General features: G+C 37.8%; 10 protein-coding genes across 15 annotated transcripts; 2 read left to right on the top strand and 8 right to left on the bottom strand.

Annotated features, from left to right (window-relative positions):
* Positions 1–11,286: 11,286 nt before the first annotated feature.
* On the top strand, positions 11,287–12,719 carry foxd7 (forkhead box D7). The gene has a single exon (XM_059348721.1). It carries the CDS (start codon positions 11,595–11,597, stop codon positions 12,567–12,569), a length of 975 nt encoding a protein of 324 aa, XP_059204704.1. The 5' UTR covers positions 11,287–11,594; the 3' UTR covers positions 12,570–12,719.
* A 28,859-nt stretch (positions 12,720–41,578) lies between these two features.
* si:dkeyp-69e1.8 (uncharacterized protein LOC100001340 homolog) lies at positions 41,579–47,120 on the bottom strand. The gene is made up of 3 exons (XM_059348881.1): positions 46,999–47,120; positions 46,445–46,593; positions 41,579–44,735 (listed from the first exon to the last, which is right to left on the bottom strand). The coding sequence occupies exons 1-3, from the start codon at positions 47,021–47,023 to the stop codon at positions 43,917–43,919; spliced, it is 993 nt and encodes a 330-aa protein (XP_059204864.1). The 5' UTR covers positions 47,024–47,120; the 3' UTR covers positions 41,579–43,916.
* A 1,761-nt stretch (positions 47,121–48,881) lies between these two features.
* Positions 48,882–59,699, bottom strand: hmgxb4a (HMG box domain containing 4a). Its single transcript, XM_059348162.1, has 13 exons — positions 59,612–59,699; positions 57,991–58,095; positions 57,222–57,358; positions 56,986–57,064; positions 56,308–56,895; positions 54,296–54,499; positions 53,965–54,158; positions 53,671–53,752; positions 53,511–53,575; positions 52,533–52,629; positions 52,271–52,434; positions 51,168–51,290; positions 48,882–49,582 (listed from the first exon to the last, which is right to left on the bottom strand). Exons 2-13 carry the CDS (start codon positions 58,025–58,027, stop codon positions 49,538–49,540), a joined length of 1,815 nt encoding a protein of 604 aa, XP_059204145.1. The 5' UTR covers positions 58,028–58,095; positions 59,612–59,699; the 3' UTR covers positions 48,882–49,537.
* A 1,225-nt stretch (positions 59,700–60,924) lies between these two features.
* On the bottom strand, positions 60,925–69,321 carry ankrd54 (ankyrin repeat domain 54). The gene is made up of 8 exons (XM_059347097.1): positions 68,517–69,321; positions 66,381–66,428; positions 65,428–65,526; positions 65,231–65,302; positions 64,974–65,021; positions 62,258–62,382; positions 62,061–62,168; positions 60,925–61,921 (listed from the first exon to the last, which is right to left on the bottom strand). Exons 1-8 carry the CDS (start codon positions 68,908–68,910, stop codon positions 61,847–61,849), a joined length of 969 nt encoding a protein of 322 aa, XP_059203080.1. The 5' UTR covers positions 68,911–69,321; the 3' UTR covers positions 60,925–61,846.
* Positions 69,322–69,754: 433 nt separating this feature from the next.
* Positions 69,755–79,312, bottom strand: foxred2 (FAD-dependent oxidoreductase domain containing 2). The gene is made up of 10 exons (XM_059349053.1): positions 79,174–79,312; positions 77,541–77,758; positions 76,456–76,761; positions 76,112–76,363; positions 74,856–75,173; positions 74,566–74,732; positions 74,104–74,269; positions 72,764–72,990; positions 72,511–72,681; positions 69,755–71,302 (listed from the first exon to the last, which is right to left on the bottom strand). Exons 2-10 carry the CDS (start codon positions 77,753–77,755, stop codon positions 71,076–71,078), a joined length of 2,049 nt encoding a protein of 682 aa, XP_059205036.1. The 5' UTR covers positions 77,756–77,758; positions 79,174–79,312; the 3' UTR covers positions 69,755–71,075.
* A 2,070-nt stretch (positions 79,313–81,382) lies between these two features.
* Positions 81,383–86,728, top strand: hmox1a (heme oxygenase 1a). The gene is made up of 6 exons (XM_059348972.1): positions 81,383–81,426; positions 81,509–81,567; positions 82,087–82,198; positions 82,287–82,502; positions 84,250–84,522; positions 85,210–86,728. The coding sequence occupies exons 2-6, from the start codon at positions 81,527–81,529 to the stop codon at positions 85,375–85,377; spliced, it is 810 nt and encodes a 269-aa protein (XP_059204955.1). The 5' UTR covers positions 81,383–81,426; positions 81,509–81,526; the 3' UTR covers positions 85,378–86,728.
* mcm5 (minichromosome maintenance complex component 5) lies at positions 86,729–96,715 on the bottom strand. The gene is made up of 16 exons (XM_059348970.1): positions 96,400–96,715; positions 95,535–95,661; positions 95,323–95,451; positions 94,586–94,758; positions 94,079–94,237; positions 93,816–93,985; positions 93,208–93,379; positions 93,010–93,121; positions 92,775–92,918; positions 91,661–91,726; positions 91,393–91,569; positions 90,471–90,583; positions 90,228–90,356; positions 89,214–89,356; positions 88,169–88,296; positions 86,729–87,072 (listed from the first exon to the last, which is right to left on the bottom strand). Exons 1-16 carry the CDS (start codon positions 96,570–96,572, stop codon positions 86,971–86,973), a joined length of 2,217 nt encoding a protein of 738 aa, XP_059204953.1. The 5' UTR covers positions 96,573–96,715; the 3' UTR covers positions 86,729–86,970.
* A 1,363-nt stretch (positions 96,716–98,078) lies between these two features.
* On the bottom strand, positions 98,079–110,608 carry gcat (glycine C-acetyltransferase). Its single transcript, XM_059348928.1, has 9 exons — positions 110,323–110,608; positions 108,203–108,333; positions 107,998–108,099; positions 107,244–107,390; positions 105,427–105,581; positions 104,077–104,159; positions 102,030–102,201; positions 100,693–100,814; positions 98,079–99,349 (listed from the first exon to the last, which is right to left on the bottom strand). Exons 1-9 carry the CDS (start codon positions 110,543–110,545, stop codon positions 99,198–99,200), a joined length of 1,287 nt encoding a protein of 428 aa, XP_059204911.1. The 5' UTR covers positions 110,546–110,608; the 3' UTR covers positions 98,079–99,197.
* A 996-nt stretch (positions 110,609–111,604) lies between these two features.
* Positions 111,605–123,656, bottom strand: tom1 (target of myb1 membrane trafficking protein). 6 transcript variants are annotated; one of them, XM_059348667.1, is made up of 16 exons: positions 123,525–123,656; positions 121,877–121,961; positions 121,678–121,756; positions 121,399–121,548; positions 121,137–121,271; positions 120,038–120,175; positions 119,692–119,808; positions 119,388–119,518; positions 119,248–119,290; positions 118,996–119,134; positions 118,837–118,900; positions 117,670–117,739; positions 115,235–115,300; positions 114,732–114,794; positions 113,521–113,560; positions 111,605–112,550 (listed from the first exon to the last, which is right to left on the bottom strand). In XM_059348667.1, the coding sequence occupies exons 1-16, from the start codon at positions 123,574–123,576 to the stop codon at positions 112,456–112,458; spliced, it is 1,467 nt and encodes a 488-aa protein (XP_059204650.1). In that variant the 5' UTR covers positions 123,577–123,656; the 3' UTR covers positions 111,605–112,455. The 6 variants fall into 6 exon arrangements, with proteins under 6 accessions (XP_059204650.1, XP_059204647.1, XP_059204652.1 ...); XM_059348664.1 differs by having other exon boundaries at positions 111,606–112,550; positions 119,388–119,521; XM_059348668.1 differs by having other exon boundaries at positions 111,612–112,550; positions 120,038–120,172.
* A 7,284-nt stretch (positions 123,657–130,940) lies between these two features.
* Positions 130,941–143,011, bottom strand: zgc:171844 (uncharacterized protein LOC100151763 homolog). Its single transcript, XM_059348498.1, has 6 exons — positions 142,583–143,011; positions 139,077–139,194; positions 136,050–136,123; positions 134,000–134,114; positions 133,501–133,571; positions 130,941–132,173 (listed from the first exon to the last, which is right to left on the bottom strand). The coding sequence occupies exons 1-6, from the start codon at positions 142,659–142,661 to the stop codon at positions 132,055–132,057; spliced, it is 576 nt and encodes a 191-aa protein (XP_059204481.1). The 5' UTR covers positions 142,662–143,011; the 3' UTR covers positions 130,941–132,054.
* Positions 143,012–144,179: the final 1,168 nt, after the last annotated feature.

Below are 144,179 nucleotides of genomic sequence, written 5' to 3'. Positions count from 1 at the left end.
ATTGTTTTTTCAATATGTGTCCACCAACCGGCCCACTTGTGGCCTGCATCACTGTGTCATCTTATCTTTCTGCATCAACCACTGTGGCCTGTAAAGTCTCCAGCTCCTGTAACTTCTCATTACAGCCTGCGGTTTACTCGCTCGCTGACGGTCGCACACAGTCCCTCCAGCCAGCGCCCTCACCCCTGACAATCAGTCAACATGGTATGTGCTGAGCTTTAAAACACAACATCTAAATTCCTTCCATCCTCAAGCCCCGTGTGACAGCAGCTCAGTGCTGAACACGACACTGCAGACAGACCGCTGCTGTCAGCCCCAATACAAAATAATGTTGGAAAGTTCTGCCGTGTGTTCCACAGGCATTTGGCACGGTGTCGTATTTTTCAGTATCAAGGCATACACTGAGGTCAGGAGAGCACTGATGCATTCTGACCTCACTGCAGTGTGTTGCTGTGTCTGTAATGGCACTCAATTCACTTGTCAACGCGATCATATCTGAGAAAAACACCAGACCATTTGCATGCAGACCCCAAACTGGACCCTAAATGTGCCCAGTGTGCATAAAAAAAACCAACTCGTGTCCACCCTGTTTTTAAGCTTAAAACTAGATGTGATGAAAAGTTTCTTTGGAAGCAAGGAAATCTTATTATTGGTAGAAGAGCACCCTCTAATGGAAGAATCAAGAAACTTTCCAACTTGTTCACAGCAAAAAAAGGTGTGTGTAAAAACAAGATAAAAACATTAAATCTGAGGGAGATGATCTTGCTGCATGGACAGATAATTTCACTTGACAAGATTTCTTAAATTAAGATTATTAAATCTTGAAATAAGCATGTTGAACACTTATAATAAGAAATTAACTCTTAAAACAAGATAAATTAAAGCTGCAAGCAGCGATGAACTGGCCCGAGCAGAGTGCACTGACAATTATTTGTTTCTTACCAAGAAAAAAAATCTTCAGATTTAGAGTGTTAGATCATTTATCTTGTTTTAAGAGTTAATTTCTTATTTTAAGCGTTCACAGTAACACTTTTTTTTTTGCTGTGTTCTAAGTAAGTAAAAACCCAACAATCACCAGAGGCAGGAGAGGATTTAGTAAAGCTGTGAGCACTCAGTACTTGTCATCACAATTATAAATTCTCTTGTTGTACAATTGCATCATAAAACAGAAATCGAAGTTCAACATCCTGCTCTTAATTTTCTGTGTCCTTACACAGGAGTTGTTTCTTCTTCTCCTTAGTGTCTGTCTCCTTTAATATTACAACATTATTCAGCCTGTCAACACTTTAATGAGTTGAACTGAAGAAGTATTGTCTGATCTTGGCTCTGCAGCTCTGTTCGACAGAGGCTGAACACTAACAAACCGTAAAGTAATTATAAGTTACATGAGATAAACAAAAGCTACACTTTCCTAATAAATCTGTCTCATTCACTTGGATGCAGTAATGTGATCATTAGTTATTTTCTGTAAATGTGGAGAGAGGGAGAGATACAGTAAGCTCATCACCTTGTAGTGCAGCACATAAACTACTGCGCATCTTCAGACAACAAGGACTATTTTCAGGTGCGGAGGCATTTTCAATTTGACCATTGATGACCTGGAAAAAAGAATGCATTGAAAAAGTCTTGTAACGCTTTTTTTTTTTAAACTAAATACATCTATGATGACAATTGCCCTGTCCAATCTATTGTGTTGTTCTTAATTTTGTGTATTTTATTGTTTTTTTCTATCTTTTTTGTACGGTGTCCTTGAGTGCCAAGAAAGGTGCCTTCCAAATAAAATGTATTTATTATATATTATATATATATATCTATAATGTATTATTATTATTATTATTATCTAAAACACATGCCTGAAAACTGCACTTGTGTAAGAATTGGAGGTACCAGTGTTTTTGTTTTTCAACTAGTGCAGTGCCTGTTACGGGCGTGGCCATTGCTTAACTTGTGGAATTTTTTGCTTGCAGCGTTGTCCCAGTCTCACTGATAATTTGTCACATACCAATGCATTGTCATGGCATGTGATACAGGCAATATTAAACGCTTAGATTAATTATGTATTGAAGTAGTGCAAAGGTCTGCTCAGGGCAGGATGGAGGGGAGGTGGATGAGACAAACAAAGCCCAGATATTGACCCAGGAGGCTGGTGTTTGTGTCCAGTGTGAAACCAAGAGTCAGTGTTGTTATTTGGAATCAAGCTGTGTAACTGTGTCTGGTAGTTTAGTGCAGAAGATGTTGTTTTGGAACCCAACTGTTTTCCTGTCAGCATGTGTCATTCAGCATGGAGGTTTATTTTTTTTTAAAAGCCACTATGTATGTAACTAGCGGGGAGTGAGACACCGCCCACCAACACGGCCAAAACTCAAGCAAAGGGGTTCTGTATGCAGTGGCGGACTACACAACATGGGACCCCACCAGCACGCAAAAAGCTATGATGAATCATGTATGATGGAATATTAGCATTAAGTTAAAATGAGATCCAGATCAAAGTAGTTAATGATATGGTACCGACAATTAAAAGTATCGAACCAAACCATCTAGGGGGTCCGGGGGCATGCTCCCCTCGGAGAAAATTTGTAATTTTTTAAGTAAAATGCATCTATTTTGTGCACTTTGAGAGCTAAATGAGATCAAACATCTCACATAACATTATTCACATTTGGGTGATATCGTATTATAGAATCTCTAGAGGGCACATCATCATCATTTATTGTATAAAGGGGCACCCTAGAGGGCAATCAATACGTTTTTTCATGTGTAAAGGGCAGCCAATAAGGCACTTTCTCTCATTTTCACCACTCTAGAGGGCACTTTTGCGCGCTTTTTCAACCACGGAGGCACCAAACAGGAAAAAGGGCACTAGAAGGGCATTAGAAGGGCACCAGAAGAGCACTCATTAAGGCACGTTATCTAATTTTCTTGCTCTAGAGGGCACATCATCATAATTTATTGTATGAAGGGGCTCCCTAGAGGGCACCCAATCATTTTTTGCACAAGTAAAGGGCAGCCAATAAGGCACTTCCTCTCGTTTTCACCACTCTAGAGGGCACTTTAGCGCGCTTTTTCCTGAGTCCGCCACTGTCTGTATGTCTTGGTATCAAACATGTAGGACAGACATTCCTTTACAGTTAGCTGATGCTACAGCTCCCCCTATTGGCCAAATGCCACCAAATGTGTCACTGTCACTCATACTTCATAGCTACATATCTCCACCAAATGTGGTTGCAATGCCACGAAGCGTTAAGGAGATATGATTCTTTTCTGTAATGAAAACCTTCCCCCACAGTGTTTGAGCAGATGTTGAGGGCCAGCTGTCGCAAGACTTTTTGGAACATCAAAAATTTGAAAAAGTAACATTTTCCAGCTTTGTCTAGAAATATTCTGCATCAAGTTTGGTGGTGATTGTTAAAATGTTGTAGGAGTAGCGGGGAAAAAAAACTGGCAAAACTAGATGATTTAGAAATCATTCAGATTGGCATAAAATCATTTTAGATGCAAATGGTTTGTGGCTTATTCATATAAACTATTATGGATGGATTGTCTGGACCATTATAATTCAGGGAAATTAAATTTGAAAAATTATTTATTTAATGAGACTTGTGGTTTAAAAGTTACAAGCCAAAATGTAAAATTTGTTGGCATAGTACAACTGTCTGGCTAAATTTCAGCTTTATTGTCAATTCTTTACATGTACCAGACATACAAAGGAATCAAAATTACGTTTCTAACCATCACCACGGTGAAGACAAGACAAGACATTTCTAAGACTTAAAGTAAACAGTGAAATGCACATGTACAACAAATAAGAGTTCACAGTGTAAACGTAAGAAGTAGCAGCAAAGTTATGTATAAGTCACAAGTTGTAATAGTGCAAGACAGTCAATATTAGAAGTTTTTAAGTTGTATATTTTTTACATTTGACTTTTAGCATTTTTTGAAAGCTTATTGATAAATGTATGTATCTTACACAGTCTTTGTACAATATTTGAATGCGTAAAGTTTCCATGTAGTATGAATATGAGGAGTTCAACAGTTTTCAAGGTAATTTCATTGGCTTCTCCGTGTCTTCAGAAATCCAATCAGAAATACAGAAATACAATAAAATGAAACCTCATTATATGCACTAACACTGGTGAAAACTTCTTTCATAAAGGGCACAAACCTTTCCACATATGAGCTCATAAGCTGTTGTATAACGACCAGGATTTAGGTGAAGTCAGTAAATGGTTGAGCTGAGGTGAGGTGTGTCTCGTGTTGTGATCAGTTAGCTGATCATGGCCTAAAGTTAAACAATAGACCTTTTTCACGGTGCACATTTTTGACTTGTCATAGCAGGAAAAGCACAGGTGTTACTAATAACACTAACGATGGCTTTTAGGTGTACTGGTAATCCCTGACGCTGAGCCAGCGGGCCCAGTACCTCACACATGTAGCCATTCTAACGGTTATTAATTACACCTGTGCCTTCCCTGCTTTGCCAAGTTCAAATGTCTGCAGTGAAAAGGCTCTTTTGTATCCACAATAAATATAACAGCTTTAGGCGTGCTCTTTTTTTTTTTTTTTTTTGTGTTAGCGGCGGTGGTCTTTGTTGGAGGCTCTCCTCAGCTATAAAAGACTATGTATATGTTTCAGTACCAATAAATTGAATGAATTATATCCAATCAGCTAATCTAATTTGGTTGGTTGGGAAATGTTTTTAACATAAACAACATTAACACATTAACATAAAGCTAAACTCTCCAGGGGACAGATTCACAAAAGTGTTCTTAAGATAAAACTTAAAAAAACAAGATGTTCCTGAGAATGTTCTTAAATGCTGTTCACCAGTTTTTTCTTAAGAATTGTCGTATGTCTTAGGAACTTCTTAGTTTTCTCACTTAGGACGTTCTTAGATTTTTAACTTAAGATCACTGGCATGATTCCTAGTAATTAATTAAGTAGTATCAAATACAACAACTGCCTCTGTGATTTACTAAGAGTACATTGTAGTGTAATCTAGGAACAGGCCGAAATGTCACACAGACTGAAAGGACATTTCAGTTATCTGTCAACTGCCAAAATAAGCTTTATGTGATACATTCACAAAAAAACTACTCTGACCAACTTCAATTAACTAAATTTGTTTACACATTGTCTAGGGCTAAACTAAATATTAAAGAAATCAAATAAATGACATACAAATTTGTTCAATCAACATATTTAACGTACCAAGATTGACCTTTTCACTGTAGCTGTTTTAAGACTGCTGAGGGCTTCTCTCATTTAAGAAAAAGTTAAGAAAAAAACTAAAGAAAAGATAAGAATTTCTTCATGAATACCAAATCTTCTTAGATTTTGTCTTAAGAGCAAAGTTAACAAAAAAGTGGCACTTAAGAGGCATTTTTTTCTTAAGAATGCTTTGAGAATCCGGCCCCAGAACGGTGACTATAGGCAATGTGCAAGGCAGCTTATAGTTTTCAGTTGAATACTTTAACAAAGTAAAAATGCACCAAGAGACATTTTTCTTAATTTTACTCACCCAATTCACTCTTGCATTTCACCTTAACTTTAAAAACTTCAAAAATCTAACTTCAAAACATTGTGACATATATATACTGCATTTGCAAGTACATTAACACCATTGAATACTGGCTTAGATGATGCTAACACAGAGGGAAATATTTAAATCCAAGGTCAGTGGTGGAAGAAAGTATCCTTTACTCAAGTAAAAGTACTAATACCACACTGTGAAATTACTCCACTACAGTAAAAATCCTGCATTCAAAACTTACTGAAGTAAAAGTACAAAAGTATCAGCATCAAAATGTACTTAAAGTATCAAAAGTAAACGTATAAGTAAAAGTACTCTTAATGCAGAATGGACCCACTCAGATTGTTTTATGTATTCCAAATATATTATTATTATTATTTTCATTATTATTACTATTATTGTTTAGTATCATATATCATCAGGTTATTGGTTATAAATGAACACTAACAACATATGTAGATATTAATGTATAATATTAATATTCATTGTAAATATTATAGACTTGTCCTTCTCATTGAAAATATATCAGTTGTATGATTAATTGCTGCTCATATATATGTTTCTTTATAGTATATACAGTCATGGAAAAATTGAATGTATATACAATGCCTGGTAGAACTAAAGGTACATTTGTTTGGACAAATATAATGATAACAACAAAAATATCTCAGAAGAGTTTAATGTAAGGGCTGATATCTAACCATTTCCATGGTTTTCTTGCTAATATTTATATCAATCAATATCAAGAAAACCATGGAAAATGGTTAGATATCAGCCCTTAAATCAAACTGTTATGAGATATTTTCTTTGTTATCATTATATTTGTCCAAAGAAATATACCTTTAGTTGTACCAGGCACTAACATGAACAAGAAATTGAAGAATAAGGGTGGTCTAATATTTTTTCCATGACTGTATATTATATATTTACTATACTTTATATAAACATACATATCCAATGAAACCTACATACTCTAACAAACATTACCCCATAGTGTGCCTCCCATTATCCCCTACCACCCCAGTACTATGTGCTCCATTGGAAGGGGAAAATAAATAAAAAAATATACATGTTTCTTATATCAAAAGATGAGTAAAATATTTCAGGCAGTCTGTAAGTTATGAGGGAAACATAATAAATGTTCCAGTTACCCCCAGTCTCCCATAAGTGTTATTTATAGACTGTATTTGTTTTGCTGTTTAATTGTAGTTTATTAAAAAAAAACTTCTAACCTCACACTACCTTAGCTCAGAGATGGGCAACTGGAGGCCCGGGGGCCGCATACGGCCCACATCCTCACTTGAAGTGGCCCTCAGTACAACTACATGCATTTGAGCATGAAATCTTAAAAGTGCAGTGTAAAAATGCACAAAATTACTTCTTGCTATTAATGTTGGTCTGCTGTTCTTGCACTGGGAAAAAAAAGAAATCACAGTAAGTGGTTATTTTTATTTGCTTCAAACCTTTTGTATTCCTATTTTTACTGTTCTACATGCATTTGAGCATGAAATATGTTTAAAATTGCAGTTTCATCATATCTGATTAAACCTCTGTAGTCCAGGAGATTTTGGTTCAAATTTGTCAACTTCGTATGCATTAATTTCTGTCTGTGTTTGAGTCTGTCCTTACATCACATGCATGGTTCCTTTCTCTCCACAAACACTTGGCTATCAGTCTGATTTTCTACTTTTTCAAATTATAGTACAGTATAAAGCTGCCAGGAACCCAAAATACAAACAAAAGATACAGGTTTCTATGGAAACGTATCTTTTTAAAAACTATTTATACACACAGAAACAGCAAAAAACATAAATAAATAAAACTATAAAACAGTCTATTTGCATGTAAATTAAAAATAGTAATAGTTTTCTTTGTAGAAAGAAAATTCACGTTTTAAAAATGGTCTCGAAACATAAATGGCATTTTCAACTGGCATCCTCAGCTTGTCTGTTATATAAATAAAGTTATTACTGTAAATAAAACATGCTCAGTATATTTTCAATGAATCGATGGACTCCAGAGGGTTAAGTGCACAGACCTATATGTGGCCCTTTGGTAGTGTCCATGAAAAATTGTGGGCCCCTCCAGCATTTAACCCTTTATCTGGCGAAGAACCGTATTTGGTAACTTCAGCGGATATCCAAAATAAAAAAATTAAAATATTTCGAGAAAAAAGTTGCAAATTTACTAGATTAAAGTGGCAGATCTACAAGAAAAAAGTTGCAGATTTAAGAGATTTAAAGTGGCAAATCTGCGTGGAAAAAAGTCACAGATTTACGAGAAAAAAGCTACTTTTTTCACATTTATACATTCTGGCAGTATGTAATATCCTCCAATATTCTCTAGGGTTGAAATTTGGAATTTGTAAGTATTTCAATGAGTGTCCTACTAAGGGTTAAGTTGCCCATCCCTGCCTTAGCTGTATTGAATGTGTCGTTAGATGCCAGGCTTTATTTATTAGAGGAGTTTCTCCTTCCGCCACCAGGTGGCGCCACCCAGCCAGAGCACCACTGTCCTGTGACGGATGATTGATGGGGCTTCAGATACAGATGTGTCATCCCTCGTAAATGACTCCACACAACACAACCATTATTGAAGAAAGTCGTTTCAAACAAGAGTCCAAAGACATGATGAGACACAGAAACACGTTGCATCACTTTCTATGCTACGGAGCCGTTTGTCAGCTCATAAATAACGTGTTAATGACCACTTCAGCTCATGAAATTTACACATGTATGTGTGTGTGTGTATGTATGCGCGCGTGTGTGTGTTTGGCTCAGCACCTCTCCGTTGTCTGACTCCGTTTCATGCAGTTTTGATTCATGATACCTTAAATTACACGTTATATTATTGTCCGGTGCGCTGCCAAGATTTTAAGGGAATCAAGATGAGAGAGGGGGGCATGATGTGAAAACAACCTCAGCCTCTTTGAAGCCGGTTCAACCTCTTCCCCCAATGAAAAACACTCCCGGTTTTTTATCACTCTTCTGAATCATGCGAACGGCTTCGAGTTTTCACTGAGATAAGAAAACATTTCAACTGAAGTAGCCCGTAACAGCTCCATCTAACCCGCCTGAGTGACCTGCGCGGATGGAGGTTCATTTATCCAGAATGATCCAGTGAGATCCCCCAGGCCTGTTTAGTTCCTGCCAAATCGTGTTATTACACTGAGTCCTTGGTGGCTGCTCACTCTCCCACTCCTTCATCAAATAAGATCTCCACACAATGCTCGTTTTTGTTAGATAGCAGATTTGTTATTGTTCAGATGTGTGCGTAATGGGCGAAAAGCCCTATTGATTTGAACGTTTCCATATTTTTATAAAAAGAAATAAATGAAAAACACCTTACATTGAGAGCACATATTTAATGGCGCATAACTTTTTATGATGATTCTTGCAAAATTACCAGAAATAAAAAAGTAGAGGCATAGCATCAATACCAGCTGCATGAGAGACAACGTGTCCATAATTGTCCCTCGAGTCGTTGTCACATGTTGGAAAAGTCTTTTGCGCCGTATACCTTCAGCTTTCGCACTGATTTGACGCTCCTGCTCTCGCCTTATTGGAACCACACAACGCGCACTGGCCTGTTTCCAATCTGAAGACATGCGTGATGAATTTGGGAAATCATCTGCAGCTTTGCTGGTACCGTATAGCCCACCCAGTCCGGACCCCAGCCCCCCACACCCCTCTGCCCCGAGGTATCAATACGATTAGAGGCAGGAAATGTGGGAATCCCCAACAAAGGGCTCCATCATTAAACACAAACAACCAGAGGCCTCCCAACAATACCAAAAGCGCCCTCCTCTCCTGACTTCTCTTTTATGTCTGAGCAAGTGAAAATCTATTACTTTCATCCCAATATTACCATTCTGCCTTCAGTTGCCCATTATTAAAGAAGATAATCTGACGGGCTTCAAATGGAGGCCAGAGAGTGTAGAGTTTCTAACCCAGAAATCTCAGGTTCTATTATTTCTTCTCCAAATCACACATGGTGATATTTATCAGTCTTTTCTCTCAGGAAAGCCGGAGTGTGTATAGGGGAAAAGCGCACACACACTGCTGGTCTTATCAGTTCACTCGAGAGAAGTCACCATGAAGGCGACAAATTATTATTTTCGCAGCAGCACAAAATCAGTCATTCCACTTTTATCCTCTGAAAACATGTAATTGTGCGTCAAGTGTGTGCGTAAAGAGCGGCTGCAGGAGCCTTCGAGGGGGATTAAGGCTTAAGTCCCTGCCTCACGTAGAGAAGCGTTTGGGGATTTTCCCCCTCAGTCTCTAAATTCGGGATGATGATTTGATGTCACCAAAGTGTCTATCATCTCAAGTGGAAATTAAAATGTCTATTTATGGTGCTTTTATTATCATTTTGCATCAGCTTTGCGCATTTAGATGACAGTTTACCCCCTCTGTGTTGTAGGTCAATATAAAATGGGGAAAAAAGTTATTTAAATACTTATTTAAGTATTTCTACAGGTTTTTACACAGAATAAAAACTTATTCTAAAATAAAAATAATAACAATAATAAACATTAATCATTTTTGGAAAACCATGATGGCAACTTAAAGGGCTGTCATTAGTTTAAACTAAATGATTATGGTGGCCAAAATAATTGATAATAACGCTTTTATCGTGATATCTAGAGGAATATTCTGAGGAAAGGCTCAATATCTGTCAAATCCATCTGCAATGTGCGTTTGGTCTCTTTAAAATATGACAGTCTGTGACCATAACTACATAACAAAGTGAGTTCAAAAGAAAGTAAGATGATTTATGAGAAGCTGGATTATTTACAGGCTTATAACATACAACCTCGAGACCAAAGAAGTTGTGTAAACAAAAACAGAATGCATCAAAGTCAAAATTTAAAGTGTTATTTAGCAAAAGAAAAGTTTATCAATTTGAACACAACATATATTGTTTTTGTATAGTTTGTGGATGTGTGTTATTAACATATCAGGGCTGGGCAATAGTTCAATACCATAATTTATCATATGATCAAATCATGTATTGGGATATGGTGATACACAATTACGTCATCTAAACTGTTTTTTTAAAAAAGCTCTTGGGCTGGACCATATGAGGACATATAGCATCAAAAATATATGAAAATGTCTATCATGTGTATTGTTCAGATTTTCTTTAATTGCGATGTCAAAAAAAATCTGCATTTTATGGAAACTATTACAAAATTTGGTCAACACCAGTATGGAGTTTACCAAAATAGGCTCATGTGGTTATTTTACACAGACCATTTATTTAAACACATGGTTTAACTTGATGTATATTGTTATCAAGAGATGATATTATCTATATCAGAAAAGAAGATTTGAGCCATATTGCTCAGACCTAATATTTTAGTTTTAAATATCAAGTTGATTATCGATACATATCGCGAGACTCCGACTTTAGGTGAAGCCTTTAAAAAATTAATTGGCGGGTTTTATCTTCATTTTATTCATGTTCATTGTTACAGTTGAACATCTTTGATGCAGCTCTGAAATCAGCACCCTGAATAAAAACGTTGCATCCTCTCTATAAATAGTCTTGTTGTGATTTCCTGTTCATCAGGATGTTTTCACTGAATGGATCTCTAACGTCCGCGTCGACTTGGCACTGATGATGCTGGTGATGAGAGCGCACGGGGGAGGCTGGTACAGGCCTTGTTGGTACCCTTTGCGTCGTTTTCATTGGTCAGGATCCTTCCCCTCGTGTCTCAACGTGACATCACATCCACCCGACCCACACAGGAAAGCAGCAGAGATTACAGATGATGCTGGACATCTCGGAGGACGCGCACACTTTTTACGCTTCACGCACTCGCTGACCGCTCTTTTGCGCTTTAATAATATGCACCAGAATAAAATGATACCAGCGCATGCGGTTTGGAGAGTCTGCTTGTTGAAAAAGTAGGAGGAGGATTGTGTTTGGATTTCTTTCTCTCTTTTTTTGTGAATGGAGATGAGTTGTGCGTAAAAGTCTGGTCATCGCATTTAAGAGCAGAGCTGTCACTCTCCCACCTGTTGGCAGGTGGTGTTGGCTTTACCCGCGGACATCTACTATGACATTGGGTTTGGACATCATGGAGGATATTGTTATCGACGTAGTAGGGGAAGGACTCAAAGACAGCGGAGAGGAGCAGCTCTTACCTTTGGATGAGTCTCGGAGCGAGCAGGAGCGCAGCAGCGAGACTTCCAGCGGCCAGGAGGAGAAGCGGGACACCTACAGCCCGGACCCGGCGTGCCCATCTCCCGCTAAAGGCAAAGGTCCCGCGTCGGTGAAGCCTCCGTACTCCTACATCGCTCTCATAACGATGGCCATCCTGCAGAGTCCGAAGAAGCGGCTCACCCTGAGTGAGATCTGTGACTTTATCAGCCACCGCTTCGTGTATTACCGGGAGAAGTTCCCCGCCTGGCAGAACTCTATCAGACACAATCTGTCGCTGAATGACTGCTTTATAAAGATGCCCAGAGAGCCTGGGAACCCCGGGAAGGGCAACTACTGGACCCTGGATCCCAACTCCTCGGACATGTTTGAGAACGGGAGTTTCCTGCGGCGGAGGAAGCGCTTCAAGCGGCAGCATTTCCGCCTGGACCCGCTGAAGGAGCAGCACCTGGAGCCCAGCGGGCTGCACGGCTTCCCGCACGGCGCGTACGGGCTACCGCTGCAGCTGCCCAGCCTGGAGCTTTACCCTTACCTCCATCACCACCACGGCCACTCCTCCCCGTGCGGCCCCGCCACCATCCCACCTGTCAGCAGCATCCTGCCGGCTCTCTCCAGCTTCTTCTCCCGCAGCGCGCTCACGGCCAAGGCTTTCCTGCAGGCGCAGCCGGGCATCGAAGCCTTCTCCCCGGCGCAGTGCACGGCCTACTCCGCCCCTCTGACCTCCGGAGCCGCTGCGTACGCGTCCCCTGCTCTCTTCCACCCCGCCGCGTCCCAGCACTTCCTCACTTTACACCAGGAGTATCAGAAACTACAGACTCAGCGTGGCACCGTGGATCTGAGCAAACACATCAGCACTGCTCACAATGAATAATCTCAGCCGGACTTTGAACTTTTCTCAGGTAACAGAGACGTTTTAAGCAGAGTTTCTCCTCCACAGCTGGAAGTTTGAGGAATCTGCTTTCAAAGAATGTTGTATAGATATGTAAAAAAAAAAAAAAAAAACTCTCCATCCTTCTCACCAAAAAAACTTTTTTTTTATTTTGATCATGAATTATTATCTTTTGTTTTAATATTTAAATGACGAATTTCCTTTACTTTTTTTCTGGAAAGAAATAAAAGTGAATATTTAAACCTTGCGTTCAGTTGTATTTTGTACAGATCCATGAAGTTATAATTTATTTAGATTATAGAGGATTATACGTTTTATGTCATGTGTCAACTTGCTTTTAATTTCCTGGATTTGTACTTTTTTCTTTAAGATGATTTTATAAATAAGCTTTATTGAAATAGCAATTGCACAAAAAGGAAGAGCAGCCACATAAATTGAATTAATCGATAGTAAAAAAATAATGACATGAAATAAAATGCAAGTTTCTGAGGCCTAAGAGTGCGTGACTGTAAAATCGGTAAAATAAAAACCAAAATGACACTGATGAAAATACGTTTTTAAAATGATTATTATTTATTAATATTATCACAGAAAGGTGCTCTGTGCTTTATCAAAAATAAAAAATTGAAACTGCAAAAAAATGCACTTTCAAAATAATGTTTCAGGCTTTAAATGAGATGAAAAGCAGCAGCACGCTTCCTGTAGCTACGTGTTCAATACGTCTATATCAGTCATATGAATGCATTAGAAATGATGATAATAATAAATCTCCATGATCAAACCGTTCAGCAGCTGCTGTTTACATTCACAGGCCTGTCAGGTGTGTGTGTGTGCGTGTGTGTGTGTCGCGTTCACGGACATAACGCTGAAAATACACCAGCCTATAATTGCCTTATTCTGCAGGGCCACACACACACACACACACACACACACACACACACACACACACACACTCTCTCTGTCCCCGCGAGAAAATCTGTACAACACATTTTCAAAAAACTTCTCATCTGTTCGATCATAAAGATCATAAAAGCTCACAAATGTTCCCACGAAGGATTTTTTTTATTATTATATATAATTTAAGTAGAAATAACAAGGAGATTATTAGAAAATATACAGTTGTTTTTGTTTGTTTGCAAAAAAAATTTTTTTTTACATATCTAAAGTCCTTTTTCAGCAATAAATTATACATTTTAAAAACTTCCCCATTCACATAGCCTGAAAGAGGTTTTACGTTATATTATGAACCAGTGCAACAATTTTAAATGAAATGTATTCCTTATTTTTACAAAAAAAATCCAGCAGTTCAGTTTATATTTGAATTTTATATCATATTTTTAAAAAATCATATGTGTTGCTTAGAAATTGTCATTACTGACTGGAAATAACATATTATGGAGGATTCTGAACTTCTAACTGGTTTATCTTTCCTTTACATGCTGATGTTTAAATGTTCAGTTGAATCAAACTTTAAATCAGATCATAATCATAATCTATCATCTAAGCTTAAATAAACTAATCTGTATGATTTCACACATACACACACACACACACATACACACACACACTCAATATATATATATACATATATATATACACATACACATACATGTGATATACATGTGATTACTAAATCTATCCTCAAACTTTCCGCCCATTTCTCCATGCTACTAATTCATGATCTGATTTATTTTTTCCTTTCTTTTCCATTTAAGTGGTTGCAGCGTGAGAATGACAGTAGTTAAATAATTCTAGGTTTCAGAGCATGGAAGTATTTATTTAATTCTATTCTGAGTCTGATCTAGATGGATTACCATGCTGAAGCTGTTGGAAGGGGCTGATGGATCACACTTAGTCCTTCAGCAGACTTTGGCACCCAGCGAGGGTCTGAAACAAATAAAAAGATTGTTACCTGATGGTGAGCTGTGAAGCTGCCCACTCCTGAAAGAAGAGCACTCTTCTTATTGATTCTCTTTTCTTTGCTCTCCATTTCGTGATCCAATTCAATCTGTTTTGAGGTTTGCTTTTTTCTTGTCATAACCCAATGTCTAATATTTGTACGGCTTATCCTAAACAGTGCGGCAGAGCTGTGGTTAAACTGATCCGACATCAGATTCATATCATGCACCGCAGCACTTCTGCTATTAGAACTTATCTGATTGGAAAACAGAAAGCAGTTGCACTGGTGGACTGTAACTATTTTCTCAACAACTCTACTTATGTACAAATAGTTGTATGTTACTGCAGCATTTACATACTTTATATTCCTCTGCACCAGCTTGTGGACACATTTCACAGCCTAGTTCTGGGTTTAATTAAGTCAGGCTGTCACTTTCAGTGTGTAAAAACGAGGGACTCTTTGCCAGCGGCCCCGTGCTCAGGGGACACTACTGTAGCAGGGGGTCTGAGTGTCCTCTTCCAGGAGATTTTAGGTGACAGGTACTTGGTTTTCCTGCATTCTGGTGCGATTTTGTGCACCACTTTGTGCTTTTATGCACCAATTTCAATCCTATGCTTTTTGCTTGTGTCAGGAATTAAAGCTCCGCTGCATCAGTGATAGTAAGGATTAAATCATCAGATCATGAACATCTGCAAAATGTTTGGTCTGTCAAAACAATTCATACAAGTGGATAAAGCAAGAAGCCTTTGATAAGCATGGAAACAGTCTTATCAGTGGTGCAATGCAACGCAGCACATTTACTTTACTGTACTTGTACTCCACTACATCTCAGAGGCAAAGTACCATAAAGACATAAAGTATAAATATTGTACTTTTTACTCCACTGCACTTATCTAACAGCTTTAGTTACTTTTCTGATGACAGTTTTCCATCTCCTTTCTGTCTAGTGGAATCCATCTATCGCCACATGTGTTGATTTTTAACATTTCTGATAAACTGAAAAATATTTCTTTATTAGTTGAAGAAAATTCTCCTCCTTCTTAAACTTATAAACTCTTATATCAGCTGGAAAATGACTCATCACAAAGCTGAAAACAGGCTGTTTTTCTGATAGCGTGCAAACCTTTTTAGACATAAGTGTCATAAGTTTTTAAAGGACAGCCACACCACAAACATATGATAATCTTATATATAATATGATTCACTGCCCATTAAACTACCCAGAAATCAATTGAAAGGAGAACAACCATAGCCAACATCTACAGCAGTAAAATGCAACATGTTAAATTAATGCAGCAGTAATATTAATCCAGACAGCGATGGAAGAAATATTCAGATCTGTTACTTAAATATAAAGTACTAATACCACACTGTGAAATTACTCCACTACAAGTAAAACACCTGCATTCAAAACTTACTGAAGTAAAAGTACAAAAGTATCAGCACCAAAATGTACTTAAAGTATCAAAAGTAAAAGTACTTGTTATGCAGAATGACTCCACTTCGACTGTTTTACATATTCTAAATATATAATTGGATTATTACTCGTGATGCATTCAAGTACCTTGATGTAGTTGAGTAAAAAGTACAATATTTGCCTCTAGATGTAGTGAAGTAGAGGTATAAAGGTACATAAAATGGAAATACTCAAGTAAAGTACAAGCACCTCAAAATTGTACTTAAGTACAGTACTTGAGTAAATGTATTTATACTTTCCACCACTCAATCCAGAAACATATTTAATTGTAAAACAATGCAGGGGATATTTTACGGCACAAAATAATAATAATAATAATAATAATAATAATAATAATAATAATAATAATAATAAGTACCAGAAGTGCTGATAATGCTTATATTTTTTTACACAACCCATTTCTGCCCACAACTGAAATTTTTAGTTCCCTTCAGTGTTTGTGTTCTCTGGGCCGAAAATCTTCAAAAACTCTCAAACTGTTTGGCGGAAAAGTACGTTTTTCTAAATTGTATCTCATCTTTGGGCACATGGGACTATTTTTGCAACAGCCTCTATTATATTTCAGAAAAACAACAGTAGTCCCATGTGTCCGAGAGACTTAACAGAGTATGATAAGATAATAGCTGTATGGAGCACAGTCAAGTATTTGGTATGCACACAGATCATGTGACAAACAAAGTATTTAATATGGAAAAAAACCCTGGGTTTCCAATAGAAAATCATGATTTTGACTGTTGATGACAATGTGCTTTTTCATGTCACCTAAAAATGCACGTATGTTAGATACTTGCCCAAAGTATTTCTGCACCAAAGTTCAAAACGTCTGACCAATCAGAACAAATGTTGTGGCACTTTTTCTTATCAAACTTAATGTATTTTTTCTGCACAAATGAGGTTTTCATTGCAGGACTTTTACTAGTAGTGGAGTATTTTCACTGTGTGGCATTACTATTTTTACATCAGGAAAGGATCTGAATGTCTTCCACCATTGTACAGTTTATTTTTCATTCAGTTTCAATACTTTGCTTGTGGTGATTTAAATTGTCACAACTAAATGTGAAGTTGCTGAAACAGTGGAAAGTCTTCCAGGATAAGTCATCGTGTGCCTTTTGTATAATCACTCACATAAACAGGATGTGTCGGTTTAATATGGTTGAACATTGTGGTCAGGTATGAGTAAGACATAATAATGTTAATAGTGCTTAAAGGGCATCAGAAGAAGAAATGTTTGTCATTATAGTGAGAGGCTGCTGGGGAGCCAGGAGAAGAGAAACACTGACTGATTTGCAGGCGGGTAGGGGGAGTCAGGGTTGAGGGGAGAAGCTGCTGCACCTGATAAAATAAGCAAGTCAGACACCCTCGGCGTGTGTGTGTGTGTGTGTGTGTGTGTGTGTGTGTGTGTCGCTGTGACTGCACATCAGTTTTCCATCCTGAAGGAGGTAGAAGCTGCCAGTACGCTGCTTAAAGTCTTTTTACTTTCCTTTTTCCTTTGTGCGTCATTGAGTGCGACATGCTTTATTAAATCCTCACTTCTATTATGAATAAAAAAAGCTTCTTTTCTAATGATCAGCAGCAAGATTTTCCTGTTTTCACACAAACTTTTTCCAGTATATCTTCAGTGAGGCGTCTCCGAGTAAAATTTTATGTAATCTGCAAAGTCACTCAGAATTCGCCACAAGGGGCTTGGTGTTTAAATTGAATGTGTCACCACAGAGAGCTGCACTCAGTGTCATGTTAAGGTGATTCATCACATACGTGCACATGATGAATGGACGTTTATGTGACGGGCTGTCAGCGGTGCGTGCCCTGTTACACTGCAGTGTTTCTGCTCAGTTCCACGTGGATTATCAGTAGTGAGTTATCACTGACTTCCCTCTGATGTGGAGCTCGTTTCTTTGGGAAAAGTGAGTCGATAGAGCCGGAGCTCCATTCATGCCGAACAGCGCACCACGCTTTCATTCTCCACTCACTAAGGCCAAGCCAAACAGGCAACATAAACTCATTGGTAGAGCACCCCGCCTCGCTGCCTTCACTCCTTCTGCCTCCACAGCAAAAAAGACCCAAAGTCCGAGCAGGGAGAGCAGTGCATTCTGGGATCACCCCTGCGAGTTCAGTCAGGACAGGAACAACAATGCGTCTGTGTTGTTCCACGGAGAGTGAAATGCTTAATTTGGAATCAATTCCCTTCAAATATTTTTCTTGTCTTACATCCTGCTGTTTTTTTATGTGAGTTGTTGGGCTGCCTGCACACTAGAAGTCTGCAATACTGGGTTCATTTTACATGGTTCACATGAGCATAAAAATAAAAAGTGTTGGATTTTAAAATATTTCTGTTGTGTTATTGGAGCTAAATAAGTCATGGTCCTGGATGGTTTTATAACCTCTGATCCCAGGTCAGTTTTTATTGAGTGGTTTTAAGCATGTATACTAGAGATGGGATCAAGTCAGTGCTCTGCAGGTCACATGTTAGTCTCAAGTCTCTGTGTCCGAGTCAATAAAGACAAGTCCAGAGTCAAGACTGAAAGTCCCAAGTTAAGACTAACAAGTCCTGAGTCAACAAGACTACTTGACTGGAATCATGGACACTTTAGATGATCAAACAATTAGTTTACTCACACAGTTCCCCATGTGCAGACTAAACTTGGGAAGTCAGCCTTTTAATTTAATGCCCGCGACCTGCAATGATCTAAAACTCACACTGAGGATCAATACTGCCAGAACATTTTTTCAATTCCGTAGCTTGATTACAGACTTTCCTGCAACTTTTTTTTTTTAGCTTTGGTCATTTTAACAGCATTTTACTTATTTATTTATCTTGTCTGTTATCTGTATTTTTAATTTGTATTCATGTACTGTTTGTAAATGTACTTGTCGTCACGAAACCTCAGTGCCCTACAAGTTTAAATAAAGTGTTTTATAAAATCCCAAATTAAATCCCAAGTCCAGCTCCAAGTCAAGCCCCAAAACAAGTCCCAAGTTAATATAGTTAAGTCCAAAGTCAACTCCCAGCTCCTAAACTTTGAGTTTTAAGATTAAGATTATTTTAATAGTCCCCCAATGGGGAATTTTTAACCTCTGCATTTAACCTTTAATCCTTGTTACACACCAGTGAACACACCATGCTTAGGAGCAGTGGGCAGCACATTACTGCACCCGGGGAGCAGTGTTAACAACATAGTAATAATATAATAAATGAGCATAACTCATGGATGCTTTTCATATTGTTTATTTATTTGTACTTCATGAATCCTGCAACTTGATTGGATGGATTGGATTTGGGGACTTAAGTGTCATTTTTCTCATAATGTAAAACATTAACATTAGTTGATTCAGGAAATGAAATGATGTGTGGCACTCTTCATAAATAACATTTTTATTATTCATTTTGGGATTTTCTCTGGTCTAAAGTCATAAAATTTGTCACTCAAATCTGAATCGAGTCCAAGTCATGTGACTTGAGTCGACACCAAAATTAAATATGGCATGCTTGCAAACCGTTATAATCTCTTCTTGATAAACTCTTGATAAACTTACATCATTATTATTTGTTACTGAATATTAATACTTTTTGTACCCTGTTCACTTTTGAATGTCATACGCACATGACTTTGGAAAACTAACAATATTTTTGAACATTTCTGACAGTTTAAACATTAAAAAAAACAAACCCATAAAAACACAGAGTCAAAACAACCCGTTTTTATTGAATAAAGTGAACTCAATATTGTGATTTTTAGTGTGTAACTGAACACTCGGTTGTCAGGGACTGATTTGTGTTTGCCTTAGTATTTTAAGAGGGTGATTTGCGCTGCTATAGAATGAGAGGTTGCTGAATATGAAGGTGTCGTGGTTTTTCAGTTATCATTAGTAAATCTCACACCTTCCTGCTGAGGCCCATCACAGCTGAGCTTTTCTCTTCTCTCACTTTAATGGCTGATTTCCACAGGCCTCACTCGCTCCTTGGCGTTTGCTTTTCCTGGCAGGGCCAGTCCCCGCTGCCCTGCTTCAGGGAGTTATTCAATTATAAATCTTCCAGCCTTCTTTCGCTGGACCCCCCCACCCCCTACACCACCACCTCCCCCCTTCTCTCTCTGCTTTCCCTCTCTCACCGGTCTATGTGTTACGCTGCCAAGCCTAGTAAAACACGCTGCTCCGTTGGTGCACCCCTCTCCAGTCTCGTGCCCAAGAATTTATTATGCTCAGGGTGGTGAAGCGGGAGTGCGGTGTGTTTTTGGAAAAGGGACCCCCCCTCAAGCCTCAGTGCCAACAGATGACAGTGACATATAGCAGGAAAGCCACCCAGAAGGAGAATGATCTCACACCTCAGCCACGCGCTCAGAGGGAGTGGGAGAAAATAGAGAGGAGAGATCTGCAGCTGGGGGCAGAGGGGACAATAAAATCAAGATGAAAAGAGGAAAGGATGGAGAAATGAAAAGGTAGAAGGGAAAAACAAACACTGGCAACTGAAAGCAAACAGGGAAAAGCAAGTAAATGATCTGATGGGGGAAAAAAGTGAACCAAAAATGTGCAACCTCTTTTTAACTAAACTTTAACATTTTGTCTCAATAATTTCCAAATAAACCAAACTATGTTAAAACTCTTGGATATTTTATTCTTGCCCTCAGAGTGTGGCTTTCTGAAAGCCAAGTTCTGGAGGAAATGCACTGCTCCATTCTGTCTTTTCTGCATAGCTAGACTGAATGACCGTACTGGGCACAGGACCAGGGGCCCAAGGTGTCAGGGGCCAAAATGTCACTCAAAGAGCTAGGTACCAACCAGTAAGAGGCTCAAAATGACCACAAAGAAATGTAAAATAACTACAAAAATACACAAAATAATGACAAAGACATGTATATAAGCTGCAAAAAACACAAAGAGACTCACACCAACTACAAAGAGGAACAAAACAACTATGAAGAGATGCAAAATCACTACAAAGAGACACAAAACAACTACGAAGAGTTGCAAAACGACACAAAACAACTACAAAGAGATGCAAAACCACTATGCAGAGATGCAAAATGACTACAAAGAGACACAAAACAATTACAAAGAGACACAAAACAACTACAAAGAGATGCAAAATGACTACAAGTCATGCAAAACAATAACAAATACAGATACAAAAAGGGTACAAAAAACAACTACAAAGACAAAAACAAAACAACACAAAACAACTACAAAGAGACACAAAATGATGACGAGAGAGATGCCTAACAACAACACAACCACAGACAAAAAAAACAACAACTACAAAAAATAAAATTAATAGAATAGAAACTACAAAGAGGCACGAAATGACCACAGAGAGATGCATAACGACTACAAAGAGACAAAAAACAGCTGGCTATGTTGGAGAGGTGGTGGGACCTTTTTCTTGTCTGTGCCCAGCTCTCATAATGCTCTTCAGAAAATCCGCATTTGCATTTAACATTTTATTGCAGTTAGATCCTCCTCTTTACAACATCTGTTTCTTAAAAAGCCTGTGAAGCAGCCAATCTCTATTCCACTGGGTGGCACTTGGTTGTGTTTCTCTTTATTTTCAATCGTCATGGTGCCCTACTGTTCCCCAGCTGCCGACCTATTGCCCTCAGCCCGCTCACGGAGCTTGGCATTACCGCGACATCTCCTCTCCACGTGCCTGCATGGGCGTCAGCGTGTGAGGTATCCGCTGCAGGTACAAGGCCTCCAAACCACCGAGAGCACCGCTCGCCCCTTTACAGGCCCGAGATCAAAGGCAGCAGGAGTGTGATGTCACCCACGGCAGCCCCGAAACCACTTATTGCACTAAATGAGAGCCATTAGCCATACAAACAAAGACTTACAACTCTGTGTTAATCAAAAGGAGAGCAGGAAGCACAATTAACATCTGGGCCAAGATGTGTCAGAGAGGGGTCAGACTATAACCGTGTATAGGCTCTTATTACAGTCATACAGTCCGGGGAAGGCCTGGCAGTCGGTGTGCGGCCTAATGAGAGTCAGTAACCCCAACCTGGTTCTGACTGATCTCTGAGGAAGACAAAGTGGTCTGCCTTCCACACCAGGCATCGCTATGAAGAGCGAGGACGTAGCCAGTTAAGAGCTGGAAACTCTCTCTCCATTCACTCCCTACCTCTCTCTCCCTCTGTCTGCACTTTCTCTCTCCACCTCTCTCCCCCATTACATTTGGTTTTCTCCCCTCAATAACGTCTGCAGTGGCATATTACAACTTGGAAATGGATTTTAAAAGGGAGTAGAGGAGGGTGCCAGAATGGGAAAAACATGGATTGGCTCAATGGAGGCAGATTAAGTGGGCATGCCAAACCTCACGCTTTGTAAGAAACAAGAAAAAGACCCTTTTTACATTAATGCTCAGAGTTAAGGACCAACCGCATAGCGGGGGGAAATCAAAAATCCCACCCTCTTCGAAAGGGAGAATGAAAATTCCAGGCGGTGGATTGTCACCTCATACGAATCCTTTTCCCCTTCGGTGTCACCAGAGTGAATAACGTCGGGGTGCTCGAGGACAGGCCTGCTTTTTTATCATTGCTGCAGGTCTCTGTGTGCTCAGAGGACTGTAGAGCCAATTCATAGGCCTGCAAACATCCTGTAACAGCAACATAAATCCACTAATTCAGGCCTTTGTGTTTGGTAATGGGTGTTGTGCCATTCTATGTAGATGTGATATGATAGGATTGATTGCTCTGAAGATCACTGAGGCTGCTTTCTAGCACCGCCCTGCCACCCAAACTGTCGGCCAACGAGCCGTTCATCCCATGCTGCCTCTGTTGGTGGTCCCTAGTGTAAGCTATATTTTCCCCTCACTTCTCTCCCTCTCTCTCTCTTTTTTTATAGCTAACACAAAATTGTTCCTAATTCGCTGCTGCTAGAGGGGGGTAATTTGCGGCTTTTGGCTGAGTGTCGCAAGCCCCAAATTTGAAAAAGCTGCTGAGTTGAAGGCGTTCTGTGAAACGCTGTAGGAGCAACAGTGAGAGAGAATGAGAGGGAGAGATAGAGAGAGATAGAGAGAGATAGAGAGAGAGAGCCTAAATTCAATCAGTTGAAAAGGAAAAACAGCAAAAACATGATAAGCCTCAAAAGGCAGAAGATTGCAACGCAATAATAACCGTTGGGTAATGTAAGCCATAGACAACAATATTTATGGCTCTTTTAATGAAATGATGGCGATAATGTCTCCTCTTCTTTTTCAAGTTAATATGATTTCCCTTTAGCCTATAAAAACACTTATCAGACTGTCTTGGCCAAAAAAACTCATATTTCTTGTGTTTTAGGGGAGATAAAAACTCTCTCCAGCTGACTGTCATTTGGGGGGAAAACAGCGCAATCTAAAAAAAAAAAAAAGGGATGAGAAAAAAAAGCTGAATATCCTAGAGACCATTTAATGGCAAGCAGTAGGGTGGTTTTGTAATTATCTCTCAGGTAGGTCAGTGGAAGTCAAGAAAAGTTAATGGCCTCATTTCAGACTGGCTTACTAAAGGAGTGCCTCAAAGTTCTGTGCTAGGCCCACTTTTGTTTTCTCTTTACGTACAATTTCATATAGAACACATTGTAATTTGAGCCATAGTTATAGCTGTGGATCTCCTCTCCAGTGCACTCAATAAACTACAGTCCACCTCAAATATTGGAAGTGTAAACTCTCAAAGTTGCGCTGAAAGCAGATTAAAAAAACTGATGTTATTTTCTAAAGCTAGGAGGAACCCTGTGATCATGGTTACAGCTCGGGAGAACACAATAAAAGTTGTTACCTTAAAAAAAATGGTTGTTTAAATTGTGCAGGCAGCTTATTAAGATAAAATAAGAGATAAGATATGATAGAACTGTATTTATCCTGAAGGAAATTCTGGTTCCAGATTGCTCCAAAGTTACAAAAACAATTTCAAAAACAATCAAAATATAGGATAATATAAAAAAAAAACAATGAACGAAAAATAAAGTGTCTAAGGAGTACAGTGAGTAGAGTGCAGATTATTACCGATATTTACGTATATGTTTTTGTAGGCGGCGACCACTAGTGGCTATAGCAATTATGACAGGAGGATGTCAGGTGATATAGTTTAAAGAGCAGCAAAGTCCGCATAGGGAAGGTCGGGGTGGATGAATGGGTCAAACAGACCAAGGATTCCACTGTTTGTCTTTCATGTAATCCCACAAGTCAGTATTTAGTTATTCATGTGCAGGGGTTTGAGGATGCGCCCCTGAACCTGTATTGAACATAACAAAACTTTTGCTCTAGCTTGCCTCAGAATGTCAGTGTAAGTTAACACGCGTTGTGCAATATTCGTGCTGTGATTAGTTATGTAGCGATAGTTACATTATAACTGACCTATTTTTAAGTTTGTAAATGTTTATTGTGTCTTATTTTGTGCCACATTTGAGTGCTATTTAGTGCCGTCAATCAAGCTAGCAGCACGGAGAAAGCAGCCAAAGTTAAGGTTTTGCACCCCTTGATGTGCAGAGCGAGGTGTATATTATTCGAGCGTATAAGATATGAAGAATCTTGACGATAGTAAAACATGTTTTTTTATATAATGAGTTACTTGAAAACTTACTTTATGTACAGTGTTTACAAGGTGAAAAGCAAATGTTAAACTTTGAGAGACGTTTTACAAATTTGTACCTTCTGATTTATTAATCAGTGATTTTGTGTTTATTTATAGTTTTCATGGTGCCTAAGATGATATCCTAAAATTAAAAGATTGCACCCGTCAGAAACTTTGCAATTTAATAGGGCCAAGGGCTGCTACATGTAAGATATAAGAGTGTTTCCGGTCTTCATATTACGCAAAGTTAGCTAGCTGCTGCTAGTAGCTTCATATTTACCACCCTGAACTTTTCCTTTAAGCAACATGTTGAAAACCATCTGAGCATCTGCGGTTCTGTTTCTCTTTTCAAGCGAGGCTTGTTTGTAATTTCTTGTGTATGAATGCATCAGCATAGTGTCTCCACGTGTTGGACTGTGTTCATCGTACGGTGCTGAAAATTGAAACCATTCACACATCATTGTGCTTTGTATTCCAGAGTTGGGTTGCCAAGTCGTTGGTGTATATATTTTTATAAAACCATTCTGGGCAAACTACCGTAAAAAAGCTCCAACACCTGAAGTGTGTGCAATTCAAGCAATTTAAAGTAGCTCGACGTATTGAGTAAATGATTGAAGTGTTTAGAGTATGCCTTCTTCTTCTCCTTCTGTTGCTCTCTGTGGTATAAATACAACCTGATATTTGTATGAATGAAAAGCTTGGGAACCACTGAAATAAAAGTTACATAAAATACAGTTATTCTGATCTGCTGTCTACATGAACAAACAGGAAGTAGCTGATGGACTATCTCCAGCTAAGCAGTTGGTTTGCTGATAGCTTTGTGCAGGAGAGCGTCTGGATCTCTCTTTACACCCAGAGCCCTATGTTCCCGGTGCGAAGGGGGGCTGATCAGTCCTCTGTGGCCTCGTCGACACGAGGGCCCTGAGAGGTGCTCATTCATTTTGATTAACAGGGCCTTCCTCACACTCATCCCATCCTTGGTGGTTCACTCTCTCCTCGGGGGAAAAGCCCACATGGATGTTTTTCTTTTTTTATCCCACATGGTTTTTCGCTTCCACAACAGCACGTCATTACCCGAGTGTTTAAACACTTAAGAACAGTTTAAAAGGAGGGAGAGGAGGTGGTGGGAGCGAAGGAGGAGGAGCGAAAAAACACTCGCGAGCAATGAACAGTTCTACATTAACTCTGCATCACTCAAGGGAGCTGTAAAGGCTGCCCCGTAAGCGAAATGAAGTCAATAAATAAATGTGGCTGTTGTCAGATGTCTGGAACAGCTTGAGAGGGTTTCAGCGACGGGGCAGCCCACCATGTTGAAATGAAGGGTGATAAGTTTGGGCGGCCCCGCAGAATTAGACGCTACAACTTGCTGAGTGCCATTGACTAATGAGGGCGGGTTTGCTGCAATGATAAATCCAAAAATGAGAGGAACGTTTGATCTGCACCAGACCACAGTTTGTTGAGAGTCACAATGCCTGCTCTGCTCCGGGTGGAGAGAACGCCATCATGACACAAGGAGGTTTATTATTTTATGCAGATCCCACATGAGCTGCCTCTGATAGCGATGCTACTCCCCCAGAGACCCACTCTCACAGCAGTCAATCAAAGCAGAAGTGACAACAAACAGCAGAAAGAGACAGGAGCTGTCAATGGACTGAGCACGCCTGCTTTGTTTCACGACTTCATCGGATTAAAATACTTCCCTCGTTCGCTGAGATGCAGCTCTTCCTCTGCAGGTCGGCCCCTGAAGGAAACACCAGCAGAAAATATAACACATGAGGAAAAGCAGTAGCAGCTGGATAACTGTTTTTCCAAGTTAAAGCAATTGATCAGTGAGAGTCCAGAGAGTCCAGAGGAGGAGGAGGGGTAGTGTGGTGGGGGGGAACATGGTTCAGAGGAAGCTGCAGGTGTGGGGAAGAGAAAACACAATCACATCTCAAGTCAAACAAATGCGTCCCCGCTGATGGAGATGGATAGAGGGTCAGCATTCCAGTCCACGCTGGAGATCTCCACCACTTAGCCCCAGGTCCTCTCTCTCTCACTGCGTCTGCTGCTGCTGCCGGGCCAAACATCTGGACAGGGAGAGAGAAAGGAAGTAACAGAGAGGAGTAAAGGAGAGAAAGTTTTTAGGAGAGAGAAGGGTGGAAATGAGGGTGAAAAAGGAGGGATGAAATTAGGTCAGGAGAAGAGGTGAAAGATGTAAAATGAACAGTCGTGTTTATCTTCGGGACTCCTGTGGAGGAGGGAGTCCACATAAGTGAGCCTGTGTCGGTGGGGGAAAGTTCACACCCTCCTGCTCTCCATTTCTCTTCATCTTCATCTGCTTCAACCTTTTTCGAACATTTTTCTTCCAGGCGGCTGAACGTGAGGCTTCAGCAAATGGGGCAGCATTCTGTCTAACACTTTGACCTTCTCTCTCCGCCATCGCTCATTCAGCAGAAGCCTCAAACTAACTTTCGCTCTTGTTTTTTTTTCTGCCTCCTTTTTTGTGTTCTCCCCAGGAGTCCTATAAAAGCTTGCTCTGCTCTTGTTTTCTCTACAAGTCAAGGGATGAGCTAGAGCTCATAAAGAGAAAACTCAGAGGGCACTCTGAGGTCCTGGGCTCTGTAAAAAAGGCTGTGGCAGCAGCTCTGGTGGTGGTAGCGGCGCTGGAGAGGAATATAGAGTTATACACACACACACACACACACACTACACCTTGGGAGTATTTGATCCCTGTGAACACTGCACGGCCTGGGGAGGACACGCTCTGTAAATTTCCCTCCCGTGTGCTGTGTTCTCTGTAACAGCAGCCCAGGCTTGTAAAAAGAAAAACCACACACATGACAGGTGCCAGAGTCAGGAATGTGAAAAAACTGAATGATGAAATATTGTTATGGAGCTTGTTACTTTTAAAGTATTTTTTCCTATTTTCTTTTTGGTAGCGTGTGCCTTCATGAGAGAAAGCGTGATGAAGTGTATGAGTGTGTTTATTGGCATTTCCACATGCATTCAGTGTTCAGTGTTGGAGGGATTATTCAGATCCTTTACTTAAGTAAATATAGGAACACTGCAACATAATAATAATAAATTACATTCCAAAAGTCCTGCAATTTGCTGTTGAGGTGGAGCTCATTTGAACTATTTTACTGTTTTACTGCAGGCTATAGCCAATTATTATAAGTGAATATTGTTATAAATTTCTTTTTCATACAATTTAACTATTAGTGTTGGGTTGGTTTGTTGAAGTTTGCAAATGCCAATTGGCATAAGCATTTCAAACCCTTTATCAATTTCTACACTAGTTCAGTCATTTATCCAATGGCCTACTATTAGCTAGCGAACTATACCATTTATCCATTATTTTAGCTTTTTATTTCAATTATTCATCCATTAATTTTATGTTTATATGCATCCAATACTGCTAGCTACCTTCATTCAACCATTTTTTAAAAATGGCTCTTAATTTAATCAATATATCCATTACTTTAAATGTTTATTCATTACTCCTATCCATAATGTTAGCTCAACTGTTTATCCATTACTTTTAATGTTAGTTAACTATCTAAACTGTTTATCCATTAATTTTAACGTTAGCTTACTATTTCAACCAATTATCCATTAGCCTACTTTTAGCTAACCACTGTAACCGTTCGTATGCATTAGGCCTACTTTTAGCAATTGCAACAATTTATCCAATACTGCTAGCTACGTTCATTCAACCATTTTTAAAAATTGGCTTTTAATTAAAACTATTTATCCCCTACTTTAATGTTTATCCATTACTTTTAATGTTAGCTAACTATCCAACTGTTTATCCATAACTTTAAATGTTTATCCATTACTTTTAACGTTAGCTAACTATCTACACTGTTTATCCATTACTTTTAGCAAACCATTTATATATTAGCAACTTAGCCATAACTTTTAGCAATTTCAACTATTTTATTTATCCATTTCTGTTAGCTAGCTATCTATTTCAACCATTTATTTCCGCTAACAGTTTAAGCATTTTTGCTAGCTTGCTAATAATTTTCAGTTACCGCTGACTCAATTTGTGGATTTCTTTTTCATTGGAATGTTATTATAATTTTATTTATTTATTTAGTTAAGCGTCAACGCAGTCTTTCCTTAGGCTACCTCCTGAACCCATGGGGCACAAGTAACCCTATTGGGAATCACAGGTTTAATCTGTTACATTTTATATTCTGTGCAATGTTAATCTGAAAAGTAAATGGTAAGTTTTTATTATTTTGCATTTTTCTGATAATTTCAGATAAAAAATGGTAGAGTAAACTACAATATTTAAAATGTAGTGCAGTAAAAGTGTAGCATGAAATGTAAATACAATAGTACAAGTACCTAAAATTTGTATTCAAGCGCAACATGTAAGTGTATACTCAGTTACATTCCACCACTGTGTGTGTGTGTGTGTGTGTGTGTGTGTATGTGTGTGTTTTTACTGCTGATGGCACAGTGGAGGATTTATTTGAACAGATGTGAACTCTCAGTGCCAGGGTGACCTCAGGTCCTACTTGGCTACACTGCAGCTGATCTCTCCGCCCTGGAAAAATAACACTCCGTTTAACAGACTGACCTGTGGAAGAAAAAGCTTGCAAACACACTGTGTAATAAGTCCAGGAATAAGGCTACATTTCCTCTCAGAGAGTAATTGAATCTCAGTGTAACCTTATCAGTGCACGCCTTGCTGCTATATGGAGCTCGTGTGTCGGGTTATGTCCTTGTCCTCCTCTGTGAAATATCCCAGTTACAGTAACCAGATTGTACAGTAAAACCAGAAGTTATATTCCTTTCAAAGTTAGATATATGGCAACGGATTTATAATCTCATTGCCTGAAAATGGAGGGTTTTATACCAAATGCACTGCACATTAACTGCACCGAGCATGAGTTAGGGGAGTGCAGAGGTTGCCGACAAGAGCCATAAAGGAGGTGAATTTATGTGTTGGAGCGATACAGGCAGGAGGTCATCCGCAGAGTGAAGTGTGGAGGGTCGACAAGGATGAAGAGACAGCAATGTTTGGAGAGAGGACAGGAGAGAGTGATGCTAATTTATACCCCGCTAATTGGAAACAGCAGAGTCCTGCACCTGAACCGCATTCTCGGCCCTGTGGCCAGCTCCGGGCCCGGGCAACGTGGGAGGGTGATGAGGGCCGGGGGATGGAGAGATGGGAAGGAGGTTAGGGTCAGTGTCAATGGCAGCATTGTTGTTTCTGTCCCTGCAGACGGGACACAGATCGGTGTGTGTGCATGTGTAAATGCGAGGTCTGGATGTGCGTGTCTGAGTAGAATTAGTGTGTATGTTAGAGATTTTCTGGGGGTCATGTTGTTGTGACAGTCTCACACACACACACACACACACACACCAAGCAGACTGAGGACCACCCTGCATCAACAGAGAGAGAGGAAGGAGGGGGGGATCAGCTTAATGTGGCATGGTTTCAATCTGACACGATCTAACATACGACATGGCTGGACTTCAGCAGTCTTAGCTTCCTAGTTAAATAAATATGACAGCCTCCTCAGATAATTACCGTGCTGTGACCATGTTGAGTCATAGCATCCGTTAATTATTAGACGGGCCGTGTGAATACGTGGATTCATTTTTCAAATCCCCGCTGCTTGTGAGTTTCTGATGTCTGTAATATTTCAGTGAGTGATGGTGTATTCAGATGTTGGCTGTGACTGGGGTCTGGCATCTTGCTTAAAAATGAAGTAATCTTAGAATTTAGATTGAAAAAACATTGACGTTGCTTGATGTGCTTCATATCTGCAGGGTCTGTTTGCACGGCTAAACCATGAGGCTAACCGTAACTCTAAAGCTGTATTTCCACTGCGGGTTACAGTGCGGCTCTACTCAACTCAACTCACTTTTAGTTTTCCGTTAGCAAAAACTGTTGGTAGTACCTGGTACTTTTTTCTGGCCACCATGGTTGAGGCTCAAAGCAAACTGAAAATTTTGAGTTAAAACATTTTAGGTCACTGATTGGTCAGAGAGATTTATCACAGGTGTGACACAGGGCATCCTGCACAAATCCTTTTAAAATATATGTATATATTATTTACTCAACTCATATTTTAAAAAAATGTCAGGCTGCAAAACGACACCAACTTAACTACTTAACGAAGTGCAGAAATTCTTCTGTTTGGTTGCAAATTAAAAGGATTTGGCAAGTGTTGAAGATGATGCACTGTCACGTATACCACAATGGCAACTGGCTGAGAATCCAGTCTACGCTGGGGAGGTCCTATCCACAGTGGAAAACCAAATTGCGTTTAAGTTGTACGTTGAGTATACGTTGTGTCAGTTATTTTCAAATGTGGAGTACCTTAACTAACTTTTAAAAAAAATTGAAATTAGGATAAATTAGGTTATACATTCACATATTAATTCAGTTGTAACAACTAAAAATACACCTCAGGTTGGAATTGAGACTGTTAATGTAAAAAAATACAGAATGATTTGCAAATCCTTTGCGACCCTGAACACAGTAGCCTTCAAAGGAAATGTATTTAATGCTCAAATTTTGTTTGTTTGTTTGTAAAGATATACACTGATTCTGAATTTGATGTTTTCTGTTTCTTTTTCTGTTTCACAGAGGATCCCAACCTTTTCGGAATTGGAACATTTTGATTGAATGGTAAAAAAAAAAAAAAATGCTAAAAAAGAAATGAAGAAAGTGAAAGTAGCTAGCTTAAGTTGTTGCTAACGGTAATGATGTGCAGTGGAAAAAGCTGAAAGGAGTCAAAAATGAAAAGTAACTAAAAATAATGGATAAACAGTTCGGTTAAAGCTACTAGTTATGATTAATAGTAACAACGTTAAAAGTAACAGATACATTATTGAAATAATTGCAAATACTTGATGAATGGGTGAATAGTAAGCTAAAAGTAATGGATAAACAGCTAAAGTAGTGATGGATGTAAAGCAGAAAAAGTCACACACAAAGTCACACAAAATTAGGTTCTGGATTAAATATTTGAATTAGTTAAACAGTAATGGATAAATGGTTAAAAGGCTTAGTAGGAGAAGAATTATTAAAAAAAACATTAATAAACTGCTTAACTAGTTAGCTAAAAGTAGCACATATAAAAGGAATGAGAAAACAAAAATTCTTTAGAGCACTTATAATTTCTATTATATATGTATCATATTTTGTAGAAAATAGGTGTTCAAAGCAGATAAAAGTTACAGTTGGAAAGTATTGGATAAATGGTGAAAAGCCAGGAGTGTTGGAGAAATGGTTGATATACTGTGTCTATAATAAACAGCTAACAGAGGTACTGGATAAATGGTGAAAAGCTAAAAGTACTGAACAAACAGCTGAAATAGGTAAGAGGTTAAGTGGTAGTGTGCTAACCTGACCAAACCAATCTGTCAGTTTGGTGAGAAAATTGTCATAATATTCACTTTAATAGTGTTAAATAACATCCATATTTGGAACATACATGGGTGAAAGGGTGCTTGAGTTCATGTGATAGGGCTGTGGGTTACTTCGGACAGAAAAAAAGGTTTGAAACCACTGATTTAGGTCCTGTTTTCGTAATATTTCTGTGTGCTATTGATAAAGAAAGCCATCAAGTCCGTGCTAAGTGACGTGCTGTCAGCATCTACTCACAGCAGCTTTCCCTTAATATGCAGAATACGTAGACAAAGAACATGCATAGATATGTGCCTGAAATATCCAAATTCCTGAAAAAAACAAAAGAATGGACATATGGGGAGCACATTGGTGGCAGAGTTTTGATCACACAAAGTTTCTTCTGAGCAGAAGAGAATACAAGATTTAGATGTGGTGGGGGCTGTTTTGTTTCCCTTTAAAGGCGTGTCAGTTGTCTGCCCTGGAGAGAAAAAACTTCTTTCTACTTCATCACTGCTGGTGATTGACATCTCGATAGCCTGCACACATGAATGAGTGTGTGTGCAAGTCATTTGCAAATTATAGCACCAAACACGCACACAGAGTCCCACACACTCTTCTACTGTAGTGGTTTGCACAGAGACATTTGTCCTGTGATATTGCTTTTTTTCCACCTAGTATCTATTCTGAGGACCGAGCTGCGAGCGCACTTCAAAGCCACCACAATCTGTCTGTTTCTCTCACGATTTGTCTCTCACACACTCCTTCTCTCTCTCTGGCCCACGCCTGTGCACAAACCATGTACAAACTGAAACACATTTGTGTAAGAGTGTGTTATGGGAGGGATTCAACTTATTCTTTGATCACTTTTCATCTGACAGCGAATCGGCTCCAAAATAATGTTGAGAAACACTTGTGATTTATTTTTTGACATTGAAGTCCTGGATTTAAACCTATAATGAGAGTTTTTCTTTGACAAGTAGTATTATTTGAATTTTAGAAAAGGGTGAGATAGCACCAGAGTGACTACATGTAAGAATCTGCTCTTTCTGACACTACCTTATCAATTCCACATTGATTCCACTGCCCTCTCTGGGGCAAAGTAAAGCCACTGCAGCTGCACATCTTAATCTTATTTTTCCTCCATCCTGCCTGTCATGTTTACTTGATGTTTCCCTCTCTCCTCTTTTCTGCAGGATGCATGGTTTCAAAGGGACCACAGAACAAATCAGAGGCCCATCCCTGCGCACCAATGGCCTGTCTTTCATTTCAGACGGAGATTGAAGGACAAGTCTACCCTCGGCGCGTCAGTGGAGGATCAGGGGGCCTCAGTAGCACCCGCCGCCCCGGGGCCTCTGTGTTTCCACTGCGTGGGAGCTGGACCGTGACACACACCAAACATCGAGGCCCACCGCAAGTGCCTCTGCCCCGCGATCCCGCCGTCTGGTGCACGCAGTCGTTGGAAAAGCCCTGAAAGCTTCGCCTGCGCCCCTTGTTAGCTCAAGGTCGTGTGTGTTTTGGGTTTGGCATCCTTTGAAAAGATATGACAATAACGGGCCCTTGAGCTAGGAGTTATTATGTGTTTGGCTGAGAGCGTGAGCTCGTGTTGCTGTAATGGAAGTTGGATGCTTCCCAGTGTTGTTTTGAGGTGCTTTGGGTCTGTTAGTCATAGCTTACTGTAAAGTGTCTCCTGAGACGCTCCTATTTAGAGATTGTTTTGTGCACAGCGACTCTGAAGTGGTGTCACGGGTCAGCTCCTCTGGCTTTTCCTGGCGGAGGATGTGTGGATCTGTGAAAACAACAGGGCAACACAAGATCAATTCCAGGTTGACGGCGCGAACTGTATCTGCAAGAAGACGTGGCTCCAATCTTCCTGCTTGTCTGTCTCCGACTCTGGTCTTTCTAGGCCTCCATTAAGCTCCCTCAGCTTTCATATGACACGCCGATACCCATCAGAAGCTGCATGACAGCATATGGACCTGAGTGACATCTGATGTCTGTGGCAGGAGTGAGTGCAGCTCCTCTTTGTGTCTCCCATTCATGTGGTGAAGGCAGGATTAAGACTTGATCCAATAGAGCAGAAGTGGAGAGGAACGAGCTCGGGTCAGATCTGCCTTGAATTAAGTCAGTGTTGCAGCAGGAATAATACAATCACCTCCCCCCCAACCCTGTAATACTACTGAAGGGTTACGTATGTGTGCATATTTGTTTGTGTGTGTGTGTGTTGCTGCGACCAAACCACAGCCTGGTGTCCTTTACAGAGAAGAAGGGTCTCTGTTGACGGTTCAAACACAGCCCACGGCCCCCGGCTTCAAAAGGCCCCCCAATCATCGCACCCACTTACAACCAACGGCGCATGTCACTTAATGTGGACCACACTATTCATCAATTATGGTGAGCTCAGGGGCCATCCAACACCCGCACCACAGCTCCACAAGTAGTGAGTTGTCTTCTGTTCTGACTTGAAGCCCCCTTTTTCCCGAAGAGTCCCCATCTGTTGCAGGAGGTGCGGTGCGAGACCGCTAACTCCTCAGAGCTGTCACACAAACAGAACTCGGGCTTTCCCTTCTCCTTTCATGCTGCGTTATCTCACCACAAAAACTCCTCATCCCTCCTGCAAATTTGGCTTCCTGCGCCATGCTTTAAGCTTCATAATAGCTCACTTCTTTCCCTTCCCAAATGTAATTGCCATCCTCGTCCATCCGCACCCCCTCCACTCATCGCACACACTTGCTTTTGAAACATCCCACAGTAGGATAATACACACACAAGTCCGCGACCTTACCCTCCCACTCGCTGTTTATCAGTCCCTTGGCAAGTGAACTGAGTCAAACTGGAACTCATTAAGCGTCATCTGATTCTGACATGTCTCCATGGGGTATTAGTTAAGCCCAAATGCCTTTTTGCGATCCAAGTGACAGGACCTATGTTAAGGTTGTAAGAGTGAAAATAGATGACACAAATGTGGCGACCATATTTAGAATTCCCTTTAAACAGACGGATGACGGCAGGGCGTGCAAACCTGAACCAGACCACACAACATTATCCAAGCCTCACTCCTCTCCTCCTCCCCCTTCTTCTTCTTCTTCTTCGTCTCTGCAGTCCCTGTCCGTGATAGAACTTCCTCCGTCACATCTGGACAGGGCTGGGGTCAGGCCGGCCCGGCGTGAGGGGATAAAAGGTCACTCTCATGCTGGCCGTTTCACCCAGTGCACCTCCAGCAGAGTCGTGCCTCTCCTATCCCTAAGAGCAGTTCAGCTGCTGGTACATGTGCGGCTGGTTCCGTGTGTGTGTGAGTGTGTGTCCACTGGAGTCCTAACCTCAGCAGCTGTGTGTGATTTTGTATTCATGTTGTCTGGGGGCTTCTTTCCTGTTGTTTTTTTCCCCTGTCTGTCCTGACACCTTGTTCCGTGTGCTGGAGACACGTTCTGGTCAGAATGTGGATGTGAGCTGCTTTATGTCAGCTGCAGAGCTTCAGCATCTGAGTTATTCAGGATAAGCTGTGACCAGGCAGATAACATACAGATACAGATGTTTGAAAGTCAGGGGAGAGTATAAATTAATTCATGTTTATTTTAATAGATAGGGGAGACCGGGGATGGATGTAACACTTTTTGTCTCAGCACCTATAACCAGTGGTGGAAAGTAACTAAGTACATTTAGTCAAGAACTAAGTATAGTTTTGAGGTACTTGTACTTTACTTGAGTATTTCCATTTTATGAAACATTATACTTCTATTTCACTACATTTTGAGGCAAATATTGTACTTTTTACTCCACTACATTTAACTGACAGCTTAAGTTACTTTTCAGGTCGAGATTTAACATAAAAACATCATAAAATGTAATTAAACCTCATAACATTATATTAGGTAGTTGAAATGAGCCCTACCTTTAATAAATTAAAACATTGCTTTCATAATGCATCAAAAAAATAAATAATCCAACAATATATTTAGAATATATAAAACAATCTGAGTGGGTTCATTCTGCATAACGAGTACTTTTACTTTTGATACTTGAAGTACATTTTGGTGCTGATACTTTTACCAAAAGTAAGTTTTGAATGCAGGACTTTTACTTGTAGTGGAGTAATTTCACAGTGTGGTATTAGTACTTTTACCGAAGTAAAGGATCTGAATACTTTTTCCACCACTGCCTGTAACTCCCTGAATTTATGTTTTACACCTTTCAGATTTTGATGCAAAATACCCTATTTGTTCACATATAGAAATGTCTTCAACTATATCACAAATTTAATTAATACAACAATCTGTCCCACTTTGGGGCTAAGTTGCAACAATAAAGGTCTTTACATTGTTTCTGTGCAATATATATTTTTAAACTGTTGTTTTTCTCATTAGTATCTTCACACAGAACGTGAATATTATGCTGCGAAAAAAGTGGCATTATTTTAATTTTTTTAGAAACAAGGTAAAAGCAAATTTTCATCAACCCATCAATAACAAAGAGGCTCAACAATCTGAACCAAGATGCTAAAATTGTATTTCTTTTAACTTCGACAAAGACAAGTGAAACCAGATTCACTTCTTCCCTTCAAACCTTTCACCACCACATATTAAGTCAGCTGTAACACCTGAACACCTAAACTAGTGATAGACTGATTCATATTGCAATTTTGAAATAATTGGCTTTGATGCTCCAAGGGCTGATTATTTATTTTAGCTACTTTATTTTTATGCCAACACCAGATTCTCATTCTCTCTCAGAAACAAGGAGATGCTGTTGTTAAGAGCACAAAAACTCTTGTTTTACAAAGATTAGGTCTTTGTAGGCTTATCTGTGGACATTTATTTAGCTGATAAACATTTATTATATCAGCAAACTAGGGCTGGGCGATATGGACCAAAAGTCATATCCCGATATATTTAGGCTGGATATCGATATCTGATATATATCCCAATATTTTTATCACAAAGTGAGAGCAAATGTTCAGTCAAAGTAAAATATGACATGTCACAAGTTGTTTTATTGAAACCGTTTAAGTGAATACTGTATAATAACAGAAGTACCTTTTCAAAAATCAAAGCTCAATATGCTCAAATATGACAAACCCTAGTAAGGGCAGCATTTATATGTAAATAAATATTTTTTTAAAACTATATCGATATATGCGATATGGTCTAATTCCATATCACATTTAAAAATATATCTATATATTTTTATATCTATATATAGCCCAGCCAGCAAACACAGACAATGCAGAAAATAACAGTGTTAAATAAACTAAAATTTAGGTTCAGTAAGTCTCTTTTGTTATCTTTATTAAAATGTTGTACTTCATAAGATGCAAAAAATACCAACACACACACACACACACACACACACACACACACACACAAACACAACATGGTTTAGGCATTATAAACTGGCCATTGTCCCTGTTCTCTCTAGTGAAACCCTGATTTGGTGAACCACAAGTCTAAACATACAGCCAGCCACAGGTAGCTCAAACACTTGGCTCAAAGTAACAGAGAAACGCCTCTGCCACTGGTTTCAAATTTGACCAAACCAACCTGAACACTTACAGGTCAGTTTAATGAAAAAATACTGTAGCAATGTTCACTTTTGAATGGTTAAATTTAACAACAATCCAGCCCCAAATCAGTTCAAATGAACACATTTGGAACATGACTGCTTGTTGTGAGGGTTATAAAGGGGTAAGTGAGTTCATCTGATAGAGCTGTGGTATGTCTAAAAAAAAAAAAAAAAAAAATGGTTGGGAGCCACCGCTTTAATTTTCGCCTCTCATATTCTGGCTCTCAAAACATATCCTACAACACATTTATCTAATTTCCAATTTACATTTTGTGCACTAAAATAAGTAAGTTAAATAAATACAATCAAACACCATTATATTTTGTTTTCTATGATATTCTGGCCAATTGTTGCATAAGTTCATGCTGGACACACACACACACACACACTCAGACAGACAGACAGACATTCACAAACACACAGTCGGATGGGGCAGGCATTGCTTCATAAACAATCGCAGCCACACACGCTCACGCTAGGAAGAAACATGAAAACAGCTTTAATGGGAAAAAGATGAGAGGGCTCACAGTGAGCACACCCAGAGAGAGAGGAGAGAGAGAGAGAGCCGGCTGGTGGACACCGCTGCCTCAGCCCCGCTGGCACACACACACATCGCTGCCTGAGGTCACATCGGTTACAAAGTCCACTTGAATATCACACAGCTGATCTATGGTGTGTGTATGTGTTTAATTTCCCTCTCGTGGTCCAAATGTTTTATCTGTTACATACAGAGTATTCTTGCTGTTGCTGTATTTCTGATTCACATATGGCTGCTATTTATATTTTTTTTAATTTGAAAATTAAACAAATAATTTAGATATTCAAATATCAAAATAAGTTTTTTAATGGAAAATTTGTTTTTATTTAAATTGATTTAATGGAATTTTTTTAAATATATATATATAATTTAAATTTCTTATATATAGTTAAAACAGTAAGCTGGACCATTTTAATTCAGTATTTAAATAATTATTTTAATTTAATTATTAATGAATTGAAGTATTTTGTTTTATTATTTTATTTATTTGAAAATGTTTTTGTTCTTTTGTCAGGAGTTTTCTGTATTTTTTTTTTTTTTTTGTAATTCACAGCAGCATCTTTGCACTTTTAAACCAATGCATTCTGCTCAGATGAATCAAACCCATTCAAACTTTACAATTAAATATAGAAATGTTCTTTGAGGAAAAATCCAGGTCAGTAGAAAAATGTCACCACTTATTATCATTCTGAAGGCAAACTATTTAGAGCATTTAATGATAAAGTGTGATGTCTGTTTAAACCAGCAGCGAGGGAAAACGGCTCTGTGCTGTTGAGGAAAAAGTGTGTCATCTTGTTTATTTTCCTCTGGTTTGCTGTCTTTTCCAGCCCATGGGGCGCGATGATAACAAAAAAATATTGCGGCGTCCACGTCTCACAGCGGACCTGCCCCCCAATCCACCGAGGGACCACAAGGCGCTTGGAACAACATTTTTGCTCAGAGGGAGAGGAGCAGAAGTTACAGCCTGTGTGTTAATGATGGCTCACTGGTGATTCCCTCACATGTTTGTTCAGATTTTGGCTTTGCTTATACACACAGGCACAAATCAAACCCTCCATTCATTTTCCCCCCACTTGATGATGTCTCATCTTCCAGAACTGATACTGGCCCGACACTCTGACACACAACTGGCCTTCATTTGTGCTATTTTTGATCCTTTTGTGTCCCGTATCATCCTGAAGAAATAAATCTCCCTCCAACAAAATTCTCATTAATTTCCCTCCATAGTGCCAACTCTATCATTGCTCTCTCTGTGTTATCCGCCGTGTGTATCCACTAAGACTGGATAATATTTGGACAGGTGTTCCTTCATACACATTCACTTCAAGGGGTCTAGTGTGCTATTTCATTGCAGTTTCATAAAGAGAGAAGAAAAAAAAGCAGCGTATCCTGGCTGGTGGATTCTTAAGCTGGTGCTGTATACTGTAGTCTATACTGTATGTGTAATCCCTAACAATAAAAAACTGTTTAGCACCAATTTTCCTTTACTTTTAAAACCTTCTTTTTTCCTGTTTCAGACAACTGTGGAGGCCACATCTGGAAGACAGATGTAGTCCCAGAGCTTGTTCTCTGCCTTTGACTCTCTCTCTCTCTCTCTCTCTCTCTCTCTCTCTCTCTCTCTCTCTCTCTCTCTCTCTCGCATTCGCTGCTTCTCACTCACTCTCTCTTTCTCGCGTCTCTCCCTCCCTCCTTTCTCCTTTTGGGAAACATGAGAGCTGGGTTAATTCTCTCTCTCTCTCTTTCTCTCTCCCTCCCACCCTGGCTGGACCACCCACATTCGGAAACGCCTAGCTGTTCCTGAGGCAGAGCCGCCGGCAGTTTAGAGAGACAGAGCGAGAGCAAACGAGAGAGAGAGAGAGCGAGAGAGAGATGTAAGGATGGGTTATGACTGACGGTTTTAGCAGAGTATCAATTACATCAATGTCAAAGCCATAACCTGCCATTGTGTGAGGAGGAGAGTCTGGGAGAGAAGGCTGCTTTAGTGCTCAGCTGAGTTCATGCAGCACGAATCCTGGGATCTTCTTAATTATATCCGCTCATTTCATTTTTCTGCGTATCTGATCTGCTTACTAAAACATGCTTCTTAGAAAATAAGCCCCCTGATTGAAGCTCGACACCCTCAAGTTAAAGAAAAGTCTCCATAACTTGATCACACTGTGTAAACATCAAATGTAAAGTAAAAAAAAACAACCTCAGAGACATTATAGTTATATGTACTTGAAACAGCAGTTTTTATTTGCTTGGTAAGCAGTAAATAAGTATCTCTCAGTTCACCTCAAACATTTAAAACGTCTCTGATATAAAGGTCAATGTCTCCACCATGTGGATGATTCTGAGTATTGCCTCATTACAAACATTTTTTTTTAACATCTGTGCCACTCTCACAAAAGTCTTAAAGGGTTTGAACGTTGTTTCTGATAACCATTTAAATGGTTAATAAATGATGTGTCATTTCTTCATAGATCACTAATAATCCACTCATGAGGAAAATGTGTGTGCTGCCAGGTTTGAAAGAATTTGGCTGGTGTTTATCCATAGACAGTATGACACTAGCTTTTTATGTTAAAGTTGACAGTACACTGCACAGCCAAAACAAAAGTCACACACTCTTAATATGTCGTTGGACCGCCTTTTGCTTTGATTATGTCATGCATTCATAGTGGCATCATTTCGATAAACTTATGCAATGTCACAACATTTACACTACAGGCCAAAAGTTTGGAAGCAAGATCAAATTTGTACAAAAAAAGATCATAGTTTTATTGCTATACTTCGCAACAAAATAAATGTGATTATTATATAAAGAGTCACTTATTAGAACACATTTTGACTATAATTATCAGGTCTGTGTAGACTTATAAATCTGAACTCTTGTTTCTTTACTCAGCTGCCTCATTCTAGCCATTTCTGTGGGAACACAGTTGAGATTTATTGGGATTTTAGTATCCAAACTCTCAAAATCCAAAGAGCTAAAGTGAATAATGCAAACTGTGATTTGTTTTTTACTTTTACACTAAAGTTATGACTCTTCCAAATCTTCTCAACCCTAAAACTAAGTCCTTCTTTTATTTTCTTAACATTTATTCAGCAATGGTCTGGTAACATCAATGTATACCTGAAGGTAAATTCAGGAAAATGGTTCAATTCAATAAAGGTAAAGACTGATCGTGCAGTAAACACATGCAAATATCCAAACAATACATACTGGTTTTTAAGAAAGACACTGTGAACAGAAAATTTAAGTTGCTTCCAAACTTTTGGCCTGTTGTGTATTTCTGTCCAGAGTTGCATTACTTTTTTTCGTGAAGATCTTGTATTGATAATGGGGGAGTTGGATCGTTGGGTAAAGTCTTCTGGAGCACATCGCAAAGATTCTCAATAGGGTTAAGGTCTGGACTCTGTGCTGGCCAATCCATGTGTGAAAATGATGTCTCATGCTACCTGAAACACTCTTTCACAATTGGAGCCATATTAATTGTGTTATTACCTTGTATCTTGGAAAATGCTGGTCATTCAGTGTATTCAGGTAGTCAGCTGATAGACCTGACCAACTGAAGCAACTCCAGATCATAACACTGCCCCCACAGGCTGTAAGGCACTGGGCATGATAAGTACCTGGGAACCACCAGAGGCCCCACGATGCCATTTTACGTGAGTCATGATACGATATTATGGTGATTTTAAGCATTTTGCGAAATGGTGAGTATTATGATACAATATATTGTGATTTAACTGTTTAACTGCATTTTGTGTCCAGAAAATTAAATTCAATCAAGAATTGTTTTGTCAAATAAGAGAAAATTCTCAGTCTATTCATTACAATGAGAGTCAAACCCACAGACTGACCAACAAAGTATTCAGTCAAACTGAACTCAACTGATATCAAACATGTATGGACGACAACAACTGCAGCATTTTATCAAACTTTACTCAACTTTAAGCTTCACTGCTCTGATTTTTTTTAATGAAACATTAAAAAAGACTAACTTTGCAGCATTTTTGACAACTTCCCAACACAATATGGTGCCTATAGATTCCTTAGATCTTCTAGTTTCATATAATGCCAGTGTATCCCAGTATATTTCTAAATATGAGCCCGCTTCGGCCTCCGAAAAGAAAAAAAAAGCAGAAAACACTGATGCCCGCTAGCTGTTGGAACGCTAAATATCGATACTTGGCGGCCATGAATCGATAGATTGCCACTCAAAATATAGTGATGCTATCCTGTTTCGATTTTTTCCCCCACCTCTAATAAGTACATCACTGCATCTGTTGAACCCCTCACCCCTCACTTATGCTCCCGAGCATAGTGAAACTTTTTTTCCGATTAGCCTCACTGATAAGTGGTTTTCTTAAGGCTACACAGCTGTTAAATACCAATCCCTTGAGTTCTTTTGGCATTGTGTGTGTGGAAATAGTCTTACTTTCACTATTTAACATAGCCGTGAGTTCTACTTTTAGGTTATTGCGTTGGACAGTTTTAATTTTAGTATTTTAGAGTAACATCTTTTCCACAACCGCAGGATATGTCCGCAGGATATGTCTTCTGACATGGTTGTTTTAGAAATGAAAAGCTACTCACTGCATCAGTTAGGCTTAAATAACTTATTATAACAGCTTTAAAATGATTTTCGTGCCACACTGATTTTCAATATGGAGGATGGTTCCTCTTTCATTCCCACTCTGTGCCACGATGACCTGTTCTTGCACTATGTAAATTTGGTAAGTGGGTACAAACTGCAGCAAGAAGCAGCTTTAAGGAGCTAACACACCATCAGCTGGGTTACTACCTTTGGTGAAGATTTTCTGGTTTTACCTATAATGTCCTTCGGCTGCCCTGCCATGACTTCCGGTGATCTACAGAGTTTCTAAATGGAAAGTAAGCTTTACTAACCACGAACTGTAGGGTATGCTTCAGGGTGTTGCTACCTTGTAACTGACTACTGAATCGTGTATTTTACTCTAAATCAGAACATAATTTATGTAATAAATAATCCTGCTGTAATGAAGAAGAGAGTGAGAGCATAAACTCATTGGAAAAATGCTTTCTGAGGTAATAAATCATGTGAGGAGTAGGGTTATTATCGCATAAAATCAATCAATCAGTGGAGGCGCCCCCTGCTGGCCTTTAACAAGAATGCAGGCTTAAGGCACTTCACATTGTCTCCACTTTTAAGGCCCAGATGTTGCCACTTGCACTAATGAAAGGGTTTTATTTTATTCAACCTGGAAACCCAAATACTGTTCTTATTAATGGGTTGTTAGCAGTGGTGGAAAAGCATAAAGATCTCTTACTGAAATAAAATTACTAATACCACACTGCAGAATTACTCCACAACAAGTAAAAGTCCTGCATTTAAAACTTACTTAACTAAAAGTACAAAGTATCAGCATCAAAATGTACTTAGAGTATCAAAAGTAAAAGTACTTGTTATGCAGAATGGACCGACTCCTATTGTTATATTTATTCCATATATATTATTGGATTTGTTTTATTTTCTCAAGGCAGGGCTCATTTTAACTAAATAATAATGTTATGAGGTTTAATTTAATGTTAAATCAATTTAAATTGATCATATTTGTATGTAAAAATTTGACCTGTCAGCTAAATGTAGTGGAGTAGAAGTATAAAGTTACATAGAATGGAAATACTCAAGAAAAGTACAAATACCTCAAAATTGTACTTAAGTGCAGTACTTGAGTAAATGTACTTAGTTACATTCCACCAATGGTTATTAGTGATCTATGAAGCATGGTTTATAAACCATTAATAAAGCCGTTAGATAATACTGTATGCTTTATTAAAGAGTAGTGCTCTGCTCAGTGGTCAAGCTTAGATACTGTTGTGACAGATGCTAGCTGCTAAACTAGTAGCTCAGTAATACAATAGTGTGCTGAACACAGTGAACAAACTTTAAGTGCAACTCAATGCATAATACATTCATATAAGATTAGCTCTCATTTAGTTTTCTGTGTTTTTCTTCTCCCCACCTCAGTAGCCACTGACCCCACAGTGGCACCCATGATACCTCCAATCGGGCCCCCCACAAACAGGCCGACCAGTGCTCCCAGCAGGGCCTCCCGTCTCATCACTCTGGGCAGCCACTTGATCCAGCCTGTCAGCTTCTCCCACAGGCCCCCGAGAAAGGAAGGAGCAGCAGAGACACTGGAACAGGGGAAAATACTATCTACATCCACATTCAGGTCCCCGACGCTCCTCTCTGCCTCTTCCCGGACCGCCTCAATTTCTTCTTCTGTGACATCATCCTCTGAGTCCTTCGTCTGTCTCACCAGCTCCAGCTGCCTCTCTCTCACTCTGTCCTCAGCTTCCTGGTACAGAGGACAGCTGAAGTGTTGCGTCCCACTCTCTCTCACCACCTGCTCCACCTTCTCCAGCAGCTCCTCCACAGCTTTCCCCTCCGCCGGGTCTCCACTGCGGGTCTCCAGGGTGTGGTAGCGGTCGCCACATGTTCCCACCAGCTCCTGGAGGTCCTTGCGCCATGTGATCAGGTATTCCTCCAGCTGCTCGCCCTCCTCCAGCTCTTCAGTGTGGGTGAAGAGAACAATGGTGTGCATGCTGACTGAAGAGGGGCCAAGCAGCTCCTTCAGGACGTCCAGCGCCTTGGCCTCCTCGTCGGCTGGCTGGTTCACAGGGACACACAGCAGGAAGGCGTGTGCTCCAGGGCTGGATAAGGAGATAAAGGAGGATATGTGTCTTCTCCTCTCCTCCGGGTCGCAGCCTGAGCCGAACCAGGCCGGACTGGAGACGACCACCACCTGCAGACAGGGGGCAATGCCACAACAGCTCACAAAAGTGCATTAATGTTGCTAATTAATATGCTACTGTAACAAAATTGAACAATAGACAAGTGGAACATTGTATTTATTAAACACAGTTGCCCATACATTTAGTTTTCAGATACAATCTTCTGTTAATTGTGGTTTGATTTTCATTGTGATATGTTTGGAAGAGATTGATTAATAAAGTTTTAAGAAGATATACACTTTAGCTGTCAATAATTAATCACATTGTGACAATCATTCCATGGAAAGAGATTAAAAAAATATTTTATTCCAACTTTATGAGCGAACTTGTATTTAAGAATTAAGAAGAAACTGGAATAAAAGTCTGTTTTGTCCTCTTTTTTTTTTTTTTACAACAGATTCTATGGAAGTTTTCCTTTTGGTAACACTTTAATGAATGGTGAATTGACAGTTAAATAAACTTTATAAAATAGTTATTAAATGTCAACAAACAAATGAATTAATAATGAATAATGTTAACTGATTATTAGTTATACTATAATTTATGCTTTTTTAACAGTTTATTACTGCACACATTATAACATCCCATATAGACCAGTTTGGAGTCGAAGTCATGGCTATGGCAGTCACTGGCAGTTGCATGCGGTGGTGTAGTTGCATGTGGTAGTGGGAAAAAAACATCATATTATGGGATGTCCAAAAATGCCCCCTCAAAAAAAGTCATACTATATAGCAGGCCACTTTTTGTCAAAAATGGTTCAAATTTAAAAAAGCTTAAAAAAGCTTAAAATGGATCTATTATAGTCTGTTGATACATATTAGAGCATAATATGAACAGAAATTACAGTAAAACACCATATTATGGAATGTCCGACTGGAATGTGTCCATTTTTGTCAAAATAAAGTCAAATTTTAAAATGCATAAAAATGCTACAAATGGCCCCATTATACTCTGTTGATACATGTAGAAGTATAGTTTGTCAGAAAATAGCAAAAATAAATAAATAAATAAAAATAAACATATTATGGGATGTCCAAAAATGACGTATGTTGATTTTTTATCAAAAAAGGTCAAATTTTAAAATGCCTAAAAATTCTTGAAATTGGTTAATTAGTTTTTTGATACATACAAGAGCAAAATATGACCAGAAATGACAGAAAAACACCATATTATAGGATGTCCAAAAGCTGAAAAAAGTCATACTATAGTATGTCAATTTTTGTCAAAAATGGTCAAATTTTAAAATGCCTAAAATTCTAGAAATGGGTCAATTATAGTCTGTTGATACATGTAGTAGTATAGTTTGTCCAAAAATAGTGAGAATAAACACCATATTGTGGGATGTCCAAAAATGACCCCCTCAAAAAAAAGTCATACTATAGCATGTCGATTTTTGTCAAAAATGGTCAAATTTAAAATGCCTAAAAATGCTTCAAATAGATCAATTATAATCCATAAAGGTTTATAAACACGTTATCCTAACACACCTGCTGGTTTCCACTGGACAGGAAGAGTATGAAAAACTGTTATATGTAAAGTAGCTATCAGATACAATAACAATATAATTACCTCTGAGATGCAGTGCAGTAAAAGTATAAAGCTGCATAAAATGGAAATATTCCAATAAAGTACACGTTCCTTGAACTTGCACTTAAGTACAGTAAATGTCCTCAGTTAACTGGTGTGTACCATAAACTGTATATAAATAAGGTGTGTGTACCTGTCTGCCTGCAGCCTCTCCTCTGTGTTTGCTGCACTCCTGGATGGCAGCAGCCTCTGTGCCCTGCGGAGTGTCTTGCAGGCTCAGGATGGTGCTGACTGCTGATCTCTTGCCTGCCCCTGACCGGCCCAGCACCACCAGCCTCAGCTCTGCTCAGCAGGATCAGGGCGGAGAGGGAGACACACAGCAGTGGGGAAAACCCAACACAGTTATGGACTCCATGCTGTACTTTATTTGTATGTAGGGATGTGTGTATGAGTGTTTTGCCACCAGAATGGGCTACACAAGTTTACACATGAACTAGTGGCATTTCATGACAATGTAAATTGTTCAATCCTTCCCCTAAAAGTGTCAGACTATCTGTTGTTTCTGTAGTCAGCTGATTTAAATGCTGTGTCATGAGTCCGTACAGTACCATGCAGCGGGCAGCGCCCTGCAGCTGCCAGCTCACATACCGTCAACACACACCGGGATCCGCCCGCTCACTTCTCTCTGCTGTCTCACACAGCTACAGATGTTGAAGATATATATTTAATAACAAAAAATCCACCAACCTGACTGCGCAGCGGATTGTGACATTCCTGCTCCTGTTCACTGCCGTATTTAGTGTTGAAGCTCAGAAGATAGTCACACTTCCTAGTTCCTGTCTGATACTGGACTCAGTCTGACTTCCACAGGGCTGAACACAGCTCCATCTGTGGCCGCTGTAAGGCGTCTCACACCGGGGCCCGGGGACCGCCCAGGGTCCCAGATCTAAGCACTCAACAGTTTTATAATCATCTCAGCGCACCTGCTAAAAAAGAAGCGCCGATAAAAATCGATCCACCACCATGGACTTAAGTTTTACAGTTTTTCTCAGTCACTTCGGTGCATTTTTCACATCATTATTCACATTTGCATAACAGTTAGTTCAACCTCCACAACATTTAGTCATTGGTGCTCATATAAAATTAATAGTCCTCATTTCATTGCTTTAACTCTTTAACCCAAATTACAACAACACTGATTTTGGTGCATTTTTGTTTTTTGTGCGGTGTCTTGCATGCATTTTTTTAAATTTCTTCAACCAACACCAGTTGTCATGATCACCACCAAATATTCATTCATTTTCAGCGTTTTAGCCCTTTAAACGTCTTAATGGTTTGTATACATGATGCCAGTTTTTGCAAAGAAAAATTAAAAAAAAATCTGAATACTAAATACATTTCTTCTTTAGGTGATTGGGCTATTTTAGTATAGCTGGCATATGTCTGTGATAAGCAGTATTATTTTTGATGCACAGCATCAAACACTGCAGAGCTCCGTAATACAGCAATAATAACCCTTGTGAAAACCATAACAAAAGCATGCATTTACTCAAATACAAATACGGTAAAATGGCAAAATCTGGTGGAAAACAGTAAAAACTACAATCTAAAGCGCTCTGGATTAAAATCCCGATATAACAGAAAGCATGACTTTGTATTGTAATGGCTGTGGGATCAAAAATTGTGGTTTTAATGGGAGCATTTTTGTCCTTTAGGGTCTGAGTGTCTGTGTTTTGGCGACATAGACCTATCATAGCAGCTGAAACAGAACCTCCATAACAAAAAAACAAGCTCACACACTTGCTGAATTGTGTAATATGCATTAACAACCAAAATGTGGTTTTAAATTAAACATTTAAAAAGCCAACAATGACACAAAGGTTAGACCCTGTGGTGCTTTATGAGCTAAATGCTAATAACAGCACGCCCATAATGACAGACTGATGTCCAACAGTCTAATGTTTACTGTTAATTTGGCATGTTAGCATACTAATATTTGACACCAAGCCTCATAGAACAGCTGAGTCTGATGGGTAAGTCATTACAATTCAGCCTTACGAGGCACATTACACTACAGTCATGGAAAAAATAATTAGACCACCCTTGTTTTCTTCAATTTATTGTTCATTTTAATGCCTGGTACAACTAAAAGTACATTTGTTTGGACAAATATAACGAGAAAAACAAAAATTATTCAAAAGAGTTTAATTTAAGAGCTGACATCTTGACATTTTCCATGTTTTTCTTGATAATAACCAAAATCATTATCAAGAAAACCATGGATAGATATCAGCTAATGAGCTATTTTTGTTATTATGTGTCCAAACTAATGTACCTTTAGTTGTACTAGGCAACTTGAGGAAATCATGGGTGGTCTAATAATTTTTTCCATGACTGTATAAACATGGCTCATGACAATCTCCAGACAGTGGTGTGAGAGGAAAATATGGAGGATAACCAAAGTCATCAGGATTCATCCTCTGGCCACCATGAATAAATGTGCGTACACATGTTTGTGGCAGCCATCCAGAAGGCTGTTGAATATGAAGTCAGTACTGACGTTGTGAACTGACCAATGCCATCATCCTTGGAGCCGTGCTGCACACACAGCTAGTAACAACAGTAGAAGCTGAATTTGGAAACAGTTTTAATGTAGCCATTTTGTTAAATGCCTGACAGTGATTTTTTTGAAGAGCTCCTGATTAAAACAAGGTTGCACCCAAAGGTGTTTTCTAGCACTTTTCTACAGAGCAGTCGAAACCTAAATGCTTTATGTACAGTAAAATATCAAATGTATAAAACAGCGAGGCATGACAGCACTTTTTACATGGTAAAAGAAAAACTGAGCTGCTGTCATGTATATTATGTTAATGATGATGACCGAATGACTTCCTGTACATTTCAGTAAAAAAATCAAATACGCAGACATGTGTCATTAACAGTCAAACCCACCTTACCGCGAAACAAACGCACACACACACCGAGTACAGTACACACACACACTCATTCACACAACAGCACACTGTACAGTAACAATAAAACTAAGATGACATGCCGAGAAAGACCCACGTGTTCAGTAAAAGGTTTCATTTAAAAATATAACAATTAGAAAATTAAGAGAACAAGGTTTTTAAAAAAATACACTTTAAAAACATGTTGACACTACAAATATTTAAATTTTCAGATGCCAGGTGGCTTAAATTAAAGTCCAAGAGTCACTCCTGTAAAGGACCACTGCAGTCAAATCTGCTGACTTCCCTCCACTCTGATTATCCTCCTAGTTTCCTCACAGCCCGGGCATGATGTAGGCAATGTTGTCCAACGTATTCGACTGAAAAATAAGAGGGAGCTTTATGAGAAAACAGCAATAATATAATAAAGTGCACATGATTACTGCCAGGTATATAACAAATGTAGGCCTGTCACGAAAACAACATTTTGAGGACGATATATTTTCCCAGAAACTATCCTGATAAACTACACTGTCCTACAAAGTCTAACTGCAGTAACTACGCAAAAGGTAACACTGAGAAAAACTGCTTTAAAGTTTTTTTTTAATGTTTATTCACTGGCCAGCCAAATGGGTTATTGGTAGGAAAGTGATATGACACTTATTTCTACATGTATTGATGATGTAATATTTATGTTTAAAAATAATGATGATTTATTTGACCTTTGACCCACAAAAATGTAGTTACTACATTACTGTAAAAGCTTCTAATAGTAATGATAAACAGAGTGCAGTAACAACAATGTTGTGGTCTTCTTTCAGCTTTTATATTTTGTTTTCAATGAATAAACATTTTCAAATTGATTTTGTTATCAGTGTATTTAAGAGTGTTTAACAACTCTATTCAAAGATCTGCATATTTTAGACTTAATATTATAAAGACATGTTATATTTTAGTCTTAATATCATTTCATCTCACTTTTTTTACTTCATCACTATCTAGATAATAATTTCCCTTTCCAATAAACTCATGATTTCTATTATTTTTATGTTTAAATTAGTATATATATCCAAAGCAGACGATGGTAAGTGCAATTACTGCTTGGTTTTGAGTTGGTTTTTGTGGTTTTTATATAATTATTTCTCTGAAATAAAGCAAAATTGAAATCTCAAACTTTGTCACAAGATAAAACAGACATCAAGGGGTTCATTTTTAGTTATAACTCAATTTTGACCAAAAATGTAGTTAGTAAAACTATAGTAAAAAACTATAATTAAAACTATAACTATAAAAAAAACTATAGTATCTTGATGTCCTTTTAGGACCATTTTATGCCACTGATATAACTATATTAGAGCATAATATGTTTTATGTTATATGTGTATACATGCATATTTTATTTTGGGCTGACAGTGCATATGACTTGTTTTATTTTGTCTTTTTTTATTTTTATTTTATCGTTCTATTGTCTACACTTTAGAAACTTTGTGTTTGCTAAAACCGTGCTATATAAATAAAGTAAATTGGACTGGATAAAAATCCAAGTACATCCTTTTCCACACCAATGAACATTTTAAGAATATTAAAAACTGGAATTGAAATGCTTAAAAAAATATTAAGATATCCTAGATAAATTAAACATAAATAAACTACAATCAAAACAAATAAAACAGACTTCTCAGGCTCTGAAAAAAAAAAAATTATATAATTTTATATTATTATTATATAGGGAAAGAAGCAGCACGACTGGCGAAAATGTTGATGGTTTATGTAAACAAACACACATGTAAACGTTAATGGATCGAGTCCAGAGAAAAAACTATCGTGTCCTTTTTATATATCGATGATAAGTCAATATAGTAGTTATCATGACAGTCCTACCTAAATGTATACAAAACTGCAGTCCAGCTGAAAACACCTGCCTGACTATAATGTATAAAACATGTATATATGCTGAAACTTTACCAGGACGTTTCGAGGACATCCATTTAGCTGTGGAATCTGCGCTGTGAGACAGGTCAGCGGTCCCAGCGCACACAGGATGGAGTCCAGGAGTACAGACAGGCTGCCGGACACCGCCACCATCCCCTGAGAGACATCAGTCACATGATCACTCATTCCTCTGCATTGTAATCAAACTTTACACCTGACACTTCGAACAGAAACTGTGGTGCTCTGGTTACATTTCTAAATATCACAATTTATGTTTAAAGTAATTCATCAAAAACTTCTACAAAGTAACCAGGGGTTGTTTCAGGTCAGGGTAAGTACACACTCCCTGCCAGGTCTATGTGTACTGAAAACACCTGATAAGAACAAATTCTAAGTATCACTGCATTACAAGTAAAGGAGATTATAGAACAACTGCAGCCATGAAATGAAATCATGCACAACAATTGTTAAGTTCAAAAGGCTAAAAAAAAATGATATGCTAAAAAAGTAAAGGTTACAAACTGGATGATTACGTTCTTGTAACTGCCTTCTGTTTTGTTTTGTTGTTGTTTTTTGTTTGGTCGATTGTTTTCCTTGCGAGAGTAATAGAAATTCTCAGATCTAAATTGTTTGATATACTATAGTTGCCTGATAAGACAATAAATAAATAACAATAATAATAATGATAATATATATTTATTTCACATTAACTGGCTATATATAGAGAAACTATCTTATATGAAAGTGCTGAGTACCAGGGGATAGGCCTAGAGAAGTATTTTTTACTTCAGCCTTCTCCCTTTTTTCAGACCAAAATGACAAGGAAAAGCGTAGTGAATATTAAGTTAACTGGTTCTTATATCTATCTTATTACTGAGACGGGGCAGATGCATGTATATGTATAGGGCTATATATTCTGTATGTGTGTAAATCTTTACATGTTTATATGTACATCTGTATAATGGTGTCTATGTAAGTATGTGTATGTATACGTATATGCATCTAGCCTACGTTGTTGTAGTTTATGTTGTTGTATATTTTTCAGTTCGAAAAGAAGAATTAATGAAATGAAAAAATTAAATGAAATCCACTACACATTGGCCTACAAAGAAAGCATGTGCACCGTAGAAACTTACCTCCGTCTCCTGTAGCCGATGTCCAATCAGGGACAAGGACTCTCCCAGCAGCTGGAGGTGAGCTGCTGCATCAATGGGATCAACATCTGGGACTCGTGCTGGGGACAGGGACAAAGTGCCGGGCGCTCTGTTCGGTGACACTATCCCTGTTCCTGTTCCTACGACTTGAGACCAAACACAAATTAAACACGACTGTTATGAAAACTGACAGGATGTGATAAATGTTCAGTCGGTTGGGAACTGTTGTAAGAATGAAAGATACCTTTGCTTTTGCTCTCCGTGGCACTCTTGTGTTTGACTGTGGTGGCTTCAGCTTTGTTCTGTTTGTGCTGCAGATACTGAGCTTTCTGCCTCCACACCTGCACACAACAAACAGTTAGAGGGCATTTTTAAAATACAAATAAGGATGGGCGTTTGGAAGAAACCTGCCAACTCGAGCATCTATAATGTTAACAATCAATTAATCGATAAATCGCAATGTTTTTATACATAGTCCAGTAAGTATAAAATATGCATACATATATATATGTATAATTTGCCCATGTATGCATATTTTATACTTACTGGACTATGTATAAAAACATTGCGATTTATCGATTAATTGATTATATATATATTGATTGATTGATTATATATATATATATACATATATATATGTGTACAACTATGCAAAAGCCTGTTTTGATAATGGACGTTTTTATTTTGAAAAGACGAAAAGGGACTTCCTGTCGATCGTAAAACAAACTCAAGTGAGATGATACTGTAAAGATAACCTCAAGGAGTTCAATGTTTTATGTTTTATCCCCTGAAGAGGCAAGAGGTTAGTTTTAACAGTAATCTTGCATATGTAAATGTGTTTTGTGTTTAAATAAGTTTTTGATAAAATTAAACCTTGTAATTCATGCTAGCAACGTTTGATACAGTAAGCTAGTTTTGCTCCAATTAATACTCTTGTATTTCTGTGTGTTTTATAATTGTTATCGCAACTTTCAGTTTGCAAACTGAAGCTTTATCCAACTTAATTCTCTGCGTATTGGTTTAATGACGTACGGCTGGAGAACTGAACGCTCAGCTATGTTTCAGTTCAGTGAGTTCTGATACCAGTCATAGATAAAATTAAAATAAAAAAATACCCAGATCGATTAAAAATTCAACACGATCGACCAAATTCTTAATGACCATTAATCACTCGTCGATTAATCATTCCCACCCCTAATTACAAATAAGGAAAAAAACATACCAGTTTGTCTTTCTCTGGCATCGCCTTCCATACTTCTGCCAACTTTTTGCTCAGTTCACCAAACACTGTAGATAAGACATACAAAAAATGGATTTTAAGTGATATTAGAACAATATGTCAATGAGTGTCATAACATACTGTATAAGATAATATTACCCACCCAGTCCTGGCTGTTCTGCATTTATGTTGACCCGGTACTCTTTACAGAACACCTGATACGCTGATGTGTTCTTCTTCTTGGGCTGAAAGAGGACAAAGAAATGAACCAATCACGCAAAGGGAAAATAAGTGTGGTAATCGTATCTTCAGTATCTGCAGGAGCTTCAGTACAGTTGTTGATTTCGTGCCAACAATTGTTTGAGATTTTTGGCATACAAAGCTAAATTTCCAGTTCAAGTGTTTTGCAACTTTAGCAACCAACTCAACAGGAAATATCACTGAACCGAATCTTTACCTTGTCTTTGTCCTTTTCGTGCTTCTCACGATCTTTCTCCTCTTTCTTCTTCTTCTTCTCTGTCACGCCATCGTTTCCTTGATGGTGGTGTGGCGGGGGGACGGGGGTGCCCATGGCGTACATTGGGCCGACGGCGCTGTGAGTGACAGTGGGGTGGGAGTGGCTGTGGCTCCTCGATGAGTCCCCAGAATGTCCTATGATGAAGATAAAGCCATGGTAATAACACTTCCATTTGATCTTATTAAAAATATGTTACCAAAACAAGCAAAACAGCATAGGAACGACACAACAACAGTGTAACTGTTATGTGTTTAACGAATAGTAAAGTCACCTCCGAAGCTTTTGCTGTGCTTCTTGTCCTTCCCACTTTTCTCCTTGTCTCTGTCTTTTTCTTTGTCCTTCTTTTTCTTGCTTTTTTTGCTCTTCTTCTTCTTCTTTGACAGGTGTGTGTATGAATCGTCTATAACCAGTTCACCAGCCTCCAGTTCACCTCCAGATGAGGAGCTATCATCTCCCAGGCCACCTCCATAATGACCTGTATAACAGAGAACACAAGAGGGAATATTAAGAAAAAACAAACAAAACATGGGGGTTAAAACATTTAAAGTGGTATGGTACATTAAGACTACATGTATCTGATACCACAACTAATAATTTAATAATTATGAGGGGTAAATAAAGTAAACAATTCCCTATATTACTATTGTCTATGAGACAGTCCACTCATCATGGATGCACCAATTAACCCATACTTGTATAATATATATAATTGTCTATTTACTTATTTTGTCACTTTTTGTATACATGTTTACTTTACATATATGCAGGGTTTCAGCTATATTCATTTAATAGCAGCGGCACGCCAACAAAGCACACTGTGGCCAGTCAGCCTCCACTGTTTTCCCGGTGCTTGTATTTACTAAACGTTACGGTAACAGTTAGAGCTGCCTTCAAAATAAAAGCAAACACATGTAACTTTCAAAATAAGAGCACATGGATGTGTTAACAGAGTCCACGACAGAATTGACAAGAGGACAGTCAAAATAAGATGCCTTAGATAAAACATAATCCTTATTCTCCTTTATAATAATGCATTAAAATATGCAATAATTAAGATGGAATCGTGGCATTAAAATGTGTGAGAGGCACCAAATTTAGGCTTTTAGGGCAAAAATGTTTTCCGGGGGAGCATGCAACCGGACCCTCCTACTTTGTTCGGGTCCCCCCATTAAAGTCTCAGAAACTGCTGTGGGAAACACTGGTTCTAACGCTTGTTTTGCAGTCGAGTGTCATTTTCTATACTTTCTAAATTGCTAATTGATATTTACACATGCACACCATCCAGGGGACAAATAACCCTTTACCCCTGCTGCTGAAAGAAATCCTAGAGGAAACACTGTATATGTTCTTTTTGTTTGCTGATTATTTGTGCACATTTCTTTAACTTGCTCAGTTCATTCTGTGTTAACTGTTTGTCGTTTTTCTAATAAAGTACCTGAGAGCAATGTAAAACCGGACTCAAAGTCCTTGTGTGTTGCACACATTCTTGGCCAATGAAGCAGATTCTGATTTTCATATTCAGCTGAATCCATTAATTGTAGTTGTTCTATCTTATACACTTTCACTTTAAATTACAATAACTGAGCAGCTATACGTTATATTTTATACACTTCAAAGTTTCTGTCTACTTCTTAGTCTTATTGTTAAGTGTAAACAGTACATGCATTGAGAAACATGAAAGTTGAAAGTTACACTGTAACTCACATTATTTAGGTAGCAACATGTCTCTTAAAATCATGTAAGGTCACTTGATAGACGCTTCAAAAGACAATTTCATACCAAATAAGGAGTTTGCAATGCACTACGACATGGGTGTCTAAATGAGTCAACCCATTAATCCCCTGAACTGCCTTCAGTTCTCAGTCGATTTGTTTCGACGGCAGGTCAGATGCTGCTCCCCCTGCTCTACCACAGAACAGAAGCAACTTAGATTTGCCAAATGGTTTATCTGCTACAACTTTCTAGTACTACTGGGTAGTACAAGAAGCAATTATGGGCTAAAACATCAGAAATGTTGAGATAGAATTGCATATGGGACATTTTTTGTCAGATGCTGTGGCCATTCCTGCAACAGTCGCTGCTTAAAGTCCCTCATGAGACATGGGGAAGCGCTAACATTTAGCCAGACTAACAAGGCTGACTGAATGTGAGTGCAAGTGAGTGCCAAACATCTCATCTTATGTCAAAATGGCATTAATCTGCCCTATTTATTGGCCGACCAATTAACCAGTCTACCACAAGTCCATTCCATACTACTGTATGTAAGCTTACATGCAGCCTTACCTTCCACCTCCACCTCTTTCCCCACTACAGGCAGCGGATCTCGACTCTGCTGTTGCTTCTTCTTGGGCACCTTTGAATGTTGCATCCTGTCTCTATCCTTCTCTTTCTTTCCACTTCCTTTGGATGAGTGGGGCGTGAACGGAAAGCTCTCTCCTTCCTCTTTCTCTGGCGACATGATGAGCTTCATCTTCAGCCCGTCGGCCTCACGTAACGTCAACGGTTCCTCTTTTGGAGCTCCACCGTGGAACAGAGACGACTTTGAGGAAGAGGAGGAGTGCTTTTTGGAGGAAGATGACGATGAAGAAACGGGGCGGGAGTGAGAGAAGGAGTGGCTCCCTTTGCTTCCACCGCTGCTGCTGCTCTCACGCTTGCGGTCCTTGGAGGAGTGTGAGGAGAATGGTGGGTAGGAGGGTTTCTTGTGTAAGTGGGGGCTGGGGTCAGAGCCTGTGGCCAGAGGGGAGGTGATGGCCTGCAGGAGGCCCATCGCTGTGTCTGTTGGGTGGGAGGATGAGGGGGACGAGAGAGTCGGGGAGCGGTCTGCCGACTTGTGCTTTTTTTTATGGGGAGGTGGACCTGAACCATCATGATCTGAAAAGGAAAAGAAAACATGTAAATACTGTACAGCTAGAGTATTTTTTTATTAATTTAAAAGATTATTACAATATAACAGACTCTCACCTCTGTAATAATAGTCATCACTATGTTTCTTCTTCTTTTTGTGTGAGTCTCCACCTCCAAGCATGAACAGTTCAGCATCCTGATTCAGAATGACAACATTACTTTCCAATTATCAATTTATAGACAAAGTAGTTTAAAATACCTGTTAAGTCTGCTCTAAAAAACAGCAGCATAATATCTTTAAAGTTTCTGTCATACTAAACCATGAGGTCATCCAACATGAAAAAATAACTTACCTTAGGCCGTTTCTTGGAAGACTTCCTGACCTGAGCAGCAATCTCCTCTTCCTCCCTCAACAGATCCTTGTACGACCTCCTTTTCTCTCTTTGGCTACGACCAGCAACAAGGCCTCTGTCTCCTTCCATGCCCATATCTGGAATTAATTCATATGGTATTATAATCCCGCGATGGATGGATGGATTGGATTGGATTGGATGGATTAAAATCCTTAAATTAAAAGTGCACTGCACTCAAAGTTTGCGGGACGCAGGTTTCGCTGCCCACACTGCAAAAAAGGTGTGTCTAAAAACAGGATAAAATCACTAAATCTGAGGGAAATGATCTTGCTGCATGGACAGATAATTTCACTTGACAAGATTTCTTAAATTAAGATTATTAAATCTAGAAATAAGCATGTTGAACACTTAAAATAATAAATTAACTCTTAAAACAAGATAAATTAAAGCTGCAAGCAGCGATGAACTGGCCCGAGCAGAGTGCACTGCAAATTATTTGTTTCTTACCAAGATAAAAAAAAACCTTTAGATTTAGAAGTGTTACATAATAATAGTTTGGTACTTTCTATAGTATCACATGTATAATAAATCATAATTAACATCCCATTGTGAAACATGTGATATCTAAAAAGTATCGTAGTATGGATAGCTTTGACAGCAGTTATGCTTAATTTTTCATTGTGCTTTTGAATGCAAATTAATGTATGCTTCATAAGCCTGTAAAGTAGGAATACAGTAAAGTCCCATGCAGTCTATAGGTTGACCTTACCCATTCCTCCTTTATTCTTGATCTCCTCAAAAGCCATGGCTCCTCCTTCGTCAACACGTTTATTTGTTACACTATGTCACTGGCAACATAAGGCAGGACACTGACCTGTAAAGTGAACACAGAGAAAAAAGTAAGTTAAAAAAAATGATGGTACTGAACATATAGCTATTCTGGGCAAAAACGAAGCAGTTTGTTGTAATACAGTAACAAAGTGGAAACCTTAGCCATATATGCTTTTATATTATGCATATTTTGATGCTACCTACACATCAATAGCCGTAACTACACCTAAATAAACAGCAGGTACTGGGTAGCTCTCTCTGTGGCTGTGACAACAAATGTATACCAAAGGAAATTTATTTTCTATTCTCTTTACATTTTGATTTCCATTGATTGTTGGTGTAGACCCAAAGCAATTTCTATTCCTGAATAATAAAAATGTGTTGCTTACATACAGCATCACATTTGATGTTATTTTTACATTTTAGTCAACTAAAATGTGCACCATAGAGTAATAAAGTCTAAGGCTCGGCATCTTAACCTCTGAATTTTGCCAACATCAAGCCTAGTTTTGAGTTTTTCCTTCACTTCCAAATCTCCTGAGATATTTTTGGTGTCCAGCCTCTCATTTGCACTTGGTTCCTTGCTGCATTCTAACTTAACTGATAACGTAAAAACAATGAAACATTGTAGACATCATTAAAAATCATCAGAAATTTTTCAAATAAGTTATGAAATTCATAAGTATTACATTCATTATTACATTCATACAGTCCATTTCCTACTCACACAAATTTAAATAGTGCATTCTCAAATGGTACTTGAAAGATATTTTGCTATTCAGCTTGTGTATATTCAGTACATTATGATCTATTAGTATTATGGGGAGGTTCATTTAGACGTAGTAATAATAATAATAATAATAATAATAATAATAATTCATTTTATTTAATAGGGCGCCTTTCAAGGCACTCAAGGTCGCCTTACAACATGGATAAAACAATGCAGAACATCATACACATCATACAATCTAAACATCAGTAGGCTGTTTCATCTCCATAGTAAGGCTCAAAATAAGGTATGCGGCTCCATTATGATATTTTTCTCTTTTTTTTGGCTAACAATGGCTCTTAAGTTAATAAAGGTTGCTGACACCTGTCCTCCACTGATCTGTCCCAGCATCCCTGGAGCTGCAGGACATAAAGGTCTCAAAGACCAGCTTCTTCTGGAGGAAAATTACAAGTTCCGTTTTAATGCCATAATGTTGTGGTCTGTCACTTACAGAAGAGTACTTAAAAGATAGCTAAACAAACTCCCGCCTACTTTCATAAAGATACACAAACACACCCCCCTCTCCATTCACTTTGACTCCTTAGCTGCCCAACATTTCCAGCCCTTGAATGCGCCTCGCTGAGAGTGCTGGCAGTTTGTCGGTGAGAGCCACCAAGGAAACGCCGAGGCTTACACCCACAGCTAGGCCGCGGTCGCCTCAAGTGCATAAAATAACGTGGCAAACATGCATTTAACTGTGCACATGTCTTCTTCTCCTCTGGGGTGATAGCATGTGTTGTTTACAAACAGTAAGAAGAAAGGAAATAATGTGTTTATTAAATTTTACTACCTCTATGGGGTCTCCAATTTACGCGGGTCCGGTCGCCATCTTTTATTATCGGCAAGCAACAATACGTGTCGACGTAGGGGAGGGGCTTCGGTAGAGCAGCCAATCGGCGTCGGGGAACTATAGCCATAGTATCAATGCAAAAAGTAATGTAAGGGATCCTACTATGCAAAATAATAAAAGGCCTCTGATTTAATGTTATTAATGAAATAACTAAGTATTAAATTAAATGTTTGAAGTCAGTTTATCCAAATGCACATATTATAATATATTGTACAATATATCTATATCATATCTTGTATATGTATGTGTGTGTGTATGTGTGTGTGTGTATGTGTGTGAATTACTATATACTGTGATATACAACTATTATTATACTAGCCTTTTATTATTATTATTGTTATATATTATATTATCATATTATTATTATTATATACTGTACTATTATTATATAATGTCTAGTCACAATAACATCATTACCATCATATCATCAGTACAATTATTACCATCATCTTGCCACTGTACCTTACCTACCAACTTATCTTCTTTTAACTTCTTAAGTGTCCTTGTTCTGTTCTATTCTGTGTTTTTTTCTATTGTTTTTATTTATTCTACCTCAGTATTTTATTCTACAGTATCTTATTGTACTTGAATACCGGACTGCTGTGACAACCGAATTTCCCTTCAGGGATGAGTAAAGTAATCTTTCTATCTAACTATCTATCTATTCAACATGCTAAAATATATTTTCTCCAATGTGCAATATCTGAAAAAGTCAAAGTACTTACAGGAAACAAACACAAAAAATATAATATACTATACAATATATTATATATTAATATTCATAATAAATGCCAAATTGCAGAAATGTATGTAAATAATGTGTATAGAATGTATGTATTTGTCTTATTTTTTATATTCTTTATTCTGTCCTCTATATCTATGTGTCTGTATCTTGAGCTGCTGTGACAACTACATTTCCCCACTGCGGGATAAATAAAGTCATATCTTATCTCTTATCTTACTGTCTACACAAATGTGTTTTATTTATTTAGTTTTTCATATTTTGTTTATATTTTAGCCATATCATTTTAATCAGATTACATTGCTATCTTTTTTACCTGTGTGATTTCTTTATCTAATTATATTAAAATAATAAAGTTATTATAAAATAATATTTAAGCACTGTTGAAGGAACACGAGGTCCAAATTTTTCATTGCCAATGGCTGCCTCTTGTAATTGTTGCCCACATGATGATTACAAAAGCTCAAATCATTCTTTACAACATTGTACAAAAAACAATATTTTGCAGATGTAGCCAAATATATTGATTTATTGAATCACATATATCCATTTCCCACAAGAGCCAAATGCATTTTTACAGTACAGTTCACAAACATAACATGCAATACAAGAGAAAAAAGGCAACGAGATACAAAGATGCTGTTGATAAGAAAACCAAATAATACAACAGTGACAATTGTTCAATCATTTCATGAGAAGTATGTCTCATAATTATCATAGAACTTAGCTAATAATGGCAGGCAAAAAGAGAACATGTCAGCACGTAGATGGCTCTGACTTACACACACAAACACTCTCTCTCTCACACACACACACACACACACACACACACACACACACACACACACACACACACACACACACACACACACACACACACACACACACACACACACACACACACACACACACACACACACACACACACACACACACACACACACAATAGAGAGCCGAGAGCTCTCTGCACTTCCGAGTTGGCTTCTGTTCCACGAGCTTCCTGTTCACAATGTATAAAACCCTAAGGGGTTTCTTTTATCTTTTTTCTGAAAAGCTAACATGTGACAAGCTTTTTCTGTCCATAAGCTGAATTCATAACTACTTCACTGCGTTACTGGGCATTATTGGCTGTGAGCATCTTTTTCTTTTAACCAAGATAAAAAAAATTAAAAATGTAGGCACTGCAAGCACATTAGTGTTAGCCACAGGCACACTTTCAAAATCTCATCAGGGTGGTAAAATATAAAAGATAATCATTGTTATCTTGGTTAAAATAACGAGAAGTTCCTGCCCTGTAGAGTAGTGTGCTGATAACTATTCTGAATATGGACAGAAAACCTTTGAAAGCATTATTGTTCAGCATATGCTTGTCTGGCCAACGTGGAGCAGAGGCTTTCTTAAAAAGTAGCAGGACTTCAGCTCTCTACAGACTTCTACCTATCCCCCAGATTCTGCTTCTGTAGACTGAGTGATGTAAAACTGGCCAGTAAATCGGTCACCTCATCCACCTTGAAGAAAAAGAAAGCAAAAATACAACCATGTATGAATAAGTGAATTCTATGTAGGATTTCGTACAAATCTTTAAAAACACACACATTTAAGTTGCATGCAAATCTGATTATCACTCAATAAGTATGTAGTTGTCACCTGCTCTTTGGTGCGCGTGTGCTGCAGCTGTGTTGAAATGTGCTCCAGCCTCTCTTTAGCTTCACTCTGGCCCATTAAGTTCAGGTATTCCCTCAGCATTTGAATGATCTGCGAGGAAAAGTCAGATATAAAGATCTTCAGCAGCAGTATTACCTATCCAACCATTAGGAATGTAGGCAAATAAACCCATTCTCTACCTGTGTGACTTCCCCTCTCAATGTTTCTAAGCTGCGTGAATCTCCCTCCTGCAGAATATTGAGCTTGGAGCGTGCTAGATGCAGAGGGGTCCTGCCTGCCCGGTCCAGGGCATCCACACGGGCTCCTTAACAACAGACACAATAAGAGCACAAATCTCACAGTTACACAGGTTGATTAGATACCTTTCCACAAATTCTTAGTTGTAATTTCACTAAAATCTAGGGCTAGGCGATATGGGCCAAAAATCATATCCCGATATACAGTACAGGCCAAAAGTTTGGACACACCCATCTCATTCAATGCGTTTTTCTTTATTTTCATGACTATTTACATTGTAGATTCTCACTGAAGGCATCAAAACTATGAATAAACACATATGGAATTATGTACTTAACAAAAAAAGTGTGAAATAACTGAAAACATGTCTTGTATTTTAGATTCCTCAAAGTGGCCACCCTTTGCTTACTAGAATATAAGACATGTTTTCAGTTATTTCACACTTTTTTGTTAAGTACATAATTCCACATGTGTTCATTAATAGTTTTGATGAATTTACAATGTCAATAGTCATGAAAATAAAGGAAAAACATTGAATGAGAAGGTGTGTCCAAACTTTTGGCCTGTACTGTATTTAGGCTCAATATCGACATTTGATATATATCCCGATATTTTTGTTGCAAAGTGAGTGCAAATGTTCAGTCAAAGTCAAATATGACACAAGTAGTTTTATTGAAACTGTTTAAGTGAACATAAATACTGCATAACAACATGAGTACCTTGTTTCTGTCGATAAGAGCATGGTTGTGTTGCTATGCAACAAGGAATTCGCATATCACCGCAGCACATCGAGCCTCAAGTATCACCTCAATGCAAAACATATAGCAGCTAGCGGCTAGTGGGGTAGCTAGCGTGGATTGTGTTTTACTTAAAAAACCAAAGTATTATAGTTTACAGAAGGTCTATCTACCTATAGGCTACCTGAATTTCTGAAATGTACTATATTCCTAAATATGCTATTGCTACACTTAATGGCAAAAATTGCACTGGTCTGTTGGACTTGAACAAAAATAAACAATATTTTTGTTGCTTAAGCTTATGTATTCAGTCATTATTCAATGGTATACTAAAAATCCATGTGAAAAAAATTACTTCACTATTACTTTACTTCACAGGCCAGTTGAGTATCTAGATTCTAGAGGTTAAAGCCGTGTTTCCTTTAGGGGGAAGAGTGGCCACCGGGAAAGTCTCAGGCCACACCCTCTCAAAAGTCCGCTCACTCTGCATGTCTCCATTACAAAAAGGCCCCCAGAGGGATTTAGAGACTCTGGAGGTGACGTATGGTTTTCAATCGTTGCGACAGATTAACCACGGGAGACGCAACTGTGGCCGCCGTCGCTAACTGTGCACAATGTCAGCAGCTGATCATAAACAAAGCAGCATGGCTAATTATGCTCAGCGTCTCCACTGGTCATAAACATAGTGATTGTGAATTAACCGGCATCGCTAACTGTGCACAGTGTCCGGTGCTTGTTGTAAACAAACAGAGATCGCTAAGTGAACAACTCCTGCAGCAGCAGCACATACACACTGTACTGCTACAGAGCTAACTGCTAGCCTATTAGCAATTTGCAGATGCTAAGGGGTTAACATCCCCTACGGCTCTGCAGCTGGGAGAGACTGCTGCAGGAGGACTGTGCCGATTCGACTCATTCTTACTCTTCTTAAGGAGCCGCCGGCCCCCGTGGTTGTTGAGAAGAGTAAGAACGAGTGTCCAAAAATATCCAATAACACCAGAAAAAGTCGCTGGATTTGTCGCCAGTCGCTTTTTGAAAAATAGTCGCTAAGGGGGTCTGAAAAGTTGCTAAATATAGCAACAAAGTCACTAAGTTGGGAACACTGCTTTGTCGGCTTTTACAAATGGCGTGTGTAGTGTAGTGTAGAGTACTACGTCACATCCCGCTTAGTGTTCTATCCAATCAGCAACCAGGCTGTTTTCAGGGGAGAAAAACGGTCCTGCTCTTCCACAGGGACTAAAAAAGTCCTGTCAAAAGACCACTCAGGGCAGCTCGTATTCAGATTAGGGGCGTTTCGGCGAGTGAGACCCGCCTCATTCCGGGTAATGGGCGGTAGTGGAAACACCCTTAAAATTGGAGATTCTTACAGGTTAAAATTATTATTTCTACCCATGTCAATGTCTATATTTTTGATTCATTTTGTAACTAATTTCATGAGTAATACCGTTTGTTTTCATGGAAAACAACAGACATTTTCTGGGTGACCCCAACTTTTTTGAGCTCTAGTGTATATACAATAATATCTGCAATATCTGTAAAATGCAAAGTTCTCTCAGGAAAACAAACATAAAAAATATACAGTCATGGGAAAAAAAGACCCCCCCTTCTTTTCTCGTTCATTTTAATGCCTGGTATAATGATTTTGGTTATTATCAAGAAAACCATGGAAATTGGCTAGATATCAGCTTTTAAATTTAACTTTTATCAGCTATTTTTGTTGTTATCATTATATTTGTGGAATATTTTAGTTTAAATGATTAAAGTTAAACTTTCTTCCCTTTCTTCCGTTTTTGTTTTGTTTCTAACTAAGAAATAGCTCTCCTATAATGAGTAAATGAGCAACATGTATACTAGGGCAAGTACAACTTTTTTGGAATTGTGGTTGAACACACAGATTTTAACACCTCTAGAGTTGTCTCACCTCCTCTCAGCAATGTGGTGATTACAGGCACGTGGTTGGTACAGGCCGCTGCAGAAACACAGGTTAGATGCAACACAAAATAAAATAATAGCAACACTAGTTGAATGTAAAAACATGACTAAGCCTTGGCTTTATATTCATTTTAGCAAGAGCGAGCCTGAAGCAGCTGCACCGTTGTGAGTCAGTGTGAAACCACAGTCATATGCATTTCTGACCACAGCTACAGGTTTTACAGGTCATGGTGATTGTTCTCTTACCCAGATGGAGGGGGGTATTTCCCAGACTGTCTCGCTGGTTGGGGTCAGCGCCGTGGCTCAGCAACAATTGCACTACAGACATGAAAAACAGTGAATATCATAATTACTTGCAGTATGGTAAACAACCTGCTTTTCAAACTGCTTATGCTACAGTATGCACACACCATACTTTCACAACAAGCTAATCACAAACCTACCAATGCTCTCATTGCCATTGCAGGAAGAGAAATGGAGGGCTGTCCTTCCCTTGTCATCTGCTGCACAGGGGTCTATGTCTTCCTGCAGCAGCTTTCGAACTGGAAAAATACAAATGCATTAGCAAAACATAGCCTCTAGTATTAGAAATAATCTGTTATTCTGTCTCTGTTGACATAGGTTACTATATATGCGTGTGTAATTCACTATATGTGTGTGTGCATTTATAGATTAATCATACAAGATGCTTTGCTACAATGCTCATGTGCTAATATTGTTTTTAAACTATGATTAAACTAAATACATCTAAATTAATTACATTTACTCCATCTGCTTAAGCTTTCTCTGTCCTAGATTCTATAATCACAAAAAGATATATTTTATGTTTGTTGCAAAATCTGTGTCTCCAGTAATATCTCTGCAGGTCATATCAAGGCAGGAGTTTGTGTTTTGAAAGTTTTGTTAATAGGTCAGGTCACAGACATGGTGTGCTGAGCAGAATGATAACGGTCTTCTCTGCTTGGTGACATGACGTGTCCACGTTTGCAATAAACTGACAAATCAGCAGATCGAGAGGAGGCGACTTCTGGAGAGATCTACCTACATTTTTAGTAAAACCTCTGTTAGGCTATAAAACTGGGTTTCAGGGAAATTAGACTGCATTCGGCCTTCATGAACTGACCAGCCTTTGTCATGTCAGGGAAGTGTAGATTGAACCCAGAGACTCTGGAAACTGCACATTTCTTGACGTATTGTAATAAATGAAGTTAAACTGAGAACTCAGACGTCTCCTGCTCATCATTCCCTATCAAACGATCAGCGCAGAGAAATAGGTGAGGATTTTGTGTTGGAGTCAGATAATTTAATTTAAAAGGTTTCCTCAATGTATTTCTCAACACTAGTCATCTGTACACCACTTGCAAGGCATTTTACTTTTACATTTTACTGTTCATACCTGTGTCGATGTCATTGCTGTTTGCTGCTTCCCTCAGTCTTTTCACAGCTGTGGAGATAAGACATTCAAAGTGACAGGTATGTAAATATTGCTTCATGACCGGAGTCAGATTACATGACATCAGAGCTACAAACAAAGACATCGTTTACAGGCGAACACTGGCTTTACACTTTCAAGATGGGTGCTTGTTTGATTAGCCACTGATACATTCTGTACATGCTGTTTATCACTGTAACTCTGAGCATGAATAGCATGTTATGACATTGATATAATGAGATAACGCTAAATAGCTACTGGGATTTTGGCTATTTTAATATTACATAGCTTAAATATTGTCTTCTTTTGGTCTTCACTGCATACTGTGATAACTTTATTATCTTTTGGTTATATTTGAAATTACTGATATTTTTAAGGCTTTCAAATTGTATGAAATGACCCTACTCACAAAGCTAAAATAATGTTAAATTGGCAATATTGTGATATCAACTCTAAATGTTATTACACACATTAACAGCTTTAATTTACCATATATATTGTAGGGATGTATGGATATGTTGATATTAATCAATATATTGATATGTAATGACCAACGATCCAATATAATCGATTCAGTGAAAATTTCACTTAACATACGTCTTTATTTTTAAATTCACACTTGGTATTAAGAGGAATACATTGTTTTTCATTTTAATGTGTGGATAAGCTCAGTAAAAAAATCAGTTGCTTTGTGTCAGTTGATATGATATAAATTTAACTGATTGTGTTAAATGGTTCTATGTTGATCACAGGTCCCCGAATTGAATCCAATCGTATTGTGGCAGACTTTTGTAATATCAACAAATATCGTATTGTCCAAAGAATCTATATAATATCGTATTGTGAGGAAACTAGTGATTTCCTGCCCTAGTATTAAAGATAAAAGATAAGATATGACGTTATTTATCACGCAGTGGGGAAATTTAGTTGTCAGATACAGACACATAGATATAGAAGACAGAATAAAGAACATAAAAAATATATTTTTTGTGTTTGTTTGTTTTCCTGAAAGTACTTTGCGTTTTTACAGATATTGCACATTGGAGAAAATATATTTTAGCATGTTAAATAGGTTAAATAAGTTGTTGCATGTAGTAGTTATGAACATCAATGAATAAATATAAATAAGTGGTATATGACATATATAGTCATGGAAAAAATTATTAGACCACTCTTTTTCTTCAATTTTGTTCATTTAATGCCTGGTACAACTAAGGTACATTTGTTTAGACAAATATAATGAAAACAACAAAAATAGCTGATAAGAGTTTAATTCAAGAGCTGATATCTAGACATTTTCCATGGTTTTCTAGACAATAACCAAAATAACCATCAAGAAAACCATAGAAAATGTCTGGATATCAGCTCTTAAATTAAACTTTTATCAGCTATTTTTGTTGTTATCATTCCTTTAGTTGTACCAGACATTAAATTAATGAACAAAATAATTGAAGAAAACAAGGGTGATCTAATATTTTTTTTCATGACTGTATATTTTTTGTGTTTGTTTTCCTGAGAGTACTTTGCATTTTACAGATATTGCACATTGGAGAAAACATATTTTAGCATGTTAAATAGGGTAAATATGTTGTTGCATGTAGTACATCAATGAATAAATATATTTAAATATATGCAGATATATACACGGTAAAGTATGAGTGGTATATGGAATATATAATTATATAGATAAAATACAGAAGGTCTAATAAAGGCCTAATGTGGTCGGATTTAAACAGATATAGTGCAAATAACGCAGTAAAGTGACCTGGTGGAATAAAAGCAGAGCTGCCGTTAAACAGTCTGTCAATATCTGTCAATGTAAAGCTGAAAACGGTTTGTGCTGATTTGAGAAGCAATGAAATAATCCTTCCTCAGGCCAGTTGACTATCTAGATTCTAGAGGTAAAATTGAAGATTCGTACAGGTTAAAATTATTATTTCTACCCTTGTCACTGTCTTTACTATATTTTGAATTCATTTTGTAACTCATTTCATGAATAATACAGATGTTTTCATGGAAAACAAAACACATTTTCTGCAAACACACGCCACAAATTGTGTTTATGGTTTCTCATTGATAGAAAACGTGTCTGTCTCTTACCATAAATATCTTTACCAATGGGACCGACATTCCGGACGACTCTGTGGTGCCTCCTGGCCCTGCTGCCCGTCACCTTCCCCATCCTGCTGGCCACCCCACCGGCGCCCAGCTCGGCTCGTCCGGGCTCCCACAACAAGTGCAGGTACCTGAGCTCCTTATCGTCTCTCTGGCCGACTCGACCCAGCACCACTTTACCCTCCCCGGTCCCACTGATCCCGAACCCGACAGCAGCGGTGGTGTCCCCGGGGTCCATCCTCTCCAAGTCCCCCCGCGGCTCTCCGTCCAGCACCTCCCGGGTCTGGTCCTCGGGTCCGGGCTCCACCATGTACTCCCCCTCGGAGCTGGAGCGGTCATTATCCGAGGCTGTAGCAACGATTGGGCTCCACCCGTCCATACTTTATAGTGACATATGGATGCTGTGTGTACACTACTACTACTACTACTACTACTACTACTACTACTGCTGCTGCTGCCCAAGCAAGAAGGAAATAAAGTCGTTATAAATATCGGTCAACTTTGAATATTGCCTGTGCACCGTCAGCGACGCCATGGGGTCACTGCCCGGCACGTCAACTCACAAACTCCCCCATTGAAGTCCTTCCATCCTGGCTAATTTGCAGTATTTTCACAACAGAAGATACCCTTTTCTTACAGCTCCAAAATGTCCCCTATTTCACATTTTCCATTATCGGGTAAACGTAGTAAAATGCACACCCATTGTACAGTCAACAGCGCCAGAGTAGTAACGACCAATCACAGTCCGTGTTGTTCATCAGCTCCCAGCCAATAGGAGCTACGAGACCAGGCAGCCAATCAGATCACCCAAGTTGCTCTACGCATGCGCAACATGAAAACATTGTAATGGTTCACAAAACCACATACATATTATATTTTTATAAGTTTCACATACATAAGAAGAAATGTTCTAACTCCAAACCCAGTTTTGTTCACTTTTTGCATGAACTGGAGCAATACTGCACTTCTATTAAAGGCCTTAAGAGCAAGAAGGCTCTGAAAACTGACTTTGTTTTGGACAAATATTATAATGACTGATGAATTATACATCATGTTTTTTGTCTTTTATCTCTATCCCTGTGTTTATTTTGGATCTCTGTTTTGGAATTGATGTTTGTCTGATTTTGTGTGTGTTTTTCTTTCTGTAACCCCCTGGCAAATATACTGTAAATTGTTATTAAAAAGAAAAAGAAAAAAGAAAAAAAAAGAAAACAACATACATGTACAAAACAAATTTATTTTTATTTAAAAAAAAACAGTCAATACTCCATCTCACATATATCAGGTAACATCATGTAAAATGTATAATGCATAATCATTCTGTAACACCCATCCTCCACCTATAAAGCTTCATAAAATCAAGGACTTCCTGATATGATATTGGCATATATTTATGTTTAGAGATATCTTGTGGGGGATAATCATAATAAAGGAGCATTCAAAGGACAAGCTGCCTCTCCATTGACAAGCAGTGGGGGGATGGAGGGGAAGTGAGATAATGACCAAATAAGGAAATACACTAAGTAATGCTTCATTTTTCATTCTTGCCTGTAATCTTTGCTTTGTTTCTTGTGAATTACAGGATAATTTAACTTCTTTGGACCTGTAAATATTATCAAAATAAAGACAGGATAATCATTCTTTGGTTGAAAGTTGTACGTGTAACATCTAGTGATGAGGGTGTCTAAGTAGAAGGTGCCTTATTTTAAAGGGTTAGTTCTGATTTTTTTAAATGGGGTTGTAGGAAACTCTTGCCTGCTACTCCAAACCAAGGTTATAATAGTTTTGGATTTTTCATTAGTTTTAGTTTTAATTTTGTTGTGATTTTTTGTTTTCAGATTCAGTTAGTTTTAATTCGTTTTTAGAGTGAGTTTGCTAGTTTTAATTAGTTGGGGGTTTTTTTTGGAAAATGCTTAGTTTTAGTTTAGTTTTTATTAGTTTTATTGTTAGTTAAAAAAAAATATTTTTTTTGTAATGGGGTATTTGTTGGGTGCCAGATTCAAAAAAGTCCCAATAAATGTTTCCTTTATTTCCTTTGTCTGATCCATCTTAGTCTCAATAAGTTTATTAAGTCATAAAACCAGATAGATGAAATAGATTTCATATCAACCAAAAAGGTTTTCGTATGAAAAAAGTTGACAAAGACGGAAACTAAAGACATTTTCACTATAATTTTAGTTAGTTTCAGTTAGTTTTGTAACCACACAATACAGTTTCAGTTATTTATCGTTTTAAAGAAAACAATTTACGGAAATGTTTTTCAATTCTTGTTTTCGTTATTTTGTTAGTTTTCGTTAACTATAATAACCTTGCTCCAAACTGGGTTTATCTCTAAAATGGAGAGGCGAGGTAATGGTACGGACCCTTTACTTCACAGAACCCCACTTAAAAATATCCAAACTATCCCTTGACGCTAATCCCTCACAAGCCACTGTTGGGATCCATCAACCTGTGGAGGGGTTGGATAATTATGGTGCTGGAGGTAGAAGGTCTGAGGGACCTAAACAGCATCAGGAATATCTTTAACAAGCTGGAGTAAAAGAATCAGAAGTCAAGCTTCAGTCCTGAAGACATGGAGGCTCCAGCTTGTGCCAGGTAGTTGGGGAAGGTGGGGTCAGCCCCTGATGTGTCGTGCTCACTAGGCATCAGTCCAGCGTCATGAACGTTCTTCCACAGCTGACTGTCATGAGCGATACCCTGCTGCTTTAAGTATCCTTGTTGACAGAATAGTGGCGGCTTGCGGTGGGTGAGAGATAAGCGGAAGCATGATTCTAAAAGACATAAGAAAACACAAAAATTATTCAAACTACCATGTGCTGTACAAGCACTGATACATTCTTTAATTTTGCTTATGCTGGAAAATGTTTTACCAACAACTTTACCAGTTTAATACTCATATACAATGCCTATAAAAAGTATTCACCCCCCTTGTTCACTCAGTTTGTGAGGTCGGCCAGCTCTAGGCAGATTTAAACAAGTTTCATTCTCCTTCCATTTCTTAATGATGGAACTTTAACTGAACTCTGTGGGACGTCCAGTGAGCTTGATATTTTTTGTAGCCATCTCTTGACTTATACTTTTCAATGATCTTTTCTCTGAGTTGCTAGGAGTGATCTTTTGTCTTCATGTTGCAATTGTAGCACACTGCCATAAAGGGATGTCTAAAAACAAGATAAAAACACTAAATCTGAGGGAAATGATCTTGCTGCATGGACAGATATTTTCACTTGACAAGATTTCTTGAATTAAGATTATTAAATCTAGAAATAAGCATGTTAAACGCTCAAAATAAGAAATGAACTCTTAAAAAAATGAATCTAAAGTTTTTTTTATCTTGGTGAGAAACAAATAAGTTGCAGTGCACTCTGCTCGGGCCAGTTCATCGCTGCTTGCAGCTTTAATTTATCTTGTTTTAAGAGTTAATTTCTTATTTTAAACATACAACATGCTTATTTTCTAGATTTAATAATCTTAATTTAAGAAATCCCTCATATTTAGTGTTTTTTATCTTGTTTTAGTGCAGGAATAGTGATGAACGAGAGACTGGACCTCCCAGACACAGGTGTTTTTATACTATAATCACTTGACACACATCAACTGCACTTAGCTGATCTCCATTTACTAACTGTGACACTGCTGCATCAACTAGCTGGAACTCTGTTGAATCAAGCCAGTTACTTTAAAGGGGATTAATATCAATGCAATCATATATTTTAACTTGTATATTTTTAAATAATTGACATTATTTTGTAAAAATCTGTTTTCATTTTTTTTTGTAAATTCTTTTTAAAAAGGCCAAATTATATTGACCATGATTTCATGTGTAAAACCAACAAGAGGGTGAAACATCCAAGGGTATGAATACTTTTTTTATAGGCAGTGTTTACCGTATATTCATTCATGTTTAAATGAATGAATACATCAATTTGTGTGGAATGTTTATACAAATAGCATTTGCAGCAAAAACATGCAGTTTTACCCGCGTAGAAGGCCCTGAGGTCAGTCTGGACACAGTGCTCCAGGAAGCGCCGCAGAGGCTGGATATGAGATATGGGACTCTCCCATTCTGTGAGGAAGTCCTCAACCATGTGATGGATTGCCTTGGGCCTCGGTAAAGGCCAGCCATGAGGACGGAGCTTCATTTCTTCCTCTGGGGAAAGAAAATGTACAAACATTATTCTTCAGTCAGACTTTGGTCTCTGTAGTTTTATTGGTACAGCATGTCTACTCACCAGTAGGAAGAGTGTCGTAGTAATATAAAACAGGGTGCAGAAAGTTGGATTTCCAAGCTTTGGTCCAGTCCATTTCAGACCTGTTTGGCCCCAGATAGTCTATCTTCTTCTTCCCATACTGCAGGACTAGAACTATCAGTCCGTGGCTGGACACCTCATGGCCCGACAGAGAGGAAAACTGAGGCAAGGCTTGGAGTGTAAACTCTTCCACGTATTCACAGTGAGAGCTAAGAGTCAAGGAGGGAAGAAAGCACTGTAATTATGATGAGCATAAAATGGCTTATTTGTAATTGTAGTTTGAGGTCAGATAATGTTTGTTTCTGGCAATATAATTGGGTGAAATTACACCTATAAAAAACAGAAGGCAATGTAATAAGTATACAAAGAGAGGGACACTAGAATAGATAACCTGCTGTTGCTATTCAAACATCATCTGGCATTATTTGTTCTTTTACAAGATTGTGCTCATTTTCCGCTTAAATCTTGTATTTAGGGTTTTTTATTAGAACATTTTTATGTGCAGATATGTTATTATTTCTCTCATACTGTGTGTCTGAATATAGCTGTGTTCACCCTCTGTCTGAAGCCCAGTCTGCTCTGATTGACTTCAGTATCTCTTGGTGTCTCTGCACCATCATTGCAGCCAGAAAATGACGAAATGTCACCCATAAAGTCACCCATAAAGTTGGAATAAAATATTTTTTACCCCTTTTCATGAAATGATTGTAACAATGTGATTTATTATTAACAGATACAGTTTATATCTTCTCAAAACTCAATGAAACCACAATAAACAGAGGATTGTGTCTGAAAAAAAAAATTCCAACTTCATGGGCAACCTTGTTATAGCCTATAGTTGTATCATCACAACCTTACACAAGTCCTCACGTAATAATAAGTTTCTGAATATGCGACCTGTGCATTTTTCTGTTGAATGAGCATTTTGACACTTTCATAGTTTTATTATAGCACCAAGACCTGTTTTATAATCAGAAAAAGACATAATAAATCTTGGTTTTTATAATATGGGACCTTTCAGAGAGAAGATATCTCAATGATTTTGCTCCTTTGGCATCTAGCCCCTGCCCTTTCACATTAATTAAGAGGAGGCAGTTAAGGTGGGCAATTAGGAAGGATTACATCTCCTGGCTGACCTGGATCATTTGGGATTCACCAGGAGCAGTTAAAGGAAACAGCTAGGGGAACAGCAGGAACATAAAAAGTATTGGATCGATAGATGACTTGAACTCAGCAGATGGCAGTGCGAAGACCTCAGGAACAAATTAAGACAGTTATTAACACAGTTAATTAATAATGATATTAAACTGACATCTGCTTACCCGTGAAGAAGTATAACATCCCCCAGCACCTCAAACATTTGGTATAACCCTGAGGCCTCGCCAGCCCGCTTCAGGATCCAGGACTGCAGCTGTGTTGTCAAAAGTTTTGTCGACGGCCAAGGGTTACTATGGTAACGCTGTTCAAGTATGCGATGTACAGCTCGCGCTGTGGCAGAAAACCCATACAGTGCATTTAAGTATCACCCAATTACATGTTAAATCTGCACAAATGGCTGCTTTTTAAAAAAATGTGTGACTGTTATTTGTCAGCATTTATATTGTGACCCATGCATTTTAAGTGTTCATGGTCCAAATTTGTGTACTAGTGACTACATGTCCTGCAGGTGGAATCAGACCAAGTAGAACAAGGGATGGTAGAAGTGGCAGATAGGATGCTATGAAGGATTGAGGACGTGCTTGCTCTTCAGGAAACAATATAACACACATCTGTTGGACTTTTACCTGTGTAGCGGAATCCATGGACGAAGCCACCAGCAGATAAGCGGTAGTCTCTGGAGTGGGACGCCGTTCCAAGCACAAATAAGCCAGGGGTGTTGCTCCCTTCATACCAGGCTGTCAGCCCTGGCAACCTCCCTTTTGCATTGTCACTGTTCGGTGGGCAGGCAGAGCTAGGGAGATTGATTATATAAATTAAACAGATTGGACTTTCTGATACATATAAAACAAGGAGCATTTGTTGAAAGGGACACTGAGACAATAAGTCTTCCATGTTACATACATTAAGGCCGTACCTGTCAAATACACTGAAGTTGAACCGGAATCCAAGGCACCGAATCACTCGATCGTAGGGCTTTCGCAGAGAGAAGTTGTCAATGTAATACCCTGGAAGTTCTTCCCCTGTCACATCAGAGCTGTTCTTGTCCTCTTGGTGTTGCATGTACTTCTTTAACGTCAGGTACAACTGTTTCTTCTTCTCCTTCTTCTTTGTGCCCGATCTCCTGCCACCTTGCTCCTTTCCTTGACTGATAACAATTTTTTCCAAACTTGCCTCCACCAGCCCGTCAAGGGACTTCAGCTGATATGTGTCTAGTAGCTCATTATTCACAGCTCTGAAAACAAAAAATGGTTCACTTCAGATTAAATGTGATGATAGCTCCAGTGAAGAACAGTTTATGAAGTTATTAAGCGTCAATGTAGAACACTGATGCTCAACCAGGGGTAGTTGTTTACAGGGGGTACTTCGGTGTGGAGGAGCTCAACTAATGGGAAAAAATATAAATTGTGTTCGCTTAAAGAAATGAAAAAACATTTCAAATAGTTAGCTAAAAGGCTTGAGAATGGGATAAAGAGTTTAACACTTCACAAAAAGGCTTAAGAATGGGATAAATAGTTTAAATAGTACACTAAAGCTAATCGATAAATGGCTAAAATAATAGCTAAAAGTAACAGATTAATAGTTTAAATAGTTAGCTAAAGGAAATAGCTAAACGGCTAAAACAGATAAGTGGTTGAAACAGTTCTACAGTTCAGTTAATAGTTAAAAAGTTAGCTGGAATGTTAACGGATAAATAGTTAGGATAACAATTAGCTAGAAGTAACAGTCAAACTGTTAAAACAGCTAGCTACAAGATAATAGATGAAAAGGTTAAAAAAAGTTATCTAAAAGTTATGGATAAATGGTTGAAAAAAAAATTCAGCTAAAAGTAACGGATAAATGGTTGAAATTGTTAGCTAAAAGTTATGGATAAATGGTTGAAATGGTTGGCTAAATGTATGCTAATGGATAAATGGTTGAAATTGTTAGCTAAAAATATGCTTATGGATAAATGGTTATAAGGTTTTCCCCCTCTGCCACTCAAACTTGGCAAAACTGATGAAAATTGAACTTTATTTTAAAAAAATCATTGTATAACTTGTATAATATATGGTGTTAGATAACATCCAGCTGTGGGATACATCTGAAGAAACTAGGGATATGATGCTGAAGTTCAGGAAAGTCACAGAGACAGCAGAAATAAGGGAAGAGATTACCAATCTCTTGCACTACCTGAGATCTCCAACATAATGAGTTTGCCAAGCCAGTCGAACGGGGCTGGAGCTGAGCATGTGCACCCGACTTGCTCTTCCCAAGATGCTCTGGGCTGTTTCAAAAGCCGAGTTCCCCTTTCCCAGGATAAGCACGGCCTGGTCCTTGTAGTCCTCAGGATTAGTGGAGATGGATTCATAGCCATCAACCAGGTCGGAGCCGACAAACTCTACATTCTGAGGAACCCACAAACCTGTGGCTACTAGAAGGACGCTGAGGGAGAGGGGACAAAAGCACAACACGATGCAATCCAAGATCCAATCAAATGTAAAATTTTAATCTCAGGTTCAGCATGCACAAACTACCTGCATGTGTAGTCAGACATGTGCTGATCAGTCAGGATGTAGCTCCTGCCAGTGGCTGACTGTACGGCCCTGATCCTTCCAATGTCCACACCATAGCGGACCCTCAGCCTGAGCTCCTTCACAAACATGGACAGATAGAGTGGGAAGGCATCAGCTGGGGGGTAAAACTCACTGCTCACTCTCTTGAACAGGAGGTCAGGTTTATCACTCAGCAGAGAGTTCCAGTCATGGCGCAGGTTGAACTCCCAGTTCTGCCTTCCCGTGTGGATCTTGTTAATACTGATGAGCTTCCTGTGCCTGGGATACCTGGACACACAAAACAGAGCAGAGATGTGTTACAGGTGATTCGGGGGCAGGCGGGTACAATCACAGCCTCATGAAACTTTACAACCACAAACTAGATACCTAGAGCATTCAGAGGATGTGTAGCTTTCCCAGGTATATTCTTGAATTTAATAAAAATGCTTAATTCAGCACCAAATCTGTTACAAATGGTATCAACCCAAAAATTGCCACAACAACTTATGAGACATAGTTGAGCATGGAAATGGACTTCAAAAAAACAAATATTCATATTCCGAACCCTTATACACCTTGATAGGTTTAATTAATTGATTAATTCAAATATTTTTATAAGACATTTTTGACCAGAACAACTTGACATACACCTGCGTCTCAAAAATTAATCTTCAGGTTCACAGCTTTCAGATGGTCTACACCTATATGTGGCATTTATTTTTGACCTTCTAACCCCCCCTAAAAATCCACTGCCCACAACCCTTATTCTCAATAAAAGGCGCCTGAATGATAAGGGGTTAAATAAAAGTACATTGTTTAATTAAAACATTTCAAATTTACTTTCAGCGATGAGATCTGTTTACTATATGTGACAATTGGTTCACGTGTTGGCAATACACATGTAAATTTGTTCATATAGTACTCTTAAACTGAAAAACTAACTAAAAGTGTCAAATAAATGTAGTGGACTAAAAAGTAGCTTCCTGTGCCTGGGATACTTTGACACACAAATCAGAGCAGAGATGCATCAGACGTGTTTCGGGGCAGGACAGATAGAATTTTCATACTTGTTAAAGAAGCTGCCTGGTCCTGAGTTCCTCTCCAAGATGATGTAGTCTCTTTTAGCCTTGGAGAGGAAATATCCCATCTGCAGCCCTGCAGGACCAGCTCCGAGCACACAGTAGTCATAGTGGCGGGTGCCGTTGTGGTGATGGTTATCAGAAGAGCTTATGACACAGCCAGTCAAGATGAACAGGATAAAACAAGGAAGGTTTGAATCCATAACCTGTTGGACATGAGGTAATGAGGTAAAAGTGTGAGTAAAGACGACACAAAATATAAATTTACAGCAATAATGATCATTTGTATATCAATTAATCACCCTGTGTATCTTCTCGCATTAATCACGTGCCTCCATGGTGAATAAAGAATGCTAAAATTGAGAAAATCCTTGATGCGTTGAAGTAAATGAGAAAGTAAATGGAGTTTAACAACACTAGATATCGAGATTGAGATAAACAAAGTATCTATCTATCTATCTATCTATCTATCTATCTATCTATGACTTTTGTGAGAGTTTTTAAATGGTTTTGATATAGTTTTGCTGTTGTTAAATGCAGCCCCCATTTACTTCCATTTCTCAAGAATTTTTTCCTTTTTCAGATTCTCTGTTGCCACGGAGTCATACAAAAGAAATACTTTTTTCTTCACAAATTCAAGGTAACATGAGTCGAATAATACATAAAATGGTCATTTTTGGGGTGAAGTATTCCTGTAATCCTTAGAAAAGGCCTACTATAGTCGTATCATAAAACCTTTATGATTTGCTATAACTATCTTGCTGCTAAGACACATAAGTTCTTAAAAGCTATGGCAATCTGGTTACTTAAAGAGAATAATTGTGCATTAATGTAATTATGGAACGTTGTTTTTATTCATAGAGAGTTGTTGTTGATGTTAATACATGATCTGGTAACACTTTACAATAACCATCATTTATAAATGGTAAACAGAGAGTTTATTAATGTTTAATCATCATTTATAAATATTATATATAGGCCATTTAGAATGGTGAATACATAATTTATTAATGTTTAACTAACTACTAGATCATTTATAAATTACAAATAGATGGTCTATTAATGTCAGTTTTTAGTTACTTTACCATGAACAAACAACTAAATCGTAATTGATATTTTATTAATAGTTTTAGTTGCTCATTTTAACATTTTTAACACCATATTAAGTATGCTGATGATTTTGTATATGATTCATATACCTTTGGGAAATTTGTTGAAAACATTTAAAGATTAAATATGTATAGCACTTCGTAAATGGTTACATAATTGGTTTATAAACCATCTATAAACATCACTTAGTTGTATAATTTTCCACTTGTATTATTTACTACACTAGCCTGCATGTGCATGTGGGCCATGATCAACTCTCAACATCTAGTGAATCGCTCCTCTGAAGCATAGACTAAAGGTTTACAGATCCATGACTAGACATTTCACCTACTCGATCATTTAGCGACTGTATAAATGAGTAAAGGTGGTGGGAGGCAGCAGCAGGCTGGCCCGGCTCTCCGTGATCCTCCAGCCGCTCTTAGATCACTCCCCTGAGGATGCGGCGGCTGCAGTCGCCCGCTGAACCAGATGTGAGGTCGGCTGGTGCATTATAATAACTACATGAACATACCTTTATATCAGTTGATCCGTCGCGCGCAACATCAGTGATCCAGCATGTATCAGAGCTGTGGAGGCTGCTGCTGGTTTACATGTTTGCATTTTAAAGCGCGCTATGTGTGTGTAGGTCTGTTTACCCCCTTGGAAAGCTACTAGTACAACCCACTTCCCCCTTGGATACCAAAAACCAATGGAGGGCTGCTTGCATAAGGGGGCGTGATTATGAAATACCATAGAATAGAACAGAATAGAGTAGATCAGGAAAAGCTACTGATTTATGCGTTTACCCCAAAGAAAATATTAGATTTTATCAGTTTACATCATAGACAATATACAATATACAAATAATTTACAATATATTATCTATTGTATGTATATCTTGTATAGTCAAGTATTTAAATGCATATATAATGCCGGTACAAAATATCATATTATATCATATCTATCATGTGTGTGTGTGTGTGTGTGTGTGTGTGTGTGTGTGTGTGTGTGTATTGTTGACCTGCTATCTCCCCCTAAAAAAACACTGCCCACAACCCTTTTTCTCAATTACTTCACATATTACTTTAAAAAAAACTAACTAAAAGTGTCAAATAAATGTAGTGGACTAAAAAGTAGTAGTATATAATCGGCTCATTTACCACTGAAGAAGTAGTTGTACTCAAGTTGTATCCAACTACAGAACTTATATGTATGTAGAGTGGCAAGAAAAAGTATGTGAACCCTTTGAAATTACCTAGTTTTTTGCATTAATTTGTCATAAAACGTGATCTTATTTGCATCTAAGTCCAAAGTATAGACTTACACAATGTGCTTAACCTAATACCACACAAACAATTATAATATTTCATGTCTTTATTGAATACATCCATTAAACATTCAAAGTGATGGTGGAAAAAGTAAGTGAACCCTTTGGCTAATGACTCTATTAAGAGCTAATTAGAGTCAGGAATTAGCTAACTTGGAGTCCTTACAATGAAATCAGATTTGAGTGAGGTGTGGAGATGTAAAAAACACTCAAACTTTTTGAGTTTGCTATTCACAAGAAGCATCTGCTCATGTGAACCATGCCAAGACCTGCGATCAAGAATTGTTGATTTGCATCAGACTGGAAGGGGTTACAAAGTAATCTCAAAGACTTTAAGTATTCACCAGTCCACAGTTAGACAAATGGTCCACAAATAGAGATGATTTAGTGCTGTGGCGAAACATCACTGCATGCCTGAAGTTTGCCAAAGAACACCTTGACGCTCCACAACATAACTGGGGAAATGATTTGTAGACTGATGTAGACTTGGAGCATTCCAACATGAGAACATCACCCCAACAGTGAAGTATGATGGAGGAGCATCATGACTTGGGGCTGTTTTGCTGCCTCAGGGCCTGGACCCACTTACTATCATTGAGGGGAAAATGAATAACCAATTTTATCAAGGTATTCTACAGGTTAATGTCAGAGTGACTGTCTGCCAGCCGAAGATCAGTAGAAGGTGGCTGATGCAGCAGGACAATGACCTTAAACATCAAAGTGAATCTACTTCAGAACGACCTCAAAAAAGTAAATCCACCTTTTGGAGTGGTCCAGTCGGCGCCCAGACCTCAATTCAATAGAGCTGCTGTGGAATGACCTCCAGAGAGCCGTTCACACCAGACATCCTATCCATAATGGCTGAGCTGAAGCAGTTCTGTGGGAAAAATGGTCCAGAATTCCTCCTGAACCTTGTTCAGGTTTGATCAGCAGCTATCAGAAGTGTTTGGTTGAGGTTATTACTGCTAAAGGAGGTTCGACCAGTTATTAAATCAAGGGTTCACTTACTTTTTCCACCATCACTTTGAATGTTAAATGGATGTGTTCAATAAAAGCATGCTATATTATAACTGTTTGTGTGGTATTAGATCAAGCACATTGTGTTTGTCTATACTTGGGACTTTGATGCAGATCAGATCACAAAAACAAGACAAATTAATGCAGAAAACTAGGTAATTTCAAAAGGTTCACATACTTTTTCTTGCCACTGTATATTGAGCTTTTTGATTTTCTGCCTTATCATGTTTTCAGAGTTCCTCACTCTTTCTCTCGTTCTGCCTTGTCATGTTTCAGCCTCAGCAGTATGTGTTATGATGTGAGTCAGCAGTCACACTTCCCCTTTGACTCAGCAGCTATGGCACATCGAGGCTGTATAAAAGAGGCAGGACAGAGCTGCCAGGACACAGCAGACCGTTCACCCAGAGGAGGCAACAAGAAGAAGACTTGAGCTTATTACAGGTGTGGTATTATTAACATTGTTACATATATCATTATTCATATCAAATGTGTTTAATTTAACCAGATCAACCGTTCATTGCAGCCTGCAACAACAGAAACCATGAAGAGTGCCAGGAAAGATGATACAGGGGTCGTTGGCAGGTATGACTATTTATTTTAAAAATACTTTGATCACTTCAAATTGTTTTTACACTGTAAAAAAAATCTATTAAATTTACGGTAAAATAGGCTACCGGCAGCTGTGGTTGCCAGAACTTCACCATAAATTTTACAGCGAGTGTTTTCTACTGTAAATTTAAATGTAAATATTATCAAAAACTGTAATTTTGACTGAATAGTCCCTAGTTTTGGGGTAATTGTGTCCTTGTGACAATATGGTATTTCTCCATTAATTTTACATGGAATTTTTATGTGTTTTCAAAAGTTTTTCAAAAGTTTTGTACTATTTCCTTGATTAACAGTAATTTACTGTATTATGGTGATGTGCAATTTTTTATTTTACACCCTATTTCTCATGCAATTTGACAGTGTTTTACTGTAATTTCTACAAACATTTTTTACAGTGTAAAAGTAAACTTTGAACTAATTTTCAGGTATGAATTTATGTTTTTGAAGTAAAATTATGTTTCTGAATAATTGTGTCCTTTTTGTGTTGTCCAGTGATTTATCAGAGCAGATTAAAGCAGCCACTAAGGACAATCATGTCAGAGCAGAAAACACAGAGCTGATGCTGAGTTACCAGAAGGGACAGATCACCCTGCCACAGTACAAGGTAAACTAAAGAACTAATGAACACACTTTCTGTTATAATACTGTATGTTTACATTGTCCTGAAAAGAGGATCTTTTTGTTTCTGCCAGGTCCTGCTGTGTTCCCTCTACGAGATCTACAGAGTGCTGGAGGAGGAGCTGGACAGAAACTCTTCTCATCCAGCTGTCGCCCCGATATACTTCCCTCAGGAACTCGCCCGAGTGGAAACACTCGAGAGAGATCTGGAGCATTTCTTCGGCTCAGACTGGAGGAAGAGGGTGATAGTTCCTGCAGCCACACACAGATACCAACAGAGACTACGACAGGTCAGTGTGTATTCTTTTCTGCCACTTTATACAAATATTTCACTTCACTTAAGGGGAAAATATTATACTTTGACTTCACTAAATTTATTTGGTACCTTTATATATATATATATATATATATATAATAATTACGAAATTAAAGTGGAAAATATTGAATTCATTACGAAAATAAAGTCATAAATATTTAATTATTCAGATTTTTAAAATTTATTTATTCTCTTAATTAATTAAATATTTTCTACTTTATTCTCATTATTTCTATTTTTTTTCTAAATGTGGCCCTAATACTCCGTCGTACTTAAGTTACTTTACAGATATCATAAAATGGAACAACAATATTTAATATTTTTATTAGGAGTTATATTTATTTGATACCTTTAGTATGACAGAGTATGAGGGCCACATTTAGAAAAATATATATATTATAATTTCGAGATTAAAGTGGAAAATATTGAATTATTCTGAATTTATCTATCTATCTATTTATTTATTCTCTTAATTATTTCAATATTTTCGACTTTATTCCTTGTAATTCATTTGTTTTTCTAAATGTGGCCTTAATACTCCGTCATACTTTAGTGACTTTACAGATATTATAAAATAGAACAACAATATTTAATATTTTTTAGTATTTATTTATATATTATTATGTATTTATTAGTTAACCTGTTCAGGTCCCCTGATGAGTCCAGTAGACATAACTTTTCTAGGATGTTTAGATTTATGATTACCATCATCTGACTCCACTCCAATGCACAGATTTAATTAAATGAGCACCTATCAGCCAATCACAGCGTTCCACATCATTTAAAGTGGACTGCAGTAGAGCCACACCCCCTTTCTCAGCAACCATGGCAACCGTCATGTTTTAATCTATTATGCATATCATAAAAGTATATAATGTGAATGTTTAAACTGTGTTATATTGCTTTTACATGTCAAAATGACATTTATAGCCTTTACTCCAGCTTCTTAAATATGGAAATATGATTTTGATTATAATGCATCCTGTAGATTATGTACAAAGACTATACAGCTCTGGAGACTTTAGCCACGCTGTATGCTGGATAGATAATTTAATTTTGTTAAAATAATACAAAATATATGCAATGTGTCTTAAAACATCACTTAAACATTAATGTGAGAGAAAGTTTTTCAATTTTCTTATTTTTACTATTGGTGATTTCTTGCATTGGGAATCTCCATCCATTAGAATGGACAGAAAAACTAACACACAATAAAAAAAATTTAATCCACTTTTTTTATCGGTAAAGATTTATGGGTGCATTTAGAGTAGAAGTCCATCATTACAATATTTCTGTGTTTTTGAACCATTATTGGGTTCTGAATGGGTTAAATTAGAGTAGAAATTCACAAGCTAGAAATATTTAAAATAATTAAAAATAACTCTAGCATTACCAGCTGCAACAAAGTGATGAACACATGCATCAATAATTATAAACCAGTGATACAACATATATTATTCATGACTATAACCTGTAGTGGAGTATTTGAAGGTTACAGTATTTTACTTTTACTTCAGTAAAGAACACAAGCACTTCTTTCATCACGACAATAAATAATACTTTTTCTTTTTGATACTTTGTGTACATTGTTCTGACAATACTTCTGTATTTTTACTCATGTAACATTTTTATTCAGGACTTGTAGAGTATTTTGAGACTTACTTAAGCAAAGGATATGATTCATTTTGTGAAATAACGGCGAACACGTCTTTATTTCTCAGATTGGTAAAGAGAGGCCGGAGGTGCTGGTGGCCCACGCCTACACTCGCTATCTTGGTGACCTATCAGGAGGTCAAGTACTGGGGAAAATTACCCAGAAATCTCTGGGGCTGAGCAGCAAAGAGGGGCTTTCGTTCTTCTCCTTCCCAAGTGTGACCAGCCCCAACCGCTTCAAGCAGCTCTACAGGAGCCGCATGAACAGCATCGAGCTGACGGAGGAGGAGCGGGCGGCCGTGCTGCAGGAGGCCGTGGCCGCCTTCGAGTGCAACATCCAGGTAAGAACACAGAGAACACATTTACTGTTTGCATGGACAATGTACACTGTAAAAAATGTCTGTAGCTTTTACGGTAAAAAAACTACTAAACCATGACAGTAAAAGACCATAAAATGATAAATGAGTTAATTCAGTTTCAGTAACAATGAAACACTGTAAATGTATATATCAGCCAAAACAGTATTTTTTACATTTTCTTTTTTAAAATACATTACTCCACTGTAAAATACACTGGCACCGTGTTTGTAGCAAAAATATACTGTAATATATACAAGCCATCACTGTAATTTTTGCCTTTATTTTTTGTAAAAAAACAACTTTTCTCATTGTTAAATGTACTAGCACCATATCTCTAACAAAAATATACTGTAATATTTAATGGTAAAATCTTTAATTCATGCGTCATTTATAAAATATTTTCTTTTCAATTATATGGCAGAACAGCGTTTCTTTTGAAGAATTTTTTTACGGTAAAATATGGAATAAAATTGCAATCTTAACAGTGCTAATATCATTTTACCGTAATATTACAAAAAGTTGCACCGTGTTTATTACGGTAAAGTTCTGGAAACCACAGCTGCCAGTGTTTTTTACAGTGTAGTTAGTGACCAATAATAACATCTATAACTGCAGTGAAACTCACAATAAGAGGAACTGAATCTGCCAACGCTGTGCTGTTTCCCTCAGGTTTTTGATGACTTGCAGAAAATGCTGAGTGTCACAACAGAAACAGTGGACCAATCACAGGACAACGTTCTCAAAACTGCCATGTTCCCACGTTCCCCCATGATGCAGCTCACTGTGGGGCTGTGCATCGCACTCACCACTATTGGGATGGGGATCTATGCTTCGTAGACTTCATCAGCACAATGTGAATGCACATACTGCACTTTAACTCACTTTACTTTGGGGCAGTCTGTGGCCTAGAGGTAAGGATTGGAGGACTGACGGGTCAAGGACTGAAGTGCCCTTGAGCAAGGCACCTAACCCCCCTGCCACTGCTCCCAAACTAACGAAATAACGAAAACTAGAATTGAAAAACATTTTAGTTAACTGAAATAAAAACGAAAAACGTTTTTTGAAAAATGATAACTAAGTGAAACTGTATTTTGTGGTTACAAAACTAACTGAAACTAGTAAAAATGTCCTTAGTTTTCATCTTTGTCAACTTTTTTCATATGTAAACATTTTTGGTTGATATGAAATTTATTTCATCTATTTGGTTTTATGACTTAGTAAACATATTGGACCTTAGATGGATCAGACAAAGGAAACATTTATTGTGACTATTATAACCTTGGAACACTGGTGAGTCAAAAGTATAGGTTCAATTTCCCCATTGTGGGACTAATAAGAGAATTTCATTCTAAATCTTAACCCTCCTGTTATGTTGCGGGTCAAATTGACCCATTTCAAAGTAAAAAAATATTTTTTTTAAAAATAGTCAAATGTATTTTTTCAAAAACAGAATAAGTTGAAAATTTCAATTAAAAAAACAAAAAACATTGTATTTTATATGTAGTTTTAACATGCATTTTAAAAAAAAGAAAGTGAATTATCCTCAATGAACCATGGTCGATGAGGTAAAGATTGCACTAAATATTGATTGAAATGGTTCATAATGGAGTTATTAATGAATATAAACAATGCTTATTGGGAATTTTTAGTTTCTGACACTTTTGGATAATTAAACATGTCCTAAAAACATTATTGCTGTTCCTGAGGCGAACATAACAGCAGGGTTAAATTACTTATCACCAGGCCTGTTAATCAGCTGAAAAAAAGATTGCACAATTTGCTGTGATTTATCGCTTTCTCCCCATTTGGGACAAAAGCTTGTTATAATATTTGCCTATAAAGGGGAGACCTTTGAAAACCCATATTCATTCAGATATCTTGAGGTGAGAGGTCAAGGCACCACTTTCAAAATGGACATGCCAGTTTTTGCTTCACCATAATGTAGCCTGATTTCCCATCTTCTTCATATATCAAAAACTTTTTTAATGCATTAAATATTTCACCTTAATTGCATGAATGAACATAATTAATTTTGATAAAAAATTAAATCTGTGATTCACCTATAAACCACTAATCCAACTGAACAAAATTTTCTTAAACTTGTCATTTATATGAACTTTGTTAAAACAATCATACGCTGTAAAACTGTATTTTTATGATTTCTCTGTTGAATAAAACAATTCAAAAGTGATTTCAAATACTTTAATTCTTTACACATCATGCAGAAACATCTTTTGTGTGACAGTGATATTTTTTTTTCTCCTTTTAATACAAATTCTGAGGTGCAATCATGTCTAGACTGATAGTAAAATCCATATCCAACAGAATCTAACCATACTCTCTTCACTATGACTGGAAAGCAGCATGAATAAGCAGACCAAAACTATTTACAGCAACAATAATATGAACATGTATAAGAGCACAGATGCTCTACTTGACTCTGTAGAGCACTTTCCTCTGCATGCGGTGCTGCAGCTCTCCTCTCCTCAGCATCAGGTGCAGGACTTTGTAGATGGCGTGCTCTGGATATTTCTGTAGAGCGATACAGAGAGACAAAGAATAAAGATTATTCACAGCACTCAGATCAAAATGTTTATATTTTTCCTTTGTCTGCTGCTTTGTGTTGTTTCTTTACACTAAAGTGGTTTCATGTTGCACCAGTTAGTGTTCAAGGTCCTTTTTTTTATTTTTTAGAATTGGTGGTTGTGGGCAGTGGATGTTTAGGGGGAGATAGCAGGTCAACAATAAATGCCACATAGAAGTGGTGAACATCAGCTGAAAGCTGTGAACCTGAAGATTAATTTGAGATGGAACTCAACACTGTGTGTCAAGTTGTTCTGGTCAAAAATATCTAATAAAAATGACTTAATTTACTGAAACCTATTAGGGTGTATCAAGGGTCATAACATTTATATGCCGCCATCTGAAGTCCATTTCAGTAAGTAAAATTAAAGTAAATTTAATTTTAATTTTTTTTAAGTCCAATGTCATTTCTTTTTGTGCTTTTAGTTTGTTGTTAGTTAACTGTATTTGATATGTTTTATTTCTGCTGTACAGCACCTTGTAACTCGTTTTTGAGAGGTGCTATATAAATAAAGTTATTATTATTATTACTTCCATGTTGAACTGGGAGTTGTTGCAGCAACTGTTGCAACAACTCCCAGTTGTTGCAGCAACTGTTGCAGCAGTTGTTGGGTTGATACCCTTTGTTACACAGATTTGGTGCCAATTATGCAATTTTATACATATTGAGAATGGATAAAAATGGTCAAAAAACCCTCCAGAAGTTCAAAAACTTTGGTCATTTTGGAGATTTCTGTATTTTCAGCGATTGGATCATAAGCAACTCAGTTCTTCAAACTGCTGAGAAACCCTCTTTTTGTCAATATACCGAGGGAAGCCGACGGGCTGTCTGAACGCTGAGTGTTAACAGTGGGGAAAAATAAACAATTTGTGCCCTTTCTGCAACACTTTATGGTAGAAATGTCTTTAATGATTTATTCAGTGGAGGACAGCTGCAGAGAGTCCTGTAACTGCCACGTCATGACATTTATAGAGCATGAAGCAGTGGTGCAGCACCAGATGCTTCAAGGTGAATTCTCCCCTGTTCTAGTTTTGTCACACTGACCTGTTTGGTGAAGTCCTGGACGATGCTGTGCTCAGAGACCTGGGAGCCGATAGCGAACCGTCTCTTCAGCTGCTTCTCCACACGTGAGATCATCTCCTGGTCCTCCTGAGAGGTGAAGCCCTCCACTCCTACACACAACATGTTGGAGAGATGTTAGGAACAGAACAATTATTGTATTGTGTCCAGTGGTTAAGTACTGTACTTAAGTACAGTTTTGAGGTACTTGTACTTCACTTGGGTATTTCCATTTTATGTAACTTTATACTTCCTCTTCACTACATTTGGAGGTAAATATTGTACTTTTTACTCCACTACATTTAGCTGATAGCTTTAGTTACTTTTGGAGTCAAGATTTACCATAATTTTTTTTTTAATTACTGCATTTAAATTAACCTTATAATGGAATATTTAGTTAAATGAGCCCAACCTTTACAAAATTAAAACACTGCTTACATAAATGAATCAACACAAATCTAATATTAAATTTAGAACATATGAAATAATCTGAGTGGATCCATTCTGCATAACAAGTACTTTTACTTTTGATACTTCAGTAAGTTTGAATGCAGGACTTTTACTTGTAGTGGAGTAATTTCACACTGGTATTAGTACTTTTACTTAAGTAAGAGATCTGAATACTGTAGTATTTGTAGTTTTTTCCACCTATTTTCGGTCTCTCTCGAGGTTTTACAGGCATTTTAGGCCTAAATGGGTCACACTTCCTGCTGCATGCCTCGGTCTGAATCGGCTGTGCATAGTTGTTGTAGATTTGTAATATGCTAGCTTAACCTTCCAGAATTTAAACTGTCCTTTTCGTTTATTTTCTCGAAGGAGCTCCACACAGAACCTTTTGATGATTTTATTAGTCCCTGCATATTTCTGCTGTTTGTATGATGTGCACCATATACTGGCACTCGGTAAAACAACGCTCCTTTTTCGTCGCATGACTCTTTCGATTTTCCATCAAAGTTAATGACTATTCGAGAATCCCTGCCCATCCCTACAACACACAGACACACACACACACACACACACACACACACACCTGAAAGGCTGCCAGACAGCGCAGCATCCAGTGTGGACACCTGGAAGAGCCTGAGGGCCTCGTCCACCTCTTCCTCTCCAGCCACCGCCTGCAGCTTCATCTTAGCCAGAGACTCTGCGATCCGCACCACGGCCTCCAGCTGCCTGCACAAGCACAAACATACAGGATTAATACAGAAGTTACTGCAGAAGATGGAGAACAAGGTATACATAGCTGTGTTTCCACTAGGGGGAAAAGTCTCAGGCCACACCCTCTGAAAATTCCGCTCACTCTGTGTGTCTCCGCTACAAGTTAGCCCCCAGAGGGATTTAGAGACTCTGGAGGTGACGTATGGTTTTCACCGTCGCCAATTGTGCACAACGCCAGCACCTGAAAGCAGCATGGCTAATTATGCACAGAGCGTCCACTGATCATAAACATAGTGATCATGAATTAAGACCTTGCTGACTGTGCACAGAGTGTCCGGTGCTTGTTATAAACAAACGAAACAAAAGAGATTGCTAAGTGAACACCTCCTGTAGCAGCAGCACATACACACTGTACTGCTACAGAGCTAACTGTAGCTAACTGCCGCTAACGGCGGCTCTTCTTAACAAACCGGCCTCCGGCTCGTTAGCGGCTCCTTAAGAAGAGTAAGAAAAAGTCACTGGATTTGTCTCCCGTTGCTTTCTTGAAAAATAGTCGCTAAGGGGGTCTGAAAAGTCGCTAAATTCAGCAACAAAGTCCCTAAGTTGGGAACACTGCTTTGCCGGCTTTTAAAAATGGCGCGTGTTGTTGTGGTGTAGAGTACTACGTCACATCCCACTTAGCGATCTATCCAATCAGTAACCAGGCTGTTTTCAGGGGAGAAAAAAGACCCTGCTCTTTTACAGGGACTAAAAAAGTCCTGACAAAAGCCGGCTCTGGACTGCTCGTATTCAAATTAGGGGCGTTACGGCGAGTGAGACCCGCCTCATTCCGGGTATTGGACTTGTATTACCCAGTAGTGGAAACAGCCCTCATGTGTAAACATACCTGACAGTGATGGGGATGGAGGGTCTTTTGTCCGTCTCTCTTTCATGCTCCCTGGCTCCGGTCCTCATCACCACGTATCTGTTCTTCAGCTTCTCTGCAGCCGCAGCAGAGAGCCGAGGGCCACATTTACTGCAAGCAGACAGTCACAACTCATTATACGCATGTGCTCAATAGAAGCAAACACAATTTGATCTTGAGTGGAAAAAAGCTGTGTAGCTGTTGTGTCATCAGAAAGAGACTCACGTTCTGGAGTAAGCGATGTATTTCTTGAAGGTGGCCAGAGGAATCTCTCCCTCCACGCCCTCTGTCTGCGTCTGAGCGCTCAGGTGGACGTTCATCACGTGACGAGCCAGCGTCTGACAAACATAATGAATATTAACACTGCATTCTTTTAAAGACCAAAAGATTTTCACAGTCCCAGACTAAAAACTGATAGTCTTTAGTAAATCTAGGAGTTTTACTGGAGTCACAGCGCTCCGTCATCTCCATCGTTAAGTTTAAGGTAGTAATCTCCTCTGTTTAACAACAACAAAAATGAGTAATAAATAATCAATGATTAACTTAATGAAAGTTGATAGAGCTGATAACTATAATAATTCAATTAAATAAATTATAATTAAATAGGTCAATGCACTCACGTACTGGACTCAAAAAAAAAAGAAAATGTCACAATTTCATTTCTAAATGTTCCTTTCCTTTATTCTTCCTTATATCTATTTTTACTGTAAAATAGTCAACGTTTCATGTGATAAAAACAGAAACCCTTTTTCAGCTTTGTGAGGGGCATTTTGTGGCGTCTTCTCTTCTTTTTGTTCTCGTTTTTTTTTTTTTCAACACAAACCACTGCACACACTAGAGCAGCTGGAGCCAAAAGCTGCTTCTTCTCCTTTTGTAAGTTTTTACTAAGAAAAAATTGCATGGTAGGAAAAAAAATGCTAAAAGAATCTAGTTGTAGAATCTAAAAAGAGTCTAGACAAAATCCTCTTGTAAATAGTGACTCTGCAGGATTCACAGTCTGTCTAAAATCTCAGTGTGAGACTAAAAACTCTAAACACTTGTCTTTAGATGTGAGCAGGTGTGAGCTGATAGTTTTCCAGGAGTCTTTTCCAAATCTTTTCAAAGTCTTCTGATGTATACTGTAGTAGCATTATACGTGTCTCCTCACCATGTCTCTCTGCTGGTCGTGGAGGTCTTTGATGATGAAGATCATGTCGAAACGGGACAGGATGGTGGGCATGAAGTCGATGTTGTCCTCGCCCTTCGTGTCGTCCCAGCGGCCGAACACGGAGTTAGCAGCAGCCAGCACGGAGCAGCGGGAGTTGAGGGTGGTGGTGATGCCAGCCTGCAGGGAGTCAAGGTGTTAGTCTGTCACTACAGTGAGGACATTGTGGGTTATTTTTTTACTTTTTAAAAAACACACAGATGAGTGATACCTTAGCGATGGAGATGGTCTGCTGCTCCATGGCTTCATGGATGGCCACTCTGTCATCCTCTCTCATCTGGAGAACAAAAAGTTTTTTTTAAACCCTCTAAACTCCAAAAAGACAGCAAAATTACACAATGTATCAGTAAAAAAACAGGTATTATCAGATTTTCAACTTTCTGATGGTCCTTGAACAGATCATGTGTGACAAATGCTTTCCTCAGAAGAAGTAACCTAATCAAAGCTTAAAAATCTGCCATAAAAAAAGTTATTTGCACCAACTAGATCCTGCAAAAAACATGAAATTCTGCACTTCGCTACTAGGAAGTCATGATTGACTCAGCTGAGACCAAACTAATTTTAACCTTTCCTGTGCTCTCATCTATGCTGGTTGTAAAAAACTTAAATAGTTTAATATTTATTATGTTCATAACAATTGTGGGCACTAGGAAAAATGTATATACAGAGTGCATTTTATTCCAATTTTTAAATAAATGATCAAAGAAATTCAATCTGCTGCTTTTTAGGGCTGGGAGATATATCAATATCAAAGATGTATCGATATATTTTTTAAACGTGATATGGAATTAGACCATATCGCATATATGGATATAGTTCAAATTTGCACTGTGATCCTTGCTCCAGGCAAGCTGCTACTTTTATTTAAGATATATTTTTTTTTATTTAAGATGTGCACTTTATGGAGCTTTGTTTAGTTAAATAAAAAAATTTAAAAAAGTTACTACAGTCATACAGAATTTATTTTCACTTAAATAAACAATTTCATAAAACTACTTGTGACATGCCATATTTGACTTTGACTGAACATTTGCTCTCACTTTGCGATAAAAATAACAGGATATATATCGTATATCAATATTCAGACTAAACATATCCGGATATGACTTCTGGCTGATATTGCCCAGCCCTACTGCTTTTCTTTAATGATTCAAGGCATTGCATTTGTGTTATACAGCACAAAGGGCATTTTTAAGTCCTGCCTACTTTTGCCATGACTGTGCTGTTTCCATAGAGGCTCAGGAGTTCTTTATTGCAGTGAAAAACAAGGCCACAGTGAGAGAAATGGGACAGGAGCTAATCTTGCGACACAAAATCCTTTTTACCTTGTCAAACTCGTCGATGCACACAACTCCCCCGTCGGCCAGCACCATGGCTCCGCCCTCCATGATGAACCCTCGGGTGTTGGGGTCCCTCAACACAGAGGCGGTCAGACCAGCTGCACTGCTGCCTTTACCTGAAGTATAGACCTGACGGAACAGAAAGACTCAGCATCAGCCACTCAGTTTACATGCTAGCTGAACATTGTGTGTAGCACTGAGGCAGGAGAATGATATCTACCCCAATAGGTGAACATCTCTCCACAAACTTGAGCAGCTGAGACTTGGCGGTACCAGGATCTCCCAGCATCAGCAGGTTGATGTCCCCTCTGCGAGTGAGACCGTCAGGCAGCCTGGAAGACAGGAAGCGTTACTAAAACAGGCGAGGACAAGGTTTACACGACTCTGTGCAGAGATGGACTGCATCAGGTGGCCTCACCTCTTCCTGGAGCCTCCAAACAGCAGACAGGTGATGGCCTTCTTCAGGTCGTCGCTGCCGTAGATGGAGGGAGCGACGGAGCGCGCCAGAGAGTCGTAGACGTTGGGAGTAGCAGCCAGAGTTCTCAGCTCCTCCTCCTCCTGAGGGGAGACGGATCCAGTCGCACCTCGACCTGGAGGAAAACACAAAACCACATCAACATCCAACCTCTTCTATTTGTTAAAATAGCACCAAATTAGAGCTGCAACAATTATTAAATTAATCAAACAATAATCAATTATGAAATTAAAAGTTATATTTCAGTCAAAACTATTCAGAGCAGTGAAGCTTATAGTTTTTTGAAGTTTGATAAAATGCTGCAGTTGTTGTCATCCATACATGTTTGATATCAGTTGAGTTCAGTTTGACTGAATACTTTGTTGGTCAGTCTGTGGGTTTGACTCTCATTGTGGAGAAATAAAAAGACTGAAGTGAGATGAATAGACTGAGAATTTTCTTATATTAATGCTTGAAATCGCATTAATATCGTATCGTGACTCAAGTATCAAGATAAAATCATATCGTGTGGCCTCTGCTGATTCACACCTCTAATACATTATCCTCTTTACCTGCTCCTTCTGTGTCCACCGTGATGCCAACCACTCTCAGGTAGGATGCACGGATCCCCACACCGGTACTTTTCTCGTTGCCTCTGGCCTTGACAGCAGCCATCTTCTTGATGGAGTAGATCCCCATGATGGTCACTCTGTTGCCTGGAACCACACGGTCACACAGATACCTGAGAGGAGGAGGAGGAGGAAACAGTTTGATCAAACAGGATTTAAGCAGCAGAACACAGAAAGGTTTTGTTTCTTGAGGGTGTTCCCCTCACCGATCACAGTAGAGCTGCAGGTGACGGGGCATCTCTCCATGCGGCACGGCGTCTGGAGACTCCTGCAGGCGGAGCGTCTGGAAGTCCACGCAGACGCAGCGGTCCGGGATGATGAAGTAAGGGTCCACGGGACACTTCACCCTACCAGGATTATTATCGCTGAGGGAAGAGAAAAGTTGTTGGACATAATAAAAATTATTGTTTGTACAGATTCTTCTAAAAACCAAGAACATTTCAACTACTTTCAAGGAACCTAAAACAAATTTCCAGATTCCATTAAGTTTATGAAGCCATAAAACCAAATAGATGAAATAGATTTCATATCAACCAAAAAGGTTTATGTATGAAAAATGTTGACAAAGACGAAAACAAAGGACATTTTTACTATAATTTTAGTTAGTTTTGTAACCACAAAATACAGTTTCAGTTAGTTATCGTTTTGTAAAAAACTCTCGTTTTTATTTCAGTTTTTGTTATTTCGTTAACTATAATAACCTTGCCTCTCACCTGTTGCACTTGCGAGGCAGAGCGTAGCCCTGCAGGCCTGGAGGCAGAGGGATGTTACTGATGATGTTGCGGCAGCCGCGACACTGCAGACACACCTTGGTGGCCTTGGCCCTCACTGCGGTGGCCGAGATGATGATGCCGTGCACCTTCACCAGACGAGACACCTGCTCTGACTGCAGGGGGAGAGGAGGAGAAGAATTAAAATAAATAAAATATGACCAAACAGTCGATTGTGACTAGAGATGTTCCGATGCAATTTTTCCTCCCAATACCGATTCTGATACTTGTGCTGTGGGTATTGGCCGATACCGAGTACTGATCAGATACCAGTATGTTATAAAACAAGTATCATACTACACCTACATGACTGTGATCAAGTTAAACCCTTTGTACAACATGAATAAATACTTTATTTTTAGATAAAACAGTATACAAAACAGTAGTGCAACAGCACCTTAAATAAATACATTTGGGGGTCCGGGGGCATACTCCCCTGGAGAACATTTTTGCCCTAAAAGCCTAAATTTGGTGCCTCTCGCACATTCTAATGAACAAGTAAATAGATTACTAATTTAATAAATTACGTGGTATCAGATCGGTGCCTGGACTCCAGTACTCGCCGATACCGATGCCAGCATTTTCGGCAGTATCGGAGCAATTTCCGATACTGGTATCGGTATCGGAACAACTCTAATGGTGACTCTGGGAATATGGGACACAGAGAGGTCTGCGGGTACCTTGAGGCCACGAATGGAGGCGTGATGTGCGTCGCTCTTCAGCGTGACCTGGATGTCCTGGACCGTCTCCTCCCCTGCAGGACGGGGACGGGTCACCTCATCTGCCACCTCCTTAGCAGCTTCCTCCAGCTGTGAATTAGACCAAACGCTTAGAGAGAAACAAAGGCAACCAGGGCCAAACGGGAGATTTCATGACAGCTGTAGTGACTGACCAGTGGCAGGTTCTCAGAGGGAACCTTGTAGAGACAGTCTGACAGATCCTCGTCAAAGCTGGCCAGGTCCTCCATCTCCACGTCCACCCAGTACTCCCCCAGGGTGTAGTGTCTCTTCAGCTCATCTCTGATTTAAGACAAATAAAAAAAATCAAACCAATATTGTAGGTGACAGAGTTGTGAAGTGATTAACTGTTGCACTTAATCAAATGGGAGACTAATAAAAGACAGTTTATATCATTCTGACATTTTCTCTGACATATGGGTCAAGCTCCAGAAATGCTGAGGCCTACATTCCTTTTTCCTGTTTCTTTATTCAGACCCTCTCTTTATTAAATCACATTTGCTTTCATACTCCACATTCCAACCCTTTGAGCAGATAAATGTGGCTTATTTAAATTGAAGATGTATTTTTTAATAATGTATATGATAATGTATATATACACATTTATTTTATTCATTTGTTTTGGGATTAGATTATTTACAAATGCATACAGAAACATTGTTATTGTTTGCCTGGCATTGTTTTTGTGGTAGTAAACGGCTTCGAGGGGGGAAAAAGCTGATTTTTTTCATTTTTTGTATAAGGAGTCCAAATGTAGATGACCTTGATGACATCATGGTATTTTTTAGATTTTATAAAGCTCCTCCAGATTCACTCAGGACTTTATCAAACTGTTTTCCCGGCTGATGTTAGGCCTCATGGTGTGAAGGATAACCTTAGCATATACGTTTTAGACTCATCCACTATCACTGAATACACTTAATACACACTTTTGTTAGTCTGGTCGCTAATCACATCCATCCGCTCTCACCACCGCATCATTTCCATGCAGTCCTGGTGGTCATTTTATCATGAACTGACCTGTATTTATATGTGAAGCCGGTCCGGTCGGTCCCCACTCTGAACTGGCGGAGGAACTCACGGAACCGTTTCTTGATCTGGGTCTTCTTCTGAGCGCCTTCATCCACGCCATGTCCCTCTCCTCCTCCGAAGCTGTCGCTGTAGTAGACTCCCGGGTCGTCAAAGCCAGACATACTGAACCAGGTCGGGGAGCAACACGGCACGAGTTAAAGTAGATACCGGGGAGTAGTTTTTCTTAATTAATAGAAAAACAGGATGGTTGTGAAGTGCCAGAGACAAAGCTGCTCAGAGTTTCTGTTCCGCGGCAAAAACTGAACTCTTTCCTGTCTGTTTCCCGCGACTCGCTGCTCGGAACGCCCCCTGCTGTCCTCTGATTGGCTGGAAGGGGTTGATGCCTGTTGCTATTGGTCGAAGCTGCTGTGGGAGGCGTGTCTTTGATTTGAAGGTGGAGTTTGTGAGGACTGGTGGCGCGAAAAAGACAAGAGGAGGAGGAAGCAGCAGCATGGGGACTATCAGCACAAAGAAACACTGAAGTGCAATCACTTGAACAGAAACACACATTTTATCACCATTAATAATAATAACAACAGTAACGCTGTTTCGTTGAGCTACCCCTAGCTCCCTTTGTTGACAAAATTGTAATCTGTATTTACAATGGTTGAAGTTTAAACTATTTAACTTAGTCATTTTAGAGGGTTATTTATTAAATTACAGACCATGTGTTTAAAGCTACAGTGAACAGTGAGCCCTTTCTGCCCTACAAAATCTAACTGCAGTAACTATGCAAAGGGAAAAATGAGAAAACTGCTTTAAAGTGTTTGTTTTTTTTTAACGTTTTTTAACTACTAGGTAAGTAAGTGATATGACACTTATTTCTACATGTATTGATGATGTCATTTTTATGCTAAAAATAACTATGATTTATTTGACCTTTGACCCCAAAAAGTAGTTACTGCATTGCTGTAAAAGGTTCTAATAGTAATGCAGTAACTACAATGTCGTCTTCTTTCAGCTTTTATATTTTTTTTCCAGTGAAAAAACATTTTCAAATTGATTTTGTTATGTGTTTTTAAAAGTGTTTAACAACTCTATTCAAAGATTTGTGTATTTTAGACTTAATATTATAAAGTAATGTTATATTTTAGTCTTGATATACTTTTATCTCACTTTTTTACTTAATCACTATCTAGATAATAATTTCCCTTTCAAATAAATGTATAATTTCTATTATTTTTATTTTTAGATTAGTATATATATATCCAAAGCAGACGGTGGTAAGTGCAATTACTTCTTGGTTTTGAGTTGGATTTTGTGGTTTTTATATCATTATTTATCTGAAATAAAGCAAAATTGAAATCTAAAACTTTGTCACAAGATAAAACAGACATCAGGGGGTTCATTTTTAGTTATAACTCAATTTTGACCAAAAATGTAGTTACTGCAGTTAGACTTTGTAGGGCAGTATAACATCCAACATTTATCTTAAAGGGACAGTTTACCTCAAAATCAAAAATACATTATTTGTCCTTTTACCTGTGGTTCTATTTATAAATCTTGGTTGTTTGGTGTGAGTTGACAAGTTTTGGAGATATGCTTTTTCTTAAATACAATGGACATTGAGGGTGTAAAGGTCTCTCAGGTTTGTAGATTGGAAGTAAAGACACACTGGAGAAAAAGAGTGGTCTCAATGAATGCAGGCCTTTTATTCAGGTCACAGGTAAAGTTATGCAGCGCTGGACTCAGACTGACATAGTTCTCACAGGATCCCAGTCAGTTAATAATTCACATTTAATCCTCTACAGAAGTTGGATTTAAGCGCAACCAAGTTCTATTGGCCAGTTATCAATGATGTGGACAGGCCAACAGCTGTCCAAGTCTTGTTAAAAGATTGTGATACACAGTGTGTGTGTGTTATTACAGGCACGTATCTATGAGCTACATTATCATTATCATAGTCTGGTTACTGAAGATAATCCACAGACCTTATTGTGAACGGTTTCATGTAGGAACTATAGCAGAAAGAAAAACATGTCTCCTACCTCATTGACAATCCATTCTCATTGTATGTTCACTGGAGGATTGTTTTCACATTATATTTTAGAGATTTAAGCACATAGAAACTCCTGCTTCACCAGGTGATTCTGCTGAACTGCACATGCATTATTCTGCAGGTGAATTTACAAGAAAAACACATTTGAGTGAAGGCAGACTTTAATATTTTGAATTTTTCCATATTCAGAATCTGCATATCAGATGTTGCATCTCCAGAGGAAAGAGACAAAGCAGCTCTCACGTGTTGCAACAAACATTATTTAAGCCCATACTGTCAAATTTCATAAATGCTGGGGATTAATCCTTAAAAAAATCCCCATATCTTTTTCAATAGTAAGCATAAACAAAGAGCCCCAGTTCTGTCACTGGTTTTGAAGGAGTTGACTTTGATTTGAATAAATGATTATAATGAAAGTAATGATAATGAACCACATTTCTAAATGTGTTAAAAAAATATCCTCACAATCATTAAAACATCAATCTGTCCTCCCTCATGTACAGTTTTGTGTTACAGCCCTTTTTTCTTAAAATACAAACACCTTCACCTGTTAGCAAAAGTGCTTTATTCAGCCAAGCAAACACAAAAATAACAATAATCTCCGTTGACCTACAAATGTAACTAATATTTCCTTCCACATCATTGATAGGTCCTGGGTAACAGGCAGCGTGATCTGCAGGAGCAAGCGCTTCAGCGTTGTTCAGTAACTCATACTGGTTGCTGGATCTTCCTGATTTATGTGTCCCATTCAGGAGATGACTCCGTGCTTTCTGCCCGTCTGGATGAAAGCGTCGACGCAGTGGTCGATGTCTTCGTCTGTGTGGGCGGCGGAAATCTGAACGCGGATTCTGGCTTTGCCCTTTGGTACGACTGGGAAGGAGAAACCGATCACATACACTCCTGTGGAGGGAAGAGACACAGTTACCAGAGCCTCAAACACACCACACATCAACTGAAACAAACAAACACAAAGCATATATATCACGAGTAAATGCCAAATAGCAGAAATGTATGTATACAATGTGTATAGAATGCATGTGTATGTCTTATTGTTTATATTCTCATTCTGTCTTCTATATCGACTGGATCGATCCAGAGACCAGCATGGACATTATTATCGAGAAGATGAGTAGCAGAAAATTGCTGCCACTTTCGGCTACAGCCCATATTCCAATCTTATCTGGCCTCCCACAAACAGCCCTGGCTCGAGGCTGTCTGGTAAAATTCCCCTTGAGTGCTGCAGCAGGAAAAAATCCTTTTTAGAGAAAAAACTATACTATCTAGGGACAGTTAACTTTAGTTAAGCATCCCTGTTGCTTGATTTCTTGTGATTAGTTTTATATATTGTATGTTTGTTTTATAATTTTTTCTTGTACATCTAATCTGTTGATGGCGTGCTCTATACTTCTATGTTTACTTTTTAGCCCCTGTCCCCTCCCCCTCAAAGGGCCTTACTGACCTGGTTAAATAAAGGTTAAATAAAATAAAATAAAACTAGACATGATATCTTTTATAGGAAATTGGTAAAATGAATGTGTTGCCACATAACTACTTTAACAACTACATGTAACTATGGACTGGCTGGGGATCAAGAATTGACAACTTTTTTATATTTTTATCTATATTTTGTCATTTCAGACAATGTGCTACCTTACCGTGTTATCTGGATTATAAAATTACACCACTGGCAAACAACAGGAACTGGGATACCCCACCCAGATATTATGTTGGCCCACTGTTGAGTACATTTCTATTCAAAAATCCTAATCAAGAGGTCTCCTGCTTCTATATGGAAAACTTGTGGGTCAAGTGGGTCACAATGGATTATGTACTATGTGAATTTTGATTTTTTTAAAAGTTGATCAATACTAAATGAAAGGAATGATATCGAAATTATTTTTTATATGAAAAAATAGGAAAATATAGATTCTATTTTATTGTTTTTTTTAAGCTACATAAAATTGGGGTAAATGCCATATGGCAACAATTTACCAACTAAACTCTTAAAATATATATTTAACAAAATATTTCCAACATTTAAGCAATTTAATGTAAGCTAAAAAAAAACATTAAGACATTTTTATCATGTTTAGGTAATAATAAATGCAATGTAGAGATAATGTTTATCCATTACTTTAAGCTAACAATCATTTAAGGACACAATGTAGAATACAGCTGATATGAAAGAGCTATGAGTAAATAATGGCACATTTTATAATGTCCCGGGGATCAGGGTGTCTCACCGAGCTTCAGCATATCATCGGCCATCACAGAGGCCAGCCGTGCGTCGCCCAGCATCACGGGACAGATGGGGTGAGCCGAGCCTGCGATGGTGAAGCCCGCCTGCGTCATTTTGTTCCTGAACCTGAACGCACGGCAGAGGAAAGAATGTTACGGCCACGAATACATGACTGCATCGTCACATCCTTCGTCAAGGAGGCAATGTCTTCAGTGTGGTTTTATCATCTGTTTGTCAGCAGCACATTTTTAGAGCAGATCCAAATTACAGGGCGGATACACAAATTATTTTCCACTTTCATTAACATTCAGTGAAGTGGTGATCTACTGTAAGCAAAGGTGGTCAAATCCTGCTGTTTGATCTTTATGAAGAGCTGCCTTCCCATGTTCCCCTGTCTTTTTTAATGACTGTGTCCAGCAAAAAAAAACCAAATCCTTCAAGCAAGTCAATTCTGCTAAAGAGAAAAGGAAAAGATAAAATATGCATATGATGTCTAGGAGTGTAGCTTGAGTATAATGTGCCTGAAGGCAGCATGTGGGCGTTAATGACTAAGGTTAAGAAACAAGATGCACTGCACTTATATTCGCCTATATACTGCATCTAAAACATCTGAGCTGCCAGGGCAGCTCATATATTAGCTCATTGGGTTACTGTTTAAGAACAATATAAACACATTGCCACAGTTAGGGCACAGTGGTAGTTATGACTGGAAAAAAACAAACAGCTGTAACATCCTGATTTCCATTTCTGATTTTTCACAAACTACTTCCAAATAGGGGAGATTCTGAATCAGAATTATGATGTGAATGAGCTCAAAATATAAGGACAACTTTGGAATCATGGTTGTAATTTATGCAGCCATTTCAGAGGTTTTAAATGTGTCAACAACAACTGACTTTCAGAAAAAGTCATCTTGAAGTAAAAATCTCTGTCTACAATATCAGCTTGGCTATTATGAATAATTTTGTGAACGGCCTTCCTACTATCATGCTATGCTTGTATATTGTGAAGAAGTAACATGCACAGTGGAACTAGGACTCATGATCTCTCTCAGGACCCAGAACTTTATCACAAAGTTGAATTAGAGACATTTTGTCTTAAGTTTTTTTTTATCTTATCGTTTTATAGAGTTATCTAGTTTAGACTTGAGTGTAAAATAACATTGGAAGTTTCAAGAAAAATGCACTACTGAGTTAAGGAATGTTTTTTTCTTACATGATCAATCCCAAAGTGTATTTGATCCCAAAGTGTTTTCTCCCCGACGTGCTAGTAAATTGGCGAGCTTGACTCACACAATATCTTTAACACAGATAATCCCACCCCACCTCGAAACAAACGAACCTCATGGTTTTGGCTGTCATGCTCTGTGAAATCTCATTGGAGGCGAGCAGCAGCTCCACGGCCCGGGTGGAGCAGCCCACCACAGGAGGGGGGAGTGAATTGGAGAACAGGTACGGCCGTGAGCGCTGCCTCAGCAGGTCGATGAGAGGCTTCGGGCCAACTGTGTAGCCACCTGAAAGGGAAAATGGAGAAGACACAGACTTGGCAGTTAGATTAGCTTAGCATAGCATAAAGACTGAAAACAGGGGGTAACTGCTAGCCTGGCTCTGTTACATTATGCAGGGTTCATGTTAGAGAGTATTAATGTTATTTAAAGTATTATATTATAAATTGTTATTAATTATTTTAATGTATTTAGTGTAAAGAATTGTTTTTAGCTTTATGGCATGATTCTCTGTGTAATTAACTGCTCTCTGTAGAAGCACTTTGTAAGCTGCTGTTTTTAAAAGGTGCTATATAAATAAAGTTGTTATTATTATTATTATTGTTGTATAATAAAGCTTTTATTATTGAGTTTAGCACAAAGACAGGAAACTGCTAACCTGGCTCCGTCCAAAGGAAACAAATCCACTTACATCAGCTCATGTTATTATTATTGTTAACATGTTGTATCTTGTTGTTTAATAGGAAAAAAAACTGGAGTGTGTGCACTGCATTCTGATGCTCAGTTTGATATTGAGCAGCTTGTCCTTATCATGTCTACATACCTAAATGTATTGAGTTGCTGCCATGTGATTGGCTGCTATTATATTTGCATTAACCAGCAGTTGCACAGGTGCAACTTATAAAGTGGCCGGTGATTGTATCTATCAAACAGCAAGTACTTTTCTTTGGGCTTCAATTTGAATATGTGGTGAGTACAAAATCAAAAACTTTGAACATTGAACATTACTAGTGGAAGCCAGCAGCCCTACACACACATCAAGCAGGAAAAATCAGCAGTTTCTCTGTGCAGTGAGGCAGAAATCTCCAAGGGCATGGAGAAATGTAGCTGGAAGTGTCATCTCTTGCTGTATTCAACTGAAATCGGATATCAGAGTTTGGCTCTTGTAAATTTCCAACCAGCCACAATTTTTCATATATATTTTTCTTTTATTGATTGTCTAGAGCTGGTGTGGTAAGGTCTGCCAAAGCATTTCTTGGCTAACTTCCTTATGTTTCTGCTGGTTGGACCCAGCCAAGAAATAGTTTGGCACATCTTCCTGACTCCATTTTTTTCTCCAATTAAACAACAAGATTCAACATGTTAATAATAATAATAATAATAATAACATGAGCTGATGGTAAGCGGATTTGTTCCCTTTGGACAGAGCCAGGTTAGCAGCAAGGTTATTATAGTTAACCAAAACTAACGAAATAACGAAAACTAGAATTGAAAAAACATTTTCGTTAACTGAAATAAAAAAATAAAAAAAAAACAATAAAAAAAAAAACAATAACTAATTGAAATTGTATTGTAAGGTTACGAAACTAGCTAAAACTAACTAAAATTATAGTGAAAATGTACTTCATTTTCGTCTTTGTCAACTTTTTTCATACATGTACCTTTTTGGTTGATATGAAATCTATTTAATCTTTCTGGTTTTATGACTTAATAAACTTATTGGGGCTAAGATGGATCAGACAAAGGAAATAAAGGCAACATTTATTTTGAATTTTTTGAATCTGGCACCCAACAAATATCCCATTACAAAAAAACTAAAACTAATACAAACTAAACTAAAACTAAGCATTTTCAAAAAAAATAAAATGAATAAAAATTTGCAAAACTAATTAAAACTAACTGAATTTGAAAACAAAAAATAACAACGAAATTAAAACTAAAACTAATGAAAAATCCCAAACTATTAAAAACAGCAGCTTGCAAAGTGCTTTTACAGAGAATTACACAGAGAGTGATGCCATAGGGCTAAAAACAATTCTTTAAAATAAATAATAATAATTTATAATATAATAATTTAAATAACATTAAACATACATTAATACTCTCTAACTTGCTACCGGAATTTTCAGTGTAATCACAGTCACAGGTTAGATGGAGACATACCAGCTGCTCCTCCCAGAGCTTTCCCCAGGGTGGAGTTTACAATGTGAACCCTGTCCATCACTCCCAGGAGCTCGTCTGTTCCTCTGAGAATCACAGGGAGCAGAACCATTAGTTCACTCTAATGATAGCAGATATACAGCTTACCTTTACTAAAGCATGTACAGTACAAGCCAAAAGTTTGGACACACCTTCTCATTCTATTGTTCTTTATTTTCATGACTATTTACATTGTAGATTCTCACTGAAGGCATCAAAACTATGAATGAACACATATGGAATTATGTACTTAACAAAAAAAGTGTGAAATAACTGAAAACATGTCTTGTATTTTAGATTCCTCAAAGTAGCCACCCTTTGCTTACTCGAATATAAGACATGTTTTAAGTTATTTCACACTTTTTTGTTAAGTACATAATTCCACATATGTTCATTAATAGTTTTGATGAATTTACAATGTCAATAGTCATGAAAATAAAGGAAACGCATTGAATGAGAAGGTGTGTCCAAACTTTTGGCCTGTACTGTACGTATGTGTAGAATTATTTACTTTAGTTACACCTGTTAGTGACAGCATGGCTTTTTTTCCCACACAATATTTTTTATTTTATTTTCAGTTTATAATACTTTGACATACAGGCTTTACATTCATGTATCTTCATTCAACTTCCATATTTTAAGATAGCTGCATTCACATAGAGACAGAAAAATAAAAACAAAGCAAAACATAACACTTCGAGCAGGTATGCTCCTCCTATTAAAGAAAATGGTAATCTATATACAATTGAGTATCGTTTGTAATTGGTGTAGATTAAAACACATATATAGAAAAGCAATATGAATCTGACAAGATGGGAATCTGCATTGTCCACAAAGACTAGTTATCCACTTTTTCATCCATTAAATCTAAGTCTTTAATGTAGTTGATGAAAGGGCTCCATATGTCCTCAAATACATGCTGTTTAGCCTTTAATATGCAAGATATTCTGTCTAAAGGAAGGTTTGCTAACATCTGTCTTATCCATTGAGTAGTACTTGGTCTATAAATCTTTTTCCACAATAATGCAACACATTCCTTAGCATAAAGCAAGCTGAGGTCTATAAATGTCTGCTCTTTCCTACTACAGTCATGATTCTCTGGGTATAGGCCAAACAAAAAAAGTTTAGGGTAAGGTCAAATTTGTTTTGAAATAATCTTCTCAACTAAAGCTCTTACCTCTTCCCATAATATTTTAATCTTTCTGCATTGCCAATTGCAGTGAAACAAAGTTACACTGGATTCCATACATTTTGTACGTACATCTAGCATGACTTTTTTTGTTACAAACAAAATGTGATGTAATTCTGACCCACCTGCCCCGAGGCCCCAGGAATCCTGTGGCGTGGCATTCGTCTATAAACACCATGGCTCCGTACTGTTCAGCCAGGTCACAGATTCCTGTTAACGGAGCCACGTCTCCGTCCATAGAGAAGACTCCATCTGTCACCACCAGGCGCATCCGAGACGACTGAGGAGGACAAAACAGAGTCGTGATGATCAGTGGAGCGAACACTGGTCTAATCAATACTGTAACCCTTACCTGACCCTCTGGAACATGGCTTTAATGCACCATGACACTCTAATGGACATGCTAGGAGAATGACCTGTGTGAACTCCATAAAATTCTGTGTTGATGTGAGCAGTTATTATGATTGTCAGCAAGTATTTTATTCTGAAAGTGCACACACAGCAAATGATGCAGTCAATGCTGATGAATAACTGGGAAACAGCAAGTAGGGCTGGGCGATATGGACCAAAAGTCATATCCCGATATATTTAGGATACTGAATATCCATATACGATATATATCCTGATATTTTTATCGCAAAGTGAGAGCAAATGTTCAGTTAAAGTCAAATATGACATGTCACAAGTAGTTTTATTGAAACCATTTACTTAAGTGAACATAAATACTGTATAACAGGAGTACCTTTTTTTTCAAAATCAAAGCTCCATAAAGTTTATTACATTAAGTTATTTTATTTAAACATTTAAATAAAAAAATATCTTAAATAAAAATAGCTTATGAAATTAAATAGGCCAATCTTTTTCTAAAATCAATATAATTATGAGGAAAGAATAACGAACGATATGGTTTAATTCCATATCACATTTAAAAATATATATATTTTTTTTATATCGACATATCGCCCAGCCTTAACCGCAAGCTTGAGTATAAGCCGAATTCACCCAAAATTACAAATCAAAACATATTTTCTCAGTCATTTGAAGTGATATCTTGCCATTATTTGCTCTGGTTTTGCCTCCGCCCAAATACAACAGTAGATATTTACTGTTTGCTCAGCTCAATTGCTTTTTTTTAATGGTTACTACAGTTCCTACAGCTGTCAGGGTTTCTGTTCTTGCACAGTATTCTATGTAGTTTCCAACAGTGGCAGGTTTACAGCTTGAAATTCATCGTCATTTTTCCTCTTAAATTCAGACAGACGTACACAGAGGTAGGCTTCTAATTTCTCAGCGATGACAGCATTGGTTATGTTGACTGAAACTGTTACTAGCAGATTTTATCAGCTGGAGCATGATTCAAAATTAGACTGAGGTCAGCTGCAGTGTTGATGCATGGCTATCTTGAAGAAAACAGAAGCAGATGCCCCACTGACCAACAAAGCCTGGTCTAAAGTCAATGGCACAGTATTTTTATGCTATTTAAAAACTCATGGGATTCACAATGCACATAAACTCTGTCTTGAAACTCCATGTCAGTTTCAAACCAGTACTTTAGAGGGAAGTTGAAGGCAGGGCTCAACGTTGCTTCATTTTTACGTTGTGACATCATGAGGAAGTAATGCTTTGTGGATTCAGGAGGGTTAATAGTGGATAGGTAATGGATAGAGGTGGGGAAAAAATCGATACAGCATAGTTTAGCGATATTATATCGATTCATGGCTGCCAAGAATCGATTATTTAGGATTTGGATTATTTTCTGGAGGCCGTAGCGGGCTTCCTCTTTTAGGAAAATAATGGAGATACTGGTATCATATGAATCTAGAAGATCTAAGGAATCTATAGGCACTGTGTTCAACACGTGTATCGTGTTGAACAAGTTGTCGAAATAACGCTGCAAAGTTCTTCTTGTTATTCTACAGCACAGAAAGAGGTCCACACTTACCTGAGACTCTTTGAGCTTGTTCTCCAGATCACTGAGGTCCATGTGTTTGTAGCGTAGCCTCTTTGCTCTGCACAAGCGGATCCCATCAATGATGGAGGCATGGTTTAGCTCATCGGACAGCACTGCGTCATCTGGGCCCAACAGAACCTGTGTGTAAGAGTAATATGATACTGGTCATAATAGGGGATAGGGCTGGGCGATATATCGATATATCAATATAATTTTAAATGTGATATGGAATTAGACCATATCGCATATATCGATATAGTTCAAATTTGAGCTGTGATCCTTGATCAAGGCAAGCTGCTTTATATATAAATGCTGCCCTTACTAGGTTTTTGTCATATTTAGTTCTTTTGTAATGTTCGTTATTCTTTTCTCATAGAAATATATTTATTTCAGAAAAAATTGGCCTATTCTAATTCAAAGGCTATTTTATTTAAGATATTTTTTATTTAAATGTGCACGTTATGGTGCTTTGATTTAAAAAAAAAAATAAAAAAGCTACTCCTGTTGTTATACAGCATTTACTGTATGTTCACTTAAATAAACGGTTTCAATAAAACTACTTGTGACATATCATTTGACTTTGACGAAACATTTGCTCTCACTTTGTGATAAAAAATATCGGGAAATATAATGTATAGCGTATTTAGATTTTAAATATATCGGGATATGACTTTTGGTCCATATCGCCCCGGCCTTAACAAGGGAGATCTTTGTGATTCTCTCCTGTTTGTAAAGCATGACATACCTCAAACAGTCCAGCGTTTGCATCAAAACAGCTAGCATAGAGGATGCAGTCCTCCCTCTCATGAAACTCAGCCAGCTTCTTTTCCAGATTTTTGTGTAGATCCTGTAATCACACAGTGAACTCATTCAATGAGACTTGTCTGGGTTACAGCATGTCGCTGTTCCTATGTTGATGTGTTGCTTGCGTGGCGAATAAGTCCTCATACCTGTGTGCCACAGATGAACCTGACAGAGCTCAATCCAGCACCATATCTCTTCAGAGCATCAATCCCTGCCTGCACCACCTCTGGGTGACTGGACAGTCCAAGGTAGTTGTTGGCACAGAAATTCAATATGCCTGAGAGAGAGAGAGAGAGAGAGAGAGAGAGAGAGAGAGAGAGAGGGTTCAGATGGAGAACAGGAAACCTAAGGATAAAAGGTTGCAGTACAGCAACTTGAACCCTGCATTTAAAAGTCTTTTTGTTAGTTTTGTTGGCAAAAGATGCAAATGAAACCAAAGCCAACATATCAGAACAAAGAGGGACAGAAAAAACAATGCATGGGACTGTGGCGGTGCGTCCGGATGAAATGAACAGAGCCATTTCACACATGAGTGGCCAAAAGTCAATGGGCCATTCATGAATTAGCAGAGTCCTTTTTTTTTTAAGCAAAGGGTCATCCTGAATTAAAAACACTGGCAGAGGGGCAAACAGAATAGAGATTATCTGCTACAGTGTCACTTTTCAATTCATTACAAATTCCTTTTGCTATAAAAGTCAAGTGTAATCTTTGTGCAATTGGGCAACGTGCAATAAACATTCATGCACTTAATTTAACATATAGCAAAAAAAAAAAAAATCCTCACTTTAACTGACAGATGACTAGCACCATGCTGTCAGTAACGCCATTTTCCTCTTGTGAAGAGGTACCATGTTAATGCTTCTCAGGTTCTTGTCAATGTAATCTAATGTTTCTCTTCTGTGTTGTGTGATGTGATGTTTTTTTATGAAGCAACAATGCACTGTGCCCAAGCCAAATTTCCCTTTGGGGACAATAAAGTTTAACCTTAACAGCGTACCGTTTATGTTATTAGTAGGCCTGTCATGACAACATATTTTTTAGGACGGTATATTTTCCCAGAAACTGTCTATAGTAACGTTGTATCGATGTTGTTTTAGATTTATAACAATATTAGAGCATAATAAGTACTTTTACACAGTAATGAATTCTTAAAGCTCGGGAATATTAAATATTGGAATTGACAAGTGGAAAATAGAAAATAAAATATCCTAGATCTCTGTTATAAAAATATTGCAATGAGATAATCATTACGTATTGTATTATTAAAATAATATATAAACAGCTGGAATGGCTGCTTGGGAAATTTGGGGTTTTTTCAAGGCAATTCTTACTGCCTGTCAAACATCTGCAGCATTACTTTAAACACAACACAAAAAACACAAAAAGTCATGCATGCAAACAACAATATATTGGGTCCAGAAAAAACCCATTGTGTCCATTTTTATATATCGAACTATAAGTCGATATTAGTTATTATCGGGACAGGTCCAGTTATAAGCCATTTTGAGATATTTTATTGCATCATTATTCTAACTTATTTGAAATTAGCCTGGATTACTGGTGGTCTCAGGGAGGGTATACAGCAGGTGCACTTTTGATTATTTTCACCCCTGCCCCTCAAACATTCTGAGTCCGCCAGTGGCTTATAGATAGATAGATGGAAGGATTGATGGATACATAACATAATATATAATATGTAAACATGTATATATATACACACACACAAGATATGATATAATATGATATATTGTACCAGCATTATATATGCATATAAATACTTGACTATACAGGATATGCATACAATAGATAATATACTAAGAGTATAAGAATATGCAAATAATGAAATGTGCAAAAGGACAAGAATATTGTATAAATATGATATATAATATCAATATGATTAATATTAACACATATCACATTTGATGTGAAGTATATGTTTCAGTATTTGGAGTGGAGTGTTGTGCAATGTGTTTTTTATTTTGCAATGTCAATTTTGTGTTAAAGTTGTGTATTGGACAGAAGTCAGTCCTGTGAATCAACTAAACAAGACATTAGCAAGCTGGTGTGTCCTCCAGTAACGTTACATGACTTCTGTTAACAGCTTGAGTCAACACGAGTGAAGTTCACCATCAAGATAACACCGTGGGGGAGCGCCCAGTGAAAACAACGACTAGCTACTGTGTTTATAACCTATGTTTGGTGCGTTTAAGGACACATATGTCCCATTACTACCACTTATAACCTGCTGTAAACTACTACCACTCACTGCTGCGGCTGCCGTCCACGTTGATTGAAGGTCCCTGCTTTGACGTGATGATCCTCTCCGCTTTCCACGTCCCCGCTGCTCGGATACCGTCGAGCTCGTTCTCCAGCACCGCTCTGGCCTCAGCGCCTGCGGAGGTGTAGCTCCGGCTCAGAGGCGAGGCCGAGGGTCGCAGGACACCCCGGACCGGTTTCACCAAACTCCGGGCAACTTTTCCGAGCGACATGACGGTGTAACGGTGGTACTGAGGTGCCAAATGGCCAGGAGAGCAGGACGTAAAGAGCAGAGGCGAGGCGTGGCTACGTCACGTAACAACGGTAGGCGTATGTGTTGTGGGCCAATCAGCGCTCAGGGCACTTGCGAGGTGGCTTGTGTTGTCCAATCAGATTTCAGGGAGTGTTTACTCACTGGATCAGATTTACTGTGCAGCAACATGTTGCCTTGTGTGAAATGCTACAGTGTGTGGCTTTGCTTTACTCTCAGTGTTTTTTCCTTTAATCAAAACAACTTCACAACGAAGATTGTGTTACAGCTAAATACACATTTTCTTGTGTTTCGGTGTCATTTTTATCCTAACAGCCACACACACACACACACACACACACACACACACACACACACAAACACACACTGACCCTGGTTATCCTCTGTGACAAATTAGGACTGCCATCATACCAGATTTTTACTACTAGATCAAAATGGCCGAAATAACGATATCATCGCGATATCAATCGAAAAAATTATAAAAAGATAAACAAATAATGCCATCAGTCAAATGAATCTTTAACTTTGTTTTCTCATACTTTTTTTTTTGGCATTCAACTTCAACTTCAATCATTTGCACTAAAAATACATTAAATAATTTTTTTTTTTTAAATAGGCCTATATATATATATATATATATATACACACACACACACACACATATATATATATATGCCCAGGAATGCAAGTAAATAACTATAATTTATAAATAGTAATGTGCTTTACTATTTTTTTCAGTTCTTTTGTAAAATAGTAAATTTGAAAATTAATGGATAACAATAATAATTATATTATAGCTTTATATATCATCAGCTTCTACCTACTGGTGTATTAACCATTACAGTAACATAAAAATGATTTTGGTAATTAATAGTGTTAATTTAGGACAGCTGTGGCATAAGCCGGTGCTCTAATACATTTTTTAAGTATTATACATTACAATGTTTAATATATAATTACAAAATTGTTAAACATAGAATTGTACTCGTCCATGTATGAAGAGTTTAATGTGCTTGTATTCTGGTGCATTAACATATGGTAAAAATGTACAAGTCAGTGAAGTAAACCCTGCACAGCAACGTGTCAGCAGTCATTGGGTGTGACATGTTCAAGCCAAACTGAATTAACAACAGACAGGAATTAAAGATTTGCAGTGGTCCCATACCTGCAAAGCCATGAATTGGATTATACAGTAAGAATGAGAACAGCCAGACTTCCAGTTAATAGTTTTAATTTATTACATGACAGCAGTCTGTCATGACTTCCTGTTAAACTTCAAGTAAAACATTTTCACAAGGGAATGCTGGATGTAAAAAAACATAGTTCCACATAATTTTCTTTTACATCCTTTATCAATAATGACATAAAGCATCAAACTATTTCATGAAGTGATAGCTGAGCTTCTCTTTCACACAAGTTAACAGCGTATGCTACTTTGACAGGGGCGCTTTCTGTAACCCTTCATCATGTTTAACAATATATATATATATATATATATAACAGCAATTTAATACATAACCTATGTTGCAAAAGTTGTCTTCTGTAACAATACCCCCTCTCTTTCTTTCAACAGCAGGAATGTAACCATATAAAATGTGCAAAAGTTTGCATTCAACACATGGACAAACCCTCATAACGACGTCAAGTAAAAACCTCTGCCCTTCATCAAATAACATTATTTTTATCAGTTAAAAAACTTGTTTGCTCCGCAGTAAAGAGCAGTATACACAGCTATGACGTCCTTCCTTTAGATATGGGGTGTCATTCCCATGTCAAAATGTGCCATTTAACCATTTCTCTAAAGGAAATTTCTCAGCGGATGGCGCCGAAGCTTCATGAGTTTATGTTAGTTCGGCAGGTTTGTAGTGCAGCTTAAGACTCGGAGTGGTTGGTGTCCTGTGAAGAAGCTCTCACTGATGGCAGACGCTCCGCCGCTTTTGCTCGTCCTGCCAAAAACCTGTCAAACTCTGCAGAGGGAGAGAAGACGAGATAACACTTCATGAATTATCTTAGAAGAATAATGGGATGAGGAAGTAGCAAAAAAATGGATCTTAAAAATGTGATTTCATAAAAGGATGCTGGTGTCAACATAAATAAAAATACCAGAGTTTTGTAACTGCAGAAGTACAAGTAAGTTTTTTTACTGCACTGTGAACTTGTTTTTATATGTTTTATGCCTATTGTCTATGTACAAAAATACTTTCTGCTGCTACACTTCTGTGCAATATAAATATTCTATTTTTACATTTCTATATTTTATATTTATACTTTATTTATGACATTCCAGAATACAACGGAATTTCATTCAATGTGTATATTTTTATGTATAACTGAATGACAATAAAGTCTGTCTAAGTCTAAGTTAGCAGTTCTTGAAGTAGTAGTACTGAAAAAAAACCTTGGGTCAAACTAACCCTGAACTGATTCATCACTCAGTCATTCACTCAATCATTCATCAAGTTACTTAATTTTTTTCTTTTACATGAAAAAAATAAAAATAAAATAAATAAATAGGCAGCAGTCTTTTTAAAGTAAATACTTAAAAATTGCACAACTGTGTACAGTTTCTGTGCTCAATAGGTCTAAGAGGTATATGTGGCACCAATGTCAAGTGAAGCCTCTAGTGCCACCTACAGGACAAATAGACAATTACTTAGCAGAACATAAGAGATTCATGGGTAGAAAATAGACTTTAATGTATTTATTATTAAAGAAAAGTAGGGCAAAATGCTATGAAAAAGATGCTGTAGAAGTAAAGGTAGCCAATTCAGCACAAATTCTGTCATTATATTATTTTTTATATTATATACACACTAAATATGCACGAAACTTAACATAACATAACTCCTGGGAAGCTGCATAACACGGGACTACCAAATAAAATAATGGATGATTTGAGGGGAAGTTAAAAAGAAAGTGAAGTGTTCAGATGCTCACCTTCACTCGTCACACCGTCTGAGTCTTCAAAGTCATCATACTGTGTCACAAACAGAAAAGGCATATATTGTTTTACACATATAAATAATATATAAATATGGACACACACACACACACACACACACACACACAACTTGTTACCTGTACAGTTAAAAGATACATATAGTTCATTGTATAATTCTATTTAATACCAAAAAAGCTATGATTGATCAAAGTAGTTTCCTTTCAAGCTGAAATATAAACTTGATGATAATGCACTAGAAAGCACAAAAAAAATGCCTTTGTCACTTCAGAGTGAAAGCATGCTTTATGTACTGTACTTCCACCCAAAATATATATAGTACAAGTGTTTGGCTTTGTGTGGATATGTCAGGTCATTTTGAATAGTTCTTCAGACTATTACATTTATTGCTTAATATTTTGGATTTTACAGATTTATGTAACTATTCAAGTTAAACACTCCACAATTATCATTTGGAACTGCTATAAGAATTTTTTTTTATTAAAATGATACATCAAAACTCAGTGACAGAGTTATTATATTTATTAGAGGTGGCAATCAGCTCTGCTGTTTACATTCAAAGAAATACAATTGATATTTCCCTCATTAATTATGTATTATTTCACCCATCTAATAATCTATAACTAGAGGTGTGAATCAGCAGAGGCTCCACGATACGATTTTATCCTGATACTTTGCGATATGGTGAGTATTGCGATACAATGCGTTTTGTGATACTGCATTTTGTGTCCACAAAAAATTGAATCAAGAATTGTTTTGTCAAATTCTCAGTCTATTCATCTCACTTCAGTCTTTTTATTTCTCCACAATCAGAGTCAAACCCACAGACTGACCAACAGTCAGTGCTCTGAATTTATTTGAATGAAAGATAAAAAAGACTAACTTTGCAGCATTATTTTGACAACTTCCTGACACGATATCCTGACACACATGGTGCCTATAGATTCTTTAGATCTTCTAGTTTCATATGATACCAGTATATTCTTAAAAGTGAGCCTGCTACGGCCTCCGGTAAAAAACAAAAACAGCGAAAATATGGATACTAAATTAATGCTAAATATCAATACTTGGCGGCCATGAATTCATTAAAAAAACTGCCACGCAAAATATACTGTATACTACACTATATCGATTATTTCCCCCACCTCTAATATTTATCTATCTATTTGGAAGGTCTCCAGACATTTACCTCATCATCGAGCTCCAGCCATTTCTCAATATCATCCATTACAGTCGACTGGTTTATAGGAATCTAAGGAAGAAAAAAGAGCAACAGGATAGTCAGCACAGAAAAGTATGAACTGTTGGTTTAAGTTTATGAAGATGTAAAACAACTACCAAACCACCTAAAAAATAAAACAAAGGAACGAGCACATGTTGGGGAGCAAAGCATGACAGGTATGATGATGGAGCGTATCAGGACAGTGCAACCCAAACGTTGTCATGCTCTATAGTGGGCGTAGGCACAAACTATAAAAACATCTTATTGTCTTCACCACTTAAAAAAAAACATGCAAACCACTGCGTTTTATCTCAACACTTGAACCACCAACCAAACACCCCAAAAAGTGATCCAAACAAAAGCAATCCAGACCACAGCAAAAGTTGCAACCTCATGACAAAACCAAGAGACAGAGGGAGTGGAGAGGTGAGTCGATGTGAAACCAGGACACATTTTGGACACAGACCCACCATTCCCCTTTTAATCATCCAATCTAACTTTGGTGAGGAGCTGCGGGTGGAGGTTGGGCTGTCCTCCTTCATGTACAGACAGAGAGTTCATTTAGGAAGAAAAATGGTTACTGAGACAAAGCAACATACATATTTACTCAACCAAGGAGCTGAACCCATGGTGACACAGGTGTAACACACACTTTAAATCTTCCAGAATCTCCCATATTCAGCTTTATCCTTCACCTTAACTCATTAAATCCCTAAACGACGTATACTCAACACCCTGGTGTGGTGGTCATGTGACTGTGACAAGAAGTGACTTCTTCAAAATGTGGCTGTGACTGGAAACAGAAATCTAAAAAGGTAGCTCATTTCAAAAAGCTTATTTTTTTTGTTTCTAGGCTAACTAGTTTAAACCCATTTAACAATTCTAATCCGTTAATCGGGTGTCCTTTATTGCATTTAACCCTATTAGAGTTTGTTATTTGTTTTATTTATTATTGATTTATTATTATTTTGTACTTAAAAACAAATCTGAAAAATATTTTTTTGTTAAAAAGCACTATTTATGTCACAATTTTAATATATGTTGTGGAGATGCAGAGAAAAAGGCAAATTTGTGTTTCTGTAAGTAGAAAAAGTGTCTAGTTTTATTTATTACTTAAAATAAGAAATATCATTAAAAAAAAATACCATAAACGCCCAATGTAACACATATGTCACATCACAGATCTTTGACATTTAGGGGTAGTATTTTTTTTTAAAACATCATAAATGTGTTCTATGTGGTCCACTTGGTCTGTGGTATATCCCTCATAATTTTCCTTTAAGGACAAATGGGTCTGGGTTCTTATGGGTTAATAAGGCAGCTCATTCTGTGCTTGACTGAAACTCACTGACAACAATCCCCCCAAATCCTGTCCTTCCTCTTGGACATGATTGGCCTACACTCATACATTGTGCACAATACCATCAGTATCTAAACAGGGAGCTTGTTACTCTGTTGCACATTTAAGCTCAGTGTTAACAACTACAATATGACACACGGTGGTGAAAAGTAACTATAGACCGAATTTGGGAAAAACCCTTCAGTAAATGAGGTGGTAGGCATTTTGGGGTAAAAGTGTTTTCTTGGTTGTTCCCATAGTATTTTTTATGCTGAATCCATTTCTGCCGGATGTCAAGCTGTAAAAGTGACGGTTTAGTCATAATTATTGATTAATTAGCATAATGATTGATTAATTGACCACAATGCTGGTCCAAAGAATGAATGGAGGTGAACTGGCCTGAGCCGGTGACTTCAAATTTAAGACTCACAGTAACCTCTCACAAAGAAAGAGTATGGGTATATTATACTTTTCCTGAATTGACAGAGTCTATTAATTATTGCAGATGTTGGTTTTTGGGTCCCTGATGTCCCTTGATCCTAAAGGGATCACATAAACTATATAGTTTTGGTGAAAATTGTAGGAAAACGTGTGTAATTTATGGTTTAAAGAGGTCATGTGACCTCTGTGTTTGACTGAAAGATACAACTTTGGGCTTAAATGAAAGCCATGGATGCCCACTTTACAATGATCCCAAACAACCATATATAATATATTCACAAATTGGAAAATTATACACATTTCTAATATTAACACTTTTACCCCAAAATGCCTACAGGGCTCCAGAATTCTGAAGTTACAGCCCTGTCTACTAAGTACATTTACTCAAGTACTGTACATAAGTACAATTTTAAGGTACTTGTACTTTACTTAAGTATTTCCATTATAAGTTTTTACTTCTTTTCCACTACATTTTGAGGCAACTATTGAACTTTCTACTCCACTACTTTTAGCTGACAGCTTTAGTTACTTTACAGGTTGAGATAAAACATAAAAACATTATCAATTTAAAGTGATCTGACATTTTTTAAATTAAATCTCATAACAGTATAATTAGTTGTTTAAAGAGAGAGATAGATTATGATAAATGAGCCCTATCTTGAGAAGATAACAATAGTATGAGAACAATAAATAATAAATATTCTCAATAATTGAGAACAATAAAATATTTAGAATATATAAAACAGTCTGAGTGGGTCCATTCTGCATAACAAGTAATTTTACTTTTGATACTTTAAGTACATTTTGATGCTGATACTTTCGTACTTTTACTTTAGTAAGTTTTGAATGCAGGACTTTTACTTGTAGTGGAGTAATTTCACAGTGTGGTATTAGTACTTTATATTTAAGTAAGAGATCTGAATACTTCCTCCACCACTAATGATACATAGTATTGGGTTTCATTGCAAAAGCTTGACAATTTCTTGAGCCAAATGAGCCATTTCCACACTGATTTTTTCTGGTGGTTCTCAAGGACCAGATAAGTAAAATTCAAACATGTCAGCCGATAAATCTTGTGACCTGTGCAACTGTGTAAAAGTTGAATTACACGTTGTCTTTGCTCACCGTTACAGCGTTGTGCAGTCTGCTGTCTGGAGCCTGAGCCAGGCCGTCCACTGCAACTTCATTCTGTGCACTGAAACACAAGATTTGCACTTTGGTTAATCGCCATGTAAGCTAATAATTTCAGTTAACACAGTGAAATATTGGCACCTGTCTTTAAGTGGAATTAATGGGAATGAGTAGGATTTAAACTCCAAAACAAAGATCAACATCTTTGCTAATGCCATTCCTGAGAAAGAGCTGCATGATTGCTTTGTCAGATTGTATTTGTTACATTGTGATATTACAAATCAGCAGAATTTGCTTTGGTTATTCACATAGCCTTCCCTGTAGTGCCCCAACATTAACACCAAAGTCTTCCACCATGAACCAACAGTATTCATGTTACTTATCACTACTGATTATATAGAAGTGGATATTCTTAAAATATTTCTACATATAATTGAACTTTGAGTGTTCTGGTTTGGTCAAGTTTGCATTCATACTGCTAACATGGCTCTGTGAGTGGCAGAAGCTGGACGTTTGAACCATTTATCCATCTTCTTTATCTTACTTTTAATTATTTACCTTTAGCTAACTACATACTATAAATTAAACTTTAAATTATTTACTTATTTACCTTTAGCTAACTAGTCTTTACTATAAATTAAACTATCTACTATAAATTAATGTCAATTAGCTAACTATGAATTAATTACCTTTAGCTAACTATTGATTAATTAATTACCTTTAGCTAACTTTGAATTACTTTCCTTAAGCTGACTTTGAAGTTAACGGTTTAGACTTCTCTGCCTGCTTGCTAACTAGTTTCTATGTATTATTTTTCATATATATATTATCCTATTTGGAAAAGTTGCTTTCAGTTTCTCTGCTGCATCTACCTGGAACATCTTACAACATTCACTCAAACTCAACACAATTATAACTATGGGCCAGTTTAAAACTATGACAAACAATAACTGTGTTTTTTCTGTACTCTCGACATCATTGTAAATGAGGGGTTGCCCTCAATGATTCCTTGAGAAATAAATAAAGGATAAATGAAATGAATATAACCTACTCTCAGTTCTAAATCACTGTTTTAGCGTACACCAAAATACACTTTGCAACTTATGTTTATACTGTACATCTTCATGATCACAAACACTTGTACTGATAACATTTCTGTACCTTGGTCTTAGTTTAGTTGAGACATTCATATTCTGTGATAAAGCGTCATCTGATTCACTTGTACCTGCAAGAAGAGAGCAAGAAGTTAACAGTGCATATACTGAACATGTGCATTATGTAGATATGTATGAAGATGTACAAGTCATAAGAAGTACTTACTAAGTCTTGCCATCTGACTTGACAAGCTGTCCGCTTTTGACAGACTGAGTGAGCTGTCACTGGTAACTAATGCGAGCCCTGATTGGCTGATGGACTCGGGTGTCAAGTTGAGGTCTGTTAGGTTGACGTATGTGTGACTCTAAGGGACACAGTGAAGTGAAAGAGCATGATGCCACCATTTCATTACAAGTATTGGACTGTGAAAATATGAATAACAACCAATTCAAAAATCACTTCTGTGTTCTTCTTTACCTTCTCTGCTGCGTTTTGCCCATTTGGTATTCGTCTTTCAAACCTGTAAGCAGAACAACATGATATCGATCTCAATTGGCAAAACATCCTTTTATTTTGTTAATTAATAAGGTGGTATAATAATAATAAATGTAGTAAACCTGTGGTAGCGAGTAAAAGCGGTGTTCATCTCATCATTAGCTGCCAGCAACTCTTCAATCAGCTTCTCCTCACTGAGTCTGGGGACGATCTTCACTATCCTGTCTTGCATTTCCTTACATACTGTGTATAACTGCTAATGACACAATCAAACAAAGAATGTGTGGGCGGGGGTTTGAGGGGCCAGATGCAACACAAAATGTAAAAAAGTACAAGATCAGGCACCTTTCAACGACTGGAAGAAAGAAAGTTTCTTGCATTAGAATGCTTCATATTATTAAACCTGAGTCTTTTTTGTTTTTTTACCTCCAGCAGCTCCATGTCTGCTTGTTTTACCGTGACAGGATCGAGCTGACTCATCATGTCTGACATCATGGTTAGGTTGCTGCGAACCACTCCCAGCTCTGTCTTCAGCATTTTTATCTGGAAAATCAATGATATTTCCTGAATAAACACGGCTATCGTACTCCTTGCAAAAAGTCAAATATTGATTTCATAAGTACTGGAGGCCAAAATAAGTTGAGAAATATAGACACTAAAAGGAATTGTGAAGCAGCACTTTAGCGAACATGAAAAAACACCAGTGATTCATAGGAAAAATTGTGTATTTAAAGTACTGAAATATGAGTTTCTAGTGCAGCAAGGCCATCACCTGGCTGGGAGTGAAGGCATTGTTTCCCTCTAGGGCCAGCTTTAGCTCAGAAGTCTGTGGTGGGATGAGCGGAGGTTTGGAAGAGAGCAGAGCAGCAGGCAGAGAAGTGACAGCAGGCCCATTCCCAGGCACAGTCTGCTAGGCAAAGGTATAGAAATGACCCGAAGAGAAACACGACCAAAGGTGATAGATAGGTGGCACTGAAATATCAGCAGTGAGCAGTGGTGGAAAAAGTATTCAGATCCCTTACTTCAGTAAAAGTACTAATACCACACTGTGAAATTACTCCACTACAAGCAAAAGTCCTGAATTCAAAACTTACTGAAGTAAAAGTACAAAAGTATCAGCATCAAAATGTACTTTAGTATCAAAATAACAAGTACTTGGTTTTTAAGAGCAAACTTAAGACTTATTTCTTTAATTTGGCTTTTACTTGAACCATTTTTAAAGATTTTTCTGCTCATGCATCTTAGTGTTACATCTTCTCTTTTATTTATTTATTTATTTACTACTATTTATATATATAATTTTTAAATCATGCTCTACTTCTTAATTATTATTTAATGTTTTATCTTTTTTCTCTAGCTTTTAAAAAACTTTTTGTTATTATTATTATTTACTTTTATTTATTCATTTTTTTATTTATTGTTTCTATGTTTTGTTATTATTATTATTATTATTATTATTATTACTTTCTCCTTTTTTATGTAAAGCACTTTGTGTTGCATCTCTCTTGTATGAAAAATGCTATACAAATAAAGTCTGATTGATTGATTGATGCAGAATGGCCCCACTCAGATTTTTATATATATCCCAAATATATTACTGGATTATTATTTTTGATGCATTTATGTAAGCAATTTTCTTATGTTCTATTCTAGGTAGGATTAAATGTCTTTAAATTGATCATGTTTTAATGTTAAATTTCCACCTGAAAAGTAACTGTCAGCTAAATGTAGTGGAGTAAAAAGTACAATATTTACCTTAAAATGTAGTGGAGTAGAAGTATAAAGTTACATAAAATGGAAATACAGTACTTGAGTAAATGTACTTAGTTACATTCCACCACTAGCAGTGAGCACATCAGCCTTGCTTGTACCTTTTTAGGGCCTTGGACGGGTGAGTAACCGTCCAGCTCTGTCATGGGGAACTCAAGTCCCTTCCTCCGCAGGTCTTCGTACACGGACACCACACCCGTCAGGTCAGGTGAGCTCCGGAATGCGTCGGCCCACGCCTTAACAAGAGAAAACCACAAATTACTATCAGGCAGTACAGCAACCACACCAAGGCTTGAGACAACAACCTGATTTTTCTCCCTCGCTGCCACAGTGTTGCCAAACATGTAATGTGACATATTTTACCTGCACGATGCTGAGCACTCTGTCATGCAGCACTAATGGAGGGTTGTTTCTCGGGATGATCGACCGAACCAGAACCCCCTCGACAAAATCACGCGTCGTCACCAGGATGTGAAACCTGTAGCCGCAGTTCTTCACACACGTCTCCAGGACCTAACAGGAGAAGTGGAAGAGTCAGCAAAAGCAGTACAAAGCTTTGTTTTCAAACCAAGAACATAAACTGAGTCAACAGAGTGGTGGCAGTGGACTGGAGCATGAGGGTGACGAGGGATCAACACTCACAGTGAGCGTCAGCATAACCTCTTTGAAGTTCTTGTTCCCCACAATCCTTTTCTTTATGGCTCTGACTGCATCTCTGGGTCTGTAATTACAGAGTTTTCAACGGTCACAACCATGTAACCTCCACAGGACTAATCTGTTCCTGATGCAGACGGATAACACACACACACACACACACACACACACACACACACACACACACCCTTCTTCTGAGCTGTTGATCATGTCGCAGATCTCCATGTTGAGGGCCCAGTCTTCTGATGGCAGGCTGGAGCCGGTCGCACTCTCTGCGCAAAATAGGTGAATACACAGTGGTGAATATTGACATGGTGTAGCAATTAACAATTTACTGATGAGTTTATTGTATAACTTGCCTTTTATGATTGCCTATACATTGTTAGATAGGAAAATCCTGCATAGTATACCTTTAAAAAATAATTAAATCTCATACATTTTTAATACAATTAATGTTAGTTGCAACAAAATGTTGTGCATTGCTTTGATACAATCAAGAATTCACTGTGCATGTAGCTTCTGTGGCTTGTTTTGTTTTTCATACATTAGATTTCTGATTACAGTAAAATAACTGCAAATATAAGACTATTTAAATTACTGAAATACTTCAATCTGACTAACAGGATTCAGTATCTAGTAGAAAATCATGTATCTAAATACATAAATGGCTAAGAGCCAAACTGTTTATTGATTGTGCTCGAGACATTCTCTGAAAAACAACAACAATAGGTATGGCTCTTATATATATATAGGCTGTTTATAGACATGGGAAAGGATGGGAAGGTGGGCGTATTGAATATTCTTTGTAAAAATGTACATTTTGTATCATAAGTAGGGCTGGGAGATATGGACCAAAAGTCATATCCCGATATATTTAGGCTGAATATCAATATGTGATATATATCCCGATATTTTTATTGCAAAGTGAGAGCAAATGTTCAGTCAAAGCCAAATATGACATGTCACCAGTAGTTTTATTGAAATTGTTTATTTAAGTGAACATAAATACTGTATAACAACAGGAGTACCTTTTTTAAAGTCAAAGCTCCATAAAGTGCATATTTAAATAAAAAATATCTTAAATAAAAACAGCCTATGAAATAAAATAGGCCAATCTTTTTCTGAAATAAATATGTTTATATGAGAAAAGAATAATGAACATTACAAAAGAACTAAATTTGGGCAGCATTTATATATACAGAAAGAAGGAAAAATTGAACTATATCGATATATGGGATATGGTCCAATTCCATATCACATTAAAAAATATATTGATATATTTTTTATATCAAAATATCGCCCAGCCGTAATCATTACTAATACTGTATTAAGGGCTGCTGTGATTAAATCGGCGTATCTATTTTTGTATTGACTGCCTCATTCCGCATCAGTAGATGAAAACACATGTGCAGTCATTAAGCTACAGTTGGACGTGCATCTAATTTGGGTCAGGAGGATATGGCCCACTTTTAGTCCGCCCCGCTGTTGGCAGCTTAAACAGACACAATAACAACCAATCAATTTGAGCCTCCCGACATCTAAGTCCCGCCTCTGCCAAATCATTGTTTACCGGACGCGTCAATCAAACTATTACCCGTTGCTCCTCTTGTCAGCCTTAACACATTTACCTTACATTTATTATGTCCATGTATTGACATTATATATGTATTCAGTCGTGCATTAAAACCATTTTTTTGTAAATTAAAATAGGACATGTCGATAAAGATGAGAGTGTCGGCGGTGTATTGACTCCAGTAGAGGTGACTGAGCCTCACTAAGGCGCATTTCGTTATTACAATGCAGAGAAAAATTAGGTGTTTTTTTTAAGAACTCACCTATCCGCTGCCCCACCGGCGTGCTGAACGGATTCCCCAGTAAAAACTCCATGTTGAGGACGGTGAGGGCCCAGCAAAGCACCGACGTCCCCGGGCCGAGCCGTACGCACACTAGCCCGCTCCTCCTGCAGACTGCTGCTGCTGCTGCTCACACAACACAGTGGGCCACTAGTTGAACTGCGTCATCTTTAAAGTGACAGCGGCCTCAATCAGCAGCCGCTGAATAACGTCAGTACGTTACTACTGCACCCCTTACCGGCACTGAGCGGCAGTTTATAACCGCTGAAAAATAAAGTGCTCTCAGAAATGTATGTGTTACTATAATAATAATAAACTATAGTGTATATATATATATATATATATATATATTTTTTTTTTTTTTTTTTTTTTTTTTTTTGAACAATTGAAAATACAAACTCTCAACGAGGATAATAACAATATTCAAACAGTAATAATACAAACTAGAAAATTTCCTCTGGGGAAATTTTGAAAGGGCCACGGGGGCTACTGCAGGTGTGTGTACACTACGATGAGACTCTTCAGAGATTCCAAACTATGCCCTTTAACCTCAAAATGTGTGTGTGTGTGTGTGTGTGTGTGTGTGTGTGTGTGGCGAAAATCGTATAAAGTTATGTGTGTGTGTGTGTGTGTGTGTGTGTGTTTGTGTGTTTGTGTGTGTATAATTAAAATCACATAAAGTTACCTGAGCTTCAAAGTTACTTTGAAGCATGTGTATGCATGTGTGAGGAGTGTGAGCACTTAGGCGCATGTGTGTGTTTGTGTATCTGTAACTGTAATCACATCAAAGATCAAAGGCAATCAGATCAAAGCAATCAACAGAATTAACTGACACCTGCCAGTGACAGCAGCCAGAGGTGAACAGAGGTCCAGAGGTGGACTGGAATTTCTGACCTCGAACAGAAAGCATTTTTGGCAAAACCATAATACCTATCATTGATTCGACTTCACTTTGAGCATCCTGAGTTCTTCAAGAACGTCTACATATGTTTTTTTTTTAAGAAAAATGAAAAAATTGCTTTGTTAGAGCGATCTAAAAAAACTGTTCGATTTCCCTTATTCCGAAATCTTCCTGCGTTTTTAATATGGGAGCCAATGAGGCTGTTGGTGCGTGTTGGTGGTGCATCTGTGCGTCCTACGCCCAAACTATAACTCTGACAGCTTTACCAGAGGATTGTGAGTGAGAAGACAATTTTTCCTACGTTTATATGTACAAATTATTTCTGTAGAGTGGAATTTGTGGTCTGGAGCGCAGTTTTCAAATTTATTTTTTGACAGTTTTTTCTCTCCCTCTACACTCTGACGATGCTGTCACACACTGTGACACGAACATTCCATGCAATACACACCCATTATAATCTCAGAATTTCTCCAAAAATGATCATGGTCATTGAACAGGGATTGATAAAAAAAACTATATGACCTATCGAGATGTGGATTAATACACCAATACACAATATTTGTGTCTACTGTTTAAAGTGTAAATGGAGTCTCTAGATGAAATTGTGCTGGAGAAGTAGACGTTTAAAAATATCCAATTATTGTTCTTTTTCGCTCATTTTTTTTGTCCGTCCCATTAATTTCAATGCAAAATTTTGGGCAGTTTTTCGCAACTTACGTCGACATAATAAAATAAGTTATAATTCAGAACATCAGGAGACGGGCAAAGTCCAGACTTAATTTAATGGCATATTTGCTTTTTACCTTTTTTAAGGGATAAGAAAAATAATTTTAATTCATTAATAAAACCAGAGAAGGAAGGCTTAGAATTTCTCCACTTTGCACAATGAATGTAATATTTACCCCAAAGTATTATTATGTTTATAGGGTCTGAAACAGATAAGTCTAAATGATCCATATTAAAAAAATTATCTAATTCAAATGGCAGCACATTGTTAATTTTTAAATGCTAAACTATAATAGCACACATGAAACTCCCATATGTCAGGCTAGTGATGACTGTAAGCTAACACATGTTAATGTATGTCAAAAGCTGCAACACACATCATTTAAATTTCTATAGTTAGACATACTTGTATACATACCAGAGGTGGAAAAAGTATTCAAATCCTTTACTTCAGTAAAAGTACTAATACCACACTGTGAAATTACTCCACTACAAGTAAAAATCCTGCATTCAAAATTTACTGAAGTAAAAGTACAAAAGTATCAACATCAAAATGTACAGGGAAGGCTGTGTAAATAACCAAAGCAAATTCTGCTGATTTGTAATATCTTAATGTAACAAATACAATCTGACAAAGCAATCATGCAGCTCTTCCTCAGGAATGGCATTAGCAAAGATGTTGATCTTTGTTTTGGAGTTTAAATCCTACTCATTCCCATTAATTCCACTTAAAGACAGGTGCCAATATTTCACTGTGTTAACTGAAATTATTAGCTTACATGGCGATTAATCAAAGTGCAAATCTTGAATCCAGACAGCAGACTACACAACGCTGTAACGGTGAGCAAAGACACCGTGTAATTCAGCTTTTACACAGTTGCACAGGTCACAAGATTTATCGGCTGATATGTTTGAATTTTACTTATCTGGTCCTTAAGAACCACCAGAAAAAATCAGTGTGGAAATGACTCATTTGGCTCAAGAAATTGTCTAGCTTTTGCAATGAAACCCAATACTATGTATCATTAGTGGTGGAGGAAGTATTCAGATCTCTTACTTAAATATAAAGTACTAATACCACACTGTAAAATGACTCCACTACAAGTAAAAGTCCTGCATTCAAAACTTACTGAAGTAAAAGTACAAAAGTATCAGTATCAAAAAGTACTTAAAGTATCAAAAGTAAATACATAAAGTACTTGTTATGCAGAATGGACCCACTCAGATTGTTCTACTGTCTACTGGTGCGTGACAACTGAGCAGTGGTGAAATGTAACTAAGTATATTTACTCAAGTACTGTACTTAAGTACAATTTGAGGCACTTTTACTTTACTTGAGTATTTACTTTGAGTATTTTGCAATTTTATACTTCTACTTCACTACATTTTAAGGGCAAATATTGTACTTCTTACTCCACTACATTTAGCTGACAGCCTTAGAGACTTTTCATGTCAGATTTAGCATAAAAAACATGATACATTTAAAGTGATTATGCACGTTTATAAATTAAAGTATATTAAATATTTAAAATGAGCCCTTCATTGACAGCAGTAAAATGCTGATTGCATAAATGCATCAATAATACTAGTATAATAACATATTTGCAATATATAAAACAATCTGAGTGGGTTTATTCTGCATAACGAGTACTTTTACTTTAGATACTCTAAATACATTTTGATGCTGGAACTTTTATACTTTTACTTCAGTAAGTTTTGAACGCAGTTGTGGAGTTATTTCACAGTGTGGTATAAGTACTTTTACTGAAGTAAAGGATCTGAATACTTTTACCACTGCAACGGAGCAAACTCCCTGTACTGAACTTTTGGGCAATTTTTCAGTACATTATGCGTTGTTTAAAAAAAAATCCAGGTGTGTGCTGTGTGGTTCTCTACCACACGGGTGCACTGTTTGATTTCACATTTCACAATGTCAGGCAACACTGCCTGGTGTCGACCTCCCATCAAGGCTCCATTACCAAGCAGGGCCAGAGGGCTGCCATGGGTCCTCAGGTCTCCAGGTCGACTAGGTGCACTGCTTTAATTGTTAGTTCAATTGGGAATATGCAACAATAAAGCACAATACAAACTAACATGATGAGGACCTTAGGCCAATTTTAAATTACCACCTGATCAATTTGACCTGAGTCAAAAACCTCAGAGAGTAATCCAGATAGTGGGGACAACAGGGGGTTGATAGGGACCCCAGCAGGTATTCTAACCTCATTTAAAAACCTGTCAAGAGCTCTAAATAATTATGACAGCTCATTAATTGTAAGCTTCCACCATTTATAAAATATAAATGATAGACTGTTTACCCTCAGGGACACTGGGGACACATTTGTTGTGTTTGATCATGTCCATGATGTGAATGTGTGACTCAGAGACTGTGACTCACAGCCCAGTGAGCAGCACAGATTAAAGTTTTTACCCTCACTGCTGATACACAACCCACTCCTCTGTTTACACCAGCAGAGATGATACAATCCTGCCCATTAAAAAGGAACCAAATGTGGATTATGTGGGTGATCACAGAATTTGAATGGTTTTAAATCACAGATTGTATCCTTTGCTTCAAGAAAAGCGAAAGACTTCATCTAATGTCTGATAGAGTTCTCTGTTTGATCTCCTTGCAGAAATGAGTGTGACCCTGTGCTCTCTCACTGTGTGAAACATCCAGTTTGTGTGAGGTAGCTGCAATTAAATGTCTTCTGAGTGACGGTTTCCTATGTGTGCGTGGGTAAACTTATACTGCCTGCTGCACGGTGCCCCAGTGGTTGCTATGCTACTGTATAAAGATATAAGCATGTAATGATCAATCACTGTAACATTTTAGTCATAATAGATATTTATCTTCATTATTGTTTTTATTATGATTAGGAGGTATTAAAAAGGACTTTCACAGTCATGATAGTACTAACGATAGTAACTAATAGTGCTAATAGTAACAGTATCAGCAATTTCACATTCTTTTTAAATCAAACAATATATACATTAAAATAAAGGCCACCTCCTTTGAGACCAATGTTTATGCTTTTGATTGTTTTATTTTGAAAGTCTTGAAAGACGCCTTAAGTTCCTATGTTGTAAAAAGTGAGATTTCCATGTATTTTTTTTATCATAAAGCAGCTAAATGAATGAAATACATAACACAACTCTCAGTCCACGGAGAAATGCTCACAGCTTCTTTTTAGAAACTGTGGCTTTAAACGAGCTCTTCAGGTTTCTGTCACATTGTGATGTCCACAATTTTACTAAATAGAGAGGCGAAGTCCCTCCCCTTCTGGTTTCCCACCTTAAAGAGAAAGAAAACAGGTATAGAATAATGTTTTTTTCAAACATTAAATCAGATAAACATGTTCTAGCAGAAACCCAAAACAAGTATAAACCTTAAAATGGGCATCATATGTTCCCCTTTAACCTGTGTGTAATAAGTGTTCACTGCCCCCTAGTGGCCACAGTCAGGAACTGCAAGAAACATGACATGGAGGCTATTACGCAGTGTCTGTATTAATATCAATATGTACAACCCTTTATAAGAGTGATTATATATTATTATAACAATAAACATCTGGGACAGCACTACTGATAATTACTTTATGAACAAAGACAGATTTATCAACAGTTTTCTAATGTGGAGACCAGCAAATGGACCTATGGTGAATTCTTTTAATTAATTCACTTGGTGACCAAACCGGTGACCAAACCGATGTAATCGCAACAAATATTATCATATTTATTGTTCTCTAGTGGTGAGAGGCTAACGTCCTCGTTGTCAGTGGGAATAAAATACTGATTACCGTTCTTTAGATAATTATCAATAAGATTAAACATTAATGCCACACATAGGAAGCTGGAAATGTGGGTGTGGTGTTTATCCAGTAGGTTTAAATGTCACAGACGTTGCATCATCGCTGTCAGTTTGATAAATATCATCTGGAAACATAAACTGATTCTGAAGCTGCCAGTCACTATCTATCTCAGAAATTCAACCAACTGAACACACATCTGCAACACCACTCCTTTTTTTAATCTTTAAAATAACTATGAAGGATTAATGTTTCAATGTCTCACTGTTACACCCCAGCAATTTTATGATCCAGGCAGTAGTTTAAAGGATTTGGGTTTCAGACGATGAGACATTTAGTCATATTTTAGACATCACGTTAAACATATCAGATGTGTGAAAAAGTTTGATATCGTTCTGTGCATTTGTCCCACCCCCTTTCACCTTCTTTGCCTTTTCTCTACCATCACCCCACACTTCCTTTCCCCTTCCATTTCACTCTTTTATCACTCAGCCTTTGTCTGCTCACAGTGGCTGACACACACAAAGATCTCTCATTTACTTTCCTTTGACCACTGCCTGCCAGGAGGACAAAACATAAACTGCAGGAGGGGTATGCAGCTCTTAGCATACATATACAATAAAGTGCATATTTCAAGACTAAGCATGGGGTTATTAAATGCCTTCAGAAGAAATCAAAGATGTAAGAAGAAAAAAGAAAGTGTTTAATTGGCGAAGCATGATATCACTTTTCCAGGGAATGTTAAACGTCTCAGCCAACGCTGCATACAAGAACAAGCAGCTTTTTCACAAGCATCCAATTAGAGAGGGTTGGCAGTAACTTGTCTATATTCACAGTATGTAGCTCCCTGATTAGTCTTCTCAGCCTGCAAATTAAATACAGTGGAGAGCGTTGCAGGTCTGTTAATCTGCAACCAGCTGTGACGGCCTTTATCTACTGCCATAAGGACAAACTGCCATAAGAACCACAATACTGCAGGAAAAGAGGTCCAGGAAGAAACTATATGGACAATAGTAACAGAAAAAAACATGCATGCCAAAATGCATCATTTCTACTGAACCAGAGTGAGACAAAACGCTCTATCAGACCAATTAAAGAAGGTGGTCTTGCTATTGTGGGCGCTGCATCTCCAAGTCCGCTGTATGACTCATCTGTGGCTGCAGTGTGTGTTATTGTGTGTGTGTGTGAGAGGTGAAGGCAGGCAGCTGAGGTAAGTTATGTGGAACTGAAACCATCTGGTTTCCTCCTCACCACAATGAACAATAATAACCCCCGGACCACCATCACCACCCCCACCACACACATGCCACCATCTCATCCAGTTGTCATGGCAGTAACACAGGATGGCGGCAGGATGCTGTTTGGAGGAGGTCGGTATTTAAGTCCTGGTTTCCTCTTCTTTGTGGAGATATTGTTGAACATTAAATCCAAATCATAAAACAGATGGTTCGAATCAAGCAATCTGATTGGGTGTTAGCCGTGGTATAAATCCCGTATAGCACGGCTATGACGTCTAATTCTTGTCACAAGTCTATAGTACTCCGCTTTCATCTTTTTATACAAGGTGCTTTCTGCCGTTACTAAGCAACCAAAACTGCTTGTGCGGCAGTCTCTTTAATCTCCCATTAGCATTAAACTGTTTTTCTAGCGTACAAAATGGAAACATTTATGGTCAGCTTGGACCTCCGTGGTGGCCTCACTATGGACGAGTGGATTGAAGAGTGTATATCTCCGTTGGAAAAATCACCTGCCAAAAAATGACATGCACAGATTTGTAAAAGAGAGGTTGACGAAATTGGAAAAAAACAGAAATGACCGTAAAGCAAACAAGGTGGGCTGTCAAATGCTTTGAAGACTGGTGTCAAGATAAAATCGTAGGTTTAGACCTTAAGACTGACAAAAGAGCGGGTGGGTGACATTTTAAAACATAAATGGAGAGAAACCTTTCAAAAATCTTTGTCCTTTCAGTCTTTGTTTGTGTATAAGTGAATGTTCTTAAGGGAGAGAAATCTCCGCTGTCAGTGTCTCGGCAGTCACCACTGCGATTCGCGTCGGGCCGAACAACGGCCCGTAGCCGTGGTAACATACTGGTCTGAGCTATTGCTTAAGTCAAACACGACCTGACAGAAATATCACAATTGTAAGCTTAGTTTTTCTTACTTTTTCTAACGGAAATTTTCATAACCTGTGATGCGTTCAAGACTGCCATAAAGTTCAAATTTCAATGATAATGTATTTTTTACAGTTTCTTTCTATAAACAGTGGATTTTTGGCAATCTTTAAAGAAAACACGTTTCAATCCTGTCGGTGAGATGGTGGGTTCAGGAAAATAAAAATCTATCCATATCTTGCACATTGCACCTTTTTAAGTCTTATATTATAAATGCACTGCAAAGATGACATGTCACACAAAAATAAAAGATTAAAGACGCATTATTTTTTAGCATATATGTGAAAAAAACAACTGTAAGGCATATCACTTAATGACTAATTACATCCTGTTCAGACAAAGGTGGGGTCAGTCAGATGTGCAAAACTCATCAAAAAGCACAAAACATTACTTGTTTTTATTTAATTCATAAAATTGTCATCTTACATTAACTCAATATTCTGCATCTCTCCTTTGCTCTACTGCTCTCAATAACTGTACCATTTCATGGACCAAACAATCAACTGAATAATGAAAAAAGTTTAAAAAATAGACAAATCGTTTGCTGCAGTCCCATGTTAATAATCCTCCGCTACAATATGTTTGTTCCCTCAGTGACTTCTACTCTTACAACATCTAATACACCACAAATGAATAGTCAGAGCAGCCATAATGATATCTAATTACCTTAAGCAGACTGGCAGCGAAAGTTTATCTATAAGCCAGCCGCCTTCCCCTTTGCAAGACATATTAATACAGGATTTCACAGCAGCTAATCACATAATATATTATTTATGCATACAAGCAAATTAAGAAAAATGCAGATAATCCTTCTGAGTAGGGCGGATATACAATATACACATGAAGGTGCATCCACATGCTCGCGCACACACACACACACACACACACACACACACAGAGGCAGTGTTACATGATGGAGCAGGTGAAGCCGCAGCAGTCTTTCAGTAGTGTAAGTCCAGTTTTAGTGACAAACGGCGCTGATGTCTGCTGGGCTTTGGATGCCACCTTTTGATCTTGCAAAGTACCTGATTAAAAAAGGACAATGACAGTAAACTTGTATTCACCACACTCTTATTTGCCTCAAGCTGCATCCTACCGAAAAAAGGGGCGCAGAAGTATTTGGGTCCATTAATTTCAATACAAAATGAGAAAACTTCTCACTTGATTTATTACCTCAGACAATTTTTTTAGGACAACATTATGGTCTCAATCGCTATCAAAAATCTTCTTCAACACAATTTAATGTTAATAGTTCAAACAATGGCCCCATTTAGAAGAAAATAGAAGATAAAGAATCATATGATTTGGGGCGTGGCTACCTTTGATTGACAGGTCACTAACAAGGCAAGCAGTCATCAGGAAAGATGAAAAGGAATGTGTATCCACGGCAACGTTTCAATAAAGTAACAAAAAAGAAAGAAAAAAGACGTTTACCGGTTTGGTCTCAAAACTTTGACCTTTTCACTGTATTTTCACTTAATTACAGTTTATTTGAACGTTTTGTTCAGCGTTTGCTTGGACAAACAAACACTCCAAGGAGTCGCTGGTCAGTTTTCTGAGGTAAGTAACATACATTTTGTTTTTGTTTTTGCTAGCCAAAACTAAAATCCCGGTTAGCTCCAGTTAATGCTAACATGAATTAGCAGCAGCTTCTCTCAGTCAGGTTGAGGTGTAGAGAGGCTGTAGTCAGTGATCAGATCCCTCTCACTCCTCTACAGTCCAGATATGGTCTGCTCCCCGTATCGCAAACAAGATGGTGACGAATGTAATGCTGAACTCGATGCCTCAAACAGGCAGTCCACAAATCAATGGGTGAAATCATGATGACTACGTCCATTATTTAAACAGTCTATGGGTCAAAATGGTCATGTCCTTTAATGCCAATAACGTTTAGCCTTAATAGTCATAAATTAGTCATAAATGGGAAAATTAGCTCCAGAGACCAGGGCATTTTAAAGTAAAGTTGAGCATTTTAACAAAGGGGTCTATGGGGATTGACTCGTGTTTGGAGTCAGCCTCAAGTGGCCGTTTAAGGAACTGCAGTTTTTTGAACTTCTGCATCATGGGCTTCCTTTTTTCCATCTCTGGAGGTTGCTGCTTGATTTGAACTGAGGCACTCTTTCACAGTGATTTAGAGATTAGGAATTGTAGCAGAACGGTGCTGCTCTGTTTGGATCAGACATCCTTGATTGGGTGATACAGCTGGTGTGAGGTTTATAGCCAAACTACCAGAAGAAAGTATTAACACCTAACACCTATCTTGATACGTGTGCTATAAAAGATAACTGCAACTCAGGATTTCTTCTTAACTGGAAGTATGCACATGACAGACAGAGTCATGGTCAGACTCACCTTTTGCAGCCAATGTCTTGGGAAATTTGGACTGTAAGAAGGCGGCCATTTCTCTATCTTCCTCTCTTTCCCTGTGGAGGAGAAAATGTCCTTTTTGTAAATTTCAAGCATGTGGTTCGAGGATTTTCTTAATCACGTAAAATGTCAATGGGCTGCATTTGAGGGAAACCAAGACTACCAGCTGGACTAACAAATCCTCAGGATTGTAGAGAATTTTAATCAACTGTACATGCAGTGAATCCCCTGCTGCATCTGCACACCTCCCTCTCCTCTTTATACTTTCACATACACACACATGAGGATGGCCTCTCATATAACTGCAGTCTTTCTGCGACCACTCAAATGTCACTCAAAGATATTCTTTGACATGAACAGAGCTATGAAACATTACATGCCAAAGTCAGGTGGCTGAGGTCTTGAACGAAGGTAAAGACATAGTAAAACTGCACCTTTTACCTTAATTACAATATTTTTGCCCCTTGTCTTAACTTAACTTCACCTCAGCCTTTCAAACTCCACATCGTCCACGAGGAAGTCTCTGGTCTCCACCAGCTTGTTGATCTGCTGCAGCAGCTCCTCTTCCCTCTCTCTGTCCTCCTTGGACTTGTCATTGTCTGTTCAACAGACAAGCAAAACAATAAAATAAAAATAAAAAGTTATCATTATTAACAATTTATTTTTTTTTGTATTTAAAGGAATATTCACTTCAGACATTATGCCTTTTGCTGCTGCATTTATATTTCACAGAACAGGATTTTTAAATACTTTGCTATACGCACAACTTTGTTGTTGTGCGTATAGCCAGAAATGGAGTTAGTCTTTTTGACATCACCCAAGAACAGTGGTGGAAGAAGTAATCAGATCCCCTTCTTAAGTAAAAGTATTAATACCACACTGTTAAATTACTCCACTACAAGTAAAAGTCCTGCATTCAAAACTTACTGAAGTAAAAGTACAAAAGTATCAGCATCAAAATGTACTTAAAGTATCAAAAGTAAAAGTACTCAGCATGCAGAATGAACCCACTCAGATCGGTTTATATAATTTAAATATATTATTGGATTAATATTATTGATGCATTTATGAAAGCAGTGTTTCATTTGATCAAGATAGGGCTCATTTTCTTCTTAATATACTGTTATGTGGTTTAATTAAAAAAAACAGCAACAAGTCGTATCACTGTAAATGTACAATGTTTGAGTAAATGTACTAAGTTACATTCCACCACTGCCCAAGACACATCAACATCATGAAATCAACAAGACATTTATAGGTGACCAAAATGTTAGCGGTAACTTTAAGGAAAACATACTGGTGTGCCGTGTGTTTATGTTCTAAAGCATACTGTGCTCTATCATCTCTAACCTCTTATAGGGACCATCACTTACATAATGAACATCATGCTGCATTGAAAAATACTTGAAATTAGCAACTAAGACCATAAACTCATTAGGAAAATGTTTAAATCAAGTGAGAAATAGGGTCGTTCTCTCATAGACTTCAATACAATCTGATTTCATTTTGCAACCGGTGTAGTTGCACCCTGCTAGCTATTACAAAGAATGCAAGTTTAAGACTCTTCTGCATTGGTTCCACTTTTCAGACCCAGAAGTTGCCGCTAACATGCTGATGTTTAGCATGCACAACACTGTAAAAAAATGTCTGTAGATTTTATGGTGAAAAACTGCTAAACCATGACAGTAAAAGACCGTAAAATGATAAATGAGTTAATTCAGTTTCAGTAACAATGAAACACCTTAAATGTATCAGCATTTATAACGATTTTTTTTCTTGTCAATTATATTGCAAAACAGTGTTTCTCTTGATGGAAAAACTTTTTATTTATACAGTAAAAAATTGAATGAAAAGGCAATCTTAAATGTGAAATCAACAGTGCCAATATCTTTTTACGGTAATATTTAAAAAAAGTTCTACCGTATTTATTACGGTAGAACTTTTTCTGGTTCTGGCAACCACAGCTGCTGTTTTTTTTTTACCGTAAAAACAACAGTTGTTTGTTTTTTTACAGTGAATGCTTACCTTGTTAACCGTCATAGTTTAATGTGTTAGCATTGTTAAAGTTGAATTTATAGTATATTATAGTTTCCTAACCACTTTTGTACTATACTTTAGCACCTTCTCTCCTTTTAGTTGCAACCATAGCTTTCTTCTACAGTAGAGCTGTCATCTGAACCCAAGGAACAAAGGACATCAGTATCTATCTGAATATTTTCCGACAGAAGACATATTATATAACCAAGATTCAAGTAGAAAAGGGGAAAAACCTTGAAAGGAGCATTGTCATTTGAAGTCTGTGTGTCTTTTAGCTGACATGAAAACACTTCCTTTTAAAAAGTCATGATTTTTATTCACAACCAGCTTGTGTTGAATTCGCTCCAGCTCTCATCTCTGAGGTAGATGCTCATCAGAAAAACACAGTTGGCAGACATCTTTTAAAAAAATAATTCTGCCATTAAGAATCATATGCAGGGCATCATAAGCAAACTTAAATAAGATGTGACAAACACAGTGACTGCTTTTTAATTTACCTGGAATTGAGACAAGTTTCTGCAGCTCCGTCTTCAGTCTTGTGATTTCTTTGCAGAGCTGGATGTCATCCATCCTGAATGGAAAACAAATTATGAATTGGTATTTGGAGGAAATCAGCAGATGCTACTGTAAAAAAGAAAGTATATTTAAACTGTTAAACAGTTGGGCTTGTGGGCATGTGTATGTATGTATGTATGTATGTATGTATGTGTATGTGTGTGTGTGTGTGTGTGTGTGTGTGTGTGTGTGTTTGTGTGTGTGTATGCATGTATGTATGTATGTATGTATGTATGTATATATAATTACTGTGTATAGGTATATTTATATTTTTGTAATACAAGACATGTTTAGACAAGGATTGTAACTAGTCATATTTAAGGAGAGGGGTGGGAGTTTATAAGTTTTACTTCTTCTCACTCCTTTTGGAATATGTATTCTATATCTCATGTTAAATCTTTTGTCTTACTCTTTTTTATTATTTTGTTTTCATATTCGAAATAAACTTGAATCAAATCAAATTAGAACTCCAAATCAGTCAAATCAATCTTCATTGACTGAGATGACTAGCTTTCTCTTGTAGAATAGATATTATGTCATGGCAGCAAAGTCATTTCCTCCCTAACTTTACATACAAAACAGAAAAACACTGGAGTGAGATGATAGTGAGGTCTGTGAGTTTATTAGCTGGAACAACACGGCCACGCTGCCCTCTGTGAATGAATCACACCTGACAGTATCAGATCTCATTTCGCCGTCTGACTCTGATGCAGATTTGAAAACATCAGGAGCCGTCACACAAGTGTTTGTGTGCGCCTGTGTCTGTGTGTGTGTGTGGGCTGTTATTGCAGTGATGACAACAAGAGGGAAATGACTGTGATAGAAATATGTACTCTGAGCTGTTGGTTTAATAAAATAGGATTCACTTCAGTGTACTTCAGAGGTATATATTTAATGATGACTCATATGCCGCTGCCTCTCAGGGGTGTTTATTCAAAATGCATTATCATGAGAGCTGTTTTGTTTATGTTGCAGTCATCTGAAATTAAATTTCTGCATCAAGTTCCTAAACAGACCATTCTCACAAAAAAAGTATCCAGTGTCTTGCAAACAGCTTATTACGACCAGGAGGCAAACTTCGGGTCTGAGCAGGGAGGCAAACCAGGAAGTGCCTTAAGCTGCATTCTACTGAAAATTCCAGCAGGGGGTGCTACGTTTGGCTGCAAAAACATTTCTGTCCATTAATTTCAATGCAAAATGAGAAAACTTCTCACTTCATTTATTACCTCAGAATTTTTTTTAGGACAACACTATGGTCTCAATAACTAGTAAAACATCTTCTTCAAGACAATTTGATGTTAATAGTTCTAATAATGGCCCCATTTAGAAGAAAATAGAAGATAAAGAATTGTATGATTTGGGGCGTGGCTACCCTTGATTGACAGGTCACTAACAAGGCGAGCGTCATCAGGAGAGAAGCAGAACAATGCGTATCCTCGGCAACGTTTGAATAAAGTTATATATAACTTATATAGATATAAAAAAGGACGTTTAGTGGTTTGGTCTCATAACTTTGACCCTTTCACTGTATTTTCACTTAATGACAGTTTATTTGAACGTTTTGTTCATTAAAAATGTCTTGTTCAGCGTTTGACAGACGCAGACACTCCGAGGAGTCGCTGTTCATTTTTCTGAGGTAAGTAACGTACATTTTGTTTTTTGCTAGCCAAAACAAAAACAAACATACAAGATGGTGAATAGATAGTGACGAGTGTAACGCTGAACTCGATGCTTCAAACGGGCAGTCCACAATCCAATGGGTGACGTCACAGTGACTACATCCATTATTTATATACATTCTATGATTACGACCTATTTACTTACTCTTCTTAACGAGCCGCGGCTTGTTAAGAAGAGTAAGGACGAGTCAAAGGGGCACAGTCCTCCTGCAGCAGTCTCTCCCAGCTGCAGAGCTGGAGGGGATGTTAACCCCTTAGCATCCAGCATCCGTGTTTAGTCCTTCGCGTATGTGACGTCATGGTCGAAACTGTCACTAAGCGATTACACGACGGACCAAAACCATTCTTCACCTCCAGAGTCTCTAAATCACTCTGGGGGCCTTTTTGTGATGGAGACACACAGAGTGAGCGAACTTTTGAGAGGGTGTGGCCTGAGACTTTCCTGATGGCCACTTTTCCCCCTAGTGGAAACACGGCTATGGTTACACGTCTCCAACTGAGAAATATTAAAGACATTTGTTTTCATATGGTAACATTTTGTTGTTTTACCAAATCTCCCCACAGTGGTTAAGCGTCAGTTCCTGCCTGTGTTGGAGTTATTATAAAACATGTCAACACGTGCATGCCCACGGAGACAAGAAGGTAAACAATCTGTTATTGAGAGTGGGACTGTACGTCACTTTACACTCTCTGGATGCGGATGAACGTGGATTGAAGTGAAAACAGGATGTGAAAACGATACATGGTGAACCACCAAAAGTCATTATTCTCTGTGTCTCTGATCAATTATATGGCCACTTTATGCAGCGCTGCTTTCTGCTTTCAGTCCCTGCTCCACCACCTCCATCCTCATGTGTCAAAATAATGAGGAAGGTCTCGGCAGGAAAAGAAATAGAAATAATTAAAAGCGAGGAAAAAAACCTTGAAGTGTGTGTCTGTGTGTGTGTGCTGCTAGACTTCTAAGACCTTAAATAGCACTGCTGTTTTTCTACACACACGTTTTGCCATCATGCACATGGCTGCTCAGAGCTGATGGCTGACAGTCACGGTGCATCATCTCTAATTCTTGCGGGGCTGCTAACAGTGTCGTAGTGTATTCAGATCCCTGTACTGTGTGTGTCAGTGCAGAGGAGCAAACAGAACATCACATGATACAACAGAAGCATATATAATCATCTTAATGACAGCACTGTGTCAGTAAAAAAAACCCTAAAAATATGATTTGCAGAATTTTGTTGTGGTGTTTTGGTATCTTAATGTACTGAAGTCCTACTGAAGCACTGATCTTACATGTATCTCAGCTCCGATTCCCTCCGTACCAGGATGTCTCTTATCCGCTCAATTTTGCTCAGCTCTCCTTCAATGTCTTCAATCGTGATTGTGGAGTCAGCCATCGAAATTGCGTCCTCTGGGGAAAGACAGACAAGACCATAACATGTTTATTTGGGTCTAAGAATGTGACTAGGAGTTTTACAGTTACACTTTTCAGATTCAAAGAGTACAAACACGAAGAAACCATTAAGGAATCCAAAATTAATGCCACTATACCATCTGCACCATCTATACCAAGGAGAACCCCCCCCCCCAGAATCTCAGATTACCTGACAGGAAGACCACAGTATGTCAGGTTGGGGAACTGTGTTTCTGGGACATTAATGAGCAGCACAGGGACTCCACAAAGCACTGTCCTGGCTCCATTCCTGTTCACACTGTACACAGCGGACTTCAAATACAACTCTGGGTCCCACCACATCAAGAAGTACTCCGACGACACTGCTATTGCGGAGTGTATCAGGAATGGACAGGAATCTGAATATAGGGATCTGATAAAAGCCTTCAGTGACTGGAGTCACAAGAACGATCTCCTACTGAACACCTCAAAGACTAAGGAAATTATCAGAGATTTCAGCAGGTTCAAGCCCCCTCTTCAGCCAGTGAATACCTGTGGGGAGGACATGGAGGTGGTGCCAAGTTATAAGTATCTAGGTGTATACCTGGATAATAAGATGGACTGGTCCCTAAACACAGACGCTCTCTACAAAAAGGGGCAGAGCCGCCTCTTTTTCTTCTTGAAGCTGAGATCTCTGGACATCTGTAGTAAGATACTGCAGATGTTTTATCAGTCTGTGGTGGTAGTGTGTTGTTTTGTGCTGCAGTCTGCTGGGGAGGCAGCATCAGACACAGAGATGAAGGCGGTTGGACAGACTGGTCTAAAGAGCTGGTTCTGTGGTTGGAGCCAGGTTGGACACACTGGAGGAGGTGGTGGAGAGATGCAATGTCAACATGTTCCAGGCCATCTTTAAATATCCAGATCATCTGCTACACAAAACCTTTATGAACCAAAAAAACAGCAGTGGACGGCTCCTCTCTCTCCGTTGCAGGACGGAGAGATTCAAACGATCCTTCGCTCCTACAGCCATCAGGCTGACAGAGATTCTACCAGACTAACTGAATTTACCCTCAGGGATGAATAAAACATTTTTGATTTGATTTGATTTGATTGATTTGTAAACACAATATTCGATCTGAGTAAAGAGAAAACAAAAATTAGTTGAATCTTCATCTTTCCATTGCACCTTAAGTGCAAAATTGCTTAGTTGGAGTAATTGATTGCACTCATTAAGGCCAATAAACCACCTGTGTCGGTTATTAGGGCTTTTAAGAGACTGGTGAAGGAAAGCTTACTGTAAATAAAGTAATATCCAGAGGCAAACATGCATTTATGAATGAGGTAATGACACCTGCAATGTTAACACTGGCCTGGATCAAATCCACCATCCTGCTATGATCTGATCAGAGCTCTGTGGATACTTCTTCCCAGTGAGTCTTCAGGCATCAGTGAATAGCTGCACTGCCCCTCCACCCTCCACCCTCCACCCCCCGCAGCCTCCTACTCCTCACCAGGAGCGATGAGTCATCCAGCAGAGCTCCGAGCAGCTTTTAATTACCTGACCTGGTGTGAAAAGACATGACAATCATACACACTGGATCACTGGGGATATCAGCGCTGCACAGGCATACAACTGCTTCGAACAATCTGGTGGTTCGACAACTTTTCTCATCTGCATATGTATTATCACATATATGCATGCACACACATTAATCAGCTTGTGATTTACTGATGAAACAGTCTGCATGTGTTGCTCTTGTTTCTATTATATTGCCCCAGGCTCCCTCATAAAGGTCCCAAAAATTAGTCCACTATTTTAATAACAAATGATAATAAACCACTTAATTATGTTTGTAATACAGCAGATTTGTGTGCATTCACAATTTATAACGTTTTATAGCTTTGTGTTCTTCTTAAAGCCTGCACATAATCTCAGCAGAATACAGTTGTAGTCATGACACCCCGAAGACACACTTAAAGTTAACCGTGTGACACATGTGCTGTAATAGAAAGCAATAAAATAAAATAAATGTGTGCTATGATGGTTAAATGTTGCACACATGACAGATAGACCTCCACCTGAGAACCTGCTCTTTTTTCTCCTAGAGACAGCAGCACTTTTTTTTATTTTTTGTTTGTTTGCACACAGTCTGCACTCTCAAACTGATATTGATTGAATCCATTGAAAATTTTATGTGATCTAGAAAGATTTTTTTCACATTTAAAGTTTTAACGTGAAGAAAATATTATTGTAATAATGTAGTTTGAGCAGAATTTCTCTAAATCTGTACAGTAAAATCACATTTCACCTATATTTTCTTAGAAAAAATATTAACTTTGTTTTTAATCACAGGGAAAGTAAAATATCCTGGAAGCCAGTGTGAGGTTTATATTTTTGGCAGTGTGGAAGTGGGCTCTTCAGACCTCCAGTACATGTAGGAAAACTCTATGGAAGGCAGATGTATGGCCTTTAAAGGGACAGTTCACCCCAAAATCACAACACCAACATCACTGAACTGGATGTTATGATTTCTGGAAAGAGACATTGCTGGTTAGTTTTTCAAATTTATTCCTAACCGTTTTTCCTTTTTTGTTTTTGCATCATTTAATTTGTAAAAAAAAAATTTTGTAAATTTTTGAAATTGAGGTGAACTGTCCCTTTAAATGAATGTTCTCCTGCAGAAAGCTTCACTTCCATAACGTATACATAATGTTAGAAGATGAACTGATGTGAAATGCACTTTCTGTTCTGAACATATTGAAACTGTTACTCATTTATTTTGGTACTGCCCCTTTGTCCAAGGTCTCTGGATTGATATTTGTAACTTTACTGCAAACAATGTTGATAAAGATTTCAAGTTGTTTTGGGGGGATGTACTATTTGGGCTCTTTGACTTTACCAAAAATAAAGAAAAAAGAAAAATGTATTATAAACCTCATCATATTGATGGCGAAATATCATATTCATAAATGTAAATTTGCTCGAAGAAAACCATCTTTTGGTGCCTTTCACAGTGAGCTCAGGCAGCACATCGCTTCTATTAAATTCTCCAAAAAAAAAGCAATTAAACAATTGTACAATTAGTTGATATTTGTGAACTATTAAATATATTGCTGTAAGCTCTTCTCCCTGCAGTAGAATATCCATAAGAAATGATTTGTGATGAATTGTATTCCTTATGTTTGTGAAACAAGGTTGTAATTAATATATATATATATATATATATATATATATATATATATATATATATATATATATATATATATATATTAATACTAGAAATGAATAAGTGTAAAGTCCTGCTGACAGGTAACTTTACCCGGCTGACTCTGACTACTTTACACACTAACACTATTCCAGCTTGCAGCCAGTTCATTCAAACCAAGCGCAGAGAATCAAACTCACCTGCTTTCTCCTTCGCTCCGTCCACCTGCGTCTCCTCCAGAGAGCCGTACTGTTTGGAGGCTCTTCTCTCTGTTTCCATATTGTCCAGAATCACTCTGCACACACAAACAACAAAGAAATATTCGTGCAGCCTGAAAATGTATATTGATTGTATGGACTAAGTCCGTGCAGCCTGCTGTAACGTGTGAGGGAGTGTAGAGCAGGAGCAGATGCTGAATGACTCCTCCAGAGGTGGTGTCAGCAGCACGGAGGAGCTGCAGGGCGCCCCCTGCCGGCAGAGCTGCACTACTGCACACAGTTGCAGCACAAGTTAAAGTAACAATCCACTGTTTGATGGATGGGAGGAAGTGATGGGATGACGTTGAAAAGACATACCTTTGAATTCCTCTTTGGAAAGTCTTGCTTAGCCACCTTAGATAGCTAGATATCGTTTCCTCTGCCTGTTGTTGTTACTAGGATTAATAATTTTGCACCTTTGAATCATTTGATTTTATATTTACCAATTCCCTAGTTAAATCTTTTTTATTTATTTTTTATTATTTATTTATATGTATGTATGTATGTATGTATGTATGTATGTATATCATTTTATTTTCCTTTTTCATTTATTTATTTATATGTATGTCTGTATGTATGTGTATATATATTCTTTTATTTTATTTTTTCATTTATCTATTTATATGTATGTCTGTATGTATATATATTATTTTATTTTTTCATTTATTTATTTATATGTATGTATGTATGTATGTATGTATGTATGTATGTATATATATAATTTTCTTTTCTTTTTTTCATTTATTTATTTATGTATATCACTTTATTTTCCTTTTTTCATTTATTTATTTATATGTATGTATGTATGTATATAATTTTATTTTCCTTTTTTCATTTATTTATTTATCTTTTCTTCCCTCATGTTTTGTGTGTTGATGTTTATTATGATGTCACTTATTACAAGTCCTATGTCAGGAAATGTTTAATTGTTTGAAAATGTTTATGTTTGTAAAATGATTAAGGCTAAAATAAAAAGTAAAACAAAAAGTAACAATACCACCATGTAAAAATACTCCACTACAAGTATAAGGTTTACTTATATAAACTGTGTGTGAGTATAGTCAGGAAAATGTACTTAAACTCTAAAAAGTAAAACTACTCAATGCAGAAATAATGGTTCCTATGAGTGTTATATTATTGCTTTGATTATACATTATTACTCATGTATTATTAGAAAAGCAGGATTTGATTTGAAGTGGTGAGATTGAGCTAAGTTTGAACTATTTTGTATAGGAACTAATTCCTATTGATGCAATACATTATTATTATGAATGAAACTGCTGATTATTTTTTAATTAATCGATTGTTTCGTATGTGAAGAATAAATAGTGAGAAATGTTGTCACAATCATCCCAAAGTGACATTTTTACAATAGAATCATTTTTTCCAAACCTCAAAATAATTTAATAAATTAAAATAATCAAAAGGGAACTCCTGACATTAATCAAGCTGACACCATTTAATTTTTTTGTCAAAGGATTAAATTATTATTTCTAGCTCTAGTTATATTTGGTGTGCAATATCTTAATTTGTAACTTCA

This window comes from Centropristis striata, chromosome 13, assembly GCF_030273125.1.
Source record: "Centropristis striata isolate RG_2023a ecotype Rhode Island chromosome 13, C.striata_1.0, whole genome shotgun sequence".
NCBI classification, from domain to species: domain Eukaryota; kingdom Metazoa; phylum Chordata; class Actinopteri; order Perciformes; family Serranidae; genus Centropristis; species Centropristis striata.
This window is presented reverse-complemented; position numbering and strand designations above follow the sequence as displayed.

Bases quoted from the DNA above. Each gene is read 5' to 3' on its own strand.
- hmox1a (XM_059348972.1), top strand. From the start codon at position 81,527: ATGAAGAGTGCCAGGAAAGATGATACAGGGGTCGTTGGCAG. The intron at 82,503-84,249 runs GTCAGTGTGTAT...TTTATTTCTCAG, and splicing joins ACCAACAGAGACTACGACAG to ATTGGTAAAGAGAGGCCGGA. The intron at 84,523-85,209 runs GTAAGAACACAG...TGTTTCCCTCAG, and splicing joins CCTTCGAGTGCAACATCCAG to GTTTTTGATGACTTGCAGAA.
- ankrd54 (XM_059347097.1), bottom strand. From the start codon at position 68,910: ATGGACGGGTGGAGCCCAATCGTTGCTACAGCCTCGGATAATGACCGC. The intron at 66,429-68,516 runs GTAAGAGACAGA...TTATCTCCACAG, and splicing joins CATTGGTAAAGATATTTATG to CTGTGAAAAGACTGAGGGAA. The intron at 61,922-62,060 runs GTGACAACTACA...TTTTTCTTCAAG, and splicing joins ACACGCGCACCAAAGAGCAG to GTGGATGAGGTGACCGATTT.
- foxd7 (XM_059348721.1), top strand. From the start codon at position 11,595: ATGACATTGGGTTTGGACATCATGGAGGATATTGTTATCGACGTAGTA.
- si:dkeyp-69e1.8 (XM_059348881.1), bottom strand. From the start codon at position 47,023: ATGTCACAATCCGCTGCGCAGTCAG. The intron at 46,594-46,998 runs GTTGGTGGATTT...CCTGCTGAGCAG, and splicing joins ACAATCCGCTGCGCAGTCAG to AGCTGAGGCTGGTGGTGCTG. The intron at 44,736-46,444 runs GTACACACACCT...CCCTGTCTGCAG, and splicing joins GAGAGGCTGCAGGCAGACAG to GTGGTGGTCGTCTCCAGTCC.
- zgc:171844 (XM_059348498.1), bottom strand. From the start codon at position 142,661: ATGGAAACAGAGAGAAGAGCCTCCAAACAGTACGGCTCTCTGGAGGAG. The intron at 136,124-139,076 runs GTAAGATCAGTG...TTTTCCATTCAG, and splicing joins GAATCGGAGCTGAGATACAT to GATGGATGACATCCAGCTCT. The intron at 134,115-136,049 runs GTAAATTAAAAA...TCTGTTGAACAG, and splicing joins GAAACTTGTCTCAATTCCAG to ACAATGACAAGTCCAAGGAG.
- gcat (XM_059348928.1), bottom strand. From the start codon at position 110,545: ATGTCGCTCGGAAAAGTTGCCCGGAGTTTGGTGAAACCGGTCCGGGGT. The intron at 107,391-107,997 runs GTATGTCATGCT...TCTTACACACAG, and splicing joins CAAACGCTGGACTGTTTGAG to GTTCTGTTGGGCCCAGATGA. The intron at 99,350-100,692 runs GTGAGACACCCT...TTCCCTCCACAG, and splicing joins CGATGATATGCTGAAGCTCG to GAGTGTATGTGATCGGTTTC.
- foxred2 (XM_059349053.1), bottom strand. From the start codon at position 77,755: ATGGATTCAAACCTTCCTTGTTTTATCCTGTTCATCTTGACTGGCTGT. The intron at 74,733-74,855 runs GTACGGCCTTAA...CAATCTCCCTAG, and splicing joins AACTTCAGTGTATTTGACAG to CTCTGCCTGCCCACCGAACA. The intron at 74,270-74,565 runs GTAAAAGTCCAA...TTTCTGCCACAG, and splicing joins CCATGGATTCCGCTACACAG to CGCGAGCTGTACATCGCATA.
- tom1 (XM_059348664.1), bottom strand. From the start codon at position 123,576: ATGGAGTTTTTACTGGGGAATCCGTTCAGCACGCCGGTGGGGCAGCGG. The intron at 119,522-119,691 runs GTAAAAAAACAA...TTGTGTCATTAG, and splicing joins CAGACATGGAGCTGCTGGAG to CAGTTATACACAGTATGTAA. The intron at 113,561-114,731 runs GTAAATGTCTGG...TTTGTGACACAG, and splicing joins GGCTGGAGCTCGATGATGAG to TATGATGACTTTGAAGACTC.
- mcm5 (XM_059348970.1), bottom strand. From the start codon at position 96,572: ATGTCTGGCTTTGACGACCCGGGAGTCTACTACAGCGACAGCTTCGGA. The intron at 93,986-94,078 runs GTGAGGGGAACA...TCCTCCTCTCAG, and splicing joins CTGCAGCTCTACTGTGATCG to GTATCTGTGTGACCGTGTGG. The intron at 91,570-91,660 runs GTATCACTCATC...GACTCCCTGCAG, and splicing joins AGACCATCTCCATCGCTAAG to GCTGGCATCACCACCACCCT.
- hmgxb4a (XM_059348162.1), bottom strand. From the start codon at position 58,027: ATGGCTTTTGAGGAGATCAAGAATAAAGGAGGAATGG. The intron at 57,359-57,990 runs GTAAGGTCAACC...AATTAATTCCAG, and splicing joins CAAGAATAAAGGAGGAATGG to ATATGGGCATGGAAGGAGAC. The intron at 51,291-52,270 runs GTAAGTTTCTAC...GATGTCTCTCAG, and splicing joins ATCGGCTACAGGAGACGGAG to GGGATGGTGGCGGTGTCCGG.